Here is a 144,179-nt window from a genome sequence, read left to right as displayed (position 1 = left end):
TCATCGACCCGAGAAACCCAGAAATTATCCGAGACCATCATACTGCTGAAAAGACGACAACGAGGCAACCTTCAAGTGAATCAGCTATGCCAAAATTATGGTTTAATAAAGTGAACATATCTTTTTTAAGTACTTCGTAAAGAAGGTATGAAAGCAAAGGACATTCACGCCGATTTCCAGAATACACTGGAGGACTCTGCTCCTTCATATTCAAATGTTGCCAACTGGACAAATTAATTAAAATTACGCTGGGAGAGATTAGATGATGATCCGCGCAGTTGTCAGCCAAGACGTGTCACTACACCAGAAATCATTGCAAAAGTGCACAAAATGCCCATCGAGGACTGCCAATTGGAAGTGCTTGAAATTGCTCATGCTTGCCAGATGTCATCTGAGAGTGTATATCACATTTTATCTGCAGAATTAGGAATGAAAAAATTATCTGTATCTTGGGTGCCTGGACTCTTGTGCACGCCTGCACACGTGTGCCGTCACCATGGCAAAATTACACGAACTGAGGTATGAATTGCTGCCACACCCGCCTCATTCACCTGATATGGCTCCATCAGACTTCCATCTTTTCCAAAAACTGGAAATTTTTCATGGTGGACGAAGATTCACTTCAAACGAAGAATTGATAGCCAGAGTTGACAACTATTTTGCAGGCTTGGAGGAAACTAATTTCTGAGATGAGATCAATGCACTGTAACAACGTTGGAACAAGTGCATCAGTTTACAAGGTGTACAACTTTGCTTCCGCGGTTTGCTGATAGGTGGCGACGACAGTAAGTAGCGGTCGAAAGAAACAGATCGCAGACGTGAGGCGGTTAGCTTGGACCTCGGTCAACATAACCTCATTCAAACATTACTCGATTTGTGTCAGCATCATAAAGTTGTTCTTGATTGAAAATGTTAATTTACGAGCCTAATTCTCGTCATTTGCGGGAGGTGCTACTGTTTCGTTTCAATATGAAGAAAACAGCGGCTGAGTCTCATCGACTGCTCTCAAGTACGTATTGTAAGGACGCTATTAGTGAAAGAATGTGTCGTGAGTGGTTTCAACGCTTCAAGAACGATGATTTTAACGTCGTAGATCGGCATAGTGGTGGAAGAGCGAATGTTTTCGAAGATGCAGAATTGGAGACATTGCTGAGTGAAGACTCGCTTCAAACTCAAGAAGAATTGGCGCGATTGGTGGAAGTGACACAGCAAGCCATTTCAAAACGTCTGAAGGCTATGGGCATGAATCAGAAAGAAGGAACTTGGGTCCTGTGTGAGCTGAAACCAAGAGACGTTGAACTGTGTTTGTGAACAGTTGCTCCAGAACCAAAAACGGAAGGGATTTCTGCACCGCATTGTGACCGGAGACGAAAAATGGGTTCATTACGATAACCCTAAACGCAAAAAATCATGGAGATATCTCGGCCATGCTTCCACGTCGACGGCCAAAACGAATATTCATGGTTCCAAGATCATGCTCTACATATGGTGGAACCAGTTCGGCGTTGTGTACTATGAGCTGTTAAAACCAAGTGAAACAATCACAGGCGATTCTTATCGAATGCAATTAATGTGTCTAAGCAGAGCATTAAAAGACAAACGGCCGCAATACAGCGAGAGGTACGATAAAGTGATTTTGCAGCACGACAACGCTCGCCCCACGTTGCAAAAGAGGCCATAACGTTCTTGGAAACGTTAAAATTGGAAGTCCTTCCCCACCCGCCGTATTCTCCAGACATTGGTCCCTCTATCACCTGTTTAGATCAATGGCGCACGGCCTGGTTGACCAACACTTCCCATCTCATGAAGAAGTCACAAATTGGATCGATTCGTGGATCGCTTCAAAAGATGAACAATTTTTTCAACGCGGGATTCGTACATTTCCCGGAAGATGGGAGAAAGTAGTGGCCAGCGATGGAAAATACTCTGTATGATACATGTGTATCCAATTTGTTTCTTTAAAGCCTTAAATGTTGGGGGAAAACGGCGGAAGCAAATTTGTACACCTAGTACAAGGAGACTACATTGAAAAATAAAAAAAAGTTTCAGTGATGTAAGTACATTTTTTTCTATTCCGTTCCGAGAACTTTTCTAACCACCCTCGTAGTTACACAGTACCTCACCCCACATCCCTGTCCATCACATTACATCGGTCACCCATTGTGACATTCACTGATGCTGACACAGTGGCAGATTATAGTTACATTGTGACTGAATACATGTGGACCATTTCAAATCTTTGGTGCCTACTTGTTCTAGTGAGCTGAAAAAAAAAAAATCCCTGGGGGGTGCTGGAACGCCATCTGGTGTGTTCCAGCTGAAACTAAGCCCTGCACCTGACTTCAGTAAGTTAATAAAGTAACACTTTTGCAAGTATTATATTAAGATACAGAAGAATAGGTAACACATTACAATGACAACGTTAGTCATAATATGTGAAAATTCGGGTCTAGTGCAGCAGGGGATACAACCCGTCGGCTTTGAACAATGACGACACAAGTCGCCAGAGACCATGTATTAGAAAGATGAAAGAGCTGAGGAGAATGTTGAGAAATAAAGGAATGCGAGAGAGATAAACATTGATCTTGTCAAAAGCCGAGAAGCGATTCTTCTTAGTGTTGTAGCTCCCTTCAGTAGCTAATAAGTGTTTTTTGGCTTTAAAAAAATCTCACGAGACAGAATAAACTGATCCTACTTTATTAAGCAATAGTGTTTTTTGGCTTTAAAAAAAAATCTCACTAGATAGAATAAACTGATCCTACTTTATTAAGCAATATCTTGTCAAAAGCCGAGAAGCGATTCTTCTTAGTGTTGTAGCACCCTTCAGTAGCTGGTAAGTGTTTTTTGGCTTTAAAAAAAAAATCTCACGAGATAGAATAAACTGATCCTACTTACGAATAGGTGGAAATACACATACGTTACATTTGCAACCTGTTTCATTTTATATGTTTTTATTGTTTATTTAACCTTTGTCTTTCACTTGTCTTTTGCTGTTATGTTTTAGTTTAGTTTTTTTATTGATTGCTTAATAAAGTAGGATCAGTTTATTCTGTCTCGTGAGATTTTTTTTTAAAAAGCCAAAAAACACTTATCAGCTACTGAAGCATCTGTATCTTAGGATCAGTTTATTCTATCTCGTGAGATTTTTTTTTTAAAGCCAAAAAACATTTATCAGCTACTGAAGCATCTGTATCTAATATCAAGCGATCGCTTTTAGATTCACATTCAATTATTTTAATGATACCGCTTATTAGAACACAGAACTGCTTTATTATCTATGCCTCAAAGTGAAGACATTACTATCTATGACTAAGGAATGACGTCATTGTTCAAAACCGACGGGTTGTATCCCCTGCTGCACTAGACCCGAAAATTCGACCACATTTTTTTACAACAACAAATTAAATCAAAAGTGCCGTTTTGTTGTAAACCTGTAAATTACCTGTAGCGGACTGATGCACAGGGCACAGAAACGTGTAACAGGAAACCGCAATCACATTAACTTTTAAGTTCTTGCTCTTTCACTAGTACAAGTACACACATTTACAAGCACAGCCGCACAGACAACCAAAAACACAATCCCGTGGTCACAGTGATACTGATTATTGATAACTTAAGAGTGAAAGCAGTGGCCTGAGGCGATGAAGGTGGGAGGAGGTAGGGAAGGACACAAATATTCAGTAGTGTGCGTAAAGGAATTATATTTAAAAAATTTATGAATATATAGACGCTAGTTCAACTACCATAGAGTAAATATCTCTGGAGTGAGCATTGCGTTCTGCGCATGTTGTCAACATAAAACCACGATTGTCACGTGTTTTCGGGACTTCGCTGTGCGTGTGTGCTTTCCTCAGAGTTTGAAGTTTATAATATCAAGAGTTTTTGTTGTGTTTTCACCGTTTGTTGATAGTGTAATAGCGGTGGTGAATTACTGTTGTTGCTACGGATGCAAAGAAAAATATGTGAAAGAAGGGATAGTAAATTTTATGGGTACTATGTTTAAAAATTTCGAGACGCATTATAATTAAGGCTTGATTCTGTAGACCTATTTTTCTACGATTTTATGACTACATAATAGATATTACGGCTCGTACAGAGGCTTACAAACAATCGCTTCCTCTCGTAAATTTGCTAGTGGAACAGGAAAGGGAATGGTTAGTTGTTTCAGCAAATATTATCCTCCATGCATTAATCAGTGACTTGTCGATTATGTATATAGATCTGAAAGATGGGAGACAGATAAATTCAATAGAGTGGGAGTCTGTAATTGTCTTCGTATAATATGTATCCAAACCTTTTTGTTTACTATAAAGTTACAGTAGGAGACCATGTTAAGTGTGTCTAGCACATGGAGAATGATTATGTGTCATTTATATTTTGGTTTCCCGAAGGATGAACAACGAGTAAAGTTGTGGCTCCAGAAAATAAGGAGGAGTAATTTTGTTCCCACAAAATATTCCAAAGTATGTTCAAAACGCTTTGAAGAGGAATGTTTAGAAAGAGAAAAATATGGACGTGTGTGGATGAAGGTAGATGCTATACCAACTATTTTTAATTTTCCACATCACCTACTACCAATTTCTGCATTCAGCTTAAATACATTTTCTGCACAAATCAAATAAAAAACACAACCGTGTAGCTAATCAAAGTACACATTCTTTGGTGTATTTTGCCTTCAATTTATTTTCTTCATCCTTTGATTAAGAAGCGTAAAATATTAGTAAACACGTCCCCAAACTCTTTCATTTGTGTCACTTTTCTCTTCCCTTGATGGTGTTATATGGGTTGACTGTTACATGACCAACAGTATTTGCTTTACAGTACATTTATTCTCCGATCGCCTTTTTCCCCCTTCTTACTCAGTCTACTATTTATTTAATAAACTGGGAGCGTTAAATAAACACTTCAAAGTGTCACCAGTAAGAAAAATTGTGCTTTAGGTCGCAGAAGCAAGAAAATAAATACGCAGAAATAGAAGAAAAAAGGACGAATTAACAGGGATATAATCGCTAATGTGAGGCAAATTCGGTGTTTTTCGGACACTTGCAAAAGTACTAGCGTACTGTCAAGTCGTTTTGCAAGACTATCACTGCAAAAATGTACGTCAGGCTCTGTAATACTACAAAGTGCCGTATCATACCGAAAACTACCAAAAATCGAGTGTATCTGAACTGTGGCAACTATCGCAAAGAAGGAGAATGCAATATCACTTGCCCTTAAAAGTTACGTAGCTGGTTTATTCCCGGTATCAAATGGATACTGTTAAAATGTCTGCGCAACATATATAAATAATCTACGACACGTACGAAAAGAATCCGTCTGTACTACGGATGTAGTGACATTCGAAATATACAGAGCGCTATACGGACACACACACGACTCTATTTCAACTACCAGAGATTAATGCGTAAAGCTTTTGCTGAACAAAAGAAGCTTTACGCTCTTCGTTTATTAGTTTTAGAATAAGTTACCTTTCGCTGTTATCCTGTCCTAGTGTTAAAAAGTGTTCTGCCATTTCTTACTGATAAGATTGGGTTAAATAATGAAAGTGATTTTGAAGCAGACCGATTTCGTCTTTTGCGATACCATGGGTGCCAGCTCCTGCAATTCTGGAAAATTATTACTATTATTTCAATTTTATGCAGAGAATTTAGATGGAGGCGACGATCTTGATGGCGACGCTGCTCAACAATAGAGGTACGTGAATGTGTTCATCTTTTTCCTTTCGTGGCCGCTACCGTCAATTTCAATATATTTGCCGAGACATTCAGAACGTGGAGTCTTTCTTTTCATTTCGCGAGGATGACTGCACTCAAAATGTATGTGCCTCTATCCCGTTCGTATGTGCGCATACATTTCAGTGTTTACAAGCGTAACTGTATTTAAGACTCCTTTCCTAAACAGTATCAACGGTTTTTTCTTTTTCTTTTTTTTTTTTTTTTTACCACTCATTCGCGAATGTACGTGCTCTCTTATTTGATGTCAGTCGGCCGTATTCTTTAATAACATTATTGGTAATATTCAGTGGCTTAGTTTACACAATTGATTATTGCCTGTGTCGCAACAGCGCTTCACGCGAAATACACTATTGGCCATTAAAATTGCTACACCAACAAGAAATACAGATAATAAACGGGTATTCATTGGACAAAACTTTAAAAAAAAAAAGAACGTGTGACTAGGGCCTCCTCCCGTCGGGTAGACCGTTCGCCTGGTTCAAGTCTTTCGATTTGACGCCACTTCGGCGACTTGAACTGACATGTGATAACATTTTCACGCAATTTGGGTGCATAGATCCTGAGAAATCAGTATCCACAACAACCACCTCTGGCCGTAATAACGGCCTTCATACGCCTGGGCATTGTGTCAAACAGAGCTCGGATGGCGTGTACAGGTACAGCTGCCCACGCAGCTTCAACACGATACCACAGTTCGTCGAGAGTAGTGACTGGCGTATATTGACGAGCCAGTTGCTCGGCCACCATTGACCAGACGTTTTCAATTGGTGAGAGATCTGGAGCATTTACTGGCGAGGGCAGCAGTCGAACATTTTCTGTATCCAGAAAGGGCCCTACAGGACCTGCAACATGCGGTCGTGCATTATCCTGCTGAAATGTAGGATTTCGCAGGGATCGAATGAAGGGTAGAGCCACGGGTCGTAACACATCTAAAATGTAACGTCCACTGTTCAAAGTGTCGTCAATGCGAACAAGAGGTGACCGAGACGTGTAACCACTGGCACACCATACCACACCGGGTGATATTCCAGTATGGCGATGACGAATATACGCTGCACGATCTGTTACAGCCATGCTGATAAGATGCCTGTCGTCTCGACTGCTAGTGATACGAGGCCGTTGGGATCCAATACGGCGTTCCGTGTTACCCTCCTGAACCCACCGATTCCGTATTCTGCTAACGGTCGTTGGATCTCGACCAACGCGAACAGCAATGTCGCGATACGATAAACCGCAAATGCGATAGGCTACAATCCGACCTTTATCAAAGTCGGAAACGTGATGGTGCGCATTTCTCCTCCTTACACGAGGCATCACAACAACGGTTCACCAGGCATCGCCGGTCAACTGCTGTTTGTGTATGGGAAATCGGTTGGAAATTTTCCTAATGGCAGCACATTGTAGGTGTCGCCACCGGCGCCAACTTCGTCTCAATGCTCTGAAAAGCTAAGCATTTGCATATCACAGCATCTCCTTCCTGTCGTTTAAATTTCGCGTCTGTAGCACGTCATGTTCGTGGTGTAGCAATTTTAATGGCCAGTAGTGTATTTGTGATGCGACATCCACAATAAATTTTATTTCAAAATTTCGACGACCGACTGAATAAATATTTTTTCTAACAATAACAATAGCAAAACATGATAGTGTAAGAGGACACGTTACATGTGAAAGAGGCAGGTAACTCTGCAGCCACACAATAAGATGAAGGGAGCACAAACAGTAGAGCAAAAAAAAAAAATGTAGGGAGAGGAAGAGGGGTTAAAGCAGGACCGGCCAGAAATTCTGCACTTGTGCGGTTCTCCCGCACAAGTGCAACTTCCGGGTCAGCCGTCAGCGTTCACGTAGTGCATGTTTCTATGCACAGATGTCGCTTTACCCACTTGCTGGGATACTCTGTACCGGCGCATTTTAGTGTTCTTTCCACAGCTTGCAAGCCAACCGTGGGAAGGTATTTCGCGTATTAAACATTTTAAATACTGTCACATTCTACTCATTGAGACGTCTACTTTTATGTTAACAGTTTAACCCAGTAAGACAAGTAATACAGTTAACAACCGTGGGTTTTTATTAAGGCAGCTTGACTGACGGCACGTAAATACGCGTAGTGTTTTTGATCTAGTATTTAAGAAAGAGAGCACTTAGCGACTTCCAACGAAACTTATTCATGATTTCAAATAACATTAAACTAATGCAAGGTTTCCTATAACTAATTCTCGGTGCCCTCACTTACACCCACATAATTTCTGTTTCACTGCCCTCTGAACAGAATGATAACCGCAGACCGCTCGATGATCACCTGTATACCATTATTGCTATATCTTTCATCAGTTCCGTCTGAAATCTGCATAATAACCGACAATTAGATGAATGTTATGTTTGATCGACTTCAGCTCAGCGTAGCCCTTCACACATAAAAAAAACCCTAAGTAAGTATACATTGGAGCAATTGGTTTAATGACCAATGTTCCTGATAATAATGTAACATGGAGCAGAATGAGGCAGTACTGCACAGTTAGTAAACAATAATTTTTAATCATGAAATGAATAAATACAAACACGTTTATCACTGGTCATGAGAAATGATATAGGTAATGTCGGGCAAAAAAACACGGCTCATTGACAAACGCAAGCAGTTGCGAAGATTTTCATCACTTATGCTTGATCGAAACCTTGATTTGTTCATTTTCATCACTGAGAAAAATCTTTCACAATCGTATGTCGACCCGAACATGGACATAACTCTCGCGGCTTCTCGGTGCAGGCGTGGAAATTCTTGTTGTTAAAAATTTTCGTAGAATTCTTTTGTACTTCGCGCTGCAAAGAAGTCTTTGTGATATGTACTGTAGTGTCTTTCAATTGAAAACTTACGCTGGCCGCCTATTATTCGTCGGCACAGCAAACACTGTGAGTTTTCACCAACTGCTACAAAAAAGAATTGCAGTTCCCAGTAATTTTTAAACGACTGATAACACAGATCTCCCGTCCTTTGCTTTTTCATAGTACCTGCCATTTCTCAGTACTTCTCTGTTAAGGTTACGGTCACCAGGGGTAAAAGAGACTGGGTATGTTGCGCTCTTGCTTGTACCACATAAACAGGGGAATGGAGCCACCGACGTTAATTTAGGACACGTGTCCAGTGTGCGATTTGCAGGGGGCGGGGGGGGGGGGTTATGGGGGGGATTTCCCCCCCTCTGCATCAGACAATCCCCTCCTCTGGTTTTAGTTTATGCATCTCAACCTGGGATATTTATTTCCCACGCACTGGAGTAAAACTTTACATATAATTTAAATTTGTGGAACCGAACACTGAAAGTTTTTAATAAGTCTTAGTATTAATGCGTTTCAGTTTTCTATCATCAGAATAGGTACAACTTTTCACAAATGTGCCTCTACTTTTTGAATTCCCCTCGTATAACTGTACCCGTATGTAGATGATTTTGTAAATAATGTTTACCTATAATGTACTTTTTTTAGATATAACAAGGGATGGCTTTTGTGATAGTGCATACGCGTCAATAGTGAGTTTTGGCATTAACATCTATTTATAAATAGCTGTTTAACCATGCGTAACGCCACGGTCCGAGCTAGTAGCATATATAATTCTACTAACCCCCTAAGACAGGGGCGGGCAAACGTTGCACGCGGCTCATGAGCGCACAGCGCTGCACGTGTGCTGCTCGCGTGCAGGCGTCGAATGGGGCAGTGGCAGGTTGCGGCAGTGTAGTGCCAGGCTAAGCTGCGGACGTTGATGCGAAGCGAGCACTATGTAGTGAACGTTGTATTTCAAGAAGTGGAGATTTGCTATCTTTTAAAAAGTAATGGGATCATTTTTTCTTTGTGCAAAAACGTGAAAATTCGAAATGTTTAATATGTGGCAGTATTCTCGCTGGTCTGCGGAAGTTTAGTATTGAAGGCCATTATAATAAATTTCACAAGGACGAGTACAATTTACTGTCGGATTCTGAGCGGATGGGGAATTGACTGAGCTTAAGAAGAGCGATCTGACGATACCAGATGAATCTGTCGTAGTTGGCCGGCCGGAGTGGCCGAGCGGTTCTAGGCACTACAGTCTGGAACCGCACGACCGCTATGGTCGCAGGTTCGAATCCTGCCTCGGGCATGGATGTGTGTGATGTCCTTAGGTTAGTTAGGTTTAAGTAGTTCTAAGTTCTAGGGGACTGATGACCACAGCAGTTAAGTCCCATAGTGCTCAGAGCAATTTGAATTTGTCGTAGTTGCTGTTGTCACGAGAGATCTGCGACTCCCTCGTCATGTCTCTCATCTAACTGATTTAACATTTTATGGAGCACTGTTTTCAAGCTTTCAGGACGACAACAATAATAGCCCAGCTGTATGTGCAAGTTATAAGACTGCACTTAATATAGCGAGAGCTGGAAAACCATTTGCTGAATTAATAAGTCTCGGTTCAGAGCAAACATCAGTGATGAAAATTTACGTAACTGTTTGTGTTTGTCTGTATGTAGAAATTTTGTTCCAGATATTAAACGTATTGTAAACTCCACCTGTGATAATTAAATAAAACGTATCGTAGGTAATAGGTACTCTTTCAAACCATGATTTCTTTCAAGCACTCCTACTAACCTTATTCATTCACTCAATAAAGCAAGCTAGGAAACAAAACGCATTACAGAGGAAGGAGCGCACAGGAGGTATGGTGGGGAGGGGAGATAAGCGGGTGGCCAGCTTGCCCCTGTGTGCACGCGGAACACCTGTTAACTGCACGCGTGCAAGTGCACCGCACATGTGCAGGATTCCTGCCCGCCCCTGCCCTAAGACATTTCCCCCCCCCCCCCCCCCCCCCCACTGGTAAAAGCACAAATCGCACCCTGCACGTGTCTAATAACAGATGTCGATGTCACTGTCACACACGTGCGCACATATGCAGCACTTCCGCACGTCTGCACACTGTGCAGCGTTTGGCCGGCCCTGGGGTAAAGGGAAGGAGCAAAATGGGAGGAATGTGCGATTAAGAGGGAGAAAGGGATGGTAGGGAGAAGGGTAGTAAGAGGGGGGGGGGAGTGAGGGGTAGAAGGGGGGGGTGTGCCCACATGAGTGAGGGGAGGGGAGGGGGAAGGGTGATGGAAGTACATGATCTGGATAGGGAAGAGTGGTGTGGACAGAAGAGAGAAGGGAAAAGGTAAGGTGAGGCAGGAGGTTTAGAACAGGAGGATTGTGAGAGAGCAGGATCTGCTACAGACACAATTCCCACTTGCATAGCTCAGAGAAGCTTGTGCTGGAAGAGAGTACCCAAATGGCCTGCATAGTGAGGCAGTTGTTGTAATCATTTTTGTTGTGGTGTGCAGCACGTTGGGCAACTGGATAGTTGAGTTTGCAGTTCAGCACAGTTTGGCAGTGGCCATTCAAGTGAGTATACAATTGGTTACTTGTTATGCAAACATAGAATTCTGTACAGTAATTACCGCATAACTTATGTACGAGGTGCACTCAAGTTCTAAGGCCTCCAATTTTTTTTCTCCAGACTGGAAAGAGATAGAAACATGCGAATTGTTTTAAAATGAGGCCGTGTTCATTGTCAATACGTCCCAGAGATGGCAGCACCGTACGACAGATGGAATTTTACCGCCAGTGGCGAGAATGAAAACTGTTTTAAATACTTAAAATGGCGACGCTTTCCTTACTTGAACAGCGTGCAATCATTCGTTTTCTGAATTTGTGTGGTGTGAAACCAATTGAAATTCATCAACAGTTGAAGGAGACATGTGGTGATGGAGTTATGGATGTGTCGAAAGTGCGTTCGTGGGTGCGATAGTTTACTGAAGGCAGAACATCGTGTGACAACAAACTGAAACAACCTCGGGCTCGCACAAGCCGGTCTGACGACACGATCGAGAAAGTGGGGAGAATTGTTTTGATCGCCGAATTACTGTCGAACACATCGCCTCCAGAGTTGGCATTTCTGTGGGTTCTGTGCACACAATCCTGCATGACGACCTGAAAATGCGAAAAGTGTCATCCAGGTGGGTGCCACAAATGCTGACGGACGACCACACGGCCGCCCGTGTGGCACATTGCCGAGCAATGTTGACTCGCAACGACAGCACAAATGGGTTTTTCTTTTCGTCGGTTGTGACAATGGATGAGACGTGGATGCCATTTTTCAATCCAGAAACAAAGCGCCAGTCAGCTCAATGGAAGCACACAGATTCACCGCCACCAAAAAAATTTCGGGTAACCGCCAGTGCTGAAAGAATGATGGTGTCCATGTTCTGGGACAGCGAGGGCGTAATCCTTACCCATTGCGTTCCAAAGGGCACTACGGTAACACGTGCATCCTACGAAAATGTTTTGAAGAACAAATTCCTCCCTGCACTGCAACAAAAACGTCCGGGAAGGGCTGCGCGTGTGCTGTTTCACCGAGACAACGCACCCGCACATTGAGCTAACCTTACGCAACAGTTTCTTCGTGATAAGAACTTTGAAGTGATTCCTCGTGCTCCCTACTCACCTGACCTGGCTCCTAGTGACTTTTGGCTTTTCCCAACAATGAAAGACACTCTCCGTGGCCGCACATTCACCAGCCGTGCTGCTGTTGCCTCAGTGATTTTCCAGTGGTCAAAACAGACTCCTAAAGAAGCCTTCGCCGCTGCCTTCGTGGAATCGTGGCGTCAGTGTTGTGAAAAATGTGTACGTCTGCAGGGCGATTACGTCGAGAAGTAACGCCAGTTTCATCGATTTCGGGTGAGTAGTTAATTAGAAAAAAAATCGGAGGCCTTAGAACTTGAATGCATCTCGTATAACACGGTTGCTTTCACACATGGCCCTGTCTGTTATTGCATTGGAAATGTCTGTGACCAGACTGTGATAGGAGGTGGTGGGTGGGTGTACCGCATTCAGTAACTACAAATGACAGGACCACGTGTGAAAGTAGATATGTTATAACCAGCTATGCTGCAATTACTGTACAGAATCCTATGTTGGCACGACAAGTAATTGTACACTTGCACGAATGGTCACTGTCAAATTGTGACGAATCACACACTTGACCATGCAGTTGCCAAACATGCTGTGCACCACAACATAAATGACCTCAACTGCTGCTTCACTACATGGGCCATTTGAATACTCTCTTCCAACGCAAATTACTCTGAATTGCACAAATGAAAATTGTCTCTCCAGCATATCCTGTGTTCTCACAATCTTCTCATCCCGATCCAGGTTGCGCACTACCTTCTCGTACTACTCTTTTCCATTCATATCAGCATATCATCTCTCTCTCTCTCCCTCTTTCTTTTCTTTTGTCTTCTTCATCTCCACCTTCCTCTCCTCCCCCCAACCCCTCTATCTCTTTTTGCTATACTCTCTGTATTGCTTTTGTCTCCTTGTGCTGCCATGTGCCACGGAGTCATCCGTCCAAAACACTGCCCCTTCCCCACTTCAGCTCTTTGCATCCTTCCCTACTTCCGCCCCCCCCCCCACCCCCCACCCACCTCCATCAGCTCTGGCAGCCGCTTTTAATAATCGATTGGCAACAATCAGTCTTTCCAAGGCAATGAGAGTGTGCATTTGGATATCTGTGTGTGTGAATATGTGTACTTCTGCTGGGTCATTCCATGTCAAATCAACCAATTGTACTACATGATTTGAACCATGACCTCTCAGATTTGAATGAATTTTTTTTCAGGGTATGTACCCACTAACACTAGTTTAAATTTGAGATTTCAGATTTTTCTCATCTTTGGTTTTTGATTTTCAAGCGTTTAAAAATAAAAACAAACCTCTGTTTTTGATCAATTTATGATTGTTTTAAAATGTTGTAGCTCAAAAACTATACAATCTAGAGAGCTCAAACTTGCACCATTGTTTTCCTCTAAAAATTCACTGCAATTTGATGCGTTACATGACTATGCTACCTAAATCTGAAAATTTTAAACTATTCCAAAAAAACATTTTTTGAAATTTCCAAAATACGTACCCTCCGATTTTTTTTATAAAAATTATATGTGTTGTCCTGTCTTAACTGACTACATGCATGGAAAATTTCAAGATGGGATCTCAATCGGTTCTTGTATAAAATAATATTTTATTACTGCAATACACACTAGTGAGGTGAAAAGCAGACTATTTCTAGGCTATGAATACAAAGGTAGGCCTATTTAATTTTAACAAACTTAAATTATTATGAAACTTCTTGGCAGATTAAAACTGTGTGCCTGACCGAGACTCAGCGGGCACAGTTTTAATCTTCCAGGAAGTTTCATATCAGTGCACACTCCGCTGCAGAGTGAAAATCTCATTCTTAAATTATTATGTTAGCCTTTTTATGCAACATTACCCTCTTATTGTTTGTAATTCATTAAATGATATAGTGTTGTTTTAATTTAATGTTCACGATTCTTTTAACTATGCATCAGAAGGAAGTGAACACATTTTAATTAGTAATATACGTGCTACAGGTTAAAATTTTGAATAAAGCCACTCACCTTCGTCCTTAGTTGTAAATGGCAGAGATTATCTTTTTCTTTATTTTCCAGTGTTATTTGTAATCATTTACAACAAGTTTCTTATATTAGAAATTCGCATATAAGTAATTTCACTTGGGAAAAAGATTAACTTGTTGATATCTGCATGGATAGAACTGTATTTCTAATACCCATTGGTATTTACAAAGTTAATACACATGGTATTTATACAAGTTAGTGTTTAGTGAGGGTAGGTGTAACATAATTTAAACGCGCTTCTTTTATGATCTTGTAAGATTTTTTCCAAAGCAAGAGAAGACAACTTCTTTTCTTTAGCACTTAAAGTGTAGGTTCTACCAGTAGTTATTGTTGGATTCACTGTTTGTAAAAGAATATTTCCTGGGACATCTAACATATCTCTTGGTTGTTGATAGTAAAAAGACTGGGCTGGACCCTTTGGGTGTAAAAAATGTATTCGGTACATGTCATTGTATTTTTCTTCAATGCATCATAGCCACCAAGAGTCGTCATATGCTACTGTCACAAAACCAGCAGTAATATTTTCCATATGTGACGGTGTTACTTGGCTCAGTGTTGTTACATATTCAAGAGACTCATCCAGAATAAAATGATAAGGCTTGACAGTAATTTGACTCTCTGTGCAGGGTTTATATGGGTGTAACGTTTGTATTCCCACTAGAGATGGGCAAACTGAAACACATAACTGTTTCGAAACAAATTAAACCATACAATGTAATGTTTCGAAACGCTGTTTCGAAACAGTGAAACAGGTTGTGTTTTGTAATAGTACTGGAGGCGGGAACAAACTGCAGAAACAACGGATACGCTACTGGGATTCCCAAATTTCGTTAGTATGGATAATATATACCCGGCCTGCTAATATTCATGCACACATTGTGGAGAATAGGCACATTGACTATAGACTCATGAATAAAGCCACATAAATCGAAAAAATAACGAAATATAAAAGAAAAAAATTTTTGTCCCTCAAGGTGTTTCAAATCATTACTATAAATCCACCATGCTTCCCAGCCCTTCCCGTTCACCATTACATCATCAATGATCCGTCAGCCACATTGCTTGAAAGTACATCCAATTTATATATATGTCAAAAAACTGCCACTCTACGCCTTTTCTAATTCAAAATGTTGTAGGTTTACTTGAGTTTTTTTAATGTAATTACTGTACATGAACAGAGAAGCATATTTTACAGGAGATGTGTAATTTAACTGAATGTTTTTCACACTTTTATTATTTTGAATGCGAATAGTGTGCTTTATTTTATTGTTTGTTAGTGTTTATAAAGCATATATTACGCCATTTCGGAATAGAGCAGTCAATTAGAAACGAAACTTTATTTTCGGAAATCTTAAGCATCATGCTGTTGTGTGTCAAAAAGATTTCGAAACTCTTGAAAGAGTTTGATGAAGTTTCGTGTCTGTGCCGTGCCCGAATCTCGTCCGAGACAAAGTGAAATGAAGCATCACTGTTTCGATACAGTTAGTCCGTCCAAGCACAAGTGGCAGTCTCGTATTGTTCGTGGAAAGACGGATTGTCGCTATGCTTCTGTGTGGGCTCTAATCTCTCTGATTTTACCCTCACGGTCTCTTCGCGAGATATACGTAGGAGGGAGCAATATATTGCTTGACTCTTCGGTGAAGGTATGTTCTCGAAACTTTAACAAAAGCCCGTACCGAGCTACTGAGCGTCTCTCCTGCAGAGTCTTCCACTGAAGTTTATCAATCATCTCTGTAACGCTTTCGCGATTACTAAATGGTCGTGTAGCGAAGCGCGCTGCTCTCCGTTGGATCTTCTCTATCTCTTCTATCAACCCTATCTGGTACAGATCCCACACTGTTGAGCAGTATTCAAGCAGTGGGCAAACAAGCGTACTGTATCCTACTTCCTTTGTTTTCGGATTGCATTTCCTTAGGATTCTTCCAATGAATCTTAGTCTGGCATCTGCTTTACCGACGATCAGCTTTATATGATTATTCCATTTTAAATCACTCCTAATGCGTACTCCCAGATAATTTATGGAATTAACTGCTTCCAGTTGCTGACCTGATATTTTGTAGCTAAATGATAAGGGAACTATCTTTCTATGTATTCGCAGCACATTATACTTGTCTACATTGAGATCCAATTGCCATTCCCTGCACCATGCGTCAATTCGCTGTAAATCTTCCTGCATTTCAGTACAATTTTCCATTGTTACAACCTCTCGATACACCACAGCATCATCTGCAAAAAGCCTCAGTGAACTTCCGATGTCATCCACAAGGTCATTTATGAATATTGTGAATAGCAACGGTCCTATGACACTCCCCTGCGGCACACCTGAAATCACTCTTACTTCGGAAGACTTCTCTCCATTGAGAATGACATGCTGCGTTCTATTATCTAGGAACTCTTCAATCCAATCACACAGTTGGTCTGATAGTCCATATGCTCATTAAACGACTGTGGGGAACTGTATCGAACGCCTTGCGGAAGTCAAGAAACACGGCATCCACCTGGGAACCCGTGTCTATGGCCCTCTGAGTCTCGTGGACGAATAGCGCGAGCTGGGTTTCACACGACCGTCTTTTTCGAAACCCATGCTGATTCCTACAGAGTAGATTTCTAGTCTCCAGAAAAGTCATTATACTTGTGCATAATAGGTGTTCCAAAATTCTACAACTAATCGACGTTAGAGATATAGGTCTATAGTTCTGCACATTTGTTCAACGTCCCTTCTTGAAAACGGGGATGACCTGTGCCCTTTTCCAATCCCTTGGAATGCTACGCTCTTCTAGAGACCTGCAAGAAGGGGTGCAAGTTCCTTCGCGTACTCTGTGTAAAATCGAACTGGTATCCCATCAGGTCCAGCGACCTTTCCTCTTTTGAGCGATTTTTATTGTTTCTCAATCCCTCCGTCGTGTATTTCGATATCTACCATTTTGTCATCTGTGCGACAATCTAGAGAAGGAACTACAGTGCAGTCTTCCTCTGCAGCGCTGCCATCAGAAAAGTAAGTAATCTTTTTAAGTGCAAAAGGCAAGTTTTGCTTTATGATTTCTAGCAGTTTTTCTGGAATACATAGAAAGCGACTGCATTATGTATCAGGCAATCTGATATGAAGGCATACTGCAGATGTTTTAGTTTTCCCTCCCTTTTATAATATAGGATGAAAGGATGCAGTGTAGCTTGGCCAAAACTAGAGCCTTGACCCTACATGAAAATCTCACGTTTTTTTATAATGAAAAGTGAATGTCGTACTAAATCGTAAGATTCTTAAGTTATTATTTTTTTTATGTATTTTATTCTCGAATTAAAATATCATTTAATGAATTAACAAACAATAAGAGGGTAATGTTGCATAAAAAGGCTAACATATTAATTTAAGTTTGTTAGAATTACACAGGCCTACCTTAGTATTCGTAGCCTAGAAATAGTCTGCTTTTCACCTCACTAGTGTGTATTGTGGTAGTAAAATATTATTTTATACAAGAACCCATTGAAATCCCACCTTGAAATTTTGCATGCATGTAGTCAGTTAGACTGGACAACACATAAAATTTTTATAAAAATATCAGAGGGTACGTATTTTGGAAATTTAAGAAAATGTTTTTTTGGAATAGTGTAAAATTTTCAGATTTAGGTAGCATAGTCATGTTACATATCAAATTGAAGTGAATTTATAGAGGAAAACAATGGTGCAAGTTTGAGCTCTCTAGGTTGTATAGTTTTTGAGCTACAGCATTTTAAAACAATCATCGATTTTAATTTTTAAATCCTTGAAACTCAAAAACCAAAGGTCAGAAAAATTTGAAATTTCATATTTGAACTAGTGTTGGTGGGTACATTACCTGAAAAAAAAATCATCCAAATCTGAGATATCAAATTTCAGACTGTTAGTTGATTAGAGATGGAATGACCCTGCTATAAAAAGAGCAAGAGCTTGGAAGCTAGTGCGAATGCTGTTTGCGGTTCTGTGTTTCTCTGCTCCAAGCATCGTTTCACTATAAGTGATGGGTTGCCTTTCCCTTATTTTACATATTGCTGCATACAGAAAACAGCCACGTTATAACCAGCTACGCTGCAATTACCGTACAGAATCCCATGTTGGCACGACAAGTAATTGTACACTCACATGAATGGTCACATTAAACCTATAAATTACAATTTTAATATATATTCAGTTATTCATTTGTGTCCGTTGTCTCTTTTTTTTTTTTTGTGCCGACACTGCCAGCAGCTTGCCTAGAAAACAGTACTCTTAATCACTTAATCAGAATTCAGTGCGAGCACTTATAATTTGGATCACATTGTAAAAATCTTACTAGTGTGCAGTGCTTGTGGTGTACAGATCTGAGAGTGCCATATTTTAACAGAATGTGCTTATTATCAAGATTGTAACTGGCTTATCAGCTGACCTGAAATGAATATAGTTTGTGTTTTAAGATTCTGTGTAATGTCTGATCTACATGGATTAGAAGAAGATTTTAATGCATTTTCTTTGTAGCTGGCTCATCATAAGTTTTCCCAGTGATTAACCAGTCACAGTTCACTGTTAAATTATTTTAGCTGTGGTGTAGTATTAGTAAGCGTATTTTAAAAATGGATTTTACAAACTGATATATGTATTTTGTGTATGTGCTTTTGTGTGAGTGTGACTGCCAGTGGAGCAAAGAGTATCACATTTAAAAGTTGATATATTACCTTTTTGAAACACACAATATGAAACATTTCAGGACATTTATCTCAAGCTAATGTAGTAACATCGGTGATGACTTTGGTGTCGAGCACTGTACACGTACCGCTGAGCAAATGACGAACCGATGCTAGGTTTGTGATCAATTCTCAAGTGACTTTTATTTCATAAACTATGTGTTTGAATGATTAAAGCATTATCATTAAAAGGAAAGCAAGGCTGCATATAAGAATGTCCTAGGCATCCACATAGATAATAAATTGTGGTGGCTCTAGCATGTGGTTAAGTTAACAAAAATCACAGTTCTTCCTGCTTCGCAGTTAGACATATCTCTCATTATGTTAACTGCAAAATGGTTCAAATGTCTCTGAGCACTAGGGGACTTAACATCTGAGATCATCAGTCCCCTAGACTTAGAACGACTTAAACCTAACTAACCTAAGGACACCACACACATCCATGCCCGAGGCAGGATTCGAGCCTGCGACCATAGCGATCGCGCGGTTCCAGGCTGTAGTGCCTAGAACCACTCGGCCACCGCGGCAGCTGTTAACTGCAGATGAGATTACTAGTCTTATGCTGTTGTCTTCCAGGGCATTGCAGCTAAGGTGAAAACTATTTATTCTACAGAAGTACTGCAGTAACAACACTGTTTGAAGTTGATAACTGAACATCTAGCAGAAGCCCTCTTCAGGGAGTTAGGTATTCTTAGACCTACATGTGAAGACATATACTCCCTAATTGTGTTTGTTGTTAATAATAAGAATGAGTTTAAGATGAACTTGGCAGTTCACAACCACAAAACTAGAAGTAGAAACATTTACAATGTTGTTGTTGTTGTTGTTGTTGTTGTTGTCTTCAGTCCTGAGACTGGTTTCATGCAGCTCTCCACACTACTCTATCCTGTATAAGCTTCTTCATCTCCCAGTACCTACTGCAGCCTACATCCTTCTGAATCTGCTTAGTGTATTCATCTCTTGGTGTATTCATCTCTTGGTCTCCTCTTACCCTCCACACTGCCTTCCAATGCTAAATTTGTGATCCCTTGATGCCTCAGAACATGTCCTACCAACTGATCCCTTTTTCTTGTCAAGTTGTGCCACAAATAATTATCGTCCATGTTTCACTTCCATATGTGGCTACACTCCATACAAATACTTTCAGAAACGACTTCCTGACACTTAAATCTATACTCGATGTTAACAAGTTTCTCTTCTTCAGAAACGCTTTCCTTGCCATTGCCAGTCTACATTTTATATCCTCTCTACTTCGACCATCATCAGTTATTTTGCTCCCCAAATAGCAAAACCCATTTACTACTTTAAGCGTCTCATTTCCTAATCCAATTCCCTCAGCATCACCCAACTTAATTCCACTACATTCCATTATCCTCATTTTGCTTTTGTTGATGTTCATCTTATATCCTCCTTTCAAGACACTGTCCATTCTGTTCAGCTGCTCTTCCAAGTCCTTTGCTGTCTCTGACAGAATTACAATGTCATATGCAAACCTCAAAGTTTTTATTTCTTCTCCATGGATTTTAATACCTACTCCAAATATTTCTTTCGTTTCCTTTACTGCTTGCTCAATATACAGATTGTAGACTGTGCAATCCTATTAAGCGTTCAGAATGGAGCCATACATTGTCCAGTCACATGGATGTGAACATCTGTCAAAAGCCACAATAACCACCTTTTACAGCACAGAATGGTGCAAGACAAGCAGGGAGTGTCAGCGAGATACTGGAAGGTACTGACTCCAGTGCCGTGCTAGAGTTCTCAGTTGAGGATCCACGGCACGGACACCCCGACTGAGGTGGTCCCATAGATTCTCAATAGGGTTTAAACCTGGGGAATTGGGTAGCCAGGGGGCATGGTAAAATCATACTGGTGGTTTTTGAACTGTGTCTTAGTTGAAGATCAGGACTCGGAAAAAATTCCCAAATCAGTACCCTCAGTACCTAAGAAACTTGGTTTCAGCTAAATGGGTTGAATCTAAACATATCTAAGACTCATGTGATGCAGTTCAGAACCAAACAGTCAAAATGTGAGCAGATTAAGATTGTACACAACAACCAAGGTATAGAAGAAGCTGACTCAGTCAAATTCTTAGGTTTAAATGTAGATAAAAATTTGAGCTGGCAGGCACACATTGAATACCTGGCAAACAAACTGAGCAGCTTTGCATTTGCAATGCAAATATTGTCAACTGCAACTGACACGGACACACGAAAAGTAGTATATACGAGCTACTTCGAATCCATTATTAGGTACAGTATTGTTTTTTGAGGTAACTCGACAAACGTAGTGCGGATACTAAAATTACAGAATAAAATCATACGAAATATGTGCACTGCAAATCACAAAGAACCATGTCAACCATTATCTAGAAAACTTAAAATATTAACTCTGCCATCCTTATACATATACGAGATTATTATATTTTTGTACACCAGACATGAATTATTTGAGGGAAACCATTTTGTCCATTCACATGATACCAGAAACAAAGAAAATTTTATGCTCCCCACCCACCGCCTCAGACTGCATACCCAGGGGCCTCAACACATGGGAATGAAAATTTGTAATAAATTAAAAGGGAACAAGTTGATGCAGATGAATTTAGGTTCACTTAAAAGAAAGCTATATGAGGAACTAACACTGAAGTGTTATTACTCAGTGGATGAATTCATGTGGGACAAACTGGAAATTTGAGCTGGGTGCAATGTGTTATCCTTATAGTGTTGTTATTTATTATAGTGCTATTATTTATTAATGTAAAAATCATTGTAATTGTTTTATAAATTTTTGACATGTCTCCTGTACGCAAACCAAATGGATTGCAAATGTACATAATGAGATGAATAAAATACAATTCACAACTCACACTGTAAGCTGTGTGACATGTTGCAGTTATTACACGAACATGCCATGAAACACACTAATGTTACCTTCTGAGAGGATTTCAAAGTTCAACCATGCACGTGTCTAATGGAAAAGGGTATTGGATTATAATTTCGAATTTTGCTAAGCTAACAGAAAAACCAAACGGCCTTTAACCTCGGGAGTTAACAGAAGTGGTAAAATCATAAATGAATGAAAAAAAAAGAACCATTGCCAGCCTAATTAGGCACAGTAATTTGGAAATATATATTTGAAAAAATTGGATATTAGTCGTTGACGTTACTTTTGTTGAGATTTCCCTTTAAATAGCAAACTGGATACAAACTGGCACAGTGCACTTTGTACTATGTGTAGCAGCAGTTACCAGTAACTCACACACACCAGTAAATTATGGGGAGCAAAATTGCACTGAGCTCATACTAATGACAGCCACACTCAAGAGCATTACTTAATCATATACTGAAACATCAGAGCATGCAGTGAAGAACTAATTTTGGATATGAGGGGCTTCTATGTTGATTGACATGAAAAACACTAATAAAGATGAATAACATCTTACATACACTGTTTAAGCTCCTCTGCATATAGCAGTTTTCCTTAATAACATCAATAGTTCAATTTTTTCTTACTAGGTGGAGAGTATGATGGAGACCCATAAATTGGTATAGTTTCAGTAGCCAAGGATCTTTGATTATTGCAACAGCAAAAACTAACTCTAAAATCTGATCATTCACTTTAATTATTTTGCAAGGTAATAAAATACAACACTGGGCTTAATTAACTTAAAAAGGAACCACTCATGATGGATACCAAAACTACACCATCCTTGAAAATGTGTATAACTTCACTTCTAACAGTACTACTGGAAATCTGTTCATTAAAGATTTATATGTACTTGAACTTTATTCACCTGTGAAGCAGGTATTCTTGGCAACAATATTTACACTGTAATCTTGCACTGTAATCCTATAAAACTATATTTTATAATAAACTAAGGATATTTTAGCAAAAGCGTATCCAATTTCACTTTTGTGGTTTTAGCTTTTAAATAATTAAGGTTTTCGCTTTCCTATTAATTGGTCTTTGAATGTATGCACTTAAACTACCTACGTTAACAATTTCACTTGGAGTAGTTCATTAATAAAACATCCAAATGTTACTCTCACTTGTAACTTTTGCTACTCTGCCAGCCGAACTGGCCGTGCGGTTCTAGGCGCTACAGTCTGGAACCGAGGGACTGCTACAGCCGCAGCTTCGAATCCTGCCTCGGGCATGGATGTGTGTGATGTCCTTAGGTTAGTTAGTTTTAATTAGTTCTAAGTTCTAGGCGACTGATGACCTCAGAAGTTTAGTTGCATAGTGCTCAGAGCCATTTTTGCTACTCCTTGTACTTTAGACAAAAAATCATTTTTAAACACATTAGGTGAGGACCCTGTGTAGGTTTGTGATCAGGACTGAAGTTGTGGTTTCTATTGCAAATTGATGTTTTATGTGATTATTATTGAAACAACACACAAATTAACTGGTCTATGCCCATATACATTACTTAACCGACTGTATGAAGTCTGCGAAGCAGTGGCGAAGACTGGTGGCAGGCAAAATGGTGGGTAACTGTACTCACGGCTCTTGATGTGCAAGTGCTCTATAAAATCTCTTCTTGGCATCAGATTTTCAACATATTAGAGCCATTCCATTATTCTGTGAATACCAGATCCATATCCGAGTCAAATTCCTTCTAATGCAGCTTCTGATTGTCTCTCTTAGCACCGTTGAGGTGTACTGTGCTAAGGTTAGTCACATACTGCATACCGTTCACACAAATGAGCCACTCAGTTCGTTGCTAAACCGACCTTTTACATCTCGCCGCACCACTTTCGTTCCGGAGGGACTTCCCTACAGCATTTACATGTTACAAATACAAGTGCCATAATCATGAACCAGCTTTTAACAAACATACTTTTTTTATAAACGTATTCATATCATAATAATTTAAAATTTCAACATATTTTTCTGCTTTTTCATATATACATTACAAAACTCTAATTTTCTTGCCATACATCAAAGAGTTCAAACAACAAAGAATGCACTCTTCATAAATTACAGATACGCAGTTACTTAAAATAAACCTACTCCTAATTGATATAAGTGTTATACAGTGCCCTGCTGGTAAATGCCATGGTGCCAAGGAAAAACAAACTGTGTTGTTTCAATAGTAATCACATAAAACGTCAATTCGCATTCAAAATCATAACTTCAGTCCTGATCACGAACCTACACAGGGTCCTCACCTAATGTGTTTAAAAGTGATCTTTTGTCTAAAGTAAAAGGAGTAGCAAAAGTTAAAGTAAAAGTAACATTTTGATGCTTTATTAATGAGCTACTCCAAGTGAAATTGTTAAGGTAGGAAGTTTAAGTGCATAAATTCAAAGATCAATTAATAGGAAAGTGAAAACCTTAATTATTTAAAAGCTAAAACCACAAAAGTGATGTTGAATACGCTTTTGCTAAAATATCCTTAGTTTATTATAAAACATAGTTTTGTAGGATTACAGTGCAAGATTGTGTAAATATTGTTGCCAAGAATACCTGCATCACTGGTGAATAAAGTTCAAGTACATATAATGAACAGATTTCCGGTAGTACTGTTAGAAGTGAAGTTATACACATTTTCAAGGATGGTGTAGTTTCGGTATCCATCATGAATGGTTTCTTTTTTAGTTAACTAAGCCCAGTGTTGTATTTTATTATCTTGCAAAATAATTTAAGTGAATAATTAGCCTTTAGAGTTAGTTTTTACTATTGCAATAATCAAAGATCGTTGGCTACTGAAACTATACCAATTTATGGGTCCCCATCATACTCTCCACCTATTAAGAAAAAATTGAACTATTATTGTTACTAAGGAAAAGTGCTATATGCAGAGGAGCTTAAACAGTGTATGTAAGATGTTATTGATCTTTATTAGTGTTTTTAATGTCAATCAACATAGAAGCCCCTCATATCCAAAATTAGTTCTTCACTTCACGCACTGATGTTTCAGTATTTGATTAACTAATGCTCTTGAGTGTGCCTGTCATTAGTATGAGCTCAGTGCAATTTTGCTCCCCATAATTTACTGGTGTGTGTGTGTGTGTGTGTGTGTGTGTGTGTGTGTGTGTGTGTGTGTGTGTTATTGGTAACTGCTGCTACACACAGTACAAAGTGCACTGTGTCAGTTTGTATCGCAGGGAATGGGCGCAGACCACAGAGGAAATGCCTGCAGCCGTTGGTGGAGGGGGAAGGCCATAGGCATAAATACTGGACCAGGTCCACTCGAGGAGCAGTCTCAGGTTGCACCTGATGAAGGTCACGAGCTACGTGACCGAAATATCGTGCAAGTACGACGCTGATATCCGACAACCCAAGATGTCAGTTTGTATCCTGTTTGCTATTCAAAGGGAAATCTCAACTAAAGTAACTTCAATAACTGATATCCAATTTTCTCAAATAAATATTTCCAAATTAATGTGCCTAATTAGGCTGGCGACGGCTCATCTTTTTCATTCATTTATGATTTTACCACTTCTGTTAACTCCCGAGGTTAAAGGCCGTTTGGTTTTTCTGTTAACTTAACAAAATTCGAAATTATAGTCCAATACCCTTTTCCATTACAGATGGAGATGGTTCCCAAGGGTGGCTGCATACTTGCGTTGGGGTCCACTGCACCTTCCAGACTGATGAGGTCAGCCAAGGAATGTCACGAAAACATTCTGCAGACTGTAACACTCGGACAATTGTTGCAGGGTGTTTACTTTCAGGCATTTCACACTTTACACACCAACAGCCGTCGGGCCGATGGAGAATAAAACACGATTCATCTGAAAAGGCAACCTGTCACCTCTCAGTGATGTCCAGTTACAATTTTGCCACGCAAATACCAGCCTTTTTCACTGATGAGCAGCAGTCAACAAGGGTGCATAAACCAGTTACCTGCTGCAGAGCCCCATAAGCAGCAATATTCGCTGAATGGGTATTGAGGAGATACTTTTGGTAGCCACTTGGTTCATCTGAGCAGTCAGTTGCCCAGCATTTCCATATCTATTTGCCCATATGTACACTATGTGATCAAAAGTATCCGGACACCTGGCTGAAAATGACTTACAAGTTCGTGGTGCCCTCCATCGGTAATGCTCAAATTCAATATGGTGTTGGCCCACCCTTAGCCTTGATGATAGCTTCCACTCCTGCAGGCATACGTTCAGTCAGGTACTGGAATGTTTCTTGGGGAATGGCAGCCCATTCTTCAGGGAGTGCTGCACTGAGGAGAGGTATCGATGTCGGTCGGTGAGGCCTGGCACGAAGTCGGCATTCCAAAACCTCCCAAAGGTGTTCTATAGGATTCAGGTCAGGACACTGTGCATACCAGGCCATTACAGGGATGTTATAATCCTGCATTATGAACAGGCACTCGATCGTGTTGAAAGATGTAATCACCATCCCTCAATTGCTCTTCAACAGTGGCAAGCAAGAAGGTGCTTAAAACATCAATGTAGGCCCGTGCTGTGATAGTGCCACACAAAACAACAAGGGGTGCAAGCCCCCTCAATGAAAAACACGACCACACCATAACACCTCTGCCTCTGAATTTTACTGATGGCACTACACACCCTACCATCGGATCACCACTATGTGTACTGTGATTCGTCACTCCACATACCGCATTTCCACTGTTCCATCGTCCAATGTTTACGCTCCTTACAACAAGCGAGGTGTTGTTTGGAATTTACTGGCATGATGTGTGGCATATGAGCAGCCGCTTGACCATGAAATCCAAGTTTTCTCACCTCCTGCCTAACTGTGATGGTACTTGCAGTGGATCCTGATGCAGAGTGGAATTCCTGTGTGACAGTCTGGATAGACGTCTGCCTGTTACACATTACGATCCTCTCCAACTGTCGGCAGTCTGTTATTTAAAATTTCAACAAATTTTTTTGCTTTCTTCGTATATACATTTCAAAACTCTAATTTTCTTGCCATACATCAAAGAGTTCAAACAACAAAGAATGCACACTTCATAAATTACAGATAAGCAGTTACTTGAAATAAACCTACTGCTAATATAAGCATTACACAGTGTCTTGCTGGTAAATGCCATGGTGCCAAGGAAAAATAAACTGTGTGTAGGGACGGAGATGGTTCCTAAGGATGGCTGCATACTTGCATTGGTCCACTGCGCCTTCCAGAATGGCGAGATCAGCCAAGGAATGTCACGAAAACATTCTCCAGACTATAACACTCAGATGATTGTTGCAGGGTGTTTGCTTTCAGGCATTTCACACTTTACACACCAACAGCCGTCTGCCCGATGGAGCATAAAATGTGATTCATCTGAAAAGGCAACCTGTCGCCTCTCAGTGATGTCCACTTGCAGTTTTGCCACGCAAATACCAGCCTTTTTCACTGATGAGCAGCAGTCAACATGGATACCTGAACCAGGTACCTGCTACAGAGCCTCATAAGCAGCAATATTCGCTGAATGGGTATTGAGGAGATACTTTTGGTAGTCACTTGGTTCATCTGAGCAGTCCGTTGCCCAGCATTTCCACATCATTTTGTCCACATGTACACTATGTGATCAAAAGTATCCAGACACCTGGCTGAAAATGACTTATAAGTTCACGGTGCCCTCCATCGGTAATGCTCCAATTCAATATGGTGTTGGCCCACCCTTAGCTTTGATGACAGCTTCTACTCTCGCACGCATACGTTCAATCAGGTTCTGGAATGTTTCTTGGGCAATGGCAGCCCATTCTTCATGGAGTGCTTAACTGAGGAGAGGTATCGATGTTGGTCGGCGAGGCCTGGCACAAAGTCGGCATTCCAAAACCTCCCAAAGGTGTTCTATAGGATTCAGGTCAGGACTCTGGGCAGAACAGTCCATTACAGGGATGCTATTGTCATGCATTATGAACAGGTGCTCGATCGTGTTGAAAGATGCAGTCGCCATCCCCGAATTGCTCTTCAACAGTGGGAAGCAAGAAGGCGCTTAAAACATCAATGTAGGCGTGTGGTGTGACAGTGCCATGCAAAACAACAAAAAACACAATCAAAGCATAACACCTCTGCCTCTGAATTTTACTGTTGGCACTACACATCCTACCATCAGATCACCACTATGTGTACCATTATTCATCACTCCACACAACCTGTCTCCACTGTTCAGTCATCCAATGTTTATGCTCCTTACACCAAGCAAGGTGTCTTTTGGAATTCGCCGGCATGATGTGTGGCTTATGAGCAGTCACACAACCATGAAATCCAAGTTTTCTCACCTCCCACCTAACTGTCATATTATGCTTATCCAATACGGATATTTTAGAACCGTGACTGTATATTGGATGTAAATAAGTTACACACAACTGCAACCAGGCACTTTTTCTTTTTTTTTTAATAATAATAATAATAATAATGCTTTATTACATGAACTGGTTTTCGAACCTTTTCAGGTTCATCTTCAGGTGGTTTCGAGAGGATCTGGGAAGTTACATCATTACTGGTAGTAGCATAATGCTGGGTGCTGGTTCTATGGCAGAAAGATGGGTCACACTTTAATGTATTGCCATGACTATAGCTTATCTGCCAATATGGATGTAAATTTAGTTTTTACTTACTGTGACAGTATAGGCTTCTTTTTTCGGATCTGTTTGCCTCCATTTTGATGTCCAGAACAGTTTCACACAAACTATATTAGTTTACAGTTTGACAGTGACACTTTACCAGCATCCAGCATGCGCTTTACAACTGTTGCTTATAACAAAGATCTTGACAGAAAGGTATGGCATAAGCCTACTTTGTACAGAGATGTAATTTGTTGTTCTTTACATGTGTTAAAGTCGATATAAAGGCAAGTATTTTAATCAGAAAGGCAATAACATGAGAGCACAAGATAAAATAAATAAATAAATTCCTACAAGAACAAATTTCAGGTGATCTGATATCTTATTTCTACTTGTATATTACAGGCAGCTTTTTTTATAATAATTATTATTTTATTTAATAGCAATTATCATGTTTGGCATTAACATGAATCCCAAGGAATCAATAATGCAGAGTTATTGTATCTGTATTGACAGATAAGCTATAGTCATGGTGATACATTAAAGTGCGACCCAACTTTCTGCCATCGAACCAGCACCCAGCATTATGCTACTACCAGTAATGATGTAACTTCCCAGATCCACCCGAAACCATCTGAAGATGAGCCTGAAAAGGTCCGAAAACCGGTTCATGTAATAAAGCATTATTATTCAAAAAAAAAAAAAAAAGGTGACTGGTTGCAGTTGTGTATAACTTATTTACATACTAACTGTCATAGTACTTGCACTGGATCCTGATACTGTTCGGAATTCCTGTGTAATGGTCTGGAGAGATATCTGCCTATTACACATTACGATCTTATTCAACTGTCGGCAGTCTCTGTCAGTCAACAGAAGAGGCTGGCCTGTACGCTTTTGTGCTGTACGTGTCTCTTCACGTTTCCACTTCACTTTCACATTGGACACAATGGACCTAGGGATGTTTAGGAGTGCGGAAATCTCGCCTGCGAGTTCTGCAGAGTACCCCATTCCACTCTCACACTATGTCTAATGTCTATTGAGGTTGTTGATATGAAGTACCTGGCAGTAGGTGGCAGCACAATGCACCTAAATGAAAAACGCATGGTTTTGGTGGTGTCCAGCTACTGTTGATCACATAGTGTATCTCCGCTTCGCAGTTGTTTACTCATCATCTATGGCCCTTGGTGCACCACTGTTGCTTTGAGGGTTGGGTTGTTTGCGGGGAGGAGACCAAACAGCAAGGTCATCGGTCTCATCAGATTAGGGAAGGAAGTCGGCCGTGCCCTTTCAAAGGAACCATCCCAGCATTTGCCTGTAGCGATTTAGAGAAATCACGGGAAACCTACCGTATTTACTCGAATCTAAGCCGCACTTTTTTTCTGGTTTTTGTAATCCAAAAAACCGTCTACGGCTTAGAATCGAGTGCAAAGTAAGCGGAAGTTCTGAAAAATGTTGGTAGGTGCCGCCACAACTAACTTCTGCCGTCGATTATATGTAGCGATTCACATGCATGCTTTTCAGGCACAAAGATAAATACTGGCCCCAAAACCTCTGCGTCAGTAAATGAATAAAAAAAAAAAAAACGATGGAAGACGAAATTTTTTCTCCGCCCCGAGTTTCGACCACTGCATTTTCATACATTATCCAACGAAGTAAATACAAATTCCGTATTGTTAGTCTTCGAATGTAGCAACATTTCAATGTACTGTACTACGAAAATCCGACTGGCAAGACTGTTTGGGATGTTTGTCAATATGGCCAACTCTACGTTCTGAATTTTTTCTACCTATGAGAAGAGATGGTTACTAATAGGAACTTTTATGAATTGTGAATCACATGCAGTATTCTCTTCACCATAAGAATAATACGTATATAAACATTTTGCCATGTATTCTTTCGTGTTTGCTGCTATCTCATTTAAATCCTGTCCGCTTAATAAACTACGAAACTAGACTGAGACAACAGCAAACGCCGAAGAATATACATATCATTTCATGTTTATATTCGTATTATTCTTATGTTTAATAGTGATAGTCAGAAATGAAGCACGTCAATTGACTAGATTTTTAAATCTAAGATGACTAATTTCTGTGCAGAATGTTATGTACTAAAGAGACGTCTGCAAAGATTTTCAAACAGAAAAATTTTCGCTAAACTCTCGTTCAGAACATCTTCTATCATACGCAGTCTATTATTTGGTTCTTGTTGATCGTCAAAGAAAGCAGCAGTGTTAGTAACAACAAATAGCAGTCTCTTGCCATTGTTTCGCTAATGAGACGATTTCTCTCTTTTTCTTTTTTTAATTGTAAGCGGCGGTAGTGCGCACAAAAGCAAGCCACGCCGCGAGCGGCGACAGGCCGTAAACACTGATTATCAGAATGTGACAAACAGTGCATGACACAGTACAGTAATGCATTTTCAGCTTAGAGTGACGTAAACACCTATAACAAAGAGAACGGCACTTATAAGATCAAAGAAAAATAAGCAATCGATCCAAACCAGACGAAGCACGTGAAAAAGGAAGGGTACCCGTATAATTATGGACGGAGCGCCTGACACATAGCTATGGCTACCTGGTAAAGCCTAACTGCTTAGCTTACTACGCGAACCAAACTACTGTAGCTGTATCGTCATTCATTCGACCTAAATTGTGTCTCATATTACAATGGACCAACTTTGTTTCGATTTGGAGGTGCGGCCTAAAACTTTACTCTCCCCTTGAATTTCGAGTCTCGTATGTCAGGTGCGGCTTAGATTCGGGAAAATTTTTTTTCCTTGATTTCGAGTCTCATTTTTCAGGTGCGGCTTAGATTCGAGTGCGGCTTAGATTCGAGTAAATACGGTAAATCAGGATGGCCGGACGCAGGATTGAACCGCCGTCCTCCCGAACGCGAGTCCAGTGTGCTAACCACTGCACCACCTCACTCGGTTGTTGCTTTGACACTAGGTTTGGATACTACTGTTTTTCCATGCAGAGTATACTTTAACCACAGCAGCATGCAAACTAGTTTGCAAACTTAGCCATTTCAGAAATCCTTACACATTTGGCCCAAAATCCAATGATCACGCTCTTTTGGACATCAGATAAATTGCTCCGTTTCCACATTACGACAATGACTGTACTGTTCTCCGTGTCTTCCCAACAAACTTTATATTCCTTCCTCTTCTTGTGCTGCCGTCTGCAAATGGTTATTGCATGTAGACATCAAACATAGGTAGTGGTCACATTAATGTGACTGAACTGTATATATTCTACCACAGAGCACAGATAGACACCGGGCAGGGCATATAGAATGCTTATATATTCAAAAACAATGTAAAAGAATACCACATTGCCCACTACTTCCTGTAATTCATCAGAATATTTTGATTCATGGATGGAAATTAACTCTAATGTTTGTATTAAACAGGTTCTAAATTTGCCAGTATACAGACAGTTGCTATGTTCTGTGTAAAGTTACATAAATGCTAGTGTAAAGGTAAAACCAGTCTCCGAGTACTGGGAGGTGAGGAGCAGTGGCTTTTTAACCCTTAACTCACTAGGTGTGGTCTCTCAGGCTGCGCGAAAATTTTCGAACTTGCTCCCCAAGGGCAGTTGTGGTGGAATGCTTCTATAATCCCCTTACCCACCTTAATTGCCAATCCTACAATGTTTTGCTGTCAGTTGCATCATCACCTTCTGTGTTTATTGTTGACACGTGTTATTGATAGGTGTCGGAGTCTCTTAGACCGCACCTCGTGAACTACGTACTGTTTTCTTCAGTACGGTACTGTATAGCCCAAAATGTGTTCGCACGAATGTGTCATTTTTAACTTTCCCAAGTTTGATAAAATTGTTAGTCAGTCTCTGGAGGAAGGTGTCAGTGATATAGATCAAGAAGTAAGCAGAAAAGATGACGATTTTACATTAGCCAGTGATGACAGTTCTGTTTCTTCAATGAAATACTTAAAGTGTCTGTGAAAATTGAATGTGTTCTGAGTGGTAATAAAAGTGTAGTTCCCAGCAATGAATGTCGATTTGACAGACTTTATTTTTGTACCTGTCGGGTGGAATTTTTTTGCACAAATTTAAACCCTGGAATTTAGTTTTATTTGCAAATTTATTTGCTGCAGAGATTGTATAATTTTTTGGAATGTAAAATTTAGTACTCTAACAGTCCATTTTTGTGTATTATTTAAAAGGACCACACAAAATTGAGTGTCTTATGTGATGAATAGTAAAATGCTGCAGGCTTTGTTTAGTGCAATAAAATGAACTATAAGCATTTAAGCAGCATTTAAATAATTGTAAAAATAAATGTTATATAAAAAAGCACTCCGTCTTCAGGCCGCGAGTGGCCTACCGGTACCATCCGACCGCCGTGTCATCCTCAGTGCAGGATGCGGATAGGAGGGGCGTGGGGTCAGCAAACCGCTCTCCCGGTCATTACGATGGTTTTCTCGACCAAAGCCGCTACTATTCGGTCGAGTAGCTCCTCAGTTGGCATCACGAGGCTGAGTGCACCCCAAAAAATGGCAACAGCGCGCGGAGGCCTGGACGGTCACCCGTCCGAGTGCAAACCACGCCCAACAGTGCTTAACTTCGGTGATCTCACGGGATCCACTGCGGCAAGGCCGTTGCCGAAATGTTATATAGCATAAATTTAAAATTTCAAATTAGTTTTGCCTTAAATCTCAGTTTTAACTTAGGGGTCCCAGAGACCTCACCTTGTGGTATACGTTACAGAAATGTCATCTTGTGAGTTAAGGGTTAAAAGTAGGCGCCACCACAATGGAAAAATAAGGTTATGTAACTCTTATTATAGGTACAGAGCTACAGTCCAGGTACACATTGTGACCCCTGCATCACAGTATTTTACTGAGTTTGTCCAATACAGACAACTTCATTAGCTGTCTGGATTCCCTTTATGCAGTACAATACTGTGGGGCAGGGGTTGCAATATGTGCCAGGACTCCAGACCTAGGCTTCAAGGGAGGGGGGGGGGGGGGGAGGGACGACATAACTTATTTTTTCAGAGTGATAATGAAAACTTTATGACTACCTCTTGTGTATCACCAGTCTGTCCCACTTGTCCAGGCCACCACAAGTATCTTTTCGTCCAGAAGCAAAATAAAAAGTGTATCAAGTACATGTTGTTTATCTACTAACGGGATATTACCCAGTATGGCAGTGTTTCTTGTAACTCTGCTACAAAGAAATCAGCAGCAGTACCTTTAAAAAAAAAAAAAAGGACCCTATACAGGATGTTTATAAATGAATGGTTGTGGTTTTAAAAATCAATAATATGCTGATTTACAAATTATATGGGCAAATCTTACAGCACAGGCAGCAGCAACTGTCAAAGTTTTGATGTGCTACCTGCTGAAATGAGAACAGTGAGAGACTTAAGATCAGAACTGGTGATCCCGAAATATATTAACTTAAGGAGTAGTGCTATCTTAGAAGCAAAATAACCCAGGACATAAAGAGCAGACTAGCACTGGCAAAAATGGCGTTCCTAGTCGAGAGAAACATTGGCCTTAACTCAAGGAAGAAATATCCGAGAATGTACGTTTGAGAGCAGTAGTGAAACATGGACTGTGGGAAAAACCGGAACAGAAGAGAATCGAAGCATTTGAGATGTGGTGCTACAGATGAATGTTGAAAATTAGGTAGACTGATAAAGTAAGGAAAGAGGAGGTACTCCACAGAATAACTTCCATGGTACTAGAGAGATGCAGAGGGTAAAAAGTGTAGAGGAAGACAGAGAATGGAATATATTTAGCAAATAATTGAGGACGTAGGTTGCAAGTGCTACTCTGAGATGGCACAGGAGAAGAATTTGTGATAGGCCACATTAGTCAGAAGACTGATAACAAAAAAAAGCATGCACTTGTCATGGTTATTGCACAGGCAGTGTGTCTGTTTCCAAAATGGCATCGCAACAGAGAAAGCATTCTGTGTGCTCCATTTCGAGGTGTCCAGGTGTATGGTCACAGTGCAGTGTGAGTTTTGGGCACAGTTCGTGGAAACGAGACGCCTTTGTAAGGTGAAGAGTCCTGATCGACCTCGTGTGTTTAATGGAAATGTTGAAAAAATGCACGAGATGTTTCACCGAAGGCCTCACAAATCACTTAATAAAGCGAGCAGGTAAGTGTTTGTGCCCAAGGTTATGATGTTGTTGGCATGTAAGTGGCTTTGTTTTAAATGGGAAAAAGTAGGTTTAGTGCAGGCCCTTACACCAGCGGACAAAGTGAAAAGGCGCGACTTTTTTGAAGAGTTGCATTTAGAAATGGGGAACACTGTTTTTGTAGAAAGACTTGTCTTCTGCCATGAAGCCATTTTCTATGTAAGTGGCAAGGTAAACACACACAAGGTTTGTAACTGAGAGTGTGAAATACCATCACAGTATCAGCATGACTCTCCAAAAGTGAATGTTTTGTGTGCGGTGTCACACGAGAACTTTTTCTTTGAGCAACAAGCGGTGATGGGTAACTCATTTCGAGACACGTTGAAAGCCTAATTCGTAACCCCAGCTGAACACCAATTACGATGATTACATTTTACAAATGGACAGTGCTCTGCCCCATTTTCACAGAAATGCACAAGAGCTTCTTAACTGTGATCTTTACCACGCTGGATTGGATGTGCTGCAACACAATCTTCTCCCCTGGGCACCCCATTTGCTGGATTTAACACCGTGTGATTTCTTTCTCTGATGTTTTGTGAAAGACCAAGTTTATGTACTGCCAATGACCGCGTCTCTCGAGGAAGTGTACGATCGCATAAACGGTGCACTTCAGACTGTCACTGAGAACATGCTACAATGAGTATGGGAAGAATTTGATTACTGTGTAGATGTGTGTTGTGTGAGGGAGGGCGCACATATTGAAGGATTGTGATTAATGCATCAAAAAACTGGACAGTTGCCACTTCTTTAAACAACCTGTATTAGTTTTATTTGGTGATCCAACTGCTCTTCTCAAGACCTTTCAAAAACACGTCACAGTGTACAATTCATGTACGCATGATGTTTTTAATAAACATAACATAAAACTAACTTGGACTGTTCTGTGCTAGAACACAGCGCACATGCCTAGAATAAAGTAACATGTCCACTTGCTGGAGATGACAGTAAACAAATGGAAAGTTATGCAAGTCACACCAAAATCCAAGAAAGGGAATAGGAGTAATCCACTGAATTACAAACCCACATCACTAATGTCAATTTGCTATAGAGATTTGGAAAATACACTGTGCTAGGACATCACCAATCACCTTGAAGAGAACGACTTATTGACAAATAACCAACATGTATTCAGAAAATATCATTCTTGTGAAACACAGTTAGCTTTTTATTCTCACAGTGTAATAAGTGCTGTTGACAGGGACTTCAAATTGAGTCAATATATTTAGATTTCCAGAAGGCTTTTGACACCATTCCGCACAACTAAATTGCGTGCCTATGGAGTGTCATCTCAATTGTGTGGAAGGACTCATTATTTTCTGTCAGAAAGGTCACAGTTCGTAGTAACTGACAGAAAGTCATTGAGTAAAACAGAAGTAATATCTGGCACTCTCCAAGGGAGTGTTATTACAGGCCCTCTGTTGTTCCTGATCTACATAAACTATTTAGGAGACAATCTGAACAGTCCTCTTAGATTGTTTGCCTATGATGCTGTCATTTACCATCACGAAATGTCATCAGATAATCAAAACTAATTGCAAAATGATTTAGACAACATGTCTGTATGGTACAAAAAGTGGCAGTTTACTCTAAATTATGAAAAGTTGAAATAATTCACATAAAGTGAAGACATGAGAAGAGATACTGGTGGATGTAAAGCTGTGAGGGCAGGTTGTGAACCTTGCTCGAATAGCTTACTTGCACTTGCCTGCGAAAGGCAAATGCCGCTGGTTTGAGCGCTAGCCCGGCACACAGTTTCAATCTGCCAAGAAGTTTCACGTTTCTCGTGTGAGACAAATTCGCACTTTAGTATATTTATCAGTGACACATAAGCCTAACATTCATGTAATTTCAAGAAATGAGTTTCACAAATAGGCGAAATACATAAAACGCGAAATTCTAGCGTCTCGCATGTGGTCCATATGGGATGATTTTTTTAACCGTCAAATGTGGAAAATCGCTTACTATATGGGATGGTTGTCAACCAGATACCACACTGAAAGTCATTCAACAAACATTTTCACATTCAATTACCCTATAAAAAAGCAGCCGGAGATCTTGGCACAATCTTGGACCGACATCTAAATTGGGAAGAACAAACTGTTTTGGCATGCAGGAAATTTCTCTCTTGTATGCATATAGCCCAAAAAAATTAAAAAATATTTCCATCTCAAATTAAAGAAAAATTAGTCTGTCTTTACTCCTATCACATATTTACTACTATGATGTCCAACGCGACTCAAAGGAAACTCCAGATGACTAGAAGTAGCCAACATTATCTGTCTAATGTATGTGATTAACATTCGGTTCTTTGACCACGTCATTGCTTCCGGTGCTGATTTAGGGTGGATGCTATCACACGATTGGTTTTCTTCATCAGTTCCTAGTGACTGGGGTCCTCAAAATCTCCCTTCAAATATCAAACACCTGTTCTCATTCCGTAATTGCAATCGCTTGTGTCCACCATTTTGGCTGTACCTTTGCTTAACACTAACTATATCTCTGTCTGCCTCTCCATTCCGGCACTACAACTGTTAACAAACTACCCTACAACCTGCGTCTTGTCCAAAGCCACTCTGTATTCAAGAGAGCTTCGTCTGTGGGCATCATCGTAGTTTCTCTCTCTTGGGACACTCTACAGTTTTCCTTTCTGCCAACAGCGAATCAGTGACTCTGTCACAGTGTCAACACTATCCATACTTTTCTCGTCCCTTTGTATTTCTATTTTCTTTCTTCCTTCTTGTCTGCTAAACTTATACTGTAATTTCTCGCTCTTCCTCTGACCAGTCACCAAATTATAGTTACACAATAAATCACACAAATCTAAAGGTTGTAAATTCAACTAAATACTTAAGGATTACAATTACAAATAACTTCAATTGCAACGATCACATAGATAATGTAGTGAGGAAAGCGAACCAATGACTGTGATTTAGTGGCAGAATATTTAGAAGATGCAACAGGTCTACTGAAGAGACTGCTTACTCTATGCTTGTCTGCCCTCTTGTGGAGTACTGCTGTGCGTGGCATCTGCTTGTTTTGTACTGTATTGAAATAGAGGAGAGATTGCCACAGATGTGATATGTGAAACGGGATAGCAATTATTAAAACAAAGGGATTTTTCATTGTGGTGGGACTCTCTCATGAATTTTCAATCACCAACTTTCTCCACCAAGTGTGAAAATATTTTGTTGGTGCTCACCTACATATGAAAAAACCATCATCATATTGAAATAAGAGAAATCAGAGCTTGCATGGAAAGACTTAGCTGCTCATTTTTCGCAGTCGCTGTTTGAGAGTGGAACTGCAGAGAAGTAGCTTAAAGGTGGTTTGATGAACACTCTGCCAGGCACTTAATTGTGAATTGCAGAGTAATCATGTAGATGTAGAAAATGTACACCAGACAATCAGTCAACCATCTTCAGTTGAAGGTTTGTGTGATTAAAGGTGAAAAGAAGGTAGAAATGCTACTCCCCTATGGAGAATGTAATTTTGCATTTTCCTAGTGTTTCCACTTGTTTACTGTCAACTTCAGCAAGTGGAAAAGTTAACGTTAGCCCAAATACACGTACTGTTTGCTAAAGCAGCAGAGTCAAAGTAAATTTTGTGTTATATTTTTAATATCATGCTTGTAAATGAGGTCTATTCAATTAGTAAGGCGACTTTTCAAATTGCACAGGCAAAGTATATTTGATTATTGATCCTTTTTTTTGTTGCGTTGGTTCACATGTCCCAAACATATGTTCACAGTTTCAAGTGTACAGCATACTTTGTTTGCTTTTGACAGACAGAAAGATTAGATGTGTTTCAGTGTGCTCAGCAATTTTTAATCCTTATAAAAAATGGAGCAAAGAATTTGCATCAAATTTTGTGTGAAAAATGGAATCAAGTGCTCTAAAACACTTGAAATGTTGACAGTGGCATACGGTGAAAAAAAAAATGTTTGCAAGTGGTACAAGCTCTTCCAAGATGGCCGAGAAGATGTCAACAATGTACCTCGCTCTGGATGCCCCAGCACATCAACAACAGATGATAACTTCGAAGCTGTGAAGCGAATTGTTTTGGTAAATCATCAAATTACCGTAAGAGACATTGCAGAGGATGTTGGCAAATCATTCGACTTGTGTCATGAAATTGTTTCACATGTTTTGGGCACGAGATGTGTTTCAGCGATGTCTGTTCCAAAACTTCTCAATTTTGATCAGAAAAACCATGCATAAGCATCGTTCAGGAGCTCTTGAATGATGTCAAAGATGATTCTGATTTGCTCAAAGGGGTCATAACTGGCGATGAAATGTGGGTTTACAGTTATGATGTCGAAATGAAAGCCCAATCGTCCCAATGGAAGCATCCCGGAGAGCCAAGGCCGGAAAAAGCACGACAAGTTCGATCAAATGTCGAAGTTCTGCTCACTGTTCTTTTCAATTACCATGGCGCAGTGTACCATGAATAAGGCATAAGGTCAATAAGGCATATTACCTTGATGTTATGCGCCATTTACAAGAAGCAACACGGAAAAAAGTCCGGAATTGTGGAAAAACAATTCATGGCTTTTGCATCACAATGCACCTGCTCATTCATCGTTGCTTGAGAGAGATTTTTTGCTCAAAAGCAACAAAACAATCATGCCTCAGCCACCACATTCACAGCATTTGGCCCGCTGCGCCTTATCCTGTTCCCACAACTGACGAGATCTATGAAAGGATGAAGATTTTCAGCGATTGAAGAAATAAAAACCGCATCGCTGGAAGTTCTCAAGGCTATATCAAAAATGAGAAGTGTTTCGAGGATTGGAAGAAGCATTAGCACAAGTGTATTGTCTCTGTAGGGATTGCTTTGAAGGGGACAACATGAATATTGATGAATAAATAAATATTTTTTCATAAAAATATTAAGTCACCTTACTTTTTGAACACACCTCGTAAATGTTAGCATGATACATTTTTGAACAGATTTTGATCAGAGCACTAGGATAACAAAAGCTGTTCATATGTTTATAATGTAGAAAGTTAAAAGGAAGATGGTTGTGCAGGTTAATTTCACCCTGGTGGTTAAGCATGTGCTTGAAACATTTTTTAATTTTTTTTTCTGGGCAAAAAGTTACTTGAGGCGGTCAGCACCTGTTTCAATTTTTTGTTAGTACAGTTTACAGAATTAGCCAGCTGTGATTGTTTCTGCCTCTTAACGTATAACTTCACTGATTCCACATACAAAAAGATTCTCCTTCATGATGTGATTTATTGAATATGATATGTGAATGAATGATCACAAGATTTTCAGGCCGTGGCTGTGAATTTTTCCAATGAATGGGAATGTTCGAGGATAAAACTCTCATATGCATATGCTGCCCAGAAACGGGAAAAAATTCTTTCAAAACTTCATTAAAAATTTACCTGAAAAGTGGTTCTAAAATTACAGCACACTTCTGGCTGTTATATTGCAGTACATTTAAGATGTTTCACCTACTCAACCTCAAAAATACTGTTTTATATTCGAGCTAAAGGCTCGAAAACACCTCATTTGTCCAAAACAGTGCATACCTTTTGGCAAGGCTGTTATTCCCCCAATACAAGCTAGATGACTACACACCTTTGACCTGAAGCTAGCAAATAAAATATGAGTCACTGTTTCCACGTGTGTCTGTCTCGCACTATCCTCTACCTGTTACAGCCTGCAACTTTCCTCAGTATTTTACCCCAGCAGTCAATTGGTATGCCCTGTGGTCTTCATCTTCCTCTGGACTCCACTCTGGTACTGTCTTGGTCCATTTTCAGTTATTTTTAGTAAACTATGTTACGTCCATTTCCATTTTACAGCCTTCATCATTTCCACATCATCCTCAACTACTGTTATTGCACTTATGACTTTGTAACAACCTATCCCTCCTTAATTAATTAATTAGGGCAAGATATGGGTAATTCCTGCCACTACCCATTACTGTGTCAGACACACTAATGACACAAGTTGTTCCTCATGAATTATGGTGAGAGGGGGGTTATGTTGACCAGCTCATAAAGAGAAGGTCCAGCACACCTGCAAATTCCTGATTCACCATTTAGAGGTTTACTATATATGTGTGGAGCATGCCCGACACACCAGACACCAAATACTGCATATCTGTAAGCTTACTGCTATGATACCTTCAGAGCAGATGCACAGTAGCTCCGAACTTCCCGCAGGAATACAGGAAATGCAGTGAGGAAATGAGGTAAAGTGGACAGGGACAGTACTTAGTAGTTGAGAATTTGGGTCGGCCATCAAGAGTGCGCAGATGGCCAAAGTTGTTATGGCAACCGCTCACATAAAGCGAACTAATCCAGCACAAATTTTCAAGTTTCACCATTGGATTATTTCAGTGCCCAATTGTGAATGACAGCAGTACCTCCCTCAAAACGCTGACATTTACGGGTGCTGTATTAAAAACAGTGTGTCTGTTCTGGCTATGAACAGTACATCGGTAAGCTTGACTAATATATTTTCAAGATGTGTGTACAATAGGGTCCAAACCTCTTATGGGAATGCAGGCAACTATGCAATCAAATGAGAATTTAAATCAGTCATGAACCACGCACGGAAAGTCAAGGCGGTTACGACGACTGCTCATGTAAAGGACAAAGTCCGGGATCGAGTCCCAGCCCGGTACAGTTTTTTCATCTTTCTCTACTGAATTATTTCAATGCCCAATTGCAGCTGATGTTAGTACTTCACTTGAAATATTTAGAGCTTTACTTACATCACGTCTTGTGAAGCCGTCTTGACCAAAGTGTTCTTCTAATCCAAAAGTTATAGCTCTGCACAAGCTATCAATTGACTGTGAATAATGGAAAGGAAAGTGGAAAAACCTCAATGCTACTTTAAATGAAAAGTATCAAGATAACAAGATGTCACCCTGTTTCAATGAAAAAACAAGAGGAAAAAAAAAGATATTTAGATCTTTTAATGTGTTGTTTTTGTGGTCTTCAGTCCTGAGACTGTTTTGATGCAGCTCTCCATGCTACCCTATCCTGTGCAAGCTTCTTCATCTCCCAGTACCTATGGCAACCTACATCCTTCTGAATCTGTTTAGTCTATTCATCTCTTGGTCTCCCTTTACGATTTTTATCCTCCACGCTGCCCTCCAATGCTAAATTTGTGATCCCTTGATGCCTCAGAACATGTCCTACCAACCAGTCCCTTCTAAACCTTCACTTATCAAGCACCATTTCAAGTTTGTAAAATTATCTCCAAATATATATATAGGGAAACATTCCACGTGGGAAAAATATATCTAAAAACAAAGATGATGTGACTTACCAAATGAAAGCGCTGGCATGTCGATAGACACATAAACAAACAGAAACACACACACTTCTATTTTGGAAGGATGACTTTGTTCTAAAGCTTAATATTTTAGCAGACTTTTTCATTATGCCTGTCTACAACTCAATGCCTCCTCTATGTGGATCTATCCTGTGCATACTGTTGTTATATGGCTCTGTGTGTGTGTGTGTGTGTGTGTGTGAGAGAGAGAGAAAAAGAGAGAGAGAGAGAGAGAGAGAGAGAGAGAGAGAGAGAGAGAGAATGCATATGTGGGCGTGCATGCAACTGTATCCAAGTTTACCTGTTGCAGCATTTCATTCACTAACTTCAAAATTGGGCACAGAGTTAAGTATGAAAGAAATATGTGTAGTACAACAGAGCTAAGAAATATGATTATTAAGCAAGTTACACAAATAATGTAGCAAAGGATAGGGTGTTGTATAATTTTTTTTTTTACTTTATTTTTTTAAAAACGGCTGACAATTTATCACCACCCTATCATGACATATATTCTAAAACATCAATATCCTACACATATATGGACACAGAGAGCCAGTTATTGTAAACTGACAGACACAAAATTCAATAAATGAAACACCATCACAAATTATACTTGTATGTAGCTTTTGTGCAGATAACTTTTTTGGTTTTGCCTTTAGCTACCAGTGTTAAGCATTTTATGATTTTTACAATAACAGTTATTCTCCTGAATTAACAGGGTACACAAACACTGAAATACACAAACACAAAGGAGGTACAAATGTACACGGGACATGACAAGAAGAATACTGTTGCAAATAAATATCACATAGTAAATGCTCCATTTATATGGCACAAGTTACTCGTCCCATCGACGTGCCTGGCGACGAAACTTAAACAACTAAGAACAGAAGCCTTTGGACTAGATATCATTGGGGAGTTGTGTGTACTGACAGCTACACAGTCAAATAACAAATATTTTCCAGGTCATAGCCAAGCAACATTTCCCTATACTGAATGCGCACTTATGATAAGTTGCCATTTTGTTCGCCTATTCACAATTTTGCACACTGAATGCGCACTTATGATAAGTTGCCGTTTTGTTCGCCTATTCACAATTTTGCACACATCAGGCATTTCACATACCAATACTGACTAGTTATCACGTCAAGTGTGGCAGTTACGTAACTGTTCATTACTGTAAGTAGATATTAAGACTAACAGATGAGAGTGAACATTGTTAAAGACTCTGAAATAGCCTCAAATTAATCAGACTAGTTAAAATGTATATTGAAGAAACCTCCTGCTGAATAAGACATCACTACGAGAAACTGAAATTAAAGTTGTATAGTGGGCTGAGACACCCGTATTACTTAAACTCGTCTTAGAGGATACTGACAAAGAATTTGCTAAAACTGACCCCTCACCCAAGAGACTCCAACTGCTGAGGGAAAACATTATTACATTTCATATGTGGTTGGTTGGTTGTTTTGGGGAAGGAGACCAGACAGCGAGGTCATCGGTCTCATCGAATTAGGGAAGGACGGGGAAGGAAGTCGGCCGTGCCCTTTGAAAGGAACCATCCCGGCATTTGGCTGGAGCGATTTAGGGAAATCACGGAAAACCTAAATCAGGATGGCCGGACGCGGGATTGAACCGTCGTCCTCCTGAATGCGAGTCCAGTGTCTAACCACTGCGCCACCTCGCTCGGTTTCATATGTGGTTGATATGGAATTAATAAAAAATAAGGACACAAATACTTAAAATGAAGTAATTATTACAAAATCTGGGAGAAAAGAGAACACTGAATATCTAGGGATAAGTACAGCTCCACACACACTGAGTCTGCAACATGCCTGCTGAATGGCCTATGTTTGCAACACATTGCTGTCTGTGATAGTGTCAGAACACATCAAAGGAAATAATGTTTCTGCCAGCTATCCACATCATCGCCACACGGCACTAGCTTTTTTTACAATCTGAGTTGTGATTTTGTCTGCCAGGTGCCGAGTTTGTTTCACAAACTGTTTAATAAAGGAGTGGATGAGGCAGCAGACTATGGGGGTGGTGTCACTGTAGCGAGCGGAGAAGTGCGCCCGTGGAATGTTTGGAATGAGGACTGCGAAAACAATAAGGGGAAACTAGACTGCAGAAAATTTGTGTTGTTTTAAACATCCATAGCAACTGCATTGAGAAGAAGATTCCACAACTTGTTGTACAATACCAATAAAAAAAGTGCATGGTGGAGAACTGTGAGACAGTGGACAGTGGCGTTGAGTCTGTATACGAGCCTACACAGTTTGGATTTTCGTCCTTGCAGCTTCTGGATGGGATACGTTAACCAAAAGGTGTCGTGGACAAAGAAGTACTAAAAATTATGCTTGCACATCTTTGTTTTTTATACTGTCTACTAACACTCATCCACACACACCACCGTAATAAAACATTTGATAATTTATGGGGAACAGTACAATGGAATAAAGTAAGACAGAAAATTACTATTAAGGAAAGTAATAATGAAGTAAGGATGGGTCTGCCTTTTTGCAAGTACACAAATTATTGTTTTGTCTTATAGCCCAAACAAGTTTCAGCACAGTTGTGGGACCTTTAGTGGTTTTTTATTACTATTTTTCTCTTATTTTACATTTTGTGTCCTGTAGCTGCCGACCAAAATCAGGCACAGGTCTAAATTAATACAGCATATCATAATTGTTGTATTTTGCTGGCCCTTAGCTGTGATATGTTTGTTTTTATGTAACAGGAGTGTTTTGTGTACTCAAGTTGAATGTTTTCTCCTGATCGTTTGTAAATACGTCATATTGCTGTGACTTGGACACGTTTCACTGCACAAATGTATGTCTCTGATCAGAGCTACGGCAACATAATAACACAGTATTTACAAACAAACAGAAGAAAACATTCAAATCAGCTACACAAAACACATCTGGTACAGAAAAACAAACTTGTCACAGATAAGTAAGGGTGCCACAAATGTGTGAAGCATTTTTGAGTAATAAAATAAAACAATAATTTGTGTACTTGCAAAAAGTTAGACCCCTCTTTAATTCACTATTATTTTTCTGCAAGCACAGGAACTGATCTGAAAACTCCAATAAGACTACTAAGAAGTTTGTGAAGGCCTTCCAAGCCATAATGGTGAAACTAGCAGTACTGCTATTGCTAGGTTGGAGACTAGGAGCAGTACTCTGCCACTGGTTGCTGACGACACAGTAGTATAGGGCAAAGTATTGCCACCAAAGCCGAGTGGTTCTAGGCACTTCAGTCTGGAACCGCATGACCGCTACAGTCGCAGGTTCGAATCCTACCTCGGGCGTGGATGTGTGTGACACCCTTAGGTTGGGTAGCCTTAAGTAGTTCTAAGTTCTAGGGGACTGATGACTTCAGATGTTAAGACCCATAGTGCTCAGAGCCATTTGAACCAATCTATTTTGTGTTATGAATGGCAGCATGCTCTAAATGTACAAAAATGTAAGTTAATGCAAATTAGGAATCATCATCCCATAACATTCAAGCACAGTATTTGCAGTGTGCTGCTCAACACAGATGCATCAATTAAATAGCTAGGCGTAACATTGCAAATTGAACGAGCACATAAGGATGCTAGTAGGAAAGGTGAATGGCTTTGGATTATTGGGAGAGTTTTAGAAAAGTGCAGCTCATCTACAACGGACAGTGCACACAAAACACTTGTTCAACCCCCCTGAGTACTGCTTGAGTGTTTGGGATCCCCACCAGGTAACATTAAAGCAGACATGGGCAACCTTTGGTGACCCACGGACCTGACTCATATACTTACTTGAGTATGGGGACCGGCTTATCACATAACTCAACAGCAGTGCTCCTAGCACATAAAGTCAAAATCATAGTGTCTGTGACATTAATGTTTACAATGTAATGCACCAATATCAATGGCACCGCTTCCATGACATACCACGAAAACAAATTGTGTCTCGAAACATACATTTTTGAAAGTACATTAATTTTATGTTCACCCCATCCTCAGATGTAAATTTACATATGCGTCATGAAGATTGTTTCTTTACTTATGATGCGTTCACAGTCTGGTCAGAGTACAAATAGAGAGTGACAAAATCTGCACTCTATATTTGACGATAACAATTAAAGGATGGAATATGACAACTTCACTTCAAACACGGGCACTCAAAAACTGTAGAGAATGTACTACTGTAGTGATTAGTCATGTCGTGTAAAGAGTGGAAAACTTAACAATAAACTCTCCAATAATTAGTAAAACTAAATAGCTGACCAAGGAAAGCAGTGTTATGATGATGTCAAATTACATGCGACTGGAGCAACCAACTAAATCAGTTGTCGCTAAACACTGCTGCAAATTGAGCATGAAATGTAATTAGCAGCAACAATGTAAGCACTGGACTTCTGTGATTTTGTAATGAAGAAGACAATCAAGCAGTGGTGGATAACACAGCTAAGAGACGCATCAGCTTCAGTTTAGGATCTGGGGGTTCGAATTGCTCAGTATGTGAAACTTCCTGGCAGATTAAAACTGTGTGCCAGACCGAGACTCTAACTCGGGTCCTTTGCCTTTCACGGGCAAGTACTCTACTGACTGAGCTACCCCAGCACGACTCACACCCCATCCTCACAGCTTTACTTCTGCCAGTACCTCGTCTCCTACCTTCCAAACTTTACAGAAGCTCACCTGCAAGGTTTGCACTCCTGAAAGAAAGGATATTGCGGAGACATGGCTTAGCCACAGCCTGGGGAATGTTTCAAGAAGGGGACGAGGTGTGAGTCGTGCTTGGGTAGCTCAGTTGGTAGAGCACTTGCCCACAAAAGACAAAGGTCCCGAGTTCAAGTCTCGGTCCGGCACACAGTTTTAATCTGCCGAGAAGTTTCATATCAGTGCACACTCTGCTGCAGAGTGAAAATCTAATTCTGCTTAGTATGTGTCAAGATACATATCAAAACTCTCACTCACTCTCTCTGTGCCTGTTCATAAATAAGTGCCCATTAAGGCATCGCTTACAGTATTGACATATGCAGTTGGATAGAAAGTTGTCTGACAGACAGAGAGCAGTATGTCGTCCTGAATGGGGAGACTTCAACAGAAACAAGTGTAATATCAGGTGCCCCAGGGCAGCATAATAGGTCTGCCGCTTTTTACAATTTACACAAACGATCTGGTTGACGGTACTGACAGTGGTACTAGACTGTTTGCCGATGATGCTGTAGTCTACACGAAAGTAGTATCATACGAAAGTTGTGAACAAATCAGTGAGGATTTGCAGAAAATAAATGCGTGGGGTAATGACTGGCAGTTATCTCTCAATATTAATAAGTGTAACCTACTGGGTATAACAAAGTGAAAATCCCCATTAATGTACGAGCACAAAATGAATGGCCAGTCTTTGGGAGCGGTAACATCCATCAAGGATCTGGGTGTGACTATTCGAAATGATCTCAAATGGAATGATCAGGTTACACAAGAAACGGGCAAGGCCAACTCTAGATTGCGGTTTATTGGTAGAAGGGTTATTGGTGGAATCCTGAAGCGCAAGGCTTATTGGTAGAATCCTGAAGCGATGCAGTCCTTCAACAAAGGAAATTGCTTACAATATGATACTTCGTCCAGTCTTAGAGTATTGTTCGTCTGTATGCGTCCCTTACCAGTTGGGTCTGATTCAAGAGATTGAGAAGGTCCAAAGAAGAGCATCAAGATTCGTGACTGGTACATTTAGCCATCGTGAGAGTGTTACAAATATCACAGAAAGTTTGAAGTGGGACACACTTGCAGACAGATGATGCGCTAAATGGAAGGGGCTGCTCACTAAACTCCAAAATCCGATCTTCGTCAAGTACATAGAGCATATATTATTACCACCAACTTTCAAATCACGCAATGATCACCGTTCAAAGATCAGGGAAATTAGAGCTCGTACTGAGGCGTTCAAACAGTCGATTTTCCCTCATGCGATGTGCGAGTGGAACAGAGGGGGGTGCAAATAGTGCCCTCTGTCACACACCAATTGGTAGCTAGCAGAGTACCGGATGATCAAAAAGTCAGTATAAATTTGAAAACTTAATAAACCACAGAATAATGTAGATAGAGAGGTAAAAATTGACACACATGCTTGGAATGACATGGGGTTTTATTAGGAAAAAAAAAAAGTTCACAAAATGTCCGACAGATGGTGCTGGACAGCAAAACGTCAGTGACTGCTACCGTGACGGGTGAGAGGTACGCCGATATGTAACAGAATCGCATCATCCCCAGCCTGGCTGATAAACACCTGCTGGAATGTACAGTACTTATGCAGGATGCTGCTCCAACCCATATTGCTAGATGCGTGAAAGATCTCTTGTGCATGTCGTTTGGTGACGATCGTGTGCTCAGCCGCCACTTTCATCATGCTCGGCCTCCCAGGTTCCCAGACTTCAGTCCGTGCGATTATTGGCTTTGGAGTTACCTGAAGTCACAAGTGTATTGTGATCGACCGACATCTCTAGGGATGCTGAAAGACAACATCCGACGCCAATACCTCACTATAACTCCGGACATGCTTTACAGTGCTGTTCACAACATCATTCCTCGACTGCAGCTATTGTCGAGGAATGATGGTGGACATATTGAGTATTTCCTGTAAAGGACATCATCTTTGCTTTGTCTTACTTTGTTATACTAATTATTGCTATTCTGATCAGATGAAGTGCCATCGGTCGGGCATTTTTTGAACATTTGTATTTTTTCGGTTCTAATAAAACCCCATGTCATTCCAAGCATGTGTGTCAATTTGTACCTCTCTATCTACATTATTCCATGATTTATTCAGTTTTCAAATTTATACTGATTTTTTGATCACCCGGTATATATGTAGATGTCGATGTTCTTATAAGAAGTTTTCCTTTCAGCAGTTTGACACAGCCTTTTGTTCAGCTTTAGAATTTTACAAGACTTTCTCATTCTTCACGGTGCCTGGAAACATTTGTTAGGATAGTGTGCAGAGTCCCATTCTGAATGGCGAGTGATGAAATCTGCATACCACACGTGACAAAGACAATTAGGGAAGCTGTTGGAAACACTGTGGAATGCGACTACAGTAATTCGGGTGTGAACCCAGATATCTGAACAGCGAGATCACACGACAGTACCAAGCAGAATAGGAAATTCTGCGCACAAACTGTCGAACGATAAGGGGGAATACGAAGACGACGGAGGAGAAGAGGGGAACAGTGGTGCAGCGCCGACGCCGGGCCTCACGGGATGGAGGGGTCGTGCCGGCGGCAGCAGAGAGAGGGCGGCGCCAGCCAGTCGTAGCGGTAGGACAGCCGCAGGCGCGTCTCCTGCCCCCCGGGGCACAGCCGGTCCGAGCCCCAGCGCAGCTGCTCCCACATGGCCGCCATCTCCGCGGCGCTCTTCTTGTGCGTCACCAGGTAGCTGTTGTGGCAGCCCCGCGACTTGTACTCCGTGTCGAACCGCGGGTCGTGCACGCGCCGCACGTCCTTCAGGGGGGCCAGCCACGTCCCCACCGACACGTCCTCGTTGTAGAACAGCCTGCCGACACATTTTGGTAATCGCAAACGGGTAATGTAAATGTATTATCACATGTATTATTTGTCTGGCCAGTTTGAAATTAAGCTACATTTCGTGCGCATCTCTCTATAACGTAAAGCGCCCCGTCCGAAAAGTAGCACGTCAGTGGATTCGTGAGCTTAAAGAGTGAAACAGATGTGGGCACAATCTTCTCGATACCTTAAAAGTAGAGAATGGAATGGCATACCAAAACTGATATCAGATAACTTCAGATAATTTCAAAACACTTCTACAGATGGTTGGGGGACACATTTAGAAAAATTGGCCAAGTGCAATTAGGACTCGCGCACTGAGGGTTCTGTACAGACTTACTTATGTAAATACAGGGTGTATATAAAGTCCGGGAACACTTTCCATTATTTATTGCACAAGAACTAAACACTGACCTGGTAGATAGTGTTGGAAGTTCAGTGCAGTTTTCGCGGATGATGCTGTGGTATACAGAGAAATTGCGGCATTAGAAAACGGCAGCGAAATGCAGGAAGGTCTGCAGCAGATAGGTACTTGGTGCAGGGAGTGGCAACTGACCCTTAACACAGACAAATGTAATGTATTGCAGATACATAGAAACAAGGATCTTTTATTGTATGATTATATGATAGCGGAACAAACACTGGTAGCGGTTACTTCTGTAAAATATCTGGGAGTATGTGTGCTGAATGATTTGAAGTGGAATGATCATATAAAATTAACTGTTGGTAAAGCAACTGCCAGGTTGACATTCATTGGGAGAGTCCTTAGAAAATGTAGTCCATCAACAAAGGAGGTGGCTTACAAAACACTCGTTCAACCTATACTTGAGTATTGCTCATCCGTGTGGGATCCGTACCAGGTATGGTTTGCAGAGGAGATAGAGAAGATCCAAAGAAGAGCGGCGCGTTTCATCACAGGGTTATTTGGTAAGCGTGATAGCGTTACGGAGATGTTTAGCAAACTCAAGTGGCAGACTCTGCAAGAGAGGCGCTCTGCATCACCTTGTCGCTTGCTGTCCACGTTTCGAGAGGGTGTGTTTCTGGATGAGGTATCGAATATATTGCTTCCCCCTACTTATACCTCCCGAGGAGATCACGAATGTAAAATTAGAGAGATTTGAGCATGCATGGAGGCTTTCCGGCAGTCGTTCTTCCCGCGAACCGTACGCGACTGGAACAGGAAAGGGAGGTAATGACAGTGACACGTAAAGTGCCCTCCGCTACGCACCGTTGTGTGGCTTGCGGAGTATAAATGTAGATGTAGATTGTACAGGTGTCATACACATTGCATTTTGAAGAGAAACTCTGAAAGTTTTTTTTTTTAAGAACCACAACTGACCTGGCAGACGGTAATACAGTAATCAAATTCTTGCCATACCCATCTCAGCATGGCACCATTGACTGTGGCAGTCACTTCCCGTATTCTCTCCCGGAGCCCTGCTACATCACGTGGTAGAGGCAGACCTTTAATGTGTCCCCACAGAAAAAAGTCACAGAGACTGAGATCTGGTGACCGGAGAGGCCATTTCGTGAAACAGCTCACTCCGCACATGAACTCGCTATGTTTGCAACTAGTGCTGACTATTGGCAAATCACCAAACTACACTGTGGAGATATACCTGAAAAAAACTTTCAGGGTTTCTCTTCAAAATGACACGTGTATGATATCTGTACAATGTTTGGTTCTCGTACAATAAATAAACGAATGTAAGTGTTCCTGAATTTTAGGTACGTCCCGTAGATAATTCCTCGATTCTGGGAATCAAGAATCTTGGCCATTTTTGCCTGTTATCAACATTGGTACTGGCAAGACACCAATCCCAGTGATTCACAGATTTCTGAGAATGTTTTAATTTCAATAATATAAATGTGACAGAAAATAAAGCAGGAGGCAGGCAACCATTATTATAACGAACAGCAGTTCTGCATTCAGGCTGACTGGGTTGCAATGGCAAAAGTCAGACGTGAGGCATCAGACTATTCTGCAAATATCTGTTTCGCATACAACTTGAAACACCATATCTACATGCAGTAATCACTCCTGGATATCTGATAATGTATAAATTCCTAAAAGAGTAATATCAACCTGATGTTTGATTTTTACCATTGTAAACTAGTCCGCCTGAATGAAGAACTACTGATTGTTTTAATTTCAAGTTTTACATCGGATAACAAATGACAAAATAAATATTTTTTCCATCATACAATTAAAAATTAACAATTTTTGGACTTTTTCCGTTGCTTGTAATGTAATATCTTTCTTCTTGCCAACAGGAAGTACCCTATAGGTTTTGAGGAGTGGGTTTGCAAGTATCAAAATATGTTACCTAAATGGCTGTAGCTTTTGGTTGCACTGATTTACAAGCTTACATTTATTAGATGGCCAAGGGCCTATAGAACTTGTTATGTGACATAAATTTCAACTTGATACAGCTACCCATTCCCGAGAAAAAGTGTTCTTAGCAGATGGATCAACAGACAGAGTCAGATTAAAAAAAAACAAAATAATTAAAAAAAAATTTCTCATGTGATACAGTTTCCAGGTATTTGCCTTTGGTTGTACTGTGAAATTCTTCTTTTTGCCAAATTTCATTGTCCCCTACAGATTTTCACGAGTGGGTTCGTGAGTATCAAAATATGTGACAGATGGCCACACCTACAGACTGCATTGCCTTAGAAACTTTTGTACGATATGATTATTAATTTATACTTTTCAGATTTTTTCCTTTGCTTTTAGTGTGAAACCTTCCTTTTTGCCACATTTCATGAATCTAGGCCTATGGGAAGTACCCTACAGGGCTTGATAAGTGAATATGAGAGTATTAAAATATGAAATAACTGGTGGTATCTTTTGATTGCATTGACTTAGGAGCTTCAATGTTTTACACTGATAAGAGACCACATTTATGTTACATAAATTTCAACGTGGCAAGTCCAACTCTTCCTGAGACTAAGGGTTTTTGACAGACAGACAGATTAACAAAGCGATCCTATTAATGGCTTCATTTTTACCGACTGAGGCACGAAACCCTAAAAAAGAAGACAATTTTAGACTGTCCATTTCTGCTTCCCTCTCAGTTGCAACCACAATATGCACAATTTACTTCACATTCTTCAAACAATGAACAGTGAGTTATTTAACTTCCAAGTATTGTAAGCAATCATTTGAGAACAAATGGGGTTCTTAATATTTTATGCAAAAAGTAAAACATTTCCAAAATAACTGCATCAGCAAGGGATGCATCTTTAATTTGTTTACGTAAAGATGATTTTTTTCAGCAACGAAGTAGATGACTCATCTTTCAGCTTTCTGGTTCCCTTAAAACAAACCTAGATGTGAACACAATTCTTTGCATGGCAGGGCAAATTAGTCTGCCACAAAGAATTGGGGTACTGAGTCTGAAGACTGAATCAGTGTGTACTAAGCTTTACAAGAGGAGTCCTGTCACGAGGTATCCATTTGGATCAGGCACATTTCTTTCTGTATCAATTTCTACCATTTGTGGCCTTCTGGCATGCTCTGATCAGCCAGCCTTTCATACATAATATGCTATAAATTCAAAAACATATCCACCCTTACACATTCATACAAGCAGGATTCACACAGAATCTTTACACTGGTCGTAAACATATTAATTAAACCATGATGTGTTCCCATCATGGACACGAAATGTCACTCCCAACACCAATTACATATGGAACAGATAACAATCACAACCCCTAAGAAGTTTCCCGGCTTGTGCAGTATAAATCATTTCAAGTATATGAAATTTATGATATTCAATTATCTGCCATTGTTCTCAGAATTTTATGTGTCACTCTGTGCAGTGGTCCATAAACAGATTTTCTGTTTTGCCAGACAAGATCTCCAGCCATAGACATTTAGTGGTACATGTTCAGAGCATAGGCAAGTTGATAGTATTATACATTACTGGCCATTAAAATTGCTACACCATGAAGATGACGTTCTACAGACGCAAAATTTAACCGACAGGAAGAAGATGCTGTGATATGCAAATGATTAGCTTTTCAGAGCATTCACACAAGGTTGGCGCCTGTGGCAACACCTACAATGTGGTGACATAAGGAAAGTTTCCAACCGATTTCTCATACACAAACAGCAGTTGACCGGCGTTGCCTGGTGAAACGTTGTTGTGATGCCTCGTGTCAGGAGGAGAAATGCGTACCATCATGTTTCCGCCTTTGATAAAGGTCGGATTGTAGCCTATGGCGATTGCGGTTTATCGTATCACGACATTGCTGATCGCGTCAGTCGAGATCCAATGACTGTTAGCAGAATATGGAATCGGTGGGTTCAGGAGAGTAATACGGAACGCCGTGCTGGATTTCAACGGCCTCGTATCACTAGCAGTCCAGATGACAGGCATCTTATCCACATGGCTGTAACGGATCATGCAGCCACGTCTCGATCTCTGAGTCAACAGATGGGGACGTTTGCAAGACAACAACCATCTGTATGAACAGTTCGACGATGTTTGCAGCAGCAGGGACTGTCAGCTCTGAGATCACGGCTGCGGTTACCCTTGACACTGCATCGCAGACAGGAGCGCTTGCGATGGTCTACTTGATGACGAAGCAGGGTGGACGAATGGCAAAATGTCATTTTTTTTGGATGAATCCAGGTTCTGTTTGTAGCATCACGATGGTCGCATTCGTGTTTGGAAGCGTGTATTCATCATCGCCATACTAGCGTATCACCTGGCGTGATGGTATGGGGTGCCACTCATTACACGTCTAGGTCACCTCTTGTTCGCACTGACGGCACTTTGAACAGTGGATGTTACATTTCAGATGCGTTACGACCCGTGGCTCTACCCTTCATTTGATCCCTGCGAAACCCTACATTTCAGCAGGATAATGCACGACCGCATGTTGCAGGGCCTGTACGGGCGTTTCTGGATACAGAAAATGTTTGACTGCTGCCCTGGCCAGCACATTCTCCAGATCTCTCACCAACTGAAAACGTCTGGTCAATGGTGGCCGAGCAACTGGCTCGTCACAAGACGCTAGTCACTACTCTTGATGAACTGTGGTATTGTGTTGAAGCTGCATGGGCAGCTGTACCTGTGCACGCCATCCAAGCTCTGTTTGACTCAATGCCCAGGCATCGTATCAAGGCCGTTATTATGGCCAGAGGTGGTTGTTCTGGGTACTGACTTCTCAGGATCTATGCACCCAAATTGCATGAAAATGTAATCACATGTCAGTTGTAGTATAATATATTTGTCCAATGAATACCCGTTTATCATGTGCATTTCTTCTTGGTGTAGCAATTTTAACAGCCAGTAGTGTACATATAGGGACACCAACTCTGTTGAGAAAGTGAAAGAGTGATGAAATAGAAGAACTATGTCTGAGGAAAGAGGTGCGTGATATTGGTAAAAAGTGGAAATACTGGGTGGTCATAATTAAAGTGCAACTACTAACAAAGGTTCAATGTTGGCTGCAATTATCATATGGCAGCAAAACCTGGTAACTACTCTAGTGCATTACTGTAGAACCGATTTACACTGGAAAAAAAGCTAGTTCCAATTCTGGCCACCAGGTGCAAATCTGGTGCTGTGAATTCAAGAAAGACATACAGAAAAGTTTCTATACATAATGGATTAGGAACGGGATGTGGGCAGAACAGTTGAACAAGTGAGAAAGGCATAATGTTGATTTTATTATTAATAGCAGCTTACATAATTTGTTCAATATTAGTACTGGACACTTCAACTAGATGTTGCACCTGCAAAACAACATAATCAACAGTTGGTTGCAGCAGTTCCGGGGAATCAGTGCAACATGTTCCTGCATACGGGCCTTCAGATCAGATAGAGATCAAACGTGTACATGGTAAATGTGTTCTTTTAGACAGCCCCAGAAGTCACACGGATTCATATCACGTGGTCTTGCAGCCCTCGCATCTGGGACACCTCTGCAGATATCACATTCGTGGAGGTTGCATCTTTCACTGGGTGAGCAACATGAGGTGTCGCCCATATTGGATGAAACCAGTGGTTTCTACACAGTTGTGCTCTTCCCAAGCAGGAATTACATGTTGCAAAACGAGGTCTCCTGCAGAGTCATGGTACATCTGAGAGGTCCTACGGGTGTGTTCTCTTCCAGGAAGAAAGGACCGAGAATAAAGGTACTTGTGAATCCACACCATAGAGTCACATATGAGGGGGGACCCAAAAATAACTGGAATTTCTTTCTAGAAAGCATACGCTTTATTGTTTTCAAATACAACCTTAATCTCCTTCGAAGTACTCTCCATTAGCATTAATACACTTGTCCAAACATTCATTCCAGTGTTTGAAGCACCTTTTAAATTCGTCCTCTTTGATACTAGCACTTTCATGACATTGCGTTTTACGTCTTCCACATCCACAAAATCCTTCCTTCTCAAGTCTCTTTTCATCCTCGGGAATAGGGAGAAGATTGAGGGTGCTAAATCTGGCAAATAGGGCGCGTGGGTCAAGGTAGTCGTCTTCTTTGAGGCCAAAAACTGGCGAACGCTGAGAGCCGTGTGTGCGGGAGTGTTGTCGTGATGCAGGAACCACACGCCAGAATCCCACAAAGCTGGACATTTTCGTGACAAACTTCTGTGAAGCCATTTCATAATCTCCAAATAGAATTGTTGGTTTACTGTCTGGTTTTCAGGGACAAATTCAGAGTGTACGATCCCTATGATGTAAAGAAAAACAGATCAACATTGTTTTCACATTCGAATTCACTTGTCGAGCTTTTTTGGTCAAGGTGAGCCGATGACTGTTATTTACTTTCTGGATCGTACCCATAGCACCGTGACTCATCACCTGTAATGATTTTGTTGAAAAATGTGGATCATCTTTGAACACGTCCTTCATTTCGAGACAGGCTTGAATGTGATGATCCCTTTGATCTCCGGTAAGAAGCTTCGGCGCGAATTTTGCTGTCACTCTTTGCATCCCCAAATCGGCAGTCAAGATGCGCTGAATTGAGCTCCAGGACAACCCGGACAAGTTCTCGAGTTTGCCGATTGTCCTGTGTCGATCTTCACTGACGAGATCATGGATTTTGTCGATGTTGTCTTCGCATCGAGCAGTTGAAGGTCGACCGGAACGGGGCTGATCTTCAAGCACCATTTCTCCCTTTTTAAACCGAGGAAACCATTCATACACTAGCGTTTTACTACGAGCAGGGTCTTTGTAGGCTGTCTGAATCATCGCAACAGTTTCTGCTGCGTTCTTACCGAGCAAGAAACAAAACTTCACTGCCGTACATTGTTTGTAAGAATTAGCCATTTCCTCGTGTCACATCTGCACTGTACGCACACTCAAAGAACTGCCAAAGAAACCACACTTCTCACTGTTGGGTGACGCCACGTGGCAGAATGACTCAGCAGAGCTCCTACTACAACCCTCTGGCGGTGCAACCTGCTACTATAAGTACACGATGTGCAGCATCACGATTCCGGTTACTGTCGGGTCCCCCCTCGTATGGTGAATGCAATGGCTCTTTATGCACAACACGTAGCTTAACAGTAACCCAAATCTGGCTGAACTGTGTATTCCCTGCACCCTGTTGTGTAAAATGTCTCTCATCATTCCACAGAATATTGCCCAGCCACATGACATAAACTTTGATCTATGCCAGAAACTGAACAGCAAGTATAGAAAATTGTTGCGGATCATGAGATTTCAGTTGTTGCACTGTCTAGATCTTGCATGGGTGCCAGTGTAAAATAGACCACAGAAATTTCCTGTACCGTTGACCATGGGATTGACAATTCTCATGGCACTGCACAAACACTAGCACTACACAGAGGACACAGTGTGTGCTCAGTTACAGCAACCGCAACCTCACCAAGAACTTCCACCATGATAGGATACCTTCCTCTTCCACGTGCCGCACCACGCTCACCGACATTTTCGAATCTCGCTGTCATCATCTTTAAACCATTTAATGACATCGGGCCAGTCCTCAGAATTTTCAGTCGGCAATACTCAATGCAGCACTTTAAATGCTGCCGTTCACATGAAACAGTTTCACCACTAGTACACACTCTCTCTTCTCACTAGCCACACTGCAGACTCACATTATGGGTTGTCAAATGACAGCACGGGTTTCATACCGTCATGCAAACAGTGTACAGTGTGCACCTGGTGGCCACAATTGGAATTTTTTTTCCAGTGTACATCAGTTCTGCATTAATGTGGTAGCATATCTACCAAGTTTCGCTACCATACAATAATTACAGCTCACAATGGACCTCTGTGAAGCGGCTAATCCAAAAAAAGAGAGTCAGTTGCAATATCTTTTTCATTGCTACTACAATAATTTAAGTTTTTTCTTTTGTTAATGTATAATATATTTTGGAAAACTCGATGTGGCATTTTGCTCAATGGAGATAACTATCAAATATTATTACTTTTGTGACAAATTTTGCCAATCGATAAAGGAAAACAATTAACTATAACTGTTTAAAAAGGAACAGCATGTGCAGCACAAGGAGGTTAGAATAGGATAACCACCTTCATGCAGTGTTACAGAGTTCATCCTCTCAGCATCATCTGACAACAGTCAGCCACAGCGCTCCCTCATCTCTCACAAAATTAAATTAAATTAAAAATAAATAAATAAATCCCTGTGAAAGAAAGGATTAATTATATTAAATAATAGACCATTAAAACAAATTGCTAGTGTCAGCAATTTTTTGACACTGCACAAACTTTCTGAATGCTTCAAAATAAATCTTTGTGTGACCTCAACTGCCCTAGCTTCATCTATAAATGTAAGACGACACCTATAATAACCTATTCCACAACATAAAAACATTGACCTCAGGAGTAGTAGTTCAATCTGCCAATGTGCGATGACTCTGTATTTTTTGAATGATGAATTTAGGAAAAAACCTTGTCTTATAATTGGAAAAATACAGTACTTTAATAGGAAACTATTAAAGATAAGAAGAGTGTTACCATAAAAATGATAGATGTCTAAAAGAGAAGGGTGTTATGAGGTAATCATAGGAAAGTTTAAGATTTTTAAGCACTCTGAATGTTGTTCGCCTGCACTGTTATTAAGACAAAACTTCAAAACTATTATGAATGACATTAAGTTGTTATGGAAGGGCAACCTGAATTACATACAAACAACATGCTTAAAAAATTCTTTCTTGTAAACTAGGCCTTGAAAGAACATTATTACAACTGTATTGTACTACCAAGCAGGGGCAAATATAATAATGATAAAACAGTATTAATTAAAACAAGTGCAGGCACTTTAAAACAGATATATTGTAGTGGGCATCTAGGTTTGAATATTTATCATATTAAGAAAATGTTATGTACAAAAGTAGAGACACATTCCACAAATTAAAACAGAGCCATCATTACTACTGTATTGTTGGTTAACCTGAAACAATGAAATGTGCAAACAAGAGGCACCTTATTCTCACTACTTGGTAGTAAGCGTTGTTAACTTTATAATACTTCAGTAATTTGAGAGATTTATCAAAAGATTTTATTGGTAACACAAAAATATAGTAAAATGATAGAAGCTTGAAAATTAAGAAAAATAGCTGTATACACCATGAGATCAATTGTCTAGGTGTGGTATATGTAGTGTTACATAAAATCCCATAGAACTGAATGAAAGCAATAAAATGTGTCATCATAGAGGAGAACACAAATATTGTGTGATCTGTTATTTTATTTGCATATGGGAATCATGTTAAGGGACGATAAATGCCTTCAATATGGGACAACTTGGCATGAGGAAGTAGCTGTCCAGACATGAATACTGGAATTCCTGACAACATTGGCCTGCTTTGGAGAAGTACCAAGTCCTCAAAGCATATACATTTTTGACTGTTAATGAAATATAAATAATTCTTTGGCTAGACTTTTATTTAGAAGTTTCATGCTGGATGTTATGCTCTGACAGAAGTTTGGTGTCATCCAGTTGATGATGTATATGTTGATGGACAATATATGGATTATAAATACAAAAGGTTTTCATACATTTTTCAAGGAAAGTTAAGCAGTCTGTCACAGTTTTACACAAGATAAGGGAAAGCAGCTGAAAGGTACCAAGAAAACAATTTATTAAATTGTCATTAATTAAATCACATCCAACACAATGGAACACAACAGGAGTTAAAACATCTCAGTACCGGGGACAAGTGAGGTGTTCACTTTGAAAGGAGGTAGTCCATAAGTGTGCGGAACCATTTGTCAAAAACCAAAACAGATGAACAAAGAAAAATTTTAACTCAAGTAATATAAAATGGGAAGGGGTGTCAAAACCTGTGACATATGTTGCCAACACGGTGACCAATTTGAAAGCCACTATCTTGGATGCAACTCCATTCTCAAATGGAAAGGAGCTCATGTAATATATCAAACAGATGGAGAATTATGCAAGAAAAACAAGGTGCCGTTTATTCTCAGTTTATGAATCATGTTTCTTTTTAAAAGGTGTCATGAAAGCTGTGACGGTATTGACACAAGTCAAACACACTGACATCATTCCGCAAGGTGGCTACTCAAACATGGAAGGAAAACAAAAAACCTAATAATTCCAGGAGTGAGGAAGAAGATTGCGTCAAGAAGCTCATGATACATTGATGGTGAGTGTGCAGGGGGACAGCACACCACAACAATGACTTTTCTGTCCTCTCAGCTGAGCTCCACACCAGCCATAAGAATTAATTTAATCGTCGTTTTGAAACATCAGTTATTAATATGGAATAATATTCACACAATTAACACACTTTGAAACATTAAGTTTTTAAATTTTGTCATTTGTAAGATTCAGTAAAGTTCAATTTCCTGAAATTCCCTGAGATTTCCACATTTTACAGAATAATCATCACATTGTCCTTATATCTGGAGAGAGGAACGCCCATGTTACCGCCAGGGACTTCAACCCACACCAACCAGAAAGACCACCTATTACTGCAGTGTTACATATCACTCCAGAAGAGTGAGGTGTAATCCTATGTATTCTTTACCAAATAATTATACTTGTGAACATTACAACAATTTACTACATAGGAGTGCACGGCTACTCGGTAAATTTATTATTTATTTTCATGTGGCGAGGGACTACAAGCATCTTCAAGATGGGATGGCAATTACAGAAACTTCACAAGAGAAAGTATCTGTTCACACATGATCTGTTCAAATGGCTCGAGTACTATGGGACTTAACATCTGAGGTCATCAGTCCCCTAGACTTCTTGTTGTTGCTGACGTCTTCAGTCCAGAGACTGGTTTGATGCAGCTCTCCATGCTACTCTATCTTGTGCAAGCTTCTTCATCTCCCAGTACCTACTGCAACCTACATCCTTTTGAATCTGCTTAGTGTATTCATCTCTTGGTCTCCCTCTACAATTTTTACGCTTCACACTGCCCTTCTTCTTGTCAAGTTGTGCCACAAACTCCTCTTCTCCCCAATTCTTCAATACCTCCTCATTAGTTATGTGATCTACCCATCTAATCTTCAGCATTCTTCTGTAGTACCACATTTTGAAAGCTTCTATTCTCTTCTTCTCCAAACTATTTATCGTCCACGTTTCACTTCCATACAAGGCTACACTCCATACTGATACTTTCAGAAAAGACTTCCTGACACTTAAATCTATACTCAATGTTAACATATTTCTCTTCTTCAGAAACGCATTCCTTGCCATTGCCAGTCTACATTTTATATCCTCTCTACTTCGACCATCATCAGTTATTTTGCTCCGCAAATAGCAAAACTCCTTTACCACTTTAAGTGTCTCATTTCCTAATCTAATTCCCACAGCATCACCCGACTTAATTCGACTACATTCCATTATCCTCGTTTTGCTTTTGTTGATGTTCATCTTATATCCTCCTTTCAAGACACTTTCCATTCCGTTTAACTGCTCTTCCGAGTGCTTTGCTGTCTCTGACAGAATTACAATGTCATCGGCGAACTTCAAAGTTTTTATTTCTTCTCCGTGGATTTTAATACCTACTCCGAATTTTTCTTTTGTTTCCCTTACTGCTTGCTCAATATACAGATTGAATAACATCGGGTAGAGGCTACAACCCTGTCTCACTCCCTTCCCAACCACTGTTTCCCTTTCGTGCCCCACGACTCTTATAACTGCCATCTGGTTTCTGCACAAATTGTAAATAGCCTTTTGCTCCCTGTATTTTACCCCTGCCACCTTTAGAATTTGAAAGAGAGTATTCCAGTCAACATTGTCAAAAGCTTTCTCCGAGTCTACAAATGCTAGAAACATAGGTTTGCCTAGCAGCACGGTTCCGGACTGAAGCGCCTAGAACCGCTTGGACACAGCGGCCGGTCACACAATCTGTACAGTCCACGAATCACCAGCCCATGTTGGGGTAGCATATTGTCCCAACAGTAAGATAAGGCAAACAGGACAATGACAAAGATAAACAAACACTGTACCGTAATTTTATTAAAATCCGTCAATTCACATTCTCAATCTGTGCGACTTGCATGTCTGCGAACTGATAGCCAGACAAATAGAAAGAAAAGCTGAAGAAATTATAAAAGATAGGAAATGGAGGAGATGGCACCCGATTAGTCTGAAACCCAAACATTGTTGAGAGTTTCCAAGAGAATGTTACACAAAGACTAACTCAAATAGGAAAGGAATACAAGTAGGAAGAAATGAGTAGCTCTGAGAAATAAATTGTTGCAGGCAGCAGAGGGGGAACTACAGGGTGATTATAATTAAAGTTAAACTTTCAAAATGCTATAGAAATAACACCACTGGCCAGAATGACGTCAAATTGCAATGGATAAGGTAGAAAACATATGGCAGAAGAAAAAAAAATACTGTGAAAATTGATGAATAGGTGGCACTGTATGTGTCAGAATATGTAAATGAAAACACCTGTCATGCGCACGACCCCCTGAAGTTGGTATAAACACGCCGGCTACATGGCTTTTCCTCCTTTTGCGTCTGCGAAGTTCGCCATGACTGTCTCAATGCAGGATTGTGCTCTGCTTGTAAAGCTGTATTACAATAATGATGACTGTGCACATGTCACTCTGCAGAAGTTCCCGACACTGAAGGGTCTGAAAAAAGGCATTGGTCCGATAACTGCCATGGGTCTGAAGAAAATGATTCGGAAATTCGAAAAGACTGGTTCTTCTAGTGTGCAACCTGGTAGAGGGAGGAAACGAATTGATTCGACGTCAGTGGAAGCAGTGGCCACAGCAATGCAGGAGGAGATGAGTGGTGGTGGGCAAATGTGTAGTGCACGGATAATTGCCCGAACATTGGACATAACCATGTGCACGGTGCGTAACATCATATGAAACACCCTTCCTTGCTATCCATTCAAAACTACCCATGTGCACAAGTTGCTTCCTGTTGACCTGCCAGCAACAGTGATCTTCACTTTAGCATTTCTTGCTCACATGGAAGTGGATAATGATTGGCTGTGGAAGATTTTGTGGAGAGACAAATCCCACTTCCATCTGACAGGATATGTCAATACACAGAATTGTCGTATATGGGCAATGGAAAATCCACATGCAAATCAACCAGAACCACCTCATCCTGAAAAGGTCACTGTGTGTTGCAGGTTTACGGCATCACTTATCATAGGGCCATATTTTTTTCGAAGAGACAGGTGCTTCCGGTCCTGTTACCTGTACACTCACTGTTAAGCATTTCAAGTGTCTTTTGCGCAACCAGCTCTCCAACAGCACAGATGTGTGCATGGGATCATTTTTATGCAAAATGGTGCACCTCCGTGCATTGAAAATCCAGTTAAGTAGCTGCTGAAGCACCATTTTGGAAATGCTAGAATTATCAGCCGCCATTTCCCTTCAGCCTTGCCATCCCAATCACCTGATCTTAATCTCTGTGACATGTGGCTGTGGGGATAGCTGAAAGATGTTGTGTTCAGTGTTCTGATTGCAAGCTTGGCTGCATTGAAGGCATGAATTGTGCAACACATTCTGAACGTGACCCTGGAAACACTTCGATCAGTTGTGGAACATGCTGTTTCTCGATTTCAACTTGTTGCAGAAAATGGTGGACAGCATATTGAACATGTTTTGCACCAGTCACACGAAAATTAATAATCCGATACGATTTTGATTGGTGCTTTTTATGTGGTTTTTTGCCTTGGAACAACTAAAAACCGATGTGACTGATGCTTTCTATGTGATTTTTGGCCTCAGGTCAATTAAATACTGATTTTTCCCATACAATGTGATATGACCTTGCTGATGGATGGGCTTACGTAAATAACAGTATCACACCTGTACACCCACGCACACCGAGTAGTACAGTTTGTTTAATGTCAAACGTACACCTCAGGCATTGTTGTATGAGTCATTTGTCATTTGAAGTTATGATGCTTACAGCATCATTTATTGGTATATTTTGTAACTATATATTTTTCTTCTGCCATACATTTTCCCCCTTCTCCAATAATATCCCATCACCATTTGATGTAATTCTGATCAGTGGTGTTATTTCTACAGCAGTTTGAAACTTTCACTTTAATTATAATCATCCTGTAAACAAAAAAGCAAGGCTCAAAAGAAAACTTTGTCTAGCAAACAAGATAAATCTGCATTATGAAAACAGAAAACATAAAAATGTGGCAAATGAAACAGGTAGCAGGGAATATATATGCCTGAATTATATGACTATCATGTGCAAAGTGACAAAACAGGAGTGACAAGTGAATATTTGCACAGCAGAAGCAGCATGCATGTCTATGGAAAACACAGATGCTGCTTTTAGGAAAATTATAAAATCTTCGGAGAAAAGGCAACTAGCTTATGAGCATGAAAAGCTCAGATGAAAAGAAGGGAAGACAGAAGCAACATATAGAAGCGATGTATAAAGGAAGGAAAGTAGATGACAATACAGTGGAAAGAGAAAAGGTAAGTGGATGAAAAGATGGGAGATCCGATAGTGTGAGAAGAATTTAACGGAGCACTGGAAGCCAAAGTCAAAACAGGGCCGCTTCAGTAGACAACATTTCTTCAAAATTATTAAGATCTTTGCTAAAAATCAATAGTTACAAAACTGTACCATCTGGTATGTGGGATATATGTGACGCAAGTGGAATACTTTCTGACTTCAAAATTAATTTAGCAATCCCAGTTCCAAAGAAGGTACGTACTGACAAGTGTAAACATAACTGAACCATAAGTTTAATACATCATGGCTGCAAAATATGAGGGAGAAATAGAAAGTAACACACAGCACAGTAACCTTTTCCCTCTGGTACTGCAGCTGGAATGTTTTAATTTCACTGGTACCATGATGGGAGAAATGGGTTAAGAATGATGGTGACTATGTATAAAAGTAGCTTTTGAGCTCTTGCTCTTTCTCTGGTAAAACTACACACATACATTCACACACACACACACACACGCACGCACGCACGCACACACACAAATGTACACCTCTGTCAGTGAAACTGATTATCAATTATTAAGTGCATGTAATGGTACTTGAATTACGTAACCATTACGGCACCTCACCTCAACCTCACTATACCAGCAATATTCTACTGAGTTTCTGTAAAATAGTTAACATATTTCTGTCACAATATTCAAATTTGATTTCATTAATGTAGAGGTACTTCGATACATCGATATGTATATATTGCAATGATATTATTCTTATGCGTATTCTTTCTTTTGTCACTCTGGTCTTTGACGTACTTGTAACTCTGATTTTTGGGCACGTAAGCGGTTCTTAGAGAGTCAAGCTTTGGTCGTCATGTTAAAAAGACGCAAATTGTAGTCAGTTTATGAAATGTGAACTTTAACAGTGAGGAAGATATTTTCAAGTATGCTTCATATTGTGAAGTGATGTTTTGGAATGAGTTACACGATATTGCAACAAAAGTAATAAAAAAGAAGTGTAACTTAAATTCAGAGTGCTGATTACTTTTTTACATCACCATTGTCCTAACTTGCAAAAGTTTAATCTTCAATAATGGTTTATGAAACACATCTATAAAACTTTTGAATATTACAGAATAACACCTAGGCCTCTTTGCATCCGAGCTCAGAATCATCACTACCTAGATTTTCGACGATTGAGCCATGAGTTCACAACTAGACCAGTGTGGGAAACACGAAAAGATGAGTGCCTAGTTTATCCATTATTTCAAGAAATGACTTTATTAACTGTGCTCTAATGACACCTGCCACATAATATAACTTTGTTGTTGCCCGAAAATGCAATATTTAGCAGTGTGAGCAACACTACTATCATAATTAATTTTTGACCTTTGTTGTGGTAGGGTTGTTAGAAGCAGTTGCCTGGGCTGCTGGAGATGAAGGTACAGTGTGAGACATGTCTTTTGATACATGATTTGATGGCTGCACAATAAGATGAGAGGAGTTCATAAGGTAGAGCATACAACAGGTGGAGGGAGAGGGAGAAGAGGAGAATGGGACAGGGAGGAGAGGAGAAGAGAATGGGAGAGGGAAGAATGGGAGAGGGAGAGGGGGAGGGGTGGAAGGGGAGGGGGAGAGGGAGGGGGGGAATGACAATATGCAGGGTGGGGGGGAAGAGTGGGAGGAGGAGGTAGTGTACGATCTGGATGGGGACGGCCTAGTGTTGACTGAAAAGAGAAGGGAAAATTATTTATAGACGAACAGATTGACTGGTGGAACCTACTACGAAGAAAGATCAATTTGGATGCTAAAGAAATGTAGGAACATATAAGGCAATACTAACATTACAACATACCCTAGAAGACAGACTGAAGGAAGGGAAACCTTCACTTAGAATTACAGTATTTGCATCTACAGAATGAACCTTTGACAGTGTTAACTATACTTGCTGTTATTCACACTTACTGATATTCTGAAGATAGCTGGCACAAAATTTGGAAGTGGTAGGTTATCTCAAACTTGTTCAGAAATCAGACTGTAGTGATACGAGTCGATGGACGTGAAAGAGAAGCAATAGTTCAGAAGGGAGTGAGATGTGGTTCTAATGATCCCCAACATTATTCAATCTGTACACTGAGCATGCCGTGAAGGAATGCAAGAAGAGACTTGGAAAGGTAATTAAAGTTCAAGGAGATGAAATAAAACATTGACATTTGCCAATGATGATGTAATTCCCTCAGAGATGGCAAAGTACTTTGGTAAGTAGTTGAATAAAATGGATATTGTCCTGAAAACAAGTTAGAAGATGATCATAAAAAGAAGTAAAGCAATGCTAATGAAGTGTAGTGGAATGTGGTCTGATGATATGCAGCAGATGACATTATGAAATCAGATGCTGAAAGTAGTAAATGAATTCTGATAATTAGGCAGCAGAATAACTAGAGGTGGCAGAAGCCATGAGCATATAAAGTGCCAACTGCCAATAGCAAGAAAAATATTTCTAAATAAATAAATAAATAAACCTGAAAATGTCAGGAAGCCTTTTCTGAAAGTATGAGGGAGGATCGGAAGGTACTGCACAATAATTTTTTTATCAAAAAGTTTAACACGTAACCAAACCAAAAGAATTACAAATGAACTTACACCATTTATCTACTTTTCTACACAGTCACCAACATTCTCAACACGTTTCTCTCATCGTGGTACCATATGCCCTGTTTATAGACATCTGTTTGGTTGGACTATAGCCATCTGCAGACTGCTGATTTCACTTCTGCAATTGTTGCAAAACATTAGTTGGCCAGGAATTTCTTCATGGAACCAAGCAGATGAAAGTCCAATGGTGCAAAGTCCGAATTGTATGGCGGATGCTGGAGCACCTCCCATGCAAATCGGGTGACTTTCTCATGAATAGAAGCAGCAACATACGGCTGAGCATTTTCATGAAGATGTCTGACACTGTAAGCATTAACGTTGTGGTGTTCATTACGAAGGGCATGACACAACTTCACCAAAGTGTTAATGTGGGCTGCGGCATTCACAGTGGGACCTGCATTCAGCAAAGTCCACCAGTAACACACCATACATGTCCCAGAACACTGTCACAACCACTTTCCTAACAGACTGAGTCACTGATTCCCCCCCCCCCCTCCCCCCATACTGGAGAACCAGCGTGTTTCTACTCCATACAGGACTGCTCAGTTCCAAGCATGTCGTGGTACAACCACAGCTCTTCCTTTCAGAAATTCACGCCCTTCTGTAGCGTAATGTGTTAACTGATCCAAGCTTGCTTGTCATCATTTGCTGGCCCTTGTGGTTGTCTGTTAGGTTCTCAGGCACCCAGTGAACGCAAAATTTCAACATTTCATGAACAGTATTGTACACTACACTATAGGAAATGTTGCGATAACGTTCACAGTTGCATACACTGGGTGTTCAAAATTACTGCCTCAGTGGCTCCGACATTCTGCAGGTTTGCAGCTGTTACAGAATGATTCACTAAGGTTCACACGGCCCTCTTGGAAGAATGAACATCACCTGGAGACATTGCTATGATCTATACAATCGTCCACATAGATGCCATGCACATCCCTTGACTTTGGCTCAGTTTGTGCCCTTTGGCCCACAAATATCTAACTACACTTTGCTGCTTTTCATCAGCTGAGAACAGTAACATGTGCGTCTGAACTAGGAAACAGTCCGTAGTTCAGACTTCTCTCACTACAGCTGCACATGAAAATAAAATACCTTCCGTACCACACACTTCAAACTACGAGGGTGGTTTGAAAAGTTCTCGGAATCACTACGAGGGGTCAGTCTTAGCCCGACAACTTGTTCACGTGATATTCATTGGACTGTTGCCTGTAAACATATGCCACATCAGTGCTCTTGGAAGACAGCTGTGGTAGTGATGTGACTCTGTTGTTGTTCCTGTGTAGTGATTTGCGAAGATGAAAATAAATAAAAATAAATATATAAAAAATTAAAAAAAAAATAATAAAAATCGAGATTCGAGCAGTGATTAAGTACTCCATAAAGAACGGTATGAAAGCAAAGGACATTCGTACCGATTTGCAGAATACACTGAGGGACTCTGCTCCTTCATATTCAACTGTTGCCAAGTAGACAAACAAATTTAAATTTGGTCGGGAGAGCTTAGATGATTATCCACACAACTACAGGAGGTTAAATAATGAATTAAAAAGGGAGACAGAAAAAGCAAAGGAGAAATGGCTGACAGAAAAGTGTGACAAGATAGAGAAATTGGAGAAAGAAGTAAAATATGATTTGATGTACAAAGAAGCAATGGACTTGACATTCAGGGAAAAGAGAAACAACAATGGACTAAAGGAAGTAGAGGCAGCAAACGGTGAAATGGTGAATGAACACCAAGAAATGAGAAGATGGGAAGAATGTATAGAATGGCTATACACTGCAGACAGCCGACCAAGTGAAGAAGACCTTGGGATAGAAGAAGAAGATAAAGTTATAGATGATGACAAAGGAAATGCAATACTAACTAGTGAGATTGAAGAATCTATGGAGGTTATGAAAAATGGAAAGGCCAAGGGAATTGAAGAGATTCCTGCAGAACTGTTTAAGTCACTGAAGAAAGAAAGGAAAAGGGAGTTGATTGAACTGTTTAATCAAATATACATGACAGGAAAATGGCCAAAGGACTTTACAGAAAGTATCTTAATACCTATAGAAAAGAAAAAGAACAGCAAAAAGTGTGAGTAACATAGAACAGTGAGTCTGATATTGCATGCAACCAGTCTTGCTGAGGACGCTCAACAGAAGGCTATATGGAAAGCTGAACTGTGTAGTAGGAGATGAAAAATTTGATATATTGAAAGATCCGCCTAAGTTGCAAAAATTTTCTGGTCTCTACCCAGGTTTTGGCTACAATAATATAGCCTTCTTCAGAAGCATAAAATGTAGTTGCTGCTGCCAACCGACCACGTGGTGAAGTGATGCCAGGGCTGGACTTCAGTTAAGTAGTTTTAATTTGACATGTTACCACGGTACTACAGGTTTTAATCTTTAATGCTGACTGTGCCCTAAGCTGGCATGTTATAGTAATTTTATGCTTCCGAAGAAGGCTAGATTATTCTAGCCGAAACCTGGTTAAAGACCAGAATATTTTCGCACTGAGGCAGATTTTTCAATATATTAGTCTATCACAGTTGCTGACGGGGCTGCAATATGCTAAAAATTCTTAGATTTATGAACAATTTGGTTTCAGGCGAGGAGTGGGAACTAGAAATGCCATTGGGCTACTGAGAGTGATACGGAAGAGGTACATGGAGGAGAAAAGGAAGGTGTATGTTGTGTTCATTGATCCTGAAAAGGCTTCTGACTGTGTCAGATGGGACAAACTGATGGAAATCATAAGGAAACATGGAGTGACTGGAGGGATAGACGGCTAATTAGAAATTTATGTTTGAACCAGAGAGCAAGAGTAAGAATAGGATGTGTGATGAGTGAAGAAATAGAACTGGGAAGAGGTGTAAGACAAGGTTGTTTTTTATCACCAACACTGTTCATTATACATCTGAAGGAAATTATAAGTGAAAGTTTTGATGGAAGGAGAGGAACTTGTATAGGAGGTCAGAGAGTGGAGTGTCTAAGATTTGCAGATGACATAGTTGTGACAGCAGAGAGTGCAAGAGAGATGGAACAAATGTTAGATGATCTAAACACAAAATTATAAGAATGCGGAATGAAGATTAACAAGAAGAAAACTAAAATCATGGTAATTGGAGGAAAGGGGAAAAAATGCCATATGAAAACAGGAAGAGAGGAAATACACAAAGTGAATAACTTCAATTACTTGGGAAGTGTAATAATGGGTGATATGTATTGCTCAACAGAAATTAGGAAAAGAATTGCAATGGTAATAGAAGGATTCAAGAGGAAACAGAAATTACTTTGTGGACCACTAAACAAAGATCTGAGAAAAAGACTTGCCAAATGTTACATGTGGAGCGTTGCACTATATGGTGCGGAGGCCTGGACATTGAGGAAGGAAGTTGAAAGAAGATTGGAGGCACTAGAAATGTGGATAAGGAGAAGAATGGATAAAGTGAAATGGGAAGACCAAGTAAGAAATGAAGAAGTATTAAGAAGAGTTGGAGAAGAAAGAAACGTGCTGAAAGTTATCGGAAAGAGAAAACGGAACTGGATTGGACACTGTTTGAGGAGGGACTGTTTCTTGAAGGAAGGAATAGAAAGAGTGGTGTAGGGAAAAAGGGGAACAGGAAAAGGAAGATATCAAATGCTGGACAATATAAAAGGAGACAGATATTCAGAAATTAAAAGACTGGATATGGACAAACAAAAGTGGAAGAGGCTTAACCCATGACAAGACCTGCCATAAGGCAGAATACCATACTATTACTACCTATTTTTCCACACAAATCTCCATCCCGTTCTGTGGTCTTCCTCCAGCGTGAAAAGAGGGCGTGTATACCCTGTCAGTACCAATACTTGTCCTGGTGGTGGAGCCAGTGTGTCACTGTGTGAATCGGCTCTCCATCGTTCTCAAAATGTCTTCCACGAATGGCGTCCATTAAAGGACAAAAGTGGAAGTCCAAGGGGGTTAGGTCAGGGCTGTAGGGTGGATGGGGTAACACTGTCCAGCCCTATTTTGCGATGTGTTCAGCAGTCCTCAGACTTGTGTGAGGCCGGGTGTTATCGTGTCGCAGCAAAACATCTCCCGGGTTGCTGTGGCGTGAAGCCACTAGAAGCATGTCTCAAGTTTTGTTAATGTGTTGACCTACTGTATTAACTCGAATCTAAGCCACACTCGAATCTAAGCTGCACCTGAAAAATGAGACTCAAAATCAAGGAAAAAAAATTTCCCGAATCTACGCCGCATCTGAAATTTGAGACTCGAAATTCAAGGGGAGAGAAAAGTTTTAGGCCGCATCTCCAAATCAAAACAAAGTTGGTCCATTGTAATAGAAGACACAATTTAGGTCGAATGAATGATGATACATCTACAGTAGTTTGGTTCGAGTCGTAAGCTTAGCAGTTAAGCTTTACCAGGTAGCCATTGCTATGCGTCAGGCGCTCCGTCCGTATTTATACGTGTACTCTTCCTTTTCCACGTGCTTCGTCTGGTTTCAATTGATTGCTCATTTTTCTTTGATCTGAAAAGCGCCGTTTTCTTTGTTATAGGTGTTTACGTCACTCTAAGCTGAAAATGCATTACTGTACTGTGTCATGCATTGTTTGTCGCATTCTGATAGTGCGTGATTACGGCCTGTCGCCGCTTGCGGCATGGCTTGCTTTAGTGCACACTACCGGCGCTTACAATTAAAAAAAATAAAAGAGAGAGGAATCGTCTCATTAGCGAAACAATTGCAAGATACTGCTATTTGTTGTTACTTACACTGCTGCTTTCTTTGATAATGATCAACAAGAACCAAATAATAGACTGCAGATGATAGAAGATGTTCTGAACGAGAGTATAGCGAAAATTTTTCTCCATTTGAAAATCTTTGCAGGCGCCTCTTTAATACATTACGTTCTGCACAGAAATTAGAGTCATCTTAGATTTAAAAATCTAGTCAATTGCCGTGCTTCATTTCTGACTGTATCACTATTAGGCATAAGAATAATACGAATATAAACATGAAATACGGATATAAATATCCTTCCGCGTTTGCTGTTGTCTCACTCTAGTTTCCTAGTTTATTAGGCAGACAGGATTTAAATGAGATAGCAGCAAACACGAAAGAATACATGGCAAAATGTTTATATTCGCATTATTCTTATGGTGAAGAGAATACTGCATGTGATTCACAATTCATAAAAGTTCCTACTAGCAACTATCTCTTCTCACAGGTAGGAAAAAATTCAGAACATAGAGTTGGCCATATTGACTAACATCCCAAACAGTCTTGCCAGTCGGATTTTCGTAGTACATTGAAATGCTGCTACATTCGAAGATGAACAATACGGAATTTTTATTTCCTTCGTTGGATAATGTATGAAAACGCAGTGGTCGAAACTCAGGGCGGAGAAAAAAAGCTCGTCTTCCACTTTTTTTTTAAATTTATTTACTGATGCAGAGGATTTGGTGTCAGTATTTATCTTTGTGCCTGCAAAGCATGCCTGTGTAGCGCTACATATATTCGACGGCAGAAGTTAGTTGTGGCGGCACCCACCAACATTTTTCAGAACTTCCGATTGCTTTGCACTCGATTCTAAGCCGCAGGCGGTTTTTTGGTTTACAAAAACCGGAAAAAAAGTGCGCCTTAGATTCGAGTAAATACGGTATGCTTCTGAACTAATGGTACTGCCTCTTAGCATCACATCAATGAGAATCACAACTCCACAGTCTCAGAACACGGTGATCGTGACCTTACCGGCAGAAGCAGTTGCTTTGAATTTTTTCTTCTGTGAGAAGTGGGAATGGTGCCATTCCATCAACTGTCATTTTGTTTCTCACTCAAAATGGTGAACCCAGGTTTCATCACAATCCGGGACAAGAAGGCCTCCCCCTCAGTTTCAAAACATTGCAGCAAATCGAGACAAACATTTTTTCTGTGCAATTTGTGATCCACCATTAGACACTGCAGGATCCATCTTCCACACACTTCTGAATATCCAAGAGTGCACATAAATGCACCCACACTTTCTCTGCCGATTGACAGATGCAGTGCCAACTGCTGAGTTGTAATGTGTCGGCCCTCATGAATGACATCAGCCTGCTGCAACGTGTCAGGTGTAACAGCTGTGGATGGTCTCCCCAAACACTACAAATCGTGGAGCTCTGCTGAACTGCCTTCTGATGACCTCCCCCTCTGTGCCCAGTGACTAACTGTACTTCTGTTGACAGCAGATGCTCCATAGACTTTGCACAAGCGTTTCTGAATATTCCCCACAGTTTCTTTCTCTGCAGTGAGAAATTCAATGACGGCATTTTGCTTGTAATGTGCATAACCTAGAGACACCATTTTGAAACTGTCGTGCAGCTACATTATCTGTCGGAAGTGACGGAAACTTGGTGCACTCACTCAGGAGACTTCCAATAATACATACATAATGTTTTCAATTCATAACATTGTTTTCAGCAGAAAAAAAATGTGGTGCATTACTTTCTGAGCAACCCTCGTACACATCACGACAGTAGCTTCAACAAGAAAGGAAAATGGCTCCAGGTGAATGGATTCTGGATTTATATGCTGCAGCAAATGACCGATACAGGTAGCAAGGGGAGAACCACACTGGAAATGAGCACAAAAAAAGACCTTGGATGTTAACGTGCCAGGTACATATAATCTGTGGCCGCTAGCTCAACTCCAGTCCACTACCAGCAATGGAGGGGTAAACTTTGTCAGTGCCAGCTACTTGTGCAGGCAAAGCATTGGAAAAACTGCCAAACAAACTTTGGCCAAAGAACCTGTGACAGAAGCCAACAGGCAATTTGTCAAGTAACTTTTTGTTTGCTTGCTTGCAGGTACAGGTCTGCAGTCTTGGTACACACTGAATTTCCTGCCCCACAGAACTGTGGCAAATCACTAGAAGAGGCAAAACAAAATGATAATATGATGTACTGTGCAGCAATTCTTTTCTGCATTCGAAGGGGAACGATGGCGTAACAGTCCCTACAGAGTCTGTGGAAGTGTAAGGCAGTGGTGCAGCATCGAGTGACACAGTGGTAAGGTGTAGCAGACATTTCATTTCAAGTGTTGTTATGCAAGTGCCACAGTGGAGTGTTATGGGACCATTGCTTTTCACAATATATGTAAATGACCTAGTAGACAGTGTCGGAAGTTCCGTGCGGCTTTTCGCGGATGATGCTGTAGTATACAGAGAAGTTGCAGCATTAGAAAATTGCAGCGAAATGCAGGAAGATCTGCAGCGGGTAGGCACTTGGTGCAGGGAGTGGCAACTGACCCTTAACGTAGACAAATGTAATGTATTGCGAATACATAGAAAGAAGGATCCTTTATTGTATGATTATATGATAGCGGAACAAACACTGGTAGCGGTTACTTCTGTAAAATATCTGGGAGTATGCGTGCGGAGCGATTTGAGGTGGAATGATCATATAAAATTAATTGTTGGTAAGGCGGGTACCAGGTTGAGATTCATTAGGAGAGTCCTTACAAAATGTAGTCCATCAACAAAGGAGGTGGCTTACAAAACACTTGTTCGACCTATACTTGAGTATTGCTCGTCAGTGTGGGAACCGTACCAGATCAGGGTTGACGGAGGAGATAGAGAAGATCCAAAGAAGAGTGGCGTGTTTCGTCACAGGGTTATTTGGTAACCGTGATAGCGTTACGGAGATGTTTAGCAAACTCAAGTGGCAGACTCTGCAAGAGAGGCGCTCTGCATCGCGGTGTAGCTTGCTGTCCAGGTTTCCAGAGGGTGCGTTTCTGGATGAGGTATCGAATATATTGCTTCCCCCTACTTATACCTCCCAAAAAGATCATGAATGTAAAATTAGAGAGATTCGAGCGCGCACGGAGGCTTTCAGACAGTCGTTCTTCCCGCGAACCGTACGCGACTGGAACAGAAAAGGGAGGTAATGACAGTGGCACGTAAAGTGCCCTCCGCCACACACCGTTGGGTGGCTTGCGGAGTATAAATGTAGATGAAGATGTAGATGTAGAAGTCTTACTGAGCAATAGCGAAATAGCAGACAATCTCTCTGTGAAGAACTGGAAATTGCAAGATAATTGCAGGCCCTGTTGCTGAAAGACTGGCATTTCACAATCGAGGCAACAGTGGTAAAGGTAAAAATCAGCTACAGATCAGTTTCAACATCTTGCACAATATTTTTAAGATGACAAAGGCTGTTTTCTGGCTTCTGCAACAGCTCGTCTCCATTCAGAAAGCCATCCAAACTGAGGCAGCAGCGGAAAGTTACAGCTCTGTCATGCCAAACCACATGACCTGTCTAGCCATCTAATTGCTGTGGATGAGTGTTACTTATATCACTATGATCCTGGGGCAAAGTAGCAAAGCAAGCAGTGGAAACACGTTGATTAACAACGGCCTAAAATGCACAAGATACAACCACCTTCAGGCAAGGAGGTGCTAAGTGTTTTTCTTGCAGCTGCCAGTGTGTGATGCCCAATAGATTATGCCTGTAAGAGACAAACTGTAACAAGAGCATACTACTACAACAATGCATTACATTGGACATGAATATTTCTCACTTGTCAGGATGTGCTCGAGTCTTCTGGGGGTGTCATAGGCTCGGTGGATGACTTGATGGGCGTAGAGAGGCTGCAGACAAACCAGCGTGATCATACAACAGTTCTCTGTACACTGACGAGCCAAAGAAACTGGTACACGTGCCTACTATCGTGCAGAGCCCCACGAGTAGGCAGAAGTAATGCAACATGACATGGCAGAGACTCGACTAATGTCTGAAGTAGTGATAGAAGGAAATGAGACCATTAATCCAGCAGCGCTGTCCATAAACCTGTAAAAGTGTGAGTGAGTGGAGATTTCTGAACAGCATGTTGCAAGGCATCCTGGATATGCTCAATAATGTTCATATCTGGGGAGTTTGGTGACCAGCGGAATTGTTTCAATTTAGAAGTGTGTTCATGGAGCCACTCTGTAGCAATTCCGGATGTGTGGGGTGTCACATTGTCCTGCCTTAGTCCGTCAGAATGCACAATGGACATGAATGGATGCAGATGATCCAGCAGGATGCTTATGTATGTGTCACCTGTCAGAGTCGTATCTAGACGTATCAGGGGTCCCGTATCATTCCAACTGCACATGCCCCAAACCATTGCAGAGCCTCCACCAGCTCTAACAGTCTCATGGATTCATGGATTCAGCATCCATGGATTCATGAGGTTGTCTCCATACCCGTGCATGTCCATCTGCTCGATACAATTTGAATTTAGACTCATTAGACCAGGCAACATTTTTCCAGTTACCAAAAGTCCAATTTCGGTGTTGACAGGCCCAGGTGATGCGAAAAAGCTTTGTGTCGTGCAGTCATCGAGGGTACACAAGTGTGCCTTCAGCTGCCCACATCGATGATGTTTCCTTGAATGGGTCGGATGCTGACACTTGTTGATGGTCAGCATTGATATCTGTATCAATTTACAGAAGGGTTGCACTTCTGTCACACTGAACAATTCTCTTCAGTCATCATTGGCCCCATTCTAGCAGGATCTTTTTCCAGCCGCAGCGATGTCAGAGATTTGAAATTTTACCGGGTTCCTGATATTCACGTTACACTCATGAAATGGTCATTCAGGAAAATTCCCACTTCATTGCTACCTCGGAGACACTGTGTCCCATCACTCGTGTGCTGACTAGGACACCACGGTCAGACTCAATTAAATCTTGATTATCTGCAATTGTAGCAGCAGTAACTGAGCTAACAACTGTGCAAGACACTTGTCTTATATAGGCATTGCCAATCGCAGCACCATATTCTGCCTATTTGCATATCTCAAGCCTATACCAGTTTCTTTGGCGTCTTATATAGGCATTGCCAATCGCAGCACCCTATTCTGCCTGTTTGCATATCTCATGCCTATACCAGTTTCTTTGGTGTCTTATATAGGCATTGCCAATCGCAGCACCATATTCTGCCCGTTTGCATATCTCATGCCTATACCAGTTTCTTTGGCGTCTTATATAGGCGTTGCCAATCGCAGCACCATATTCTGCCCGTTTGCATATCTCATGCCTATACCAGTTTCTTTGGCGTCTTACATAGGCATTGCCAATTGCAGCACCCTATTCTGCCCGTTTGCATATCTCATGCCTATACCAGTTTCTTTGGCATCTTACATAGGCATTGCCAATCGCAGCACCATATTCTGCCCGTTTGCATATCTCATGCCTATACCAGTTTCTTTGGCGTCTTACATAGGCATTGCCAATCGCAGCACCATATTCTGCCCGTTTGCATATCTCAAGCCTATACCAGTTTCCTTGGCGTCTTATATAGGCGTTGCCAATCGCAGCACCCTATTCTGCCCGTTTGCATATCTCATGCCTATACCAGTTTCTTTGGCGTCTTATATAGGCATTGCCAATCGCAGCACCATATTCTGCCCGTTTGCATATCTCATGCCTATACCAGTTTCTTTGGCGTCTTATATAGGCGTTGCCAATCGCAGCACCCTATTCTGCCCGTTTGCATATCTCATGCCTATACCAGTTTCTTTGGCGTCTTATATAGGCATTGCCAATCGCAGCACCATATTCTGCCCGTTTGCATATCTCATGCCTATACCAGTTTCTTTGGCGTCTTATATAGGCGTTGCCAATCGCAGCACCCTATTCTGCCCGTTTGCATATCTCATGCCTATACCAGTTTCTTTGGCGTCTTACATAGGCATTGCCAATCACAGCATCATATTCTGCCCGTTTGCATATCTCATGCCTATACCAATTTCTTTGGCGTCTTATAAAGGCGTTGCCAATCGCAGCACCATATTCTGCATTGCAGCACCATATTCTGCCCGTTTGCATATCTCGTGCCTATACCAGTTTCTTTGGCTTCTTATACAGGCGTTGCCAATCGCAGCACCATATTCTGCCCGTTTGCATATCTCATGCCTATACCAGTTTCTTTGGCACTTCAGTGTAGATTCACTGTGCTCGGAATGTCTTCTGAGTACACTCTATTCCCTGGAAGGGCCCCGTGTTCCCTCGTAATATTCCAGCACCGCAGCAGCTGGCAACGGTGTACAGCAGACGGTGTGCTCGCACTGCTCAGCAAGCGGAGTGCTAAACTGTCATCTCTGGTAAGCTGGCACTTTATTCACAGAAGTGAGCAAGCACCTCTCGTGGCAGCGGTGGTCACCGTGAGGACGTCGAGCTGTGCCACGCTACAGGGCCTACGGTTCGTCAGCCTCCTGTCGACAGCCCGGCACGTGCAGAGACGGCCGGGCCTCGTGTCGTACTTCTGGGAAGGCAGCAAAGTGCAGGGTTGCTGAGGTACCTCAGTGCTTAGGCAGCAGAAAGCAGTTCGTGTCCCGGCAGTGGCAGATGCCTCCGTGTCAGCGGTGCGGTGCCGAACGGCACGTGCTCGTCGTCACGTAACTGCCCGACTGTTAGCCCGATAACGAGTCGGTCAGCGAAAGCTTCGATACTATTTCTCCCTGCCGACTTCACAGTAATGGCAGTGTTAGTATGTCACAGAAAAATAGTCTGGAACGGATGACGACCCAGACGTAATAATCGGGGGAGGCAATTCCTTGCCGAGGACTGGCCTGGCGTCGGCACGTGCGGTGTGTCGACACAGACGGCACTGCGAAGCTGGTGGGCACGCAGTACAAAGGCTAGCAGCTCTGTTGAACTGTGGCTTGATTCTGTGCTGGTGCTGCACTGCTGGCACTATGTCTCATTTATAACTTTACCCTTTACACTACTGAAACAGGGTGTATACATGGACAAGGAAAAAAAAAATCCCGAATTTTTCCCAGATTTCCTGGATGAAAATACACATTCTTCCGGGTAAAAATACACTTTTTCCATGTTAAGTGACAGTACACTTTTCCTCAGCACTGTAAAACTTATCAATTCTTTGGGAAAAATATATTAAAAAAAGATGCTGTGACTTACCAAACGAGAAAGTGTTGGTAGATAGACACAATAAAAAACACAGAAACACACACAAATTTCGAGCTTTTGCAACCCACGGTTGCTTCATCAGGAAAGAGGGAAGGAGAGGAAAAGACGAAAGGATGTGGGTTTTAAGGGAGAGGGTAAGGAGCCGAAAGACTTACCTTAGGGGGGAAAAGGGACAGGCACACACACACACACACACACACACACACACACACACACACACACATCCAGCTGGTCTGTATATGTGCGGATCGATATGTGTTGTGTGCGAGTGTATACCTGTCCCTTTTCCCCCCTAAGGTAAGTCTTTCGGCTCCCGGGATTGGAATGAATCCTTACCCTCTCCCTTAAAACCCACATCCTTTCGTCTTTTCCTCTCCTTCCCTCTTTCCTGATGAAGCAACCGTGGGTTGCAAAAGCTCGAAATTTGTGTGTTTTTGTGTGTTTTTTATTGTGTCTATCTACCAGCACTTTCTCGTTTGGTAAGTCACAGCATCTTTTTTTAGTACATTTTTCCCGTATGGAATGTTTCTTTCTATTATATTCTTATCAATCCTTTGAATGTTTATGGTTTTATACACTGACGTAGAATTTCTTGGCACTTTAGGAAACGAAACTCAGAGGGGAAAAAAAAACACGTTTTAGAAAGATCTTGGATGTGCAGCAACATATACGCTGCATATTTTCATGTTGCAAAGGTATAAAGTCGAATTCCACCGAACCCCGCACGTTACTTTCCGAAGCATTGAAATCGAGATTGCGACACGCTTTTGTAAGCCAGTCGTAGCTCGTGTCACGTAATAGGACAGCATAGGACACATGATGTAGTCAGCCAATAGCAACATCACTGCTAAGTAGCGTGAACGCACAAATACGAAAAGTTAATGGTTTAAATTACTATACATAGTGTTGCTACAAGGAAAACAAAGCTTTCACATATAATATTGGTGTAGTAGATTAATAAGCTGCAAGAGAAGCTAAGCTTCCACATATAATGTTGCTCTTTTTTGCGCATGTTACACTTTAAGATACATCACACAAATGTACCAGTAAAATTTTTAATAACAACGTAAATATCTGACGATCTGGACTTGAAAATCTTCTAGATGGTCATCCTCAAAGAGTTGATTTTTAAATGAGAGTCAAACGCTTTGCGATTTAAGAAATTCACCGTACATTCTCACACTCAGCTTGAGTAAAAGGAAATTTACTTTGAAAGTAACACTTTTCAAACCACCATTCGCAATATTTTCCCGTGACCTGTTAGAAATTGGTTCATTTCAGTAGTTGCCAGAGAGTGCCAGATAACAGGAGTCACTGCACTTACGCAGCTACGATGACGAAGGAAGCCCGCATGTTCGCATGTGTAAAACACTAAAAGGTCTTGTGTTATGTTATAAAAGAAACAAGATATCAGAGGATACTTCAAGAGCATCGGAATTTTGTGAACCATACTAAAATGGACAATTCGGCTTAAAGTGCACATTCATATGTCCAGATTCGGATGTAAATTTTCTTGAGTACCAGTACTGTATTATCTCATGTTTGGTTCTTTGTTATGGCATTAATGCCATACGCTTCTCCCCATGAACCATGGACCTTGCCATTGGTGGAGAGGCTTGCATGCCTCAACAATACAGACAGCCGTACCGTAAGTGCAACCACAACGGAGGGGTATCTGTTGAGAGGCCAGACAAACGTGTGGTTCCTGAAGAGGGGCAGCAGCCTTTTCATTAGTTGCAGGGGCAACAGTCTGGATGATTGACTGATCTGGCCTTGTAACACTAACCAAAACGGCCTTGCTGTTGTGGTACTGCGAACGGCTGAAAGCAAGGGGAAACTACAGCTGTAATTTTTCCCGAGGGCATGCAGCTTTACTGTATGAATGAATAGCATGGAGAGCTGCATCAAACCAGTCTCAGAACTGAAGACCACAACAACAAAACAACAATGCCATACGAGCTAGAAGATGGAAAATGTGCACTTGAAATGCAGTGAACAGTTGAAACTAGCCAGCAGTGTGAAATTAAACACTTCATTTCAAATAAAGTGACTGCCTCAGCACAAAAGATTAATAAAAGCAAAATCGCTTTAGCGAACCGACAAAAATGACTTCATTGTTCTGCAAGGTGATTAATGCTCGACTGTCAGAAAGGTGGAAATAAAACCTGAAACTAAAAACATATTTTAGCCTTCTGTAATTATGCAAATGTATTTTAATTCATTTTGTAGCTCCCAGCCACAGAGATCCGTTTGTTTTTTTTTTTTTTTTTTTTTTTTGTTTTTTTTTTTTTTTTTTTTTTTTTTTTTCCTTCATTTAATGTGAGAGCAATAAATGAAGGGGAAAGAGCAAAATCACTAAATGTAAACACAGGTCATGTGGAGACTACCCACCTCCCCACAACAAATCAGGCTGCTCTTTGCATCAGCCCCAGATCTACGATATTTCAGAACCAGGGCAATATTAGATAGTGACGCCCAGCCAAACATCTGTAGCCAGAAGCGGGAAAAGGTACTACTCATACGCGACTCGAATGCACATGCGCAAGAGCCTGCTCAATCGAATGTAATGTAAACAGCTGTCACGCCACGCTCAACGGAGGCAATCTGTTGTTAGGAAGCACTGAATAGTCTTCCTAAAGCCTTCGACATACTTTGCTGTTGGCAAACACTTGCATGAGCACTGTGTTTTGTTGTTGTATATGGCGCATTTCCTTTGCGACTTAAGGTGGTTCCCCCCACCCCCCCCTGCAGAAGCAGGACACAGTTATATCCTTTGTTAGAGTATTGGTTCTTACCAGTCAAAATGACAAAAATTTAACTGAAAACTAAAACAATGAAATATTCCCAGAATCCTAAAAAATTCCCAGGTTTTTCACGGTTTTCTCCCGGATGAAAAAGTTTTTCCCGGATCTCCCGGTTGCACCCTGCGAAATATCGTGATGAGGTTATGAGAGGCTGTCAAGCTAAAGCATCGCAGAAAGTTCATCATATTCAATTCCACAGGATGATTGTGCCCCATGATCATTATGTAATCCATGACAGGAAGAAGGTCAGCACCAGTGGTAATGTCCTCTTTCTTTTTTACTGCATTGCAGATCTAGGTTTCAACTGACAGTGCAGCCATCATCAGGGTGTTATAAGCAGTCATGGAAACTGACCGTAATTATAATACCACATGTTCCAGTCTAACTCAGGAATGTACAAGCATTAGTACATGTTTTTATATGCCTGAGTAAGATTGGAATGTGTGTCACTATAATTACATTCAGTCTACATGAGGATGGCCACTCTTGTCAATTGAAATCTAGAATTTGCAATGCAATAATAAGAAGACAGATGACGTTACAACCGAAGCTACGCTATTTACTCGAATCTAAGCCGTGCCTGAAAACTGAGACTCGAAATCAAGGAAAAAAAATTATCACCGATCTAAGCTGCACCTGTAATTTGAGACTCGAAATTCAAGGGGAGAGAAAAGGTTTAGGTCGCACCTCCAGATCGAAACAAAGTTGGTCCATTGTAATATGAGACACAATTTAGGTTGAATGAATGACGATACAGCTACAGTAGTTTGGTTCCAGTCGTAACCTTAGCTTAGCAGTTTAGCTTTACCAGGTAGCCATTGCTATTCGTCAGGTGCTCCGTCCATATTTATACGGGTACCCTTCCTTTTTCACGTCCTTCGTCTGGTTTGAATTGATTGCTTATTTTTCTTTGATCTGATAAGTGCCGTTCTCTTTGTTATAGGTGTTTACGTCACTCTAAGCTGAATATGCATTACTGTAGTGTGTCATGCATTGTTTGTCGCATTCTGATAATGAGTGTTTACGACCTGTCGCCGCTCGCGGCATGGCTTGCTTTTGTGCACGCTACTGCCGCTTACAATAAAAAAAGAGAGGAATTGTCTCAGTAATGAAACAATGGTAAGAGACTGCTATTCGTTGTTATTTACACTGCTGCTTTCTTTGATAATGCTCAACAAGAACCAAATAATACACTGTGTATGATACAAGATGTTCTGAACGAGAGTTTTTCTCCGTTTGAAAATCTTTGCAGACGCCTCTTTAGTACATTACATTCTGCACAGAAATTAGAGTCATCGTAGACTTAAAAATCTAGTCGATTGCGTGCTCCATTTCTGACTGTATCACTATTAGGCATAAGAATAAGACGAATATAAACATCACATGGGATGTATATTCTTCCGCTTTTGCTGTTGTCTCACTCTAAATTCATAGTTTACTAGGCAGACAGGATTTAAATGAGATAGCAGCAAACATGAAAAAATACATGGCAAAATGTTTATGTTCGTATTATTCTTATGGTGAAGAGAATACTGAATGTGATTCACAATTCATAAAAGTTCCTATTAGCAATCACCTTTCTCACAGGTAAGAAAAAATTCAGAATGTAGAGTTGGCCATATTGACAAACATCCCAAACAGTCTTGCCAGTCGGATTTTCGTAGTACATTGAAATGCTGCCACATTCGAAGATGAACAATACGGAATTTGTATTTACTTCGTTGGATAATGTATGAAAATGCAGTGGTCGAAACTCGGGGCGGAGAAAAAAAAGCTCATCTTCCACCTTTTTTGTAAATTTATTTACTGACGCGGAGGTTTTGGGCCCATATTTATCTTTGTGCCTGCAAAGCATGCCTGTGTAGTGCTACATGTATTGATGGCAGAAGTTAGTTGTGGCGGCACCTACCAAATTATTCAGAACTTCCGCTTACTTTGCACTCGATTCTAAGCCGCAGGCGTTTTTTTCGATTACAAAAACCGGAAAAAAAGTGCGGCTTAGAGTCGAGTAAAGACAGTACTCTCCTTTCTGTCCTGGATCACAGGAAGTTGTTTGAGGGGATGTTTTGCTGCATGACAATGCCCCAGCTACCGTATTTACTCGAATCTAAGCCGCACTTTTTTTCTGGTTTTTGTAATCCAAAAAACCGCCTGCGGCTTAGAATCGAATGCAAAGCAAGTGGAAGTTCTGAAAAATGTTGGTGGGTGCCACCACAATTTACTTCTGCCGTCAAATATATGTAGCGCTACACAGGCCATGCTTTGTAGGCACAAAGCGCCAAAACCTCTGCGTCAGGAAATAAATTAAAAAAAAAAAAAGGTAGAAGACGAGCTTTTTTCTCCGCCCCGAGTTTCGACCACTGCATTTTCATACATTATCCAACGAAGTAAATACAAATTCCATATTGTTCATCTTCGAATGTAGCAGCATTTCAATGTACTACGAAAATCTGACTGGCAAGACTGTTTGGGATGTTTGTCAATATGGCCAACTCTACGTTCTGATTTTTTTTCCTATCTGTGAGACGAGTTGGTTGCTAATAGGAACTTTTACAAATTGTGAATCACATGCAGTATTATTGTCACCATAAGAATAATACGAATATAAACATTTTGCCATGTATTGTTTCATGTTGGCTGCTATCTCATTTAAGTCCTGTCTGCCTAATAAACTACGAAACTAGAGTGAGACAACAGCAAACGCGGAGGAATATACATATCATGTCATGTTTATATTCGTATTATTCTTATGCTTAATAGTGATAGTCAGAAATGAAGCAAGGCAATTGACTAGATTTTTAAATCTACGATGACTCTAATTTCTGTGTAGAATGTAATGTACTAAAGAGGCACCTGCAAAGATTTTCAAATGGAGAAAAATTTTCGCTAAACTCTCGTTCAGAACATCTTCTATCATACGCAGTCTATTATTTGGTTCTTGTTGATCATTATCAAAGAAAGCAGCAGTGTAAGTAACAACAAATAGCAGTTTCTTGCCATTGTTTCGCTAATGAGACGATTCCTCTCTCTTCTTTTTTTTTTTTTTATTGTAAGCGGCGGTAGCGCGCACAAAAGCAAGCCATGCCGCGAGCGGCGTCAGGCCGTAAACACTCATTATCAGAATGCGACAAACAATGCATGACACAGTACAGTAATTCATTTTCAGCTTAGAGTGATGTAAACACCTATAACAAAGAAAACTGCGCTTATCAGATCAAAGAAAAAATAAGCAATCAATTCAAACAAGACGAGGCACGTGGAAAAGGAAGGGTATCCATATAAATACGGACGGAGCGCCTGACGCATAGCAATGGCTACCTGGTAAAGCTTTAACTGCTAAACTTACGACTTGAACCAAACTACTGTAGCTGAATAGTCATTCATTCGACCTAAATTGTGTCTCATATTACAATGGACCAACTTTGTTTCGATTTGGAGATGCGGCCTATAACTTCTCTCTCCCCTTGAATTTCGAGTCTCAAATTTCAGGTGCGGCTTAGATTCGGGAAAATTTATTTCCTTGATTTCCAGTCTCATTTTTCAGGTGCGGCTTAGATTCGAGTAAATACGGTATTTATGCACAGGACACAGTTAACTTGCTGCTTCTTTCAGCTATCAAATTATGCCTCAGCTCCTATATCCTGCTGACATGGCACCCAGAGACATCCTAGTCTTGGGTCAGATAAAGAAAACATTGCATGGCACGCATTTCCAGAACGGTAATGTGACTTTCAACTCTGAACATTTCCGGAACAGCAAAATACAGACTTGTACGACAGAGGTCTCCACTGAGTCATCCAATTTGAATAAATGTAACACAGTGAGGGTCAAACATGTAGAGCAGAACTGATACAATCATCAAATGTCAAGTTTGTAGCTTGATTTTCTCAAAACTTTATGAGAACCATTATACTTTCAATGTCTCCAAAATCACTGTAAATGTGAAACTTATAACCATACTCTGCAACTTTCAATACTTGATGGTTGTATCTCACTATATTACTGAACAACAAGATCACACTTCCTGAAAGTACACATATCTGTCAACCCGTGTAGGGGAAACACTTATGGCAGGACATGAACCACCCCCCCCCCTCTTTCCCCCCTCCTGACAAATCAGTTACAAAAGACAATGCATAACTAAAAAGTAGCAATATGGATGTATTTCACTCTTTTACTTAGTTGTCATCTTTATTTCTTCTTTATGCAACATCACGTACGCAGATGTTACCAATTTTCATCACTAGATGGCGTGACACCTCATGTCCACATCGTAGTATAACTGGCCACCTGTTTCAGTATACACAAGCAGCCCTTAGTGGCAATCTTTAATTTTTAATTAGAAATGACAGTAAAACTTTTACGTAGGATGTTTTATTATGTGACGTGGCCTTTTTGGTGTTAAAATTGTATGACGAGAGCTGTAATGCTCAACTTTTTACATATGTAAGTACATCTTTATATACGAATATTAATTATTACTGTCTTGTATTTTTCTTATTAATGACTAACTTTGTGTCCCCCTTATTTAGGTAATATAAATTCTGATGAAGACTCCCTTAATTTAGGAGTCGAAACCATTGTCAATTCGACTATAAAATCCATTCAACCCGTGGGCTGTCTTTACTACAAAAAATATTTTCACGGTTGCTGCACACAGCTATGTTTAAAGCTGTAACTGTAAAAGTGTTCATACTACCAACAGAAACTGATTACACTGATGTTAGTGGTGTATATATTGTACATAAAAATCTATAGCTCCCCCTATAGGATAATGAGAGATATCAGAAGTAATCAATACTAAGCCGGCAGTGCACGGCGAGAGAAGAAAATGCATGAGACAAGTCTTCTGAATCTCAGCCAACAGGTTTATAGATGAAGTATCATTTCCTGTGACTTCTCTCCCCTTGATTTGATTTTATGTGTGACCAGCCTTCAGCACAGTAAAACTTGACATCATTATGATGATTCACAGAATAGTTGTATCCTACAGGTAACTACAACACCTTAAGGTCAAAATTGATTTCAAAAAAATCAAACAGATGGCATCAAATGGAAGTACCTAATGAGAAAATATTACGTTACACAGATAATGGATACTCACTGGAGGTCATGACGGTTACGAGTAATGTAATGCAGCAGTCTGGAACCCAGGACGTAACCGCCTCCGAGGGCATACGGGAGGTAATGGTCGCACAAAATCCAGTCGTTTTCCTGCCACCTGCAAGGACAAACAGTACTTTAGCTAAATAATGTTAGTGAATTTAAAGATTAATGAATTACTATATTTACTTTTAACAGCACAGTAACGAGATTTATGGAGCAGGCACATTCATCAGAGGTGTACCATAATTAATAACGACAACCGACGTGGGTGAAAGTATATAATGAGAGAAGCAATAACTTTACAGTGAACATGGATCCACAAAGTAGCTGTATTGTGAGTTATTACAAACATGTTACTGTATAACAACCCAGCACAGATTTCAGCATGAAATGTCCTTGTTAAGCCAAAATTATTTGAAATGTAATATTTTAAATCAGGTCCCAATCCATGTAGGCTCAAATTTCACCCATCACCCATAAAGAATTACAATACAACTGCAGCATGTTACGTGTTACTATTTACTGTACATTCGTACCTGTTGAAGGGGATATTCTACATGTCATCACATCTCAAGGCTACACTGCATTTCATAAAACTTGACAGAACTTCAGAATTTGCTGTTGCAGTTCAACTGTATCAATGGAAGTACTGTACACTTTTGAGATAGCCCCAGACGGAAAAATTCAGAGGACTGCGGTCAGGTTGAAGAAAACCAAACGCTGTAGCATGTGTGAGATACAGAGGTGAGCAAGTGCACCGGGACTTACCCCAGTTCACTGCTAGTAGCACCACGTCACCTTAACGCGTCTGCATGTGGAGCACAAGTATTGCACTACAATTTGGTATGAAATTAAAAATCAACATTTATGTTTAAAACTTTGTTAAATTATAGTTCAGTGTAATAATGTTCCAAATACCAAGTCTTGATGTTCTAAACTTAATAGTTTACAGAAAAATGCCGTTTTAAGAGAAAAATCAGACGCGCTAAATAATGATGCTAGGAAGCCAGAATTTGGTCAGAAGGTGCAGTTAGAAGTTATAAATAAGTGATGCTGGTTTCCAAAACCATAAAACAAAAATATACGCCAGAATCCACGTTTTTCGGAAAAATCTGCGACGCTAAATAATGGGTTTAGAAACTTGAAAATTTGTTTTATGCTTCAGTACACCCCAAAAATAATAAGAGAGAGTCCACGTTAATCTACCTCTTATGGTTTTTGAGTAATTAAAAACTAATTTTGTAACTAAAATGTACCTAAGTGTAGTAGATTAAGTACTTGAAATTTTAATGACAGAGGATTTTGGTTAAACCAGATGATCAAATATGTCAAATAATAGAGCTACACCAAGTTTAAGACTTGTAACATAAATAACAACTGATATAAGTCTTAGCAAAGGTATGGTTCAGAGGTAACAATCTACCCTCAGTTCCACTAAATAAATTCTATTAAGCAAAGTTTTCATTCTAGCGAGCTGAAACTTTCTACCTGCTTTCAAACTGTTTATCTGCATACCAGCAAAAATTAAGAAGTTTCGGAAGTAATTGGTAACTATAATATTAAAGATTGTGTGTCCAAGATAGCGTTCGTTTGTAGATTTCCACCGTATGCAAATAGACAGAGACAATAGATGTTGTCTCGGCAGTCTGCACCGGCACCTTATAAATACAGCCCCTGAAGCAGTAGGAAGGTTCACTTCGCTCTCAGACACTGTGAGGTCCACGTCAGTTAAACGTCTGATCGCGCTCTGCCTGGGATGACGTCAGAGACGAGCTGTGACAAGCGCGTATTCGGCAGTGAAAACAGATAGTGAACTCGCGAGGACTGTACACCGTCTTGGATCGTTTAGAATTCGGTAAAATAACTGTTAGTGTGCCGTCCGTGTGAAATTCAATTCCGCATGGCAAGTGGTGAATTTATTTCCACTTTTATGGCGAGCATTAATTTTTGAACATTTATTGCGAACTTTCAATTTAGTGATGTTAGTCAGGGTGAAAAACAATCTGGTAGGAAGTTACCGTAGAGGTAAGTTACCATAGAGGTCGCCTCTGAACTGCTAAAGGAGCTGTTAGATTAGAAAGACTTGTTTTCAATTGAACATAACGCAATTTTAAGTGTTGTTTGTGAGAAATTTTAATTTAATTAAATCTTGATTGGAACTTTAAACTTTTACTGAAGTCATAGTCCTGATCCCGCAAAGAAATGGGAAATAAACACTTTTCTTTCAGTGGGCTGGACTGGGATGTGGCCGTGCACACTGGAAACTGAGGTCAGTATGTTTCCCTTCACTTTCTGGCCGACCACCAAATTAGTTGCCAGGCTCACGTGATTAAAGACAGCATCAAAACTTTAAACCAGTGAAGTAACTTACTCGCCGCCCCACAAGGTGACCTCGGAATCCCAGATACAGGCCCTGCTCAACCTATTCACCTCGGATGGTATCGGCCATTTGATATTATCTTACATCAGCAGCAACATTTAGTAGTGTCCCATCATGCATGTGTCATGTTTTCCAAATACTGACCACAGCTCATATTTCTGCTCTCTCTCTCTCTCTCTCTCTCTCTCTCTCCCCCCCCCCCCCCATAACACACACACACACACACACACACACACACACACACACACACACACACATGTGCGATTGGTTACCATCATAGCTGTGAACATCGTGTTTCACATGGCATACAGTAATCATTACATCTTGGTCTTCTCAGGAAAAAATAAGTACCTAAAAGTAGTGAGAAGGTCATCACTTTGGAAATCAGCTTGCTCACTATACATTGCTATTCCAAAAGCCACAGTTTCTTCAATATTTATTCTCTCTTCTCATTGTGATTTCCCATCAGTGGGGATGCCAATGTTCTCAGAGTATTTTCTAACGCATGGTTTCTTAATTTGAAATAGTGCACAGTTTGTCAATGCTTATGGTTCTCAAGTGGTCTATCCTGGCAACTCTAAAAACTTTTTCGAAATGCAGATATGCTCCAGCCTTTAATCTTACACTGCATTCCACCATTTCCCTTCTATTTAAAACAATCACCTGACCTTACAGGATTCTAAGAGTTATGTAACCTTGATCTCTGGCTACACTACAAATCAGGCTGTCACCACATCACACACAGTCAATACTGTTTATAGCGACATTGCTTTTAGTGATATATTGGCTAGAAAAGCAAAATCTAAAGGTCCCGTTTGAATCCTATTAAACGCTATATTTACCAATATGTAGTATGACATCGGTTTATCGTACAAAACGACGGATTTTTTATTGCATTTTTGGAGAAATACGCTACTGGCCATTAAAATTGCTACACCACAAAGATAACGTGCTACAGACGCGAAATTTAACTGACAGGAAGAAGATGCTGTGATATGCAAATGATTAGCTTTTCAGAGCATTCACACAAGACTGGCGCCGGTAGCGACACCTACAACGTGCTGAGATGAGGAAAGTTTCCAATCGATTTCTCATACACAAACAGCAGTTGACCGGCATTGCCTGGTGAAATGTTGTTGTGATGCCTCGTGTAAGGAGGAGAAATGCGTACCATCACATTTCCGACTTTGATAAAGGTCGGATTGTACCCTATCACGATTGCAGTTTATCGTATCGTGACATTGCTGCTCGCGTTGGTCGACATCCAATGACTGTTAGCAGAATATGGAATCGGTGTGTTAAGGAGGGTAATACGGAACGCCCTGCTGGATACCCATGGCCCCTCGTATCACTAGCAGTCGAGATGACAGGCATCTTATCCGCACAGCTGTAATAGATCGTGCAGCCATGTCTCGATCCCTGAGTCAACAGATGGGGACGTTTGCAAGACAACAACCATCTGCACCAACAGTTCGACGACGTTTGAACTAGCACGGACTATCAGCTCAGAGACCGTCCTGCGGTTACAACTTGACACTGCATGTGAGACAGGAGTGCCTGCGATGGTGTACTCGATGACGAACCTGGGTGCACGAATGGCAAAATGTCATTTTTTCGGATGAATCTAGGTTCTATTTACAGCATCATGAAGGTCACATCCATGTTTGGTGACATCGCGGTGAACGCACATTGGAAGCGTGTATTTGTCATCGCCATACTGGCGTATCACCTGGCGTGATGGGGGTGCCATTGGTTACACATCTCGGTCACCTCTTGTTCGCATTGATGGCACTCTGAATTGTGGACGTTACATTTCAGATGTGTTACGACCCGTGGCTCTACCCTTCATTCGATCCCTGCGAAATCCTACATTTCAGCACGATAATCCATGACCGCATGTTGCAAGTCCTGTACGGGCCTTTCTGGATAATGTTCGACTGCTGCCCTGGCCAGCACATTCTCCAGATCTCTCACCAATTGAAAACGTCTGGTCAATGGTGGCCGAGCAAGTGGCTCGTCACAATACGCCAGTCACTACGCTTGATGAACTGTGGTATCGTGTTGAAGCTGCATGGGCAGCTGTACCTGTACATGCCATCCAAGTTCTGTTTGACTCAATGCCCAGGCGTATCGAGGCCGTTATTCCGGCCAGAGGTGGTTGTTCTGGGTACTGATTTCTCAGGATCTATGCACCCAAATTGCGTGAATATGTAATCACATGTCAGTTCTAGTATAATATATTTGTCCAATGAATACCCGTTTATCACCTGCATTTCTTCTTGGTGTAGCAATTTTAATGGCCAGTAGTGTACATTGGATATAACATCTAGAATTCACTATTGTTTGTAACATATTTGGGGATTACTAACAACAATGTAACACTTGTTTCCAAACTTAACTTTACTTTTCTGCAGATTGTTGGTTTCAAATACAGCATTAAAATGAATGCATTGTCAATTGCAAAATGTCTCCATATATCTTACAAGCAAAAAGCAAACAATGCTAATGGATTATCTTAAGGAGGACAGTATACTGTAGTATGCATTACCGTACTGCACTTTAAAGTTAAAGCAGCTGGTTAACAAACTAAATTATACTGTCATGCTGCCATTGTAGAAAGTAAGAAAGTCCAATCCGTGTTACGTTTTCAAAGTGCAGAAGTGGAATAATACAGTATTTGTTATTGATGTTTTGTCGTTATGTGTGTTAGGTATTTTAAATTTGTTAGGTACAGTACATCACGTTTCCACATTTTAAAAAGAAATATAGAAGAAGGTATATGCTTTCATGTAATTTATGTACAGGATACTGTCATTTCATTTTGCTGCTGTTGATTAATTTTTGTAATACAATAACAGGAACAAGGTTGTGTCATTGATGACTATTAAAGCACATTTATCCTGAGTTCGTAACATGTTTAGCAACACGGTTCGCAACATTGTTCGTGGCTAGTACTGGACTACTGACATTCGTTAACATCTACATATACATCTAAATCCCAGTGTACCAGTTATTAGGGTTTCTTCCTGTATCATTCAAGTATGGTGTGTGGGATGAATGATTGTCTGAATGCCTCTGTGCATGCAGCAATATTCTAATCTTATCCACACGATCCCTGTGTGACCGATACACAGGGGGTTGCAGTATATCCCTAGAGTAATCATTTAAAGATGGTTCTTGAAACTTTGTTAACAGACTTTCTTGGGACAGTTTACGTCTGTCTTCAAGAATCTGCCAGTTCAGTTCCTTCAGTGTCTCTGTGACACTCGCCTATGGTTCAAAGAACCCTGTAACCATTTGTGCTGCCCTTCTCTGTATACTTTCAATATCACCTGTTAGTCCTACTCGGTACAGGTCCCACGTACTTGAGCAATATTCTAGAACTGGTCACAGGGATGATTTGTAAACAATCTTCTTTGCAAACTGATTGTTCTTCCCAGTGTTCTACCAATAAACTGAAGTCTACCATCTGCTTTACCTATAACTGAACCTATGTGATCATTACATTTCATGTCCCTACAAAGTGTTACACTGAGGTATTTGTATGAGTTGGCCGATTCCAACAGTGACTTACTGATATTATAGTCATATTTGTGTGTGTGTGTGTGTGTGTGTGTGTGTGTGTGTGTGTGTGTGAAGTGCACAATTTTACATTTCTGAACATTTAAACCAAACTGCCAATCTTTGCTCCACTTGAAACTTACCAAGATCTGACTGAATATTTACGCAGCTTCTTTCAGACACAAAAGTACGTCACAGATAACTGCATCATCCGCAAAAAGTGTGAGGTTACTATTAATATTGTCTGCAAGGTCATTAATATACAACACAAACAGCAAAAGTCCAAAAACGTTTCCCTGGGGCACACCCAGAGTTACTTCTACACCTGATAATGACTATCCATCCAGCTGCAATTAAGACCTCCTTTACCCCATACAGACACAGACTCCGACTCATTTATTTTGCAATGATTCCTTGTCCCAGGAACCAAAGGCATTGAGGACATATACAGGGCTATTACAAATGATTGAAGTGATTTCATAAATTCACTGTAGCTCCATTCATTCACATATGGTCACGACACACTACAGATACATAGAAAAACTCATAAAGTTTTGTTCGGCTGAAGCCGCACTTCAGGTTTCTGCCGCCAGAGCGCTCGAGAGCGCAGTGAGACAAAATGGCGACAGGAGCCGAGAAAGTGTATGTCGTGCTTGAAATGCACTCACATCAGTCAGTCATAACAGTGCAATGACACTTCAGGATGAAGTTCAACAAAGATCCACTAACTCCATTCGGCGATGGTATGCGCAGTTTAAAGCTTCTGGATGCCTCTGTAAGGGGAAATCAACGGATCGGCCTGCAGTGAGCGAAGAAACGGTTGAACGCGTGCGGGCAAGTTTCACGCGTAGCCCGCGAAAGTCGACGAATAAAGCAAGCAGGGAGCTAAACGTACCACAGCCGATGGTTTGGAAAATCTTACGGAAAAGGCTAAAGCAGAAGCCTTACCGTTTACAATTGCTACAAGCCATGACACCCGATGGCAAAGTCAAACGCTTTGAATTTTCGGCGCGGTTGCAACAGCTCACGGAAGAGGATGTGTTCAGTGCGAAACTTGTTTTCAGTGATGAAGCAACATTTTTTCTTAATGGTGAAGTGAACAGACACAATGTGCGAATCTGGGCGGTAGAGAATCCTCACGCATTCGTGCAGCAAATTCGCAATTCACCAAAAGTTAACGTGTTTTGTGCAATCTCAAGGTTTAAAGTTTACGGCCCCTTTTTCTTCTGCGAAAAAAACGTTACAGGACACGTGTATCTGGACATGCTGGAAAATTGGCTCATGCCACAACTGGAGACCAACAGCGCTGACTTCATCTTTCAACAGGATGGTGCTCCACCGCACTTCCATCACGATGTTCGGCATTTCTTAAACAGGAGATTGGAAAACCGATGGATCGGTTCTCGTGGAGATCACGATCAGCAACTCGTGTCACGGCCTCCACACTCTCCCGACTTAACCCCATGCGATTTCTTTCTGTGGGGTTATGTGAAAGATTCAGTGTTTAAACATCCTATACCAAGAAACGTGCCAGAACTGCGAGCTCGCATCAATGATGCTTTCGAACTCATTGATGGGGACATGCTGCGCCGAGTGTGGGAGGAACTTGATTATCGGCTTGATGTCTGCCGAATCACTAAAGGGGCACATATCGAACATTTGTGAATGCCTAAAAAAACTGTTTGAGTTTTTGTATGTGTGTGCAAAGCATTGTGAAAATATCTCAAATAATAAAGTTATTGTAGAGCTGTGAAATCGCTTCAATCATTTGTAATAACCCTGTAATAAGGTGTACCCCTATCTCTGTTGTACACCTCACAAATCTGAAATGTCAGATAAGCAATAATTTCTCGACTGTTAAAAGCCTCCAGGCCTGCTACAGTCTCTAATTTACCATCATGCTGTGTCCTCCTTACCAAAAACTCCTCAATCCAGTCACAAACTTCACTTGAGACCCCATATTACTGTACACTATGTGATCAACAGTATGTGGACACCTGACTGAAAGTGACTTACAAGTTCGAGGCGCCCTCCAACGGTAATGCTGGAATTCAACACGGTGTTGGCCCACCCTTAGCCTTGATGAAGCTTCCACTCTCTCAGGCATATGTTCAATCATGTGCTGGAAGGTTTCTTGGAGAATGTCAGCCCATTCTTTACGAAGTGCTGCACTGAGGAGAGGTATCGATGTCGGTCGGTGAGGCCTGGCACGAAGTCGGCATGCCAAAACATCCCAAAGGTGTTCTATAGGATTCAGGTCAGAACTCTGTGCAGGCCAGTCCATTACAGGCAGGTTATTGTTGTGTAACTATGCCACCACAGGCCGTGCATTATGAACAGGTGCTCGATCGTGTTGAAATATGCAACAGGGTGTATACGTGGACAAGGAAAAAAAATTCCAGGATTATTCCCGGATATCCCGTTTAAAAAGTATACTTTCTCCTAGACGAAAATACACTTTTTCCATGCTAAGCGACAGTACGTTTTCCATAGATTTTTCCTTTGGAACTGCAACACTTATCACTACTTTGAAGGGTTAACATTTTATACAATAGCGTATAACTTCCTGGGGAAAAGGGGGGGGGGGGGGGGGGGGGGGGAGAAGATTTGGAAAGACTTTTGATGAAAGAAAAGGAAGGAGAGAAGTTTTGGAAAGACCTTTAATGTGCAGCAACATACATGCTGCATATTTTTGTATTATGAAAGTATAAATTCAAACAGCACCAAACACAACATGTTAGTTTCCAGGGCGTTGAAATCGAGATTGCGATGTCCTTTTGTAAGCCGGTCATATCTCATGCCACCTGATCTTGCCAGCCGATCACAGCACAGGACAAGTGTTATAGTCAGCCAATAGCAACATCACTGTTACATAGTGCGAACACACAAACAGGAAAAGTTAATGGTTTACATTAATATACGAGGGTCGGTCAAAAAGTAATGCCTCCCATTTTTTTTCTACTTAAAGAAATTAAGTTAAGTGAAAAATTTGAATTTGGCGCCATTCCTCAAACCTTCTTCTGCAATCCACTGCAGTAGTAACTTTCTGTGTCAACAGGTGGCAGCACAGCAGAAGTTTGTAAGATGGCCGACATCGATGTTCGTTTGAGACAGCGTTGTGTGATTGAATTCTTGAATGCAGAAGGTGAAACGCCCATACGCATTCATGAAAGACTGAAGAAGGTGTATGGTGTTGTGACAGTGGATGTCAGCACTGTTAGACGATGGGTTCGTCGTTGTAAGGAAGCTGAAGGGCAAACACCGTTGACTGACGAAAAGCGGAGCGGCAGGCCGCTGAGTGCAGTGACTCCACACAACATTCAGCAAGTTGATGACATCATTCGTGGTGACCGTCGGGTGACTGCAGATGAAGTGTGTCGCATTATTTCTCTTAGTAAAGGCAGTGTGATCACGATTATTAAACAATTGGGGTACTCAAAAGTTTGTGCACGGTGGGTTCAAAGAATGTTAACCGATCAGAATAAAGAGGCAAGGAAAACAATAGCCTCCCAACACTTGCAGCGCTTCCGTTTGGAGGGAGATGAGTTTCTGAAAAAAATTGTGACCAGGGACGAAACATGGGTGCATTTTTTTGAACCCGAATCAAAGAGGCAGTCAATGGAGTGGCGTCACACAAGCTCGCCGAGGAAGAAAAAATTCAAAACTGTGCGATCGGCAGGGAAAGTTATGGCAACAGTTTTCTGGGATACAGAGGGTGTGATTCTGGTTGATTTTTTGGAGCAGGGATGCACAATAAATTCTGTTCAATACGTCACAACCCTCAACAAACTTAAAGCACGTCTTCAGCGAGTTCGCCCAACAAAATCAATGGCAGATGTTCTTCTTTTGCATGACAATGCAAGACCACACACCAGTCGTCACACCTCTGACGAGATTGTCAAAATTGGATGGGAAGTTTTGCCTCATCCCCCATACAGCCCTGACCTGGCACCATCAGACTTCCATCTGTTCGGGCCACTAAAAGAAGCTCATCGTGGGATTCATTTTGAAGATGAGGAGGCCGTCAAAACATCTGGTTGATTTTTTGGAGCAGGGATGCACAATAAATTCTGTTCAATACGTCACAACCCTCAACAAACTTAAAGCACGTCTTCAGCGAGTTCGCCCAACAAAATCAATGGCAGATGTTCTTCTTTTGCATGACAATGCAAGACCACACACCAGTCGTCACACCTCTGACGAGATTGTCAAAATTGGATGGGAAGTTTTGCCTCATCCCCCATACAGCCCTGACCTGGCACCATCAGACTTCCATCTGTTCGGGCCACTAAAAGAAGCTCATCGTGGGATTCATTTTGAAGATGAGGAGGCCGTCAAAACATCCGTGCGTCAATGGCTTAGGAAGCAGAGCTGTGATTTTTACCGTGCTGGGATACATGCCCTTGTTCAAAGATGGACCAAAACTGTAGAGATGGGCGGAGATTACATTGAAAAATGACAAAATGATCCTCAATGTTGTGGTTTTCAACCTATGTAATTGCATTTAAATTTCCTGACAATTAAACGTAGAAAAAAAATAGGAGGCATTACTTTTTGACTGACCCTCGTACATAGTATAGCTACAAGAAAAGTTAAGCTTTCACATATAATATTGGTCTCTAAGATTAATAAGCTACGAGAGAAGCTCTTAAGCCTTCACATGTAATATTGATCTATTTTGCGTGTGTTATACTTTAAGAAACATCACACAAATGTGCCAGTAAATTTAAAATGAAGACATAAATGTCTGGTCTTTTGGGCTTGAAATTCTTGTAAGTGGCCTGTCCTCAAAGTGTTCAGTTTTAAATGCTCTGTGATTCAACAAATTCATCACACTTTCTCACACGTAACATAATTCATTTTGCGTAAAAAGAAATTTAATCTGAAAGTAACGCTTTTCGAACCACTGTTCACAATACTATCCTGAGACTGTTAGAAATAGATTCAATTTAGCAATTGGCAGAGAATGGCAGAAAACAGGCATTATTGCACGGGGGCAACTGCAGTGGTGTAGGAAGCCCGCATCTTTGTATTTATAAAGCACTAAGAGAGGTTACTTTACTCCATTAAAAGAAAAAGGACATTAGAGGATATTCTAAAAGCACCGGAATTTCGTAAACCATACTAAAATGCATGCTTTGGCTTGAAGTGCATGTTGGTTTTTTCCAGATTCACAATGAAGTAGGTCCCATCTGATATTAAGCTTTTCAGTGTGCTTTTCCGGGGTGTAAATTTTCTTGGAGTACCAGTACTGTACTATCTCATATTTGGTTCTTTATTATGGCATAATGCCATACATGGCAGAAGATGAAAATGTGGTGCACTTGAAATTCTGCGAACAGTTGGAACTAGCCAATACCGTGGAACGAAACACTTCATTTCAAATAAATTGATTGCCTCAGAGGAAAAATTAATAAAGCCAAATTTCTTTAGCAAATTGACAAAAATAACTTCATCGTTCTGCTAGGCGATTAATGCTTGACTGCTAATAATTTGTAAATAAAATAAAATCAGAAAACTGAAACTAATAATATATTTCTGCCCTCCGTAATTACGTGAATGTATTTTAATTCACTTGATAGCTCCCGGCCGCAGAAATCTGTTTTGTTTTCATTTGATGTGGGAGCCGTAAACAAAGAGGAAATAGTGAAATCACTTAACTTGCGTACGGGTCACGTGGAGACTAACCCCCTCCCCACTACACCTCAGACAAATTTGTGCATACACGAATCTGGCAGCTAGGGAGCGCGAGAAAAAATTTTCTCATTACCATCTAGCTGCTTGCTGCTTACTGCCAATACAACTAACAGCCACACATCAAGTAGCGGGAAGTGGGAGACGGTACTGCTCAGATGCGAGTCAACTGCACATGCGCATGAGCCCGCTGGCAACTGGTCAAATGAACCTAATGTAAACAGTTGTGCTGTCACACTCATAGAAAACAGTTTATTGCTACTAAGTATTACATAGTCTACGCCCTAAGGCCTTTGACATATTCTTGCTGTTTGCAGACGCTTGTGCGTGCATGGTGTTTTGTTGCTGTAAATGGCGCATTTCCTTTGCCACTAAAGTTTTATTTTTTTTCTCGTTTATATTTTATTGTTGCAGTATCATCTCCAGTAGCAGGATACAGTAACATTCTTTGCCAGAGAATCAATTCTTACCAGTCAAAATTACAAAAATTTAACTGAAAGCCAAAACAATGAAAAATTCCCAGGTTTTCCTGGTTTTCTCCTGGATGAAAAGATTCTCAAGTTTTTCCTGGATTTCCCGGTTGTCCCGGGTCGTATACACCACGTGCAATCGCCATCCCCGAATTTCTCTTCAACAGTGGGAAGCAAAAAGGTGCTTAAAACATCAATGTAGGCCTGTGCTGTGATAGCGCCACGCAAAACAATGGGTGCAAACCCCCTCCATGAAAAACACGACCACAGCACATCAATCCACCCTATCCACATTCCTCCAGAACTCCTTCTCTCCCTTTCGCTCCACCTGGTCCTACTCAACCCGACAAGCCACCTTCCTAGGTATTGACCTCCACCTCATTAATGGCTACAGCAGTACCTCCATCCATATAAAACCTACTAACCAGTAGCAATACCTCCACTTGGCAGCTGCCACCCTTTCCATGCCAAGAAGTTCCTTCGATACAGCTTATCCACCCGTGGCCGCCACATCTGTAGTGACAAGCGGACCCTCTTGAAATATTCTGAGAGTCTCACCGAGGCCTTTACAGATTGTAATTATCCTCCCAACCCTGTACAAAAACATACCTCCCGTGGCTTATCTTTCCGGTCCCAAAGTCTCATTGTCTGGCCACAGATGTGCATTCTCCTCGTATCTTAGTAGCATCCAAGACTGGAGCAACTGAATTACATTCTCCACCAAGGTTTCGACTACCTCTCATCATGCCCTGAAATGAGAAATTTCCTGCCCACAATCCAGAAATGTCCTGCCCACTATACTTCTCACCCCTTCCACAGTGGTATTTCACCATCACTGACCCTACACAATATACTCGTCCATCCCTACACAACCCTTGCTCCCAACCCCTTACCTCCTGACTCATACCCCTGTAACAGGGTGTATACGTGGACAAGGAAAAAAAAATTCCAAGATTTGTCCCGGTTAAAAATACACTTTCTCCTGGGTGAAAATACACTTTTTCCATGTTAAGTGACAGTATACTCTTATTCGGCACTGGAAAACTCATCAATCCTTTGAATGTTAATGGTTTTATATACCAGAGTAGAATTTCCGAGCACTTTAGAAAACGTAACTCGGGGGAAAAACACATTTTGGAAGACCTTCGATGTGCAGCAACATGTACGCTGCATATTTTCGTATTACGAAGGTATAAATTCGAATTCCACCAAACATTGCATGTCACTTTCCGAAGCATTGAAATCGAGATTGCGATGCGCTTTTGTAAGCCAGTCATAGTTCATGTCACGTGATCTCGCCAGCTGATGACAGCATTGGACACATGATGTAGTCAGCCAATAGCAACATCACTCTTAAGTTGCACGAACACACAAATAAGAAAAGTTAATGGTTCAAATTAATATATATACCATTCATCTATAATATTGGTCTTGAAGATTAATAAGCTGGAAGATAAGCTTGTTACACTTTAAGATACATCACACAAATGTGCCAGTAAAATTTTTAGTAATGACGTAAATTTCTGATCTTCTGGGCTCGAAATTATTCTAAATCGTCATCCTCAGAGAGTTTGTTTTTAAATGAGAGTGAAACGCTTTGTGATTTAAGAAATTCATTGTACATTCTCACACATAGCTCATCTTACGTAAAAGGAAATCTGCTTCGAATGTAACGCTTTTCAAATCACCATTCACCATATTTTCCCGCGACCTGTTAGAAATAGGTTCATTTCAGCAGTTGTAAGAGAGCGGCAGATAACAGGCGTCACCGTGCTTGCGCAGCTACGATGATGCAGGAAGCCCGTATGTTTATACGTGTAAAACATTAAAAGATCTTACATTATGTCCTAAAAGAAACAAGACATCAGACGATACTTCAAGAGCGTCAGAATTTCGTGAACCATACTAAAACGCATAATTCGGCTTAAAATACACATTTGTATGCAAATTTTCTTGGAATACCAGTACTGTATTGCCTCATGTTTGGTTCTTTATTATGGCATAGTGCCATACGTGCACTTGAAATGCAGCGAACAGTTGAAACTAGCCAATACTGTGAAATTAAACACTTCGTTTCAAATAAATTGACTGCCTCACCAGAAAAGATTAGTAAAAGCCAAATCTCTTTAGCAAACTGGCCAAAATAACTTCATTGTTCTGTAAGGCGATTAATGCTTCGACTGTCAGAAAGGTGGAAATAAAATCTAAAACTAATGACATATTTTAGCCTTCCGTAATTATGCGAACACATTTTAATTCATTTGATAGCTCCCAGCCACAAAAATCCGTTTTGTTATCATTTAACGTGAGAGCAATAAACGAAGAGGAAACAACAAAATCACTAAACGTAAACACAGGTCACGTGGAGACGACCCACCTCCCCACCATAACACAGACTGCTCTGTGCATCAGCCACAGACTTACTAATTTCGAAACCGGGGCAATAGTAAGTAGTGGCGCCCAGCCACACTTCTGTAACCAGAAGCAGGAGAAGGTACTACTCATATGCGACTCACCTGCGCACGTGGAAGAGTCCGCCCGCAACTGCTCAAACGAATCTAATTTAAACAGTTGTCACGCCATGCTCATCAGAGGCAATCTGTTGTTACAAAGCATTGCATAGTATTCCTAAAGCCTTTGACACACCTTGACGTTGGCAGACACTAGTATGAGCACTGTTTTGTTGTTGTATACGGCGCATTTCCTTTCCAACTTAAGTTTTATTTTCTTTCTTTTTTTTCTCCTGTTCATGTTTTGTTGCTGCAGTATTATTCTGCAGTAGCGGGATACAGTAATATCTTTCGTCATAGTATTGGTTCTTACCAGTCAAAATCACAAAAATTTAACTGAAAACTAAACCAATGAAAAATTCCCGGAATTCTAAACAATTCCTGGGTTTTTCTGGGTTTTCTCCCGGATGAAAAAATTCCCGGGTTTTTCCCGCATCTCCCGGTTGTCCCGGGTCGTATACACCCTGTGTAATAGACCTAGATACAAGACCTGTCCCATACACTCTCCCACCACCACCTAGTCCAGTATGGTCACAAGCGTCACCTGTCTTATCAAAGGCAGGGCTACCTGTGAAACCTGTCATGTGATCTACAAGCTAAGTTACAACCACTGTGCTGCATTCTACATGGGCTTGGCAACCAACAACTGTCTGTCCACATGAATGGGCACTAATATACTGGTAGAGTGACAAAATTGTTCGTATGTATATGGAATATACTGGGTGATCAAAAAGTCAGTATAAATTTGAAAATTTAACAAACCACAGAATAATGTAGATAGAGAGATAAAAACTGACACACATGCTTGGAATGACATGGGGTTTTATTAGAACAAAAAAAAAGTATTGCTAGACACGTGAAAGATCTCTCGCGCGCGTCGTTTGGTGATGATTGTGTGCTCAGCTGCCACTTTCGTCATGCTTGGCCTCCCAGGTCCCCAGACCTCAGTCCGTGCAATTATTGGCTTTGGGGTTACCTGAAGTCGCAAGCGTATTGTGATCGACCGACATCTCTAGGGATGCTGAAAAACGACATCCGACACCAATGCCTCACCATAACTCCGTACATTCTTTACAGTGCTGTTCACAACATTATTCCTCGACTACAGCTATTGTTGAGGAATGATGGTGGACATATTGAGCATTTCCTGTAAAGATCATCATCTTTGCTTTGTCTTACTATGTTATGCTAATTATTGCTATTCTGATCAGATGAAGCGCCATCAGTCGGACATTTTTTGAACGTTTGTATTTTTTTTGTTCTAATAAAACCCCATGTCATTCCAATCACGTGTGTCAATTTGTACCTCTCTATCTACATTATTCCATGATTTATTCTGTTTTCAAATTTATACTGACTTTTTGATCAGCCGGTACTTCATATCATGGTGAAAGAAACACCACGAGTGAGAGAGAAAGATGGGTTTCCAGGGAAATAAATTTGATTAGCGATTTAATTAATCGTGATGATGGTTTCAACCCCGTCAATATGTTGAATCCGGCAAAGGCAATAATTAGCACTGACAGACAACTATATTACCTCACTATTGTCAAGAATTTGTAACATAACATCCTCCACGGAGTATGTCACAGTAGTACATATCTCTGCTGTGTGGTACTTTTTTCACTACAATTTACCGTGTATAGAAGCACATCTGGCTTGCCCTAATGGCCCCAAGGTAGACAGAAGCACTTTGCCACAAGTCTTTACAGCCAGCTCCCAAGATAGTGGAAAAGTTTGCAGCAGAAATATTAACAGAAGTCGAAGTTTGGTTACAGCTCGTAATGTGACAACGTGCCGTCTAGTGAATACCAGGCATAGTCAAGGTGCAATGGTAGAGAAAGTGGACACTTATGCCATCTGTGGGCCAGAATCGAAGGCAAAGCACAAGTACTTCCACCTGGTGGCAGCTAAATTAAAGAATGCTATGCGTCTGGCTTGCGCTGCACTCTGACAGCAAAATAACAAAAGAATTAAACTAAATAATATTGTTACGTGTAGTAAAAATATAAATGTAATATTACTTTAATATATGAAAATGACTGTAATTGACTATGGACCTTGCCGTTGGTGGGGAGGCTTGCGTGCCTCAGTGATACAGATGGCCGTACCGTAGGTGCAACCACAACGGAGGGGTATCTGTTGAGAGGCCAGACAAACGCGTGGTTCCTGAAGAGGGGCAGCAGCCTTTTCAGTAGTTGCAGGGGCAACAGTCTGGATGATTGACTGATCTGGTCTTCTAACACTAACAAAAATAGCCTTGCTGTGCTGGTACAGCAAACGGTTGAAAGCAAGGGGAAACTACAGCCGTAATTTTTCCCGAGGGCATGCAGCTTTACTGTATGGTTAATGATGATGGCGTCCTCTTGGGTAAAATATTCCGGAGGTAAAAAAATAGTCCCCCATTCGGATCTCCGGGCGGGGACTACTCAGGAGGACGTCGTTATCAGGAGAATGAAAACTGGCGTTCTACGAATCGGAGCATGGAATGTCAGATCCCTTAACCGGGCAGGTAGGTTAGAAAATTTAAAAAGGGAAATGGATAGGTTAAAGTTAGATATAGTGGGAATTAGTGAAGTTCGGTGGCAGGAGGAACAAGACTTTTGGTCAGGGAAATACAGGGTTATAAATACAAAGTCAAATAGGGGTAATGCAGGAGTAGGTTTAATAATGAATAAAAAAATAGGAATGCCGGTAAGCTACTACAAACAGCATAGTGGATGCATTATTGTGGTCAAGATAGACACGAAGCCAACGCCTACTACAGTAGTACAAGTTTATATGCCAACTAGCTCTGCATATGATGAAGAAATTGAAGAAATGTATGATGAAATAAAAGAAATTATTCAGATAGTGAAGGGAGACGAAAATTTAATAGTCATGGGTGACTGGAATTTGGTAGTAGGAAAAGGGAGAGAAGGAAACGTAGAAGAGAATATGTATTGGGGGTAAGAAATGAAAGAGGAAGCCGCCTGGTAGAATTTTGTGCAGAGCATAACTTAATCATAGCTAACACTTGGTTCAAGAATCATGAAAGAAGGTTGTATACATGGAAGAACCCTGGACATACTAAAAGGTATCAGATAGATTATATAATGGTAAGACAGAGATTTAGGAACCAGGTTTTAAATTGTAAGACGTTTCCAGGGGCAGAGAGCGTAAGGGAACAAATGGCAGGAATGGGGGAAAGAAATACAGTAGAAGAAGAATTGGTAGCTTTGAGGGATGAAGTAGTGAAGGCAGCAGAGGATCAAGTAGGTAAAAAGACGAGGGCTAGTAGAAATCCTTGGGTGACAGAAGAAATATTGAATTTAATTGATGAAAAGAGAAAATATAAAAATGCAGTAAATGAAGCAGGCAAAAAGGAATACAAACGTCTCAAAACGGGGATCGACAGGAAGTGCAAAATGGCTAAGCAGGGATGGCTAGAGGACAAATGTAGGGATGTAGAGGCTTATCTCACTAGGGGTAAGATAGATACTGCCTACAGGAAAATTAAAGAGACCTCTGGAGAAAAGAGAGTCACTTGTATGAATATCAAGAGCTCAAATGGAAACCCAGTTCTAAGCAAAGAAGGGAAAGCAGAAAGGTGGAAGGAGTATATAGAGAGTCTATACAAGGGTGATGTACTTGAGGACAATATTATGGAAATGGATGTAGATGTAGATGAAATGGGAGATATGATACTGCGTGAAGAGTTTGACAGAGCACTGAAAGATCTGAGTCGGAACAAGGCCCCGGGAGTAGACAACATTCCATTAGAACTACTGACGGCCTTAGGAGAGCCAGCCCTAACAACACTCTACCATCTGGTGAGCAGGATGTATGAGACAGGCGAAATACCCTCAGACTTCAAGAAGAATATAATAATTCCAATCCTGAAGAAAGCAGGTGTTGACAGATGTGAACATTACCGAACTATCATTTTAATAAGTCACAGCTGTAAAATACTAACACAAATTCTGTACAGACAAATGGAAAAACTGGTAGAAGCCGACCTAAGGGAAGATCAGTTTGGATTCTGTAGAAATGTTGGAACGCATGAGGCAATACTGACCCTATGACTTATCTTAGAAAATAGATTAAGGAAAGGCAAGCATATGTTACTAGCATTTGTAGATGTAGAGAAAGCTTTTGACAATGTTGACTGGAATACTCTCTTTCAAATTCTGAAGGTGGCAGGTGTAAAATACAGGGAGCGAAAGGCTATTCACAATTTCTACAGAAACCAGATGGCAGTTATAAGAGTCGAGGGGCATGAAAGGGAAGCAGTGGTTGGGAAGGGAGTGAGGCAGGGTTGTAGCCTCTCCCCGATGTTATTCAATCTGTATATTGAGCAAGCAGTGAAGGAAAGAAAAGAAAAATTCGGAGTAGGTATTAAAATCCATGGAGAAGAAATAAAAACTTTGAGGTTCGCCGATGACATTGTAATTCTGTCAGAGACAGCAAAGGACTTGGAAGAGCAGTTGAACGGAATGGATGGTGTCTTGAAGGGAGGATATAAGATGAACATCAAGAAAAGCAAAACGGGGATAATGGAATGTAGTCGAATTAAGTCGGGTGATGCTGAGGGAATTAGATTAGAAAATGAGACACTTAAAGTAGTAAAGGAGTTTTGCTATTTGGGGAGCAAAATAACTGATGATGGTCGAAGTAGAGAGGATATAAAATGTAGACTGGCAATGGCAAGGAAAGCATTTCTGAAGAAGAGAAATTTGTTAACATCGAGTATTGATTTAAGTGTTAGGAAGACGTTTCTGAAAGTATTTGTATGGAGTGTAGCAATGTATGGAAGTGAAACATGGACGATAAACAGTTTAGACAAGAAGAGAATAGAAGCTTTCGAAATGTGGTGCTACAGAAGAATGCTGAAGATTAGATGGGTAGATCACATAACTAATGAGGAGGTGTTGAATAGGATTGGGGAGAAGAGAAGTTTGTGGCACAACTTGACTAGAAGAAGGGATCGGTTGGTAGGACATGTTCTGAGGCATCAAGGGATCACCAATCTAGTATTGGAGGGCAGCGTGGAGGGTAGAAATTGTAGAGGGAGACCAAGAGATGAATACACCAAGCAGATTCTGAAGGATGTAGGTTGCAGTAGGTACTGGGAGATGAAGAAGCTTGCACAGGATAGAGTAGCATGGAGAGCTGCATCAAACCAGTCTCAGGACTGAAGACAACAACAACAACAAATGGTATGGTATGTTTAATTGTAAATAGAGAACTTGGTGTAATGTAAAATAATGTTTAGGAGTGGGGGGAAGCCGCGAGAATGAGAACAGTTTACAGGTTGGCACGTAATATTGGCAGTAGAAGTAAGATGGCGTAGCTCTGAGGCAGAACAAGTGTTAAGTGGCGTAAAAGTGACTGCCGGTGTGTGCTACGGTAACGTCGCTAACAGACCATTTAGAAGTGAGCTGAAAACAGATATGGACTTCGTTTATCGTATGGCTGCAAGCTAAATGGGCACTAAGGCTTGTAAGACGCGGTATTTCGACGGAGATGGGCTGTGAGCAGCAAAATAGTACGGTTTCCCGTTCTGGGGTACATGGCACTGCATGGTGCAATGCTGTGTTAATTGCGACGAGTTGCTCGTGCCAACGGCGAGGTGTGAAGGGACCAGTAGCTGCATCCAACGGCGTGTTGTGATCTCAATAATTGACGAGGTCCATTGGTGAGCTCACTTCGGTAGCAATGAACTACAAGTTATCTTACAAGAGTATTATTATGAACAGTCATTGTTATACAGACGCCATTACCAGTACATTTATATTTTGTAAATCAGTTTGTGTAATAGTCAAACCAAGTTCTCTACAGTGTGTAAAGTTTGGGGGCAATAATAATTTTGTGGTTTAAATTGCATTCTCTGAGTGTAATCAATTATTTAAAGGAAATAGCTCATTATTACCCCATATCCAGTGATTTCTACGTGCTGCCACATCAGTGAAAAGTTATGGTGCGAGAGTATCGGAGTAGCTATATTACAAGAGAAAATAGTCAGAATTAATGCTGAATTTACCGGCAGACACCGCTTCATGCAACGGATGGAAGATGCCAGGTACTGTGCCACCTTAATTACTATCCAGCTCAATGTGGTGGCTTTTCAGTACATTGCCATAGTAAAAATTACTCAGTTCTGTCCGAGCAACGTGATTCTCAAATAGTGTTTTCAGTAACTATATTGAGAAGCAGATCTATATTGTGCTTTAATTAAGCATGCAAGGAAATTGCTGCCACCACGGTACACATTGTGCCTTCAGCAATACAAGCTGAATATTAAATTCAGTAATTACACTTTGTGTAGTTTACATTAACGTAAAACAAGTTCAAGTGGTTATCATGTGTGTTTATGTATTGTGAAACGATTTCAGGCTGTGGTACTGTTTTAAATGAATAATGACATCCTGATATCAAACATACAGAATTAACTGCTCCCTGTCCAGTCACTTCAAAGAGATTATCAATGCTACTAATAATCAAATATAAACGTAAAAATTAGTTTGTTACATGCCATTATCATTATTTATTCCAAAAATTCCGTGTAGTAGTTGGATCACTATTAGGTGTCTATTCAAACCTATTACACGCGAGAGCAGCTTTCCGGAAGTCCGATGCCACACGGTGTAATAATAATATAATAAATTCGGGTAGTGGCATCGCAAGCTGAATCCTTACAATGTAATGGACCACGTCACGTAGTGCACTGTGAGAACATGTAAATTTGCTCACTCATTTGCTTTCTGTTTTCAAAGCATCAAATACCGATCAGTAACAAACATCTCAAACTGGAACTGAGACATTCACTGAATTAAGTTGAGACTTATAATTTTGAATGAGTATTGGAGGTGGAGGTGGAGAGGGAGTTTTTGCAACAGAGTGGGAGGGACGGGGGATGGTGCAGCAGCACTCACTTGCCCTTCTTCTGCACAGCAGCACGTCCGTCAAAGAACCCCCAGTAGAGCGACGCGGACGACGGTGCCGTTTCGCCCTCCTTCAGCTCGCTGACGATCTTCGGCAGCCGGACGAACGTGTCGTCGTCACACTTGAGCACGTACTGTGCCCCCGCCTTCTCGTCCGCCCACACGAGAGCCGTCAGCACCTGTCAAATGGGCACTGGCTGATTACACTTACTTGATTGAAACATAAAAGTTCATTTTTCATACGATTTTGAAGCTGGCTCGGATTGCGTGATTAACTATTACGTCATTAGGTATGGCCCAGATAAGTAATTTCACATTTTGAGCTCTGTAACATAATTTTCAACAATTTTGTGAGGAACATGTTTTGTCAATGTGTTCAAATCCTATTAGGGCTTTTCACTTACTATCAAGTAACAATAGAGATAGCAAAAATGCTGTACTATAATGTTCAAAACCTACAACAGCTGTTTATCATACTGTCAGCTTGCTACGTTATTGACTAACATAACAACATCTAGTTACCTTTCAATTACTGCACTTCATAAAATGAAACCAGATTCTGAATGTAAAAAAATTGTTTATTTTGGCTGCTGTATTATATATTGTACTCATACTGAATAGAATAGGGGAGAAGAGGAGTTTGTGGCACAACTTGACAAAAAGAAGGGACCGGTTGGCAGGGCATGTTCTGAGGCATCAAGGGATCACAAATTTAGGATTGGAGGGCAGCGTGGAGGGTGAAAATCGTAGAGGGAGACCAAGAGATGAAGACACTAAGCAGATTCAGAAGGATGTAGGTTGCAGTAAGTACTGGGAGATGAAGAAGCTTGCACAGGATAGAGTAGCGTGGAGAGCTGCATCAAACCAGTCTCAGGACTGAAGACCACAACAACAACAACTCATATTTGAAACAAGAAACATGGTAGGAATGCTTACGATAAAGTAGTTTCAGTATAATATACATTGTTTATTCATATCATTTCACTTTTTTTTCTAAAAACAAGACATATGTAATCGTTTTTGTATCATATTCCATGCATTTCAATTGCAACCACTGGATAACATTTTCTGTAGTAATCAGCAACTTCTGCAATTGTAATCAGCAAATTTGCTATACACAACAATACATCAATTTTGAATAGGAGTATATAAGATCCACAAGAAACTGTGTGAGAGACGCAGTACAACATAAGATCTTGAGCAGGACTCTGTGATGTAATAAACTGTACACCTAAAACAATAACTAACCTTTCACCTCATTTGAGAACCATAGTATTCTCTAATCTTATTTTGCTTAAGAAACTTACAGGAAACATCAACTGCAGTGAAGGATCGAAAGACAGACAATTTCTGATCAATGTTTATTATTCTGAATAAACTGGGTTACACCAACCAAATTTCAAGAAATACCCAGGCTTTATTTGTCCAGAATCAGAAAGAACACTTGGCGGCTTCCAGCAAACTTTACACATAATTTCAAATCTTTATGAAACTTTTTGTCAGTGACACCTTCCACATCACGATGAAAGTAAAATAGTTTATCATTTATTACAGTTTCACTGTTTACACAGTAAACCTATGGCATCAGGCTCAATGCTTTAATTTATTTCTTCTTTACTACTAACTGTATTAGCAACAAAATTTCCATATAGTGCCCACATATAGCACTGAATGCAGCTGCAAAATTATATCGCCGAATGACATAGCTCACGAGATGCAATGTTGCAAACATTGAAATATGTGAAATACTTGCTTTTGCTTAAAATGGAGAACAAATTACTCAGACTACAGTACCCTCCATAGGTGTGGAAACACCAAACAACAGCGCAAAATGGAAGTGATCTATGTGAGTTACTGGTTAGAATACAGAATAGTAAACTCAAATAACAATTAATAATGACACTTACAGTATTTTACAAATAATTATTGTACATATACATACCAGTATTGCTCATTTTTATATAAACTGACTTTATCTGTCTAAACAGTTCTACTAAACACACCAGGTAGCGCCAATAAACAGCATGACTGTGTAGAGGTATGTTGTTCACAGTTTTGTTCATCTGTAGTTATTTTTGTACGAAGGGAGGACACACTGCGAAAGGAGGTAGTACACACAGCAAAAGTAACTGAAAATGGCCACAAGATGTCAGATTCCTTACGATGTGTGAGTAAAGATAATCACTTTGCACCAAGAAGGCAATAGTGTCTGACAACCATCACAGAAATTGAAAATTTCCATTAGCAGAGTTGTCAAGACCGTACACCAGCAACGAGATAGATTCTCCTACGATGATCGTCCCCACTCAGGAGTACCCGGGAAAATATCAGAATGCCAGGAAAAGTACTTGGTAATGACCAGTAAATGTAGCAGATTCAAAAGTGTCCATAAATTGATTGCTGAACTAAACACAATGAGCATACACCAGTGGGTGAGTCAACAGTGAGACGACACGTGGCAGAAAACAAACCTCCAGTGTTATGTTAGCAGGAAGGAAAACATTTTTACATTCTGTTAATAAGAATAAAAGAGTAAATGGCTTCAATGGGCTACAGCACACCAACACTGGACATCCAAGGATTGGGAAGGAAACTTATTCACTGACGAATCCAAGTTCAAAACATTTGGAAGTAAACACCATTGATTCCTCAGTGTGTAATTCCAACTGTGATGGTATGGGGATCTTTTGGAGGGAATAAAGTTGGAGATTTGGTGAAAGTAGAAGGAAAAATGAACCAAAAGGTTTATCATGCTATTTCAACGGCATGCCAAGGCATGCGTCTGATTGGGAAAGGGTTTGTCTTGCAGCAAGGCAACGACCCAAAACATACATCCCCACCTGTGTCGGAACTATGTGAAGTCTCAAGAGGCTCAGAAAATTTTGAAAAACATGCAATGGCCACCCCAGTCCCCTGATTGTAACCCAATTGAGCTACTATGGTACGAGTTAGCCAGGGTAATCCAAAAACTGGGAATCTGTGAGGGACACACCTATGGGAAGTCCTGCAGCAAGAATGGAAACTAATTTCAACTGAGAGCCTGCCAAAACTGACCCATCACATGCCGAGAGTATGCAAGACAGTGACTGAAGAAATGTGTGGATATTCTGAGGAATGGAAATTGAATGGGGATCACTGTTATCAGTTGCAGTGGGATATAAGAGGAATCACTGGCAACCGGTACACATTTTCGCTAAGCCTTATAAACCTGGCTGGATGACGGATCCACTTTCTTCAGTGCGAATGCATAAATACACCCGACCTTCTGTGGGAATCTCTAAGTAGCGAACAGGAGTATAATGGACTGGGGCTGCGGATAGGTGGCACCCAATGGGAGTGTCGATCAGCCTTGAGGCGTACTGAGATAGTCCGTGCAGTTGCGATAATGCGGAGTTCCGGGTGGTGCACTGGTTACCACACCTGCCTAGAAAGCAGGAGATTCCAGGTTCGAATCCCGGCCCGGTACAGTTTCAAATAACATTCTGAGGAATCTAAAATATAATAGCTGCATTTACCTATGTATTGCTTGAGATTAATAAACATTTAAAAAACAATAAAATGCAGTTTTATAATGTATTTTGTTTCCAGTGTCCATAATTGCCTGGTGTTCCTAAACTTGTGGAGGGTAGTGTATATTCATCCATTGCTTCATAATGGGAGTACTTAGTAACTTCCAACAAACTTTAAGCACAATTTCAAGCCTTTTATAAACTATTCTCACTTATCTGCTTGATATCATGCATTTAACACATTCACTCATTTTTCAGTTGGTTTTGATCTTCTGTTGATTTTACTAGACACTAAACAACAGGTTTATATGCAAACAATGTAATAAGACTGCTTAGATTGCCTTCTAAATTGTTTACATAGACTAGGAATAGGAAGGAGCCTATAAAACTTCCTCGGCAGGAAATCACGAATCCAGTTACATAACTTCAATAATACTCCGTGGGCACACAATCTGATTAGAAGCCACTTGTGAGCAACAGTATCAGAAGCCTTCTGAGAATCTATAAATATGGAATCAGCTCAAGATCCCCTGTTTATTGCTGTCCTTACTTTATGTGAAAGAGAGGTTCACAAGAAAGATATTTTCTGGAACTGTGTTGACCCTGTGGCAATGCGTCATTTTCTTTGAAGTAATCCATAATTTTAAAACACAGCTGTTAGTGTTGTTGTTGAACTTTATAGAAATGATGCTCTGACTGTGTGCTGCACGATTTGTGTTGTCAGAAGTGTTAATGTCATGATTTGCCATTAGGCACCGGTACTGATTCTGGTATGATGACATAGGGTTGAAACACAGGCACCAGTGTGTACTGCAGTTCAGACAGTTAACATATGTCTGTTTATCAAAACAACAGCTAGAGTGCTGTTGCTCTTCATAAGTACAGATGCATTACAGGAATACGGAGAGTTCCTCTTTTTGCAAAGTGGGTTGAAGAACACAATTTAGAATTTCACATTAACAGGCGATTCGGGAACTGCTCCTGATTGAGACTGATGCCCAATTGTACTACAAACTGTTGAAGAAGTTACCGTTACCACAGCTGAGAATGCTGGATGCAATCTGCAATCTTCGAGCTGTGTCGCAACAACTGAACATTCCGTGGCTCGCCGTTCAAAAAGTACTGCAAACAATTGTGAAATGGTATCTCTTACGCGACTGCAGGCTACTGGAGATGCAGATGGTCATCACAGTACAAAGTCTGTACCCCTTCATGTAAACATTGCACACAAGTAACAAATATTACCATCTCATATGGAAATTACAAGGGTTGACTGAAAAGTAATGCCTCCACCTTCATAGCTCTTCAACAGTTGGCAGCATCGGTAAGCGGCAGGTACTGGCTTGTTCCGTAACCTCTTGTCTACAGCTCCAGTTGGCAGGAAGCCGTAGCATTGAACCGTTGTGTTGTTACAGTGTAAAGTATGGAACCCTGTGCAGACTATCAGTCAATGTGATTTAAGCAACATGCAGTCATTGAATTCTTGACAGCGGAAGGTGTTACCCCGAGGGAGTTTCATCAGAGAATGAAAGCAGTTTATGGTGATTGTGTTGATGTGAGTACTGTGTGTCATTGGGCGAGTAAGTTTAAAGATGTTGAGGCAGGAACATCTGACCTGCGTGACAAACAAAGAGTTGGATATCCTGTGACAGCAACCACCGAGTTTCACAAGCAGAATGTTGGCAGATTGATTCAGCACGATTGTCGTATCCCTCAGAGAGAAATTGCAAGCACAATCGGCATTTCACAAGAACGTGTGGGTCACATTATTCCTTTGCTTGGCTATCGGAAGATCTGTGCACGATGGGTAGCCTGGGTGCTGACTACCGAAGTGAAAGTGCACAGACTTGAAATTTGTCAGGAACTCCTCTCCCATTATGAGAATGAAGGTGACGCCTTTCTCCATTCAATTGTGGTAGGAGACGGAACGTGGACACACCATTACGACCCGGAGATGAACTGTCAGTCTATGGAATATCGATACAAAGTCTCGCCACAGAAAAATAAATTCAAGATGCGGCCCTCAGCTGGAAAAATCGTGGCCACGGTGTTCTGGGACGCAGATGGTGTTATCTGTGTCAATTTCCTTGATCATAGAACAACAATAAATTCAGAGCGTTACATCACAACGCTGCAAACTCTGAAATGATGGCTAACAAGGATCCGAAAAGAAAAGGGAAATGTTTTCCTGCAGCACGACAATGCCAGACCACACACTTCACGTGCCACGACAACAGAACTTTAGAGACTGAATGTCACCGCTGTACGGCATCCTCCATACTGTCCAGATTTAGCACCATCTGACTTCCAATAATCAAAGACGATCTGCAGGGACATCATTATGCTTCTGATGAAGACATTGAGAGAACTGTGAGACTGTGATTGCGGAAACAGAGTGTCGACTTCTTCCGTGACGGCTTCAGAAAACGTGTTCATCGTTGCCAGAAATGTATCCAGTTGACTGGTGATTATGTGGAAAAGTGAATATTGGTAATTAAACATCACATTCTAAGGATTATTTCTGCATTTGATTTATTAAAATATTCCCATCCAAACCCAATTAACGAAGGTGGAGGCATTACTTTTCATTCAACCCTAGTACCGTGTTTCTCTCAATGGTTTATTTGTTATTTCTCTTCCACGTGTCCTTACAAATGTTTCCATCAAGTTTCACTGTCCTACAATCACTCATTTTTCAGGAGCGGTGGGGGGTGGGGGTGGAAGTTCTTTCCAAATGGCGAAAGTTTACTTATCTACATATGACCAAGAATCCTGTATTATTATGCATACAAAATAACCAGCATATGCATATGAAATAAACACTTGTGACACGGGGTGGTGTACACACAAAAGGAATGATTAGGCACTGACACACACACTCCACAGTGAGCTGTCACTGGAGATGGGCACAATGGCCACTATTGTGGTTGTGAATACATACATTTAATAAGAGTGTTGGCTGAAAAATGTTATTTTTAAAAGACTGCAGCAGTGTGGACACAAGAAAATTGAAAATAATAATAGTGTTTAATATCGTTAAACTACGGGGTGTTCAAAAAGACTCTCCGCAGTGCCGTATCTACATCTACATCTACATCCATACTCCGCTAGCCACCTGACGGTGTGTGGCGGAGGGTACCTTCAGTACCTCTATCTGTTCTCCCTTCTATTCCAGTCTCGTATTGTTCGTGGAAAGAAGGATTGTCGGTATGCCTCTGTGTGGGCTCTAATCTCTCTGATTTTATCCTCATGGTCTCTTCGCGAGATATACGTAGGAGGGAGCAATATACTGATCAACTCTTCGGTGAAGGTATGTTCTCGAAACTTTGACAAAAGCCCGTACCGAGCTACTGAGCGTCTCTCCTGCAGAGTCTTCCACTGGAGTTTATCTATCATCTCCGTAACACTTTCGCGATTACTAAATGATCCTGTAACGAAGCGCGCTGCTCTCCGTTGGATCTTCTCTATCTCTTCTATCGACCCTATCTGGTACGGATCCCACACTGCTGAGCAGTATTCAAGCAGTGGGCGAACAAGCGTACTGTAACCTACTTCCTTTGTTTTCGGATTGCATTTCCTTAGGATTCTTCCAATGAATCTCAGTCTGGCATCTGCTTTACCGACAATCAACATTATATGATCATTTCATTTTAAATCACTCCTAATGCGTACTCCCAGATAATTTATGGTATTAACTGCTTCCAGTTGCTGACCTGCTATTTTGTAGCTAAATGATAAAGGATCTATCTTTCTGTGTATTCGCAGCACATTACACTTGTCTACATTGAGATTCAGTTGCCATTCCCTGCACCATGCGTCAATTCGCTGCAGATCCTCCTGCATTTCAGTACAATTTTCCATTGTTACAATCTCTCGATACACCACAGCATCATCTGCAAAAAGCCTCAGTCAACTTCCGATGTCATCCACAAGGTCATTTATGTATATTGTGAATAGCAACGGTCCTATGACACTCCCCTGCGGCACACCTGAAATTACTCTTACTTCGGAAGACTTCTCTCCATTGAGAATAACATGCTGCGTCCCGTTATCTAGGAACTCCTCAATCCAATCACACAATTGGTCTGATAGTCCATATGCTCTTACTTTGTTCAATAAACGACTGTGGGGAACTGTATCGAACGCCTTGCGGAAGTCAATAAACACGGCATCTACCTGTGAACCCGTGTCTATGGCCCTCTGAGTCTCTTGGACGAATAGCGCGAGCTGGGTTTCACATGACCGTCTTTTTCGAAACCCATGCTGATTCCTACAGAGTAGATTTCTAGTCTCCAGAAAAGTCATTATACTCGAACACAATACGTGTTCCAAAATTCTACAACTGATCGACGTTAGAGATATAGGTCTATAGTTCTGCACATCTGTTCGACGTCCCTTCTTGAAAACGGGGATGACCTGTGCCCTTTTCCAATCCTTTGGAACGCTACGCTCTTCTAGAGACCTACGGTACACCGCTGCAAGAAGGGGGGCAAGTTCCTTCGCGTACTCTGTGTAAAATTGAACTAGTATCCCATCAGGTCCAGAGGCCTTTCCTCTTTTGAGCGATTTTAATTGTTTCTCTATCCCTCTGTCGTCTATTTCGATATCATTGTATGATTGTTAGCCATGTGTGCCGTATGCTGCAGTGAATATACCGAAACTAAACTCAGTGAAATACAAGTTATTAATTTATTCAATATTCATTTTTACTTACAAATTTTCACATTAAAAGTTAAAAGTGTCCCCCCTGTTGTTGAATACACAATTCAATTATACACAATTCAATTTGTCTAATCATGTTTCCAAACACAAGCTGTAACATTTCTTCTGTAACAGAAGCCATTTCTTCTGTAACAGAAGCAGTGAAAGTGGATATTGCACTTTTCAATTCATCAATTGATTTTGGACGGTTTTTATAGACAGTTGCTTTCACTGCACCCCAGAAGAAAAAGTCAGGTGATGTTAGGTCAGGCAATCGTGGAGGCCAAAGTCTCTCTGAAATTATGCGATCACCAAAAACGTCAGCAAGCACTGACATTGAAACGCGAGCTGTATGCGCAGTTGCACCATCTTGTTGAAAATAACCGTTCAGTATTTCACTTAACACAAGTTCTCCTATGAATGGGTACAGAATATCACTGCAGTATCATTGTGTGTTTATTGTTTCATTGAAAAATATGGGACCCACAATCTGACGCCTAGAAAATGCAATCCAAACTCCTATTTTCACAGAATGACGTGGTTCCTCATGAGTACACAATGGATTTGCAGTGCTCCACATATGAGAATTCTGCCTCATCAGGGAACATTGTTTCATTAATAATAGCCCTTCCATTCTGTTGAACAAAATTTTTGAACCATTGACACTAAAGCAGTCTCTTGCCATGATCAGTATTTTTCAGTTCTTGCACGACTGTCTCTTTGTATGGGAAAAGTTCTAATTTTTTCCTTACAGCTGTGTGGGCCGTTCCGAAACTAACATCGATTTCCTGGGCGAGTTTTCTTACTGACTTGTTCAGACTCGTGGACATTTTATCGGAAATATCGAGTAGTTTATCATCAGACAAAACGCTAGGACGACCACTTCTCGGTGCATCTGTCAGTGAACCCATACTTCGAAATATGTTAATCAAATCTCGCACAGTATCGCGATGTGGGAGTGTTGTCTCCAGAAAAGTTGAATTAAATGTTTGACAAACTGAAACTGTGTATTTAATGCCAGCTTTGAACACTTGTTCGACTAAAAAACACACGTTCTTCAGTGGTTAGCATGTTAACAGTGACAAAAATGAAACAAACGAACGAAGGAACTAAACTTAAACGTTCACGTCAACACGTAACGACACACACCAACGATACTACTGATGCAGGCTGAGATAAAGGAAACAGTGGAATGTTGGGAGAGTCCACTTGAAGGGAAGTAAACCAGGCAGGCGAAAAAACATACGGCACGTGCGGCTAACAATCATACGGCGCTGCGGAGAGATTTGTTGAACACCCCGTATATCATTGGATTGAACTAAAATTAATTTAAAGGTAGCTGCTTGACTACTTTTCACATTTCAGATATCTCTAACTGCAGGATCCACGGTATACGAGTAATGTAATGCAAAGGGAACTGTTAACCGACACCACAATCAGATGACTCTCGTACGAACATAACGAGAGAGAACCGTACAGGGCAGGGCGGTCCACGCACCTTGAGCGTGAGATTGGCGAACGTGTCGGTGACTTCAGGCAGCAGCAGCAAGTCGTGGTGGCGGTCTCGCTCGTCCTCCAGCTCGCGCACCGTGTCCTTCGGGAGACCGGCAGTCCCCAACACGAAGTAGCACCGCACGTCGCCGTCCTGCGAGCAGGAGCGGAACCACGTGTCACGCAGCGTGTCGCGGGCGCCCTCGTTGGCCGGCGCCGACACCACCAGCACTACCAGGAAGTGGCCAGGCGGCTGCTCCGGCGGAGGTCCCCGTTCCGGACATGCCGGCCACGGCGAGGGCAGCCCGCCGCTCGTCACCGCCAGCAGCAGGAAGCTGCCGGCCAGGACGAGCGCCACCGCCACGTACGCGACGGAGAAGAAGCGCCGCACCAGCACGTGCAGCAGCAGTCGCGTCAACATGGCGCCCGCCCGGCTGTGGGGCAAAACACGAATCCGTGGCATAGGGTTTGCTACAGCAAACTTTACTGGTATCACAGTGGTGGGCATACGATTTGGAAAATGTGCACACTTTCTGAGAAGCTAATTCAGATTCTGACCATTCTCTAGTAGGCTCCAAAATGAGACAGAAACTTGCTGTGTCTCCCAAAGGAAATAGCACTAGAGCAAAGAAATGGAATACATAAAAACTGAAAGATAGGTCTACTGTTCAAGAGAATCAGAACAGACTGAGACACGAGTTACAAACAAAAGGTGGTGGAGACCGTGTAGACAAAGAATGGAATGCTATTAAAAATGCCACTCTGACAACAGCTTGTTAGATACTGGGAGAAACAAGGAGACTTAGAAATGGAGACTGGTATGATGATGAATGCAGACAGGCAGCAGAACAGAAAAAGGAAGTGAGGCTGGAATGCTTACACCAAAATACGAGATCAGATCAGGCATTATACAGGGTGTTTATAAATGAATATTGGGGTTTTTTTTAATCAGACTCTTGCAGCATCCATTCAAAAGCTCCAAACATCTGGTTACATAGGCATGAAGCCAACTCAGATTTGTGCGTATGCTGATGATGTAGCAATTATTAGTGGAAAAAGTGTTCCACGAGAGAGAACAATAGGCAATTTGAAAGAAGCCACACTACCTATGGGTCTTACTTTATTCAGCACTTGCACATACAAGAGTGCGGAACGAACTGCCTCCGGCCAGAACACAGTATACGAGGGGCATTTGAAAAATCTGTGCAAAAATAAAAACTACTTACGTGTTTGGGATAAACCTTTCTTATTTTTCGACATAGGCTAGTCTCCTTTTAGACTTATACACTTTGTCCAACACTATTCTAATTTTTTGATCCCTTCTGAATAATAGGAATTGTCCAAGTCTGCAATATAGCTATTAGTTGCTACAATCACCTCCTAGTCCGAATAAAATCTTTGTCCTGCCAGCCATTTCTTCAAATTGGAGAACAAATACTAGTCTGAGGGAGCCAAGTCTGGAGAATAGGGGGGATGTGAAATGAGTTGGAATCAATTTCCTTTAATTTTGTGACCACAACTGCTGAGGCGTGCGCTGGTGAATTGTCGTGATGGAAAAGGACTTTTTTGTGGTCCAATCGCTGGCGTTTTTCTTGCAGCTCGGTTTTCAAACAGTCCAATAACGATGAATAATATGCACCTGTAATAGTTTTATCCTTTTCCAGATAGTCGAGGAGGATTATCCCTTGCTAATCCCAAAAGACAGTCGCCATAACCTTTCCGGCTGAAGGAATGGTCTTCACCTTTTTTGGTGCAGATTCTCCCTTGTTAACCCATTGTTTAGATTGTTGTTTGGTCTCAGTAGTATAGTAATGTATCCATGATTCATCCACTGTGGTGAAACAATGCTTAAAGTCCTGCGGATTCTCCCTGAACAGCTGCAAACCACCCTCGCAACACTTCACACGGTTCCATTTTTGGTCAAGTGTGAGCAATCGTGAAACCCATCTTGCGGATAGCTTTCTCATGTCCAAATGTTTATGCAGAATATTATGTATCCATTTATTTGAGATGCCCACAGCACTAGCAATCTCATGCACCCTAACTCTTCTGTCATCCATCACCATATCATGGGTTTTATCAATGATTTCTGGAGTCGTAACCTCCACAGGGCATCCAGAACATTCAGCATCACTTGTGCCCATATGGCCATTCTGAAAATTTAGAAACCACTTACAAACTGTTCTAATCAAAGGTACAGAGTCAACGTAATGTTTATCAAGCTTCTCTTTAGTCCCCTGAGGTGTTTTGCCTTTCATAAAGTAACATTAAATCACCACACGAAAATGGACAATCACTTGACTTCCTTGATTCACACGAATGCCAAACACAAAGAAATAGACCAATATGGCTGAAACGTGGTGTGCGTTCTTTCCAAAGATGCTACTAACTAGACATGACCTCGATACGTGCCGGTGGTGCCATCTCTCGGACTTTGCACGGACTTTTCAAATGCCCCTCGTAGGTTCTGTGGTGGACAGAATAATGGAGGGACAGATAACTGATCTATCCTACAAGAAGTGTGGGGTTTCTACAACATATGGTAACACTGTGACATCACACCAAGGAAACAGATGCAAGCATGCACAGTGCGCAATTATGGGCCGGATCAGTGAGGAGTCATGAGGCCTTGTGCAAGTCATGCTTGGTGTTGTTTAATTATGCAAGTCCATTGTATCCATAAATACTGATATGCTGCATACCCATGCAGAATATGCAGACATGTTGTTTGTATACAGCTACTGTGATGGCACTACCCGTGCAGCTCTGAAAGAATACCAGAGACTTTTTCTTGAGGGACGAACACCACCCAGTTACAAGTAAAACCAGATTGTGAGGCCATCCAGTCAGCTGAGGAAAGGGAAGGCATTATTGCAATGGTACAACGGAATCCCACACCAGTACTTGGCACATTAGTTGCCGCCTCGATATTCTGCAGATGTGTGTGCGGCGTCTGTTACATTTCGAAGGCTTGTACCCATTCCATGTGCAGCCTGTGCAACATGCCGATGACTCAGTAAGCATATAACAATTTTGGGGTCAACGGAGGTGTCCAATCCCACCCGTTGGCTTTGACCCGTGACATAAGGGTGTTGTGTTGTATGACGTCATGACGGCGCAGAGTTTAGTTTATGAGTGTGTTGTGTTTGTAGATGTCATCTTGATGTGGTTTGTGGTATCCTCTGGTGGCGTATTGGGTTCATTTGGGTGTCGGTGCTTGGAGTGTGCATTTATTGGTCAAGACTGGCAATTAGTTTTGGCAAGATAAGAATTAAGTTTCCGGTGTGCTTATGTTATTGCGGTGTCGTTTGATGTTATTGGTTTGCTGTCTGTTGCGCGGTAAATCATTTGATTCAATTTGTGGCTTCTTTTGTTAGGTATGGATATGACTTCTAAGTTTAATAGTGCGTGTCTGTGGGCTGAAACAGGGACAACATGTTGTCCGTCATTAAGTTTCTGCAACTTTTTGGGCCTGCGACGGAGATAGTGAAATGGGGCGTATGCAAGCAGAATATTCGAGTTGGGGGTTATTGTGTAGTGCCGGAACTTTTTTATGGATTTTTTTGGGCCTATTATTTGTGTGTTATGAGGTTCGGTGAGGTTTTTATGTGTTGTTGGGTTGGTGTTACTTACTGCACGTGATGGTGGTTTACGTTTTGGTATCGGCGGTTGTGGTTGATTTATGTATCTTAGGGGGAAGTACTCTATTTCAATTTTTTTGGTATCGTCAGTTGTATTTGGGATGCTTAGGTCATGGGAAGTGACCAATTGCAATTTGTCGTCATAGCTATGTGTGTTTTGGTATCATGAGCTGTTGACCTATATAACGTCAAGGGAAGAGTCCGATTCCAATTTTTGTTGTTTTAGAGGTTGGTTTTGTGGTATCGATAGTTGTGATGTGATTATAAGTTTTGGAGAAGCTGGTTTTTATTTTGTGGCATCATAAATTGTGGTTGAGCTATGTAGGTGACGGGAAGTGACCAATTCCCGTCGATATTGTAAGTGTAGCGGAACTTGGGAATTTTGTGCGTTTTTATGTAGTCATCTTGTGTGGTTTCAGATAATAGAGTGTGTCCGTATGTGTTTATATTTAGTTTGTCCCCACCCAAAAATCCCCAATTTCCGACGCTGGTCCCGTGAGTTTGATTATATTCTTGGAGAGAGATGTGTGTGTTGGCTTTATATGTATTTTCGAGTTTGTTGTTATTTATGTAATTATGTCATAGGTGCCATATTGGAGACGTTGAGAATGGACGTTTCCACCATATTGGTGACATCATGGGTCAAAGCAGATGGGTGGAATCGGACGCTTCTGTATTCCCCAATTTTGTCAATGATTGACTGTACAGACACTTTATTTACAGACAAGGCTACACTTTTACACGTAATGGTATTGTGAACACCTGCAATTCTCATACATGAGCGATGTGGAACTCACATGACACTAGGGAAATAATATCCCAAGTTAGGTTCTCAGTGGACGTCTGGTGAGGTATGATTGGTGAGCTCTGACTCGCGAAGCGTCAGTTGTCGAGTGCGTTCTTGGTGCACAGCTGCTAGTGCAAGGTTCCATGACGAACTTAGCTGATAGCCCTTGTCCCCGTTAACAAGGTTACACGGAGTCTTATCTCAATAGATTCTTTGATGATACTCTCCCAACAGCCACTAGCTCAGCACAACATTTCAGTTTCCTAAAATTCGAATGTATGTCCCTCATTGAAGCTATGTTCTGCCACTGCTGATTTAGCTTTATGCTCCTGATGTATGCATCTAATGTGTTCTATGCAGTCTTGTAAGATGTAGTACTGTGTTTCCCCTATGTACTGGTGGCCGGTACATTGTATGCAATGGGCATTTGCTGTGAATTAGATGGGAAACATACGAGATCATCAACAAATACCAACTTCAGAAACCAAATATGACAACAGTAGAACAGAGAGCACTAAGACTGCTGAAAGAAGATGAAAACGCAATAGCCCTACCTGCTGACAAAGGAAATGCTACACTTTCATTACGTGCTGACGATTACCACTAGAAGATAACAGCTCTGCAACAGGATCTGGTCTGCAGGAAGCTGAAGAACAATCTAACACCAAAGATGAGAAGTTTACAGATTTGATTTTGATAGCCAAGTACTGTCACCACAGCCGTTCTATTGATCAATTTACAAAAGAAATGGGGCAATGAACCAACTATAGCCTTGCTGGAAAAACCAGCACGCACTGAACTGCAGCATCACACAGAAACAATTCAAATTCTAAATTGTCACTACTATATCATAACATAAAACTTATGAAACATAAGAATCCTAAAAAAACTGAAGATATAGTAAAAGTCAAGGTAAGTGCTGACAAAACACAAATAAATCATAAATACTTAATCATGTACCATATTAACAATAAACTATCACTATATTGCTTCATGCTATTTGTGCTTGGGACTGCTAAAGTCAACCTAGAATATAAGAAATAAAGTGGGTGCTTTTTCAGTCAAATCAAATAGTTGCTTTGTCTGCTGTTTGTATCTTAAATTTTAGGTGTACTTGACTGCATTAGTATTTTTCAAAGAAAATGTTTATCTACATTGCAAATACAGGGATCTGATTTCAGTACATTAGCAAGCATTTAAAATGAACACTTCATCTTCCCTTCTAACTAAAAGAAATTTTGAATCTTTGACTCTTGCTAATCATATAACTTGTCAAAGAGGCAGGTAAAGAGGTATGTTACAATTTTCTTTCGAGCACAGGGGATTCCAAATTTATTGCTTCTATGTCTACATCTATACACTGCAAACCACTGTGGAATGCACAACAGAGGGTATATCATACTGTACCAGCTATTGGGGTTTTGTCACATTTCATTCAAGTATGGAGTGCGGGAAAAATGATTGTTTAAACAGCTCTGTGGGTGCTGTAATTAATCTAATCCCATCTCCATGATCCCTATTGGTTTGTGTATATTCTTAGAGTCATCACTTAAAGCCAATTCTTTCTCAGTATAGTTTAAAGAGTCTGCCAGTTCAGTTTTTTCAACATTCAGTGACACTCTCCCGCAGGTCGGACAAAATTGTGACCATTCGTGCTGCCCTTCTCTGTACCAGTTCATGTGCTTAACAAGTGTTACAGCACTGTATTTGAACGAGTTTACCAATTCTGACTGTGACTCATTTATATTATAGTCACAGGATACTATGATTTTATTGATTTATTTTGTGAAGTGCACAATTTTACATTTCTCAACATTCAAAGCTAGGCGTCAATCTTTGCACTACTTCAAAATGTTATAACAGTCTGATTGGATATTTGTGCAGCTACATTCAGAATGTACTTCCTTGTAGATAACTGCATCATCTGTAAAAAGTCTGACATTACTCTTAATATTATCCACAAGGTTGTTAATATACAATATGAACAGCAAGGGACCCAACACACCTCCCTGTGGTATACTTGAAGTTACTTTTACACCTGTCAGTGACTCTCCATTCAAGATAACTTGCTGCATTCTTCTTGCCAAGACATCCTCGAAGCTGTCACATATTTCACCAGATGCCCCATACAATTGTACTTTTCATATTAAGCATAGGTGGGGTACTGACTCTGACACTTTTTGGAAATCAAGAAATATTGCATCCACTTGACTGACTTGATCCATGGCTTTTAGGATGTCATGAGAGAACAGTGTGAGTTGGGTTTTACATGATTTATGTTTTCAAAATCCATGCTGGCTGTAATGGAGGAGGTACCCCAAATAGTTGACAGGGATAGTGGGCAGTAGTTTTGTGGATCATATCTACTAACCTTGTTGTAGACATGTGCCACCTGTGCTTTTTCCAACTACTGTGCACAGACTGTTGTTTGGCGGATCTATCATAGACTGTAGTTAACAGAAGGGCTAACTCAACTGTGAAATGGGTACAGAATCTGATAGGGATTCCATCAAACCCTGAGGCTTGTTCAGTTTCAATGATATCAACTGCTTCTCAATGACACTTACACTAATATCTATTTCACTCATCTTTCCAGAGGTATGAGAATTAAGTTGGGGCAGTACTCCTAGGTTTTCCTTTCTAAAGGAATATTTGAAAACAGTTAAGCACTTCTACTTTTGCTTTGCTATACTCTTTTTCAGTTGCTGTCTCTTCCATGAGGGACGGTAACTGATTCTACATATGACCAGAATTTATTTGGGTTTTGTCAAAGGTAAATTAACAACATTCTGCTTCAGTCAAACATGTTTCATTCAGTATCTAACTATAGCCGTATGTTTTGTTTTATATTGTTATTTAGTAGTATCTGTTTTTTTAAGCAGTTTTTTATAGTGTCCGTATACCATGGAGGATCTCTTCCATTATAAACTGTCTGATTGGGTATATTGAATTTTCTCATGCTGAGAAATTAGGAGTGATCTGTATTACTTTGTAAAAGCTTTCTAAAACCAAGATTGCATAAAAATTTCTTTATTTACAAACAACTAGTTTCGACAGACTTTATTGCCAACTTCAGGCCTTCAAAAATTTTTGCTATAAAATGTGTTCGTTTTGGATTCGACTTCATGCCAAGTTGTCATGTAGATGAATGTGCTACACTTTATCTACTCGACTACACGATGTGAGGTCATACTCAAAATGAACACATCTTTAAAGAAAAATAAAATGTGTTCGTTTTGGATTCGACTTCATGCCAAGTTGTCATGTAGATGAATGTGCTACACTTTATCTACTCGACTACACGATGTGAGGTCATACTCAAAATGAACACATCTTTAAAGAAAAATAAAATGTGTTCGTTTTGGATTCGACTTCATGCCAAGTTGTCATGTAGATGAATGTGCTACACTTTATCTACTCGACTACACGATGTGAGGTCACACTCAAAATGAACACATCTTTAAACAAAAATTTTTGAAAACCTGAAGATGACAGCAAAGTCTGCCAAAAGTGGCTATTTAAGATCCTATACGTCTCCCGCAAACCGGATCTCAGCCCCATCCTTTGGCTTCCCCCATCCTCTCCCACCCTAGCCCACTGTCGCACCTGTACCAGTGTCCCGCCTGGTCTCCATCTCCACACCCTCGCCCAATATGGATGATGTCCTCGTGCCTTCCATCTACTCCTCCTACCAGCTTTAATCCCCCCCTTCTCCCCCCCCTCCTCAGGGCTCTCTCTCTCTCTCTTTCTCCTTTTCACCTCCCTCCCCGGGCTTCTGGCACCTTGCTTCTCCCCTCCTCCTGGTTTCCCCCTACCGTCTCTCCCCACTCCCTTTTCTCCCCCACCCCCCCTCCTAACCTTCACCCAGTGATAGGTCGCCTTCGGTGCAGTGGTTTTTAACATTTCGGTTGTGGTGTCAGTGTTTCTCCAGTGCTGTGTGCAGTGCTACATTCCACCAACACCAACAGTGTCGCCAGCATCATTCATTTGTGTTCCCACTGCAGTGTTTCTTTGTTTTCGTGTCGACTCACAGAGCTCATTCTCTGCGTGTGTGTGTGTGTGTGTGTGTGTGTGTGTGTGTGTGTGTGGCTTTTGTCTATCTTGTTTTTAAATCTACCATTTATACTCGTCTATTTTTGTTATTGTTTTTTCAGCAATTTATACCCTTCTATGTTATGTGTTCTTTTCTCTTCTGACTATGTTTTTCTGTTGGCTGAAGAGCGGCGAATTGTGCCGCTGCCAGCCCGCCCCATTTTGGGAAGTGAAAAAGTGCTCTAAGTAGTTTTCAGAGAATACATTTAGCCTAGTATTGTTTTGCAGGGTGTCTTGTCATGCCCACCACTAACAGAACAAAAAAATATCCCGTTTGATTGTTGGATGGTTAAAACCTTCTCCAGTGATTGCATTCCCATAAGGGAACTCAAGTATAAGCAAAGTGAGATTTTCTCTTAAGTTTTTGGTTATGTCAGGAAGAGAATCTGGTGGTTGACAGGAGAGCGCTATTATAATTTTTTGCCCACCCATGATACTGAGTCTTGCCCAAACAATTTCACATGCAGTTTCAACTTCTGTCTTGGTGGATTTGAGTTTCTTCCCTACTGCAACAAATACATCATTTCCCTATACTGTCAGTATACACTTAAGTTTTCTCCAATTATCTCACTACTGTAACTGCAGATTTTACCAGCTTTCTGTGCCTAATATTACGTGAGTGTCATTGTTTTTTTTAGCATCACTTCAAACTCTGGCAGCTGCTTGCACATACTTCGGCAGTTAATCACTAAGACACATTTCCATGGATCTTACACTGATACTTTTGGGTTTCCCACAGCTATCATTATCTAGATTGAACTGAGAGTCGCCTAATCTACAAAAACCTTATGTTAGGCACGAACTTGTTGAGCATCCTAGCAACAGAGTACATAACTCCACACTGAACCCTCGGAAACGAGACAGTCTACATAATAATCATTTTCATTTCTACTTTTATGATTCTGCAACTCACAGTTCAGTTGAAATTTATTTTTATTATTATCAACATATCATGTTGAAAGAATATAGACTGGGAGCTACCACAGAAGCACATGGTGAATAGGTACACATCTGAATACGTTGTTACAGAAATGGTCAAAAAGCCCAACTATTAGACTTTCTTAAGTAATAATTGTGAGAAAACATATGCAGATTCTTCGACCATTTGTTGTTAAGTATTCTCTATAAGGGCAATATATTTCATACTGGTAGACTAAATCGATAAAACTGTAAAGGTATTCATTACGTTCAGCCTACATGTTGTTAGGTATGACACACGAAAACCTGGACGTGTCATTTGGACAGCGAGAATACGAAAATTATAGCGTGTGTCATTCCACCTGCCACTGGGTTCAGCTATCAGTCGCTGTAGAACGGCTTTTAAAAGGTCACTGCAGAGTTCGCGGATAATGTACATTTGAACCACTTTTGGCAACGATCGAATTGCCCATGAGGTCGGTAGTTTATTTATTCGTCCTAAGACCACTCAGTACAACAGTACTGAACACACCAGACACATTACAGAAAAAATACATACTTATGTAAAACGTTTACAACGTACAGTAGGATTAAGCGAGGGCACGACTGGAAATCGACCAAAACATTATAAATGCAACCATCCACGCATTCACCTTAGTAACAACTGTGGAAAACAACGGAAAACCCAAGTCAGGATGACTGGACAGGGTACGGAGTTTCCATCTCAACGAATCTGCATAACGCTGCATTCATTTCATGAGTATCAGCGTATGCTAAAAGAGTTGTGAATATGTGCGTCCTTTCTCAATGTGCGGTGTGGCTGGCTACCTGTGAATGTTTCTATTAACGGGTATAGACTCCAATCCAAGTCCAGTTAATTATATGTACATGTTCGACGAAACTAAAAAACATCAAGAAATTGAACGATTTTCTTACGTCCAGTATATGACATTCGCCGACTTCCTACAACATATGTTCTAAATTAATGTTTGTTATTATTATTATTATCTGGAAACTCACTCTTACTTTGTAGTAATTACACTTAATGAAAATATCAAAACTTCTCAGCAAACTGCCGTGGCTTCTGCATTCTGTCTACAGTTCCGTATTTGATATCTTCTACGAAAACCCAGTGTTTTTGTTTATTTGTATCGCCTTCGGTTTGTTTACAATACAATAAATCTATCACTCACATGGGTGTTCCACAGACGACAAAAACAGTTTTCTCACATGTTTCTACGTTAATTAACAATTACACTCAAGGAGATAAACCTCCTAGATTAAACTTTCACGCGGCTTAACAATCAAGTCGTTTCAAGTACCACTTGTTTTCGCAACATAAGCATTCATTTCATTCGCATCTCAGGTCTGATTTGTGACAATATCGATTATTAGCCATTTCCATCCATTGCAAAATGTCGACTTCTGTCAGGAACCGCGAAGACAACTGAGATATGTACAAGTGATTATTTCCATGGTAATTGGTTTCAGTACGCTCATCCTCCTAAGCAGAAAACATAACGTAAACTATTGAAAATAGTGATTTTGTCCTCGTTTTTTCTGTTTGCTCTGCGACAACAGCTGCACTATGCGATCTTTGATTTAGTGTATCTTTCTCATCTATGATTTGATTTAATCAGCTGTACTGTAGGATCGTATGTTCAATGTTGTTATTTTGGGGTAACAATTCCTATGCTTGGTAGATTTTGAGTGAAGCAGTTTACTAATCTACCTGATGTGTTTCGGAATATTGAAATTTGTAACTCCAGAGAATAAAAAAGGGTCGCTGCCTCCCTCCACAACATACGTTAAAGTCGATAGTCACGTTAAACATTCGATCGAAGCACTAGAAATTAGAATGATAACGAAAGCTGTCGGGGAATGAAGAAAGATTTTACAGAAAATAAGAAATAGCTTTCAATGCAGTTTTCATTTCCATCGTTACTGTAAATCTGCCACTTCAAATATCGCATCTGTAATGCATATCCGATTCCCATATAAGTATTAAAGCACAGGTGTACAAAAAGAATTACCCACAGCGTATCATGTTAGACAAACTAACATCCATCTACGGCAAAAGCGTATTATAGTTTCATTTTGGTTGTCAAAGACAGAAATAATTTGTGCCTTAGTTATAATGGGTCCCAGGTATCCTAAGAGTCCGGTGTACCGCTAAAATGTATATGAAATGGACTGAAATTGAATGAACGGCCACATAGGGATGAAATCAATGAAGATGCAATTAAGTCGTTTTAAAGTGCAGACCATTCAAAAATTATGTATCTGCAATGTACTGAATATCTTGTGACAGTTGAAAACTTGTCAGATTGAGCCTCAAACCTGGATTTGCTGCATATGGTGAGCAGTCCTGGCATGGCGTAAATGTTCTGTTGTCACTACATATTCATTACATTTACGATAAACAAGATTCTTTTGGCGTAGAAAGAAAATAAAATTCTTATTTCGACTCATTTGGTGGTGGTAGTGTGATCCTTTCTTGGTCTGGCAAGTTAAATTCTGCATCATGATTATACCACAAGTCAAAAAACAAAATATTACATACAGAAAAAGAGAACAAAAAACTGGAAATTACATACATACAAGGCGTACAATATTACACATACACACAAGATATAATATTACTGTACCATATATAATATGATACATCATTTACATAACTTACAACTCTAGAAATTCATTTAAATTACATATATCATGGTTTGTATGTCTGTTGTTGTTGTGATCTTCAGTCCTGAGAATGGTTTGATGCAGCTCTCCATGCTACTCTATCGTGTGCAAGCTTCTTCATCTCCCAGTACCTCCTGCAGCCTACATCCTTCTGAATCTGCTTAGTGTATTCATCTCTTGGTCTCCCTCTATGATTTTTACCCTCCACACTGCCCTCCAATACTAAATTGGTGATCCCTCGATGTCTCAGAATATGTCCTACCAACCGATCCCTTCTTCTTGTCAAGTTGTGCCACAAGCTCCTCGTCTCCCCAATTCTATTCAATACCTCCTCATTAGTTATGTGATCTACCCATCTAATCTTCAGCATTCTTCTGTAGCACCACGTTTCGAAAGCTTCTATTCTCTTCTTGTCTAAACTATTTATCGTCCACATTTCACTTCCATACATGGCTACACTCCATACAAATACTTTCAGAAATGACTTCCTGACTCTTAAATCTACACTCGATGTTAACAAATTTTTCTTCTTCAGAAATGCTTTCCTTGCCATTGCCAGTCTACATTTTATATCCTCTCTACTTTGACCATCATCAGTTATTTTGCTCCCCAAATAGCAAAACCCCTTCACTACTTGTGTCTCATTTCCTAATCTAATTCCCTCAGCATCACCCGACTTAATTCGACTACATTCCATTATCCTCATTTTGCTTTTGTTGATGTTCGTCTTATACCCTCCTTTCAAGACACTGTCCATTCCGTTCAACCACTCTTCCAAGTCCTTTGCTGTCTCTGACAGAATTACAATGTCATTGGCGAACCTCAAAGTTTTTATTTCTTCTCCATGGATTTTAATACCTACTCCGAAGTTTTCTTTTGTTTCCTTTATTGCTTGCTCAATATACAGATTGAATAACACCGGGGATAGGCCACAACCCTGTCTCACTCCCTTCCCAACCACTGCTTCCCTTTCATACCCCTTGACTCTTATAACTGCCATCTGGTTTCTGTACAAACCGTAAATAGCCTTTCGCTCCCTATATTTTGCCCCTGCCACCTTCAGAATTTGAAAGAGAGTATTCCAGTCAACATTGTCAAAAGCTTTCTCTAAGTCTATAAATGCTAGAAACATAGGTTTGCCTTTCCTTAATGTTTCTTCTAAGATAAGTCGTAGGGTCAGTATTGACTCACGTGTTCCAACATTTCTACGGAGTCCAAACTGATCTTTCCCGAGGTCGACTTCTATCAATTTTTCCGTTCGTCTGTAAAAAATTCGCGTTAGTATTTTACAGCTGTGACTTATTAAACTGATAGTTCAGTAGTTTTCACATCTGTCAACACCTGCTTCCTTTGGGATTGGAATTATTATATTCTTCTTGAAGTCTGAGGGTATATCGCCTGTCTCATACATCTTGCTGACCAGATGGTAGAGGTTTGTCAGGACTGGCTCTCCCAAGGCCGTCAGTAGTTCTAATGGAGTGTTGTCTACTCCTGGGGCCTTGTTTCGACTCAGGTCTTTCAGTGCTCTGTCAAACTCTTCACGCAGTATCATATCTCCCATTTCATCTTCATCTGCATCCTCTTCCATTTCCATAATATTGTCCTCAAGTACGTCACCCTTGTATAGACCCTCCATATACTCCTTCCACCTTTCTTCTTTCCCTTCTTTGCATAGAAATGGGTTTCCATCTGAGTTCTTGATATTCATGCAAGTGGTTCTCCTTTCTCCAAAGGTCTCTTTAATTTTCCTGTTGGCAGTATCTATCTTACCCCTAGTGAGATAAGCATCTATATCCTTACATTTGTCCTCTAGCCATTCCCGCTTAGCCATTTTGCACTTCCTGTCAATATAATTTTTGAAACGTTTGTATTCCTTTTTGCCTACTTCATTTATTGCGTTTTTATAGTTTCTCCTTTCATCAGTTAAATTCAATATTTCTTCTGTTACCCAAGGGTTTCTACTAGCCCTCGTCTTTTTACCTATTTGATCCTCTGCTGCCTTCACTATTTCATCCCTCAAAGTTACCCATTCTTCTTCTACTGTATTTCTTTCCCCCATTCCTGTCAATTGTTCCCTTATGCTCTCCCTGAAACTCTGTACAACCTCTGGTTTAGTCAGTTTATCCAGGTCCCATCTTCTTGAATTCCCACCTTTTTGCAGTTTCTTCAGTTTTAATCTACAGTTCATAACCAATAGATTGTAGTCAGAGTCCACATCTGCCCCTGGAAACATCTTACAATTTAAAACCTGGTTCCTAAATCTCTGTCTTACCATTATATAATCTATCTGATACCTTTTAGTATCCCCAGGGTTCTTCTATGTATACAACCTTCTTTCATGATTCTTAAACAAAGTGTTAGCTACGATTAAGTTATGCTCTGCACAAAATTCTACCAGGCGGCTTCCTCTTTCATTTCTTAGCCCCAATCCATATTCACCTACTATGTTTCCTTCTCTCCCTTTTCCTATGCTTGAGTTGCAGTCACCCATGACTATTAAATTTTTGTCTCCCTTCACTACCTGAATAATTTCTTTTATCTCACCATACATTTCATCAATTTCTTCGTCATCTGCAGAGCTAGTTGGCATATAAACTTTTATTACTGTAGTAGGCGTGGGCTTCGCATCTGTCTTGGCCACAATAATGTGATCACTATGCTGTTTGTAGTAGCTTACCCACACTCCAATTTTTTTTATTCATTATTAAACCTACTCCTGCATTACCCCTATTTGATTTTGTATTTATAAACCTGTATTCACCTGACCAAAAGTCTTGTTCCTCCTGCCACCGGACTTCACTAATTCCCACTATATGTAACTTTAACTTATCCATTTCCCCTGCAATTACTGAAAAGGATACTACCCCTCTTCAGACCTCTCAACAGATACCCCTCCATTGTGGTTGTACCTACGGTACGGCTATCTGCATCGTTGAGGCGCGCAAGCCTCCCCACCAATGATATGGTCCGTGGTTCATGTTGGATTCTGTCAATTTGAACACCTAACTTAGGGGTGGCCTTGCAATATCTCTTTATTATATTCCATGAAGTCGTCCCTATATTTCCTTATCTAGGATCTGTTTTCTTAAATTTGAGATCTGCTCCTCAAATTGGTTTTTTAGCTTGATTGTACTTATCCTTAAATATTTGTAATTTAGTTGATTTATGTAGCACATGTGGATCCTCGATATTGTACCTGAGTTTAATCATGTAAGCTTGAAGAGTCAGTCTGGTGTTTTGTACATTTTGGTTGTGAGGTACTATTTTTTTAAAATTTCTTTCACTGTGCAGCAAAAATTAAGAGACTGTAAAATAATATCATAGAATTTGGCCAATTTGTATTCAGATCCCTTTTTGCAGAATAACTAGTTGCCGTTCCTCAGATGCTAGTTTACTTTTAAAAGCATTAATGTTTTTCTCTTTAAGCATTCTTTTATGTTCTACAACCTGAGTCCTTTCTTGGGAGCTTGTGTGTTCATAGTCTACAAACTGACATTTGTGGTCCGAGAAGTGGAAGTCCACATTCCAGCATCTAATAATATCTTTTACCTCTTTACTTAGTATTATGTAGTCTATTCTACTAGAAGTAGACTGAGTTACTCTTGTATCTGAATTTACTTCTTACATAAGATTATAGGAGTTAAGGGTATCTATTAGCCTGCTGTTATGTTATTGCAAGATGTTGCTTCCATATTCAAGTCACCATGTATTGTTACTTCGTTTCAGTCAAAGTGCCCCACTATTCTACTAAAAATATCTATGAAACGCCCTACCTCTGATTTTGGTGGATGATAAAGCTCAATAATTATATGTTTCACTGTGCCCTTTCTACAACCTTTGATATGGAGTTCAACAACTGTCACTTCAGTCAAGCCTTCATTATTATACAGATCTAGATGGTTTAATTTATTTACTTTGAGTTGCTCTCTAACAAATACTGCTACACCCTCCATCTTTATGATGCTGTCTACTTTAGCTATTTCCTAGGAAATAGCCATCTAGTTTAAAGTAAGTAATTTCCTCAGATTTCAGTCCGTGCTCGGTTAACACAACTACATGAGGTGAATGATCATTTACAAAGGTGTGCAAAACATTGAGCTTATTTCTAAGATAATGTATATTTATAATAGAAGGAAACATTCCACGAAGGGAAAATATATCTAAAAACAAAGATGATGTGACTTACCAAATGAAAGTGCTGGCAGGTCGACAGACACACAAACGAACACAAACATACACACAAAATTCAAGCTTTCGCAACAAACTGTTGCCTCATCAGGAAAGAGGGAAGGAGAGGGAAAGACGAAAGGATGTGGGTTTTAAGGGAGAGGATAAGGAGCCATTCCAGTCCCGGGAGCGGAAAGACTTACCTTAGGGGGAAAAAAGGACGGGTACACACTCGCACACACACACATATCCATCCACACATATACAGACACAAGCAGACATATTGTATATTTAAGTGCAAGAGCCTTGATGGTACTTATAGTTTGTCACTTTGAATTTCCTCCTGTTCTGGATTGTTTATATTGGGCCAACTCCAACCGGATTTGGCCCTTTCCACTAGTTTCCTTGCATGTTGGGATTTAGGGCGATAGCTCGTCTGTTTTCACGAATTATTACGTCAACAGCTTTGTTTATTTCTGATGCAAGTCTCTTTTTACCAGATAGATTTAAATGTTGACCGTGCATTGTGAAAGTAGTGTTTTCATAGCTGTTGACGTCAAAAAGTTTTTATGTTTTTAAACTTGGAGCAGAAATGTTATAATTTTTTATTTGTTCATCGAATTTCACTATTCACACAAGACCAGACAACCAGATCAGATCTCAGAGGTAAATTCGCAAGTATCACATTTGAAGTCGATAGCAACTGCAAGATAATGATCAGATTTCTTATAAATGCACTGGCCTCATTGCAATAAACATCGTTTGGTCCCACTATGAGAACAACACAGTCACTTTTAGTGGAACTGGCACATTCTTTTTGTATACTGCTGGTTACATTTCCGAATTTTGCTCCAGGCTTAACAACAGCTGACACACTCACGTACATGCCATTGTACCACTTTTTAGTGTTTCTTCCTATTCTATTCATGTATAGAGCATCGGAAGAGTGATTGTTTAAATGCCTCTGTGTGTGCAATCATTATTCTAATTTTATTTTCATGATCTGTAGGTGAGTATACTTATGGAATTTTAGCATGTTCCTTGAGTCGCCATTTAATGCTGGTTCTTGAAACTTTATTAATAGGCTTCATGGGTATAGTTTATGTCTACCTTAAAGAGTCTTCCAATTCAGTCCCTTCAGTATCTCAGTGACTCTCTCCTATGGATCAAACAGACTATGAGGAAGTGCTTCAGTTTTTTCTTGAATACCTGAGGATTATCAATATCCTTTTTATATTCAGTAGATCCTTATCCAGACTGGGTAACTCCTTTTTGTAATGTGTTGAGTTGTTGAGTCTTTGCAAGGGCTTTGATTCTGCATTGGGTCGTGAATGTGAAAGTCACAGATATTGGAAAAGTGTTTTGTTGATGAGTACAAATAGTCTCCTGAGTAGATATACTGAATTGTGTCAATATCCTAAGGTTGGTGCCTCCAGAGTGTCCAGTCTGTAATGTCACAGATCAACATCAAAGCTCATTTTTGTAGTTTAAAAACTTTTTCCACTTTTGCAGCATTTCCTCATAATATTATACCTTAGAAGATCCAAGAGTGGAAGCACACGGAATAAGACAAGATTATTATTTCCCTGTCAGCAGAGGATGAAATATGTCTTTGTGCAAAGCATATTGAGCTTATTAACTTCTCATAGTTTGGGTTCACAGTCATGTATAATTTTTTGAAGGACATCATATTCACCATTGACTGTGGAAAATATTTATTTCAGTACTGCAATTTCAGCCATTGGGCCACTTTCAAGTGGTACAGCAAAGGATTTTGCTTCAGTACATGTCAGACTTTAAAATTCTCTGAAATGCATACATGTCATTGTCAAAAAGAGGTCTTTTCATTCTAGATATACAGTATCATCAGACAAGTGATAAGCTCTGTACGCCATGAAATGATGTAAATTACATGAAATGTTACCAATATTAACATCATTCATGTGAATCATTACAAATCAGTGTTCTAGCACACTGTTTACATGTAAACTAAGGCCTTAGTTAAAGTCTGACATGTGCTGAAGCAAAATCTTTTGCAGTACCACTTGAAAATGGCCCAAAGGCTGAAATTGCATTAGTGAAATAAATCATTTCTGCAGTCAGCAAGAAATCCAACACCTACATCTATACTCTCCAAAGCATTGTGAAGTGCATGACAGAGGGTGCATCCCATTGCACCAGCTATTAGGACTTTCTCCCATTCCATTCACATACAGAGTGTGAGAAGAATGACTATTTAAATGTGTCATTGTTTGCTGTAATTAGTCTAATCTTGTCATCACTACACTTGCAGGAGCAATTTGTAGGAGTTGCAGTAGGAGAAGCATTCAGTAAGTAATGCAACACATTTTTTTAAAATCAAGTTTGTCTTATTCAGGGTTCCAGTACACCATATTATTCGCCACCCTTTTGACTACGAAATCCTATTTTTCAAAATAATCTCCGTTAAATGCAATGGCCTTACACCACCCTACTCAAAGGGCCTTTATGTCCACATGGTACCACTCTATTGATCGACGTTGGAGTGAACGTCTTGTTGCATCAATACTCCCCATCGTCCATATACTGCTTCTTGTGGAGTGTATCTTTCATTGGGCCAAACAGATGGAAGTCAGAAGATGCGGGAATGGGGTGTAGTTTGAGTGAGGAAGGACAGTTGTGATGATAACAAACATGTCGCCCAATGACTTTCCATGCTTTTGTTCACTGCCAGATCTCTGGAGACATCCTATGAGCACCTGTGAGTATCTGTGATGCTCTGGTTTTCTGACAAAAGAAGGGGTGACAACACTCTGCTTGGAATGCAATTCCATTACAGACACGATTTTGAAGGCTACACCTAGGCCACCACCTATTGAAACATCATGAAACAATAGAGGCTGAAGCGAAAATATTCCACTATATCCCACACAAATCCCGCATTTTTGTCAGCCGAAATTGACCAAAAAAAAACAAAAAAAGTGTTTTGGATTACTTATTGAATACCCCTTCTATATTCCTAGAGTCGTCATTTAAATCCAGTTCCTGAAACTTAGTAAGTAGGCTTTCTCAGGATAGTTTACATCTATCTTTAAGAGTCTGCCATTTCAGTGTATTGAGTATCTCTTGTGTCACTCTCCCATGGACTAAACAAGCCTGTGACCATTCGTGCTGTCCTTCTCTGTATATGTTCAATATCCCCTGTTAGTCCTTTTTGGTATGTGTTCCACACACTTGAGCTATACTCTAGAGGCCACCACGTGAGTGACTTGTAAGCAAACTGATGTGCTGTGCCCACTTACAAGAAGCAGTGTAGTGAAGTTAGATTTTTCTGCCACATTTCTACAATCTAATGCAATATGTTTGTTGATCCTGGCTTCCAGCTGTCTACTGGTTTGTCCCAAATAGCAAGAATTGCAGTCATGTCATTCAGTTCTATAGACACCTGACTTATGGAAAAGATTAATTTTTTTAACTCTATTTTTTAAAATTCTACTCAAAATTATGTTGACGTCATGTATAACAGCATACGGAACAAAAAGTAGAAAGATAATAGTTTCAGTGTATGTGACAATGGCATTAATAAGTACATTTGTTTGCCATACTGTGGTAAAATTAATGACACGGTGGCTCACTTTTTAGAAAACAAAAAGTAAATGTGTCATTTTTCCACCAGGCAACTTGGGTAGAATTTTAAAAAATAGTGCTGAAAAGCCAAAATATTTTACATAGGTCGGATGTCTATAGAATTGAATGTCCTGACTGCAGTGCTTGCTAAAATCTTTTCCATAGGTCGGATGTCTGTAGAATTGAATGTCCTGACTGCAGTGCTTCCTATGTGGAACAAACAGTTAGACAACTGCAATCCATGTTCAGCAAACATATCACATTAGATCGTTTTAAAAAGTATAAAATACTAAATAGAATGATTTCCAGCTTCCATTGCTTGGACAACATACCACAAGCCCAATTAAGTATACCAATCACAGCACATGACATAAAACAAGTATTTCATAGAAAATGCAACACATTACGACTGCATCACTACACCTATTGACACATGGAAGACTGTCCCCTATCCTTTCTAGTCACATGTGAAACCCATTATACCACTATTTTCTCCACATGTTACTATCATGAGCTGTGGTAAACCTGCAAAATCTTACTTTTCCTCAAACTGTGCAAACCTCCTACGGTTACCTCCTCCTACCACCAGATCTGCCTCACCTCAGAATTCAGCAAAGTTCTCGAACCCGTCCTCTCTCAACGCATCGATCATCACCTGAACCAATAACACCTTCTCATCGACCAGTGTGACTTTCATCCCTATATCTCCTCTGGTGACCAGCTCCTGCACATAACCCATCTCCTATCCCATGAAACAATTCTCATAAATTCGCTACTTCTGTCTCCCTCAACATAGAGAAAGCCTGTGATGTATGGCATTCCAGTCTCCTTTTCAAACTACAGACATACACACTTGCCATTAACTATGTCTACTGTATTGATTCCTTCCTATCTAATTGCCCATTTTTTGTCAATATTAACAATACCGATTCCTGTACCTTCCATCCCACTGCAATAGTGCTCCAGCACTCCTTCCTCTTGCCTCTCCTTTTTCTACTCCACACTGCTGATATTCCCAGACCCCCACTCACCCCTCTAGTCCATCTCCTTCATTATGCTGATGGCACCGCTTTCCTCTCCATCTGTCTTACAATCCAGAAATCCTGTGCAAATCCATCTCAATCAGTTTACCTCCTGGTGTAACCAATGGCTCCTCAAGATCAACTCCTCCAAAACCTAGGCAATAATTATAGGACAAACCACCCGCACCTACCGACTCCATGATTTCAACCTTACTATTGATGACTGTCCTATCCTCACTAAAATACCTTGGACTAATCCTCAATCAGAAACTAACAAGGAAATCTCACCTACCTACATTGGACTCACTTCCAGGAAGACAATGGCTCAAACCTGCATCCGGCCATCCTGATTAGGTTTTACTAACAGGCCAGACTTGGGGATTACATCCCTATGCTATTCTCCAGACTTACAAAATGTCAATCCAACCCATCCTCTGCTATGTAAATGAATGCATGAATCTCCACTCCATGGAAGTTCTGCTAAGTCCCTCTAAATTCTCCAATGCTGTGGACTCCGCCCTGCTTTCTGCATCCCTTTACCTTCCCCCATATGGTTCCTCTACCATCTCATCAAATTACCACCCACACCCACATCAAACACTTCTGCATTTTCTGTAGTATCTGCAAACCAGATTCCAATAACCCCAGTGTCTTGCCTCTGGTCACCAAACCTAGTACGCTGCCACACCTTCACAAAGATTAGATTAGATTAGATTAACTTTCATTCCAATTGATCCATAGTGAGGAGGTCCTCCAGAATGTAGAACATGTCATAAAAACAACAATACATGATAAATATTTACAACTCAAACAAATAAGCTAATGTACCATTCCACAGGTCCCAAGTGGCATGGTTGTCATTTTTTAATGAACACTATATGAAAGAATCATTTTACAAATACTGATGCACTGAATTTAAAATAAAAAAAGTTTTTTAGTTATTTATAAGGTAATAAATGTGTAATATAACTAATAAATACTTATTTACAATGAACACATTACTGCACTGAAATTGTGCATAAGTTATACTGTACTTATATATAAATTCATCAATGGAGTAGAAGGAGTTGGCCACCAATAAATCCTTTAGGCTTCTCTTAAACTGAATTTCATTGGTTGTTAAGCTTTTTATTGAAAATGTGTGTTCCTGAATAATGCACACCTTTTTGTACAAGACTAAGTGACTTTAAATCCTTGTGAAGATTATTCTTATTTCTAGTACTGATTCCATGAATTGAGCTGTTGGTTTGAAAAAGTGATATATTTTTAATGACAAATTTCATCAAGGAATAAATATATTGGGAAGCAGCAGTTAGTATCCCTAGTTCCCTAAACAGGCTTCAGCAGGATGTTCTTGAGTTCACACCACATATAACTCTTACTGCACATTTTTGTGCCCGGAAAACTTTAGCTTGGCTTGATGAATTGCCCCAAAAAATAATCCCATATGAGATTATGAAATGAAAGTAAGCATAGTGTGCCAGCTTTTTCATTTTTATAGCCCCTATTTCTGACACAATTCGCATTGCAAATAGAGATTTGTTAAGACGCTTCAGCAGTTCTGTGGTGTGCTCCTCCCAGTTGAATTTATTATCAACACGTCCCTCCATCCCTACACCTTCACACGCTCCATATACTATCCCAACACAAATTCAACCAACTCCCTCTCCCAGACAGGCTGACCCCGATATTTATCCCTCCTACAAACTTTAACTCTGCCTACCTATCCCACTGCACATCAGGGCTCTTCTCTCCCGTTCTCTCTCCATCCATCCCCAACCCTCATCTCTCATAACCACTACCATACCCACACGGCACACAACTCACCCTCCGTCTTTCCCACAGACAGCATTACCCACTATTCACCTCACCTCCTATCTGTCTTCTCCATAGTTTTCCTGTCTAGTAGACCCCTATCTTTTTACACACACCCCTCAACAGTATGGAACAAGTCTCACCTCCCACAATACTTCTGACCCAGTGCAAGCTCTTCAGATTTTAAGTGAAAGCACAGTGCTTCAGTGTTTTTTATGAGCAGAATTTCACCATTCTGCACTGTATTTTGAAATGTATATATTCGGAGTAGGTATTGAAATCCATGGAGAAGAAAGAAAAACTTTGAGGTTCGCTGATGACATTGTAATTCTATCAGAGACAGCAAAGGACTTGGAAGAGCAGTTGAACGGAATGGACAGTGTCTTGAAAGGAGTATATAAGATGAACATCAACAAAAGCAAAACAAGGATAATGGAATGTAGTCGAATTAAGTCGGGTGATGCTGAGGGAATTAGATTGAGAAATGAGACACTTAAAGCAGTAAAGGAGTTTTGCTATTTGGGGAGCAAAATAGCTGATGATGGTCGAAGTAGAGAGGATATAAAATGTAGACTGGCAATGGCAAGGAAAGCGTTTCTGAAGAAGAGAAATTTGTTAACACCGAGTATAGATTTAAGTGTCAGGAAGTCGTTTCTGAAAGTATTTGTATGGAGTGTTGCCATGTATGGAAGTGAAACATGGACGATAAATAGTTTGGACAAGAAGAGAATAGAAGCTTTCGAAATGTGGTGCTACAGAAGAATGCTGAAGATTAGATGGGTAGATCGTATAACTAATGATGAAGTATTGAATAGAATTGGGGAGAAGAGGAGTATGTGGCACAACTTGACAAAAAGAAGGGACTGGTTAGTAGGACATGTTCTGAGGCATCAAGGGATCACAAATTTAGCATTGGAGGGCAGCATGGAGGGTAAAAATCATAGAGGGAGACCAAGAGATGAATACACTAAGCAGATTCAGAAGGATGTGGATTGCAGTAAGTACTGGGAGATGAAGAAGCTAGCACAGGATAGAGTAGCGTGGAGAGCTGCATCAAATCAGTCTCAGGACTGAAGACAACAACAACAACAACAAATTTTTGTTTTTTAGCTGTCCATCTTTGACTGTTAATTTAAAACAGAAAAATAGCCCTACTGTTTGTTTCTCATTCTCATTATGTATTTTTTAATTCGCTTGGCTGAAGAGTGGACTATTCTCCTGCTGACAGCCCGCATGCCCCCACCCCGCCCCCACCCACCCATCCCACCCATATGGAGCCAAGGGGATGAAATAGCAACAAAGGAAAAGAAATAAATAAATAAAATGATAAAACGTACAAACTGTGAAGGGAATGTAAAATTAACACATGTTGTTAATGCATCATACATGTAAGGAGAGTGCTCTAATTGGTATAGTGTAAAATGAAGCCAGTCGCGTTGTAATTGTAAATAGAGGCCTCAGTGTGAACTTAATCTCAGACTTGAATAGTCCACTTGGGAGTCTGTGCATAGTTGTGGTCTTCAGTCCTAAAACTGGTTTGATGCAGCTCTCCATGCTACTCTATCCTGCGCAAGCTTCTTCATCTCCCAGTACCTACTGCAACCTTCATCCTCCTGAATCTGCTTGGTGTATTCATCTCTTGGTCTCCCTCTACGATTTTTACCCTCCATGCTGCCCTCCAGTACTAAATTGGTGATCCCTTAATGCCTCAGAACATGTCCAAGGTATTTTAGTGAGTTAGTTAACTGGATATGACAGTCATCAATAGTAAGGTTGAAATCATAGAGGCAGTAGGTGCGGGAGGTTTATCCTATAATTATTGCCTAGGTTTTGGAGGAGTTGATCTTGAGGAGCCATTGGTTACACCAGGAGGTAAATTGATTGAGATGGATTTGCACAGGATTTCTGGATTGTAAGACAGATGGCGAGGAAAGCGGTGTCGTCAGCATACTGATGGAGATGGACTAGAGGGGAGGGTGAGGTCTGGGAACATCAGCAGTTTCTTGGAGATAAAGGAGAGGCGACAGGAAGGAGCACTGGACCACTCTTGCAGTGGGATGGAAGGTAAGGGAATCGGTATTGTTAATATTGACAAAAAATGGGCGATTAAATAGGAGGCTGCAATACAGGAGAGACAGTTAATTGTAAGTGCGTATGTCTGGAGTTTGAAAAGGAGACTGGAATGCCATACATCACAGGCTTTCTCTATGTTGAGGGAGACAGAAGTAGCGAATTTATGGGAATTGTTTCATGGGATAGGAGATGGGTAATGTGCAGGAGCTGGTCACCAGAGGAGATATAGGGATGAAAGTCACACTGGTCGATGAGAAGGTGTTATTGGTTCAGGTGATGATCGATGCGTTGAGAGAGGACGGGTTCGAGGACTTTGCTGAATACTGAGGTGAGGCAGATCTGGTGGCAGGAGGAGGTAACCATAGGAGGTTTGTGCAGTTTGAGGAAAAGTAAGATTTTGCAGGTTTACCACAGCTCATGATAGTAACATGTGGAGAAGATTGTGGTATAATGGGTTTCACATGTGACTAGAAAGGATAGGAGACGGTCTTCCATGTGTCAATAGGTGTAGTGATGCAGTCTTAATGTGTTGCATTTTCTATGAAATACTTGTTTTATGTCATGTGCTGTGATTGGTATACTTAGTTGGGCTTGTGGTATGTTGTCCAAGCAATGGAAGCTGGGAATCATTCTATTTAGTATTTTATACTTTTTAAAACTATCTAATGTGATATGTTTGCTGAACATGGCTTGCAGTTGTCTAATAGTTTGTTCCACATAGGAAGCACTGCAGTCAGGACATTCAATTCTATAGACATCCGACCTATGGAAAATATTTTGGTTTTTCAACACTATTTTTTTAAAATTCTACCCAAGTTACTTGTAGGAAAAAATGACACATTTACATTTTGTTTTCTAAAAAGTGTGGCCACCATGTCATTAATTTTACCATAGTATGGCTTAACAAATGTACTTATTAATGCTATTGTCACCTACACTGAAACTATTTTCTTTCTACCTTTTGTCCCGTATGCTGTTATACATGTCGTCAACACAATTATGAGTAGAATATTAAAAAATAGAGTTAAAAAAATTAATATTTACCATAAGTCAGGTGTCTATAGAATCGAATGTCATGACTGCAATTCTTGCTATGTGGGGCAAACCGGTAGACAGCTGGAGGCCAGGGTCAACAAACATATTGCATTAGATTGTAGAAATGTGGCAAAAAAATCTAACTTCAATATGCTGCTTCTTGTAAGTGGGCACAGCACATCAGTTTGCTTACAAATCACTCATGTGGAGGCTTCTAGAATATTGCTCAAGTGTGTGGAACACATACCAGGTAGGACTAACAGGGGATATTGAACATATACAGAGCACGAATGGTCACAGGTTTGTTTAGTCCATGGGAAAGTG

The 144,179-nt window shown here is 40.6% G+C and overlaps 1 protein-coding gene across 1 annotated transcript; it reads right to left on the bottom strand.

The window, feature by feature from the left end:
* Positions 1-42,313: 42,313 nt before the first annotated feature.
* Positions 42,314-128,804, bottom strand: LOC126108111 (beta-1,3-galactosyltransferase 6-like). The gene is made up of 5 exons (XM_049913344.1): positions 128,643-128,804; positions 118,019-118,445; positions 108,302-108,489; positions 86,771-86,887; positions 42,314-49,395 (listed from the first exon to the last, which is right to left on the bottom strand). The coding sequence occupies exons 2-5, from the start codon at positions 118,430-118,432 to the stop codon at positions 49,098-49,100; spliced, it is 1,017 nt and encodes a 338-aa protein (XP_049769301.1). The 5' UTR covers positions 118,433-118,445; positions 128,643-128,804; the 3' UTR covers positions 42,314-49,097.
* Between the last annotated feature and the right edge of the window lie 15,375 nt (positions 128,805-144,179).

Source organism: Schistocerca cancellata, chromosome 11 (assembly GCF_023864275.1).
Source record: "Schistocerca cancellata isolate TAMUIC-IGC-003103 chromosome 11, iqSchCanc2.1, whole genome shotgun sequence".
NCBI lineage: Eukaryota > Metazoa > Arthropoda > Insecta > Orthoptera > Acrididae > Schistocerca > Schistocerca cancellata.
This window is presented reverse-complemented; position numbering and strand designations above follow the sequence as displayed.

Coding starts and splice junctions, on each gene's coding strand:
- LOC126108111 (XM_049913344.1), bottom strand. CDS start 118,432: ATGTTGACGCGACTGCTGCTGCACGTGCTGGTGCGGCGCTTCTTCTCC. Junction 108,490..118,018: donor TCGCCAATCTCACGCTCAAG/GTGCGTGGACCG, acceptor CCCATTTGACAG/GTGCTGACGGCTCTCGTGTG. Junction 49,396..86,770: donor CGTAACCGTCATGACCTCCA/GTGAGTATCCAT, acceptor ATGTGTCGGCAG/GCTGTTCTACAACGAGGACG.